Consider the following 142,116-nt stretch of genomic DNA (forward strand, 5'->3'; position numbering starts at 1 on the left):
ACGTAGTGCACTAGGTAGGGAATATGGTGCCATTTGGGATGCAAGACACAGTAATATGAAACACCAGAAAGGATCCATTTCGAATAAGAGCCTTTTTACCCCTGTTCTATGGTCAGCAAACAAAGTCTGACATACGTAAGTGAGCTAATGATTGACTGGGAGCTTCTACTACCTGGAGACAATGGCCCGCTGCAGGCTGGCCTTCACCCACATTTAGAGAGAAAGAGTGAGGGGGAAGGGGGGAGAGAGAGAGAGACAGATGAGCAATGCCACGGGTGTATACTACCTGAGTATACTACCTGTTGCTTCGGGTTACTGTTGGTCACTCCGAATTATAATCAGTTTCCATCTGTCATTTGTCCAAGTAACTTTCCACCAGTCCTTTGGCCATGTCCTCACACAGCGATACAGAAGCCCTGGCTGGATAAACCATGAGCCTGAATAAGGTTTGCATGCAAAGACCTATTAAAAAAGCAATAAAATACACATTTGAACAGGTCACACATAGCAGAAGCAAGATCATTATAATGCATCATTATACCAGAGATGATGTGACGCCATTCTTGTAGTCCTTTTTTGGCAGTCAAATGACTAGTGGCCTCATGGATGGAATGTTATAATTTTCTTCTCTCACAAATTCATCATTTATAATAATTTATTCATAAACGTTGAGTTGTTTAAAAAGTACAGCCACAAATCTTGTGTTTCTATGTCAAACGGTTTTGCTATATTTCAGTCTTCTGTGACGTATATAAAGTGTAATATTGGGATGCAAACTCAAAATGGAATAAATGGCAACTCTATATCTGACGTGGTACCGGTGTCTTCTTTCGTTTCAGCCCATAACCAGGTGTTTACTTTGGTTTCAAAGTAGATTTGTTTAAGACTACCAAGAAACAGTCTGTGACCCTGATTTTGCCCACTGCAGTAAAAGGATATTATTACGGTGTGTTTGGTTGAGAGTGAGACCTCTTGGAAGATTAGTAACACCGCATCATCACATGCATGTATTAAATGTTATGAGCCATTTAAGTCACTGTTTAGCTGCGTTAGGGCCATGGTGACGATACACACCCTCCTCCATTCCTCCTCTCCCATGTTCCCTCTCTCCTCCACTCACGTGTTCCAGAAGATGGGGTGTGTTAATACAACTTGTGTAGTTAACATAGCTTTTGTTTTGATTTGATGCAGAGATGGATTCCAAGTTTGTTTCCGAGTAAACACCCTCACGTCATGTCACGACAGCACACCACGACTCCATAGGTACCGGCCTGGCTGGCTGGTGTATACAGACCATAGAATTCCTGGAAACAAGGAGAGCAAACTCAACCAACCTGTCCGTGCTTACTGGAACAGTTGTGAATCAGCTGAAAGGAAATGACTTGGTCCGATGAGTGGCTACAGATATAGGATCTTAATCTGATCACCCTGCTGCAGGAAAACATTCATGCAATGCAGGAAATGTTCAACTTATAGTGTATTTGAGGTTTCAAAAGGCTTCTGAAGTTTGTAATTTCCACTTTGAAATTTGACATGATTTCCCCTTAGGATTCCGGTTGCTGCAGGATTATTTTCCTGCTGTAGCAAACTGTCTAAAATTAGGATCCTACATCTGTTTAGGCCAGGGGGTATAGGGGTATGTTAATGCAGGCACATACGTACACAATCTCTCTGACGTTTGTCGAAAATCTTATTCGTCATGGAAAGAAGGAGAGAGAGAGATAGAGAGACCTTTTGTGATCTCGCTTTCTCTCATGCTATATACTCTTCTATTTTATTCCCATGTTCATTCATTCATCCCTACAGTCATTTATTCACAGATCACTGATTCACTCCTCTAGTGCATTATAATCTTCTCAGCTTTATTTGTTAATTGTGTCAAATCCAAATGAATTATATCCACCCTCTAAACCCTAATTGTCCAGTAGGTCTACTGACCGAAACACTGCTACTTATTTGTCTGTGTGTGACTAAATTGTGGTCCATTGTTATAGACTGTCGAAGACCACATTGAGAAAAGGAGGGAGGTAGTGAGGGAGGCGTGTCTCGGGCCACAGGGATGAGCTATTTAAAGTTCAGGCTCTCCATGCAAGCTCCACAACCCTTTCCATGTTGCCATCTAGTGCAGTGCAAGGATCAACCTGGCATTCGGTATAAAACGCCCGCCTCGCGCCGAGTCTTGTGGAGGTCGCATTTAGTTAGCAGAACTGACATCAGAAAGTGGAACAAGCAAAGTTGCAAATGGTGAAATCACCATTCAATTGGAACTAATAATTTGATTTGGCTGTATAGGAATCCTACTTGAAAATTGCACATTTTTCTTCAAGATCTGCAAAGTTGCAACTGATCAGGTAGGTTATTGTGCTTATTTTACGGTTAAAATGTGCGTTTTTAAACGACAGACATACTTTTATCATAAGCTACAATTTCAATAAATAAGAACAGTATTGTTATTTCACTACAGTACACTTTTGAGGAGATTATTAATGAATTTAAAGCAGAATAGAGGGTTGGACACAACAAATACAGACAAATAGTAGCCTAAATTATGGAAAAGTGTAACTTGCCTCGGAGATAGAGAGGGAGGGGGGCTGTGTGGCTGTTTACTTGGCTGTAGGAGGTGTGTCTGGGTGGGAGTGTCCCATGAGAGTTGTAGGCTTGCTGTATAGTGCGCCTGTACTAAGCATTTTGGTACACCGGAATTACACTCATTTCCAATGGAACTCTGCGTTAGCCTTGCAGCGTTGCAGAGGCAGTTGCAGTGCGTTTGGTGTGGTGCATACATTGGATGTTATGAACGTATGCGTAGACGGCTTGACAGAAATGGTAACAGAAGGTGCACGTTGAACTTTTGTTGCATACACATCACAGACGATGCTGCGTACTATTTTGCGCAATTTCGCTGTCGGTGTGTTCAAAGCGTCATATTGTTGTTCAGTGTTGACTTCGATATTGGGCCTTCATTTGGCTTTTATGATTTAGACCTGGGCCCAGTATTAAAGCGTCTCAGAGTAAGAGTGCTGTTCTAGGATCAGGCCACCCCCTGTCCATTCGCTATAATCTAAAAGGCTAAACTGACCCTGGATCGGCACTCCTACTCTGAGATACATGGAGCCTGCATGGATATGAGAAAATGCTATCTTAGTTCAAACTAATCCTTCCTACTCAACTCCAGATGATTCCAAACAACTTATATTATGCAAGACACTTTATTTAGACAGAAAAGGATGTATTAATTAATAGACTTCCTGTCAGAGTGTTAGCACACCCTCTTCCACGAAAATGTAAAAACACTCCTTTATTTATTATTTACATCCACAACTCCTCTTTCAGACAAACAGTTTGAACATAAACAAATGATGTTACTGCCAGACCTGGGTTCAAATACTATTTGAAATTCTCAATTACTTTCACATACATTTCAAAGTAAGTATTCAGATAGTTTTTATTTGAAAATACAAGTAGTTGAATATTGTATTTGGAAATACAGTTGGAAAGTTTTGGCATGTATTTGAAAATAATCAAATACAGGGATTAAAATACACTCCCATGCATTTAACCCGGGTATTTTAAAATTTTAGAGAGAACAAGGGGGAGAGAGAGTGGTGATGCACTGATTAATTGAAATTGTCACTTCATTCAACCTATTGGGGCCCCTCTTCTGGAACCATGGTAAAATTCCATAGGCCTACCGTTATTCAACATTGGAAAATGGCCAGAGGGAAATTATGCAAAAAGATCTGACACAACTGCAAGAAAAGTCGTATTTGAGTATTACTTCCCATTTCCATAGCTGTTTTGGTGATGGGAAGGGTTCTAATGTTAGTGGGCAGACTGGGCACCGATAGGCCTATATGTGCGTCATAGTGCCAAGGGAGCTGGGGCCCTGCTTCTTTCAGGGGCATATAGAGAAATAGTAATGGCGTCTTTTTGTAGGTACTAACTCTGCCATGATTTGTTGGGCAAAGTCTATGGGAAAATGAATGGAGTTTTGTAGGGTTTTTGGGAAAACACTGAAAATAGCGTCTGTGGTAAACACAGGCTTAGGAGATCGTATACGTTTTGTTCTATGATATCATCTTCATCAGCTAACGTCATTTTTTTGTGAGTTTTGAAGCATTTATGTCATTTAAAAAAGCACATAAAGCCTTTTATAATTCATAAAGGTCATGTTAACTGACTGATATTATCTCATAGAACAAAACATATATAAGATCACCTAAGCCTGTGTTAACCTCTGACCTTATTTTCAGCGTTTATTCCAAAACCCTATTCTATCCCCATTAATTTCCCCCATAGGAATGGTTGAACCAACCAAACGTAACTCATTCCCATTTTTTAGGACTACAAGCTGGCGAGCTCTATTACAGACCCAGGCTCACTGCCACAAGTTCTCTAAGTCTGTGTCCCAAATAGCACCTTCTTCCCTACATAGTACACTACTTTTGACCTGAGCCCTATGGGCCCTGGTCAAAAGTAGCGCACTATATAGGGAATAGGCTGCCATTTGGGACAGACCCTAAGTCTCCCAAGAGGCTGAAGACTTGGAATGGACATAGGAAAGGTTGAAAAACAGAAAATCTGATTTCTGTAGAGTTTGCTCATATACTCTGACTTTCCGGGTTATGTTACATGCTGCAAACCATTTTACATTCCAGGTAGGAACACACACGAAGAATGTATGTTTTACGTTGTTTACTGTGTATAGTTCTGTATGTAACCTGTCATATGTATATGTATAAAAGCATTTAACACATAACCATTTCACTGCAGCTGCTATAACATCTGCCAAAGTGTGTACGTGACCAATAAACTTTGATTTGATAAATCCACACACATACACACACACACACACCCTATGACAAATAATAGGGCGATAAGACAACCTATGAGTATTTCAGCAATATTGAGCAATCAGTAACTGCCCGAATAAGTCAATGACCAGGCAGTGTGTATTAGTAAAACCACATCGTTCAGAGCTGCACGTCCTTCACGTCACCACTGTGCTCTGCCCTGGCAGGATCCTGCACAGAAAACAGGCAAAGCCCAATTCCAGCCTTCCCCCTCTCTCTGTTGTTTAGGTGGGCACTGTTCTACTTTCTCCCACTCTCTCAGGCTCTCTCCTTCTCCAATCACCTCTCCGCCTCTCTCTTCCCCCTCTCTTTTTCTCCCTTTCTCCCTTTCTCTCTCTCTCTTTTCCACTGGACTGGTTTTGCTGTTCTGCTCTAAGCTCTGTGACTGCTGTTCTTTGCCAAAGACTCGCTGTACTAGATGCTGTAATGACCGGGGCCCAAAATTCCTCACCACTGACCGTCTATTTTGTGTGCCTGACCCAGATCGAGAAAAGGACTGTGTTTGAGTGGGTCATTAATACACAACGAATGTATTATCTCTGTGCAAATTTAGGCCCATGAAGTAGAGAGGAGATTCAGCAACACTTGTAGAACAAATGGAATGAAATTTTAAAAAGCGAATTTATTGCAAAGAGTAGAAACAACGCGTTTAGGCTTGTTTTTACAGAAATAAGAAGGAATTAGGCTTTGGCCCATGGAAAGGTCTGGAAAAGGAATCTGACCAATGTGTGCTCTACATTACTGATTTGTTATTTTTTTCCTGCCCACCCCGCTCTCTTTCCATCACTCTCCTACGTACACTACACCATACAATAAAAAACAAGGGTATGTTTTATAGTCAATGTCCTAACCAAACTCAGTGCTAACACAAACTCAACCATTTCCTTATTTCACTCTTAGGAATTCCAAATTGGCTAAATTGATCAGTCTGTCTATCTGAACAACTTCCTACAGCTTGGCCGAGCAACATTTAAGTTAGTATAACGGGTTCATTGTCTCTGTATATGGATAAGAGCCATACCAGAGAACGAGAGAGAGGGGTTGGGGAAAGGGTAGAGAGGGTGAGAGAGAGAGAGAAAAAAGAGAGTTGTTTTTGAAAGCTATTTTCACTAATTGTGACTAACTCTCGACAGAGTGGAATACTGATATGAGTCCCCCCCCTCCCTTGGCCTGACCCCTAGGAGTCAAAGGCGCTCAGAGACTGTGTGAGAGAGCTGTCACGTCTTTATGAAATTAGCTCGTTCCCGTGAGTGCAGGGAAAGCTGTTACAGCCAGCCAAACACACCCACGCCAGTCAGAGGGTTTTTGCTACAGATTGCATGTCTGGACTTGCAGCAGAGTCCAGTGAAAGGCTTCTGTTATGTGTGGCCATGGGTTTGCAAGGAAAGCCTCAATTTGTTGGCAGCACCGCCACCCTCTCCTGACGTTACCACAGAGCAGGAGCTAAATAGAGATCTGTGATGATGGAAGATCATGAGAGGTTTTAAAAATAGAAAGCGATATGATTGTTTCAATAGAGAGTCGTTCCATTTCTCTGTTCTATTCCGGTGCCTTCAAACATGAGGTCAGAGGAACAAGGTAACTGGCAGTATCAAAGTGTCAGTCAAATAGGGGACATATTTTCAGATATACTGAAGGAATAGAAAGCTATACTGGCAACACTGAAAACTAAGACTGCTCAAAGGTTTTTACCAGAGAGTACTTCAGACTCAATTTAGTACCACCTTATCAATTAGTTCATTGCTGAGGACAAAGGGGCCCCATAAATGTTGTGTTGTTGCCCGCTACAGACGGCCAAATCAGTCTGCTAATAGAGGACTAGTAAAGGCCCAGTGCACTTCTTCTGAATCTTCCACGTTAGAGTTCACGCTGCGGATGTCGGCTCAATCGGAAAATGACCTTTACATTTACATCGCGCCTTCTGTAACACTTCACGCAGGCTGGGGAAAACATGCAAAATGACTCTTCTTGACAATCAGTAGTTTGTGTGCATGCATGTAGGGTGTATGTATGTAGGGTGGGTAGTGTGCACCAAGCCAACAAAGCCTGTCTCTACATGTTAACGCTTTGGGAAAAATAACATGCAAATTGTAAACTATACTGAACAAAAATATAAACGCAACATGCAATTTGCAACACCAACAATTTCAACGCTTTTACTGATTTACAGTTCGTATAGGGAAATTAAACCATTTAAAATAAATTAATTAGGCCCTCATCTATTGATTTCACATGACTGAGCAGGGGTGCAGCCATGTGTTGGCCTGGGAGGGCATAGACCTAGACACTTGGGAGCAAGGCCCAGCCAATCAGAATGAGTTTTTCTCCAACACAAAAAAACGTTACTACAGACAGAAATACTCATCAGTTTTCCGGGTGGCTGGTCTCAAATGATCCCGCAGGTGAGGAAGCCGGATGTGGAAGTTCTGGGTTGGCGTGGTTACACGTGGTCTGCGGTTGGGATGCCGGTTGGACGTACTGCTAAATTCTCTAAAACGACGTTGGAGGCAGCTTATGATAGGGAAAGGAACATTCTATTCTCTGGCAACAGCTCTGGTGGACATTCCTGCAGTTAGCATGCCAATTGCACGCTCCCTCAAAACTTTAGACATTTGTGGCATTGTGTTGTGTGACAATACTGCACATTTTAGAGTGGCCTTTTGTCCTCAGCACAAGGTGCACCTGTGTAATATGCATGCTGTTTAATCAACTTCTTGATATGCCACACCTGTCAGGTGGATGGATTATCTTGGCAAAGGAGAAATGCTCACTAACAGGGATGTAAACAAATTTGTGCACAAAATTTGAGAGAAATAAACTTTTCGTGCGTATGGAACATTTCTGGGATCTTGTATTTCATCTCATGGATCATGGAAACCAACACTTTCATGTTGCGTTTATATTTTTGTTTAGATGGTGGAAAAGGGCTGAGTAAGACATATAGACTGCCATGGGCATAGCTGTAATGGATCCATACAGTCAAAGTATTCAGTTAGCCTGCATACATTTATTAATGTATACATGTACAATGCAAATACGTGTATTACATGTCAAAATCCATTTGAGAGTCCTACTGACTACCTAGCTAAATGCAGAGAGCATTAGTATGTAAATTAATTCAGGGCTATATGACATGACCTGATTGACGCCTACAAGTAACAGACTTGACATGACTTGGGTAACACCACAGAACAGTATATCTCTCTGTAGGCACACAATCTCTCTAAGCACCTACAATACTATATGGCATGATTTGCCTGCCGTCTCTTATCCTTATCCTGGAAGCATACTTCCAAAGTTGTGGCAAAAGGGCTTAAGGACGACAAAGTCAAGGTATTGGAGTGACCATCACAAAGCCCTGACCTCAATCCTATAGAAAATTTGTGGGCAGAACTGAAAGAGCGTGTGTGAGCAAGGAGGCCTACAAACCTGACTCAGTTACATCAGCTCTGTCAGGAGGAATGGGCCAAAATTCACCCAACTTATTGTGGGAAGCTTGTGGAAGGCTACCTGAAACATTTGACCCAAGTTAAACAATTTAAAGGCAATGCTACCAAATGCTAATTGAGTGTATGTAAACTTCTGACCCACTTGGAATGTGATGAAAGAAATTAAAGCTGAAATAAATCATTCTCTCAACTATTTTTCTGACATTTCACATTCTTAAAATAAAGAGGTGATCCTAACTGACATAACACAGGGAATTTTTACAGGGATTAAATGTCAGGAATTGTTAGACTGAGTTTAAATGTATTTGGCTTAGGTGTATGTAAAATTCTGACTTCAACTGTATGTGTGTGTGTGTTTGTGTGTGTGTGAATGCTCGTCTACTCTTTGACAAGAGACAAGACAGAGATTAGCTAAGCCTCATCAGGTCATTGAATATTTTTTTGGCCCCTCATAGTGACATTACTGGACTAATTCCATTATTAATTCCACTGGATTAGTGTACTAGACCGGACTAATACCATTATGGCAACCCTGTGAGTGATGATGAGATAAAGACACGTCGTCTCAATAATGTCTGGTCAATAAAGGTTAATTGATAGCAGGTGGCCATGTTTATTTTGTTGGGACAATTGTTTGTTATCAAGGCCGGGCTAATCAGTTGGCTAAGAGTTATTTGTGGTTGTGGGTTGATATGTTATCTTGTGATTTGAAATGTTGATTCTAAGAAGTAATTCCAAACAAACAAATGCCTAGGCAATTAAGACAAAGCTGATGTCTAAAAGCTGTGCAACTACAAGATAGCAATTAAAAAATAGTAAAATATTTATTTAATTCTCTCTCTCTCTCAGAGCTCCTCAGCTCCAGGCATGGGTGTGAAGGTACTCAAGTGCTTCTCCTGGTACAGACGCTGTAAGGAACGATGCAAGGCTAAACAGTGCCCCCCACCTGCAGGTGAGAGAACTACAGGCTTCCACTCCCATTACATAGTACTTTATGCATATAACAGTTATCCATTGCATTACATACGCTATTACATACATTATCATTATGTCAGAATAACTTCCCAAGGCTGCACTAATGATTATCAAACACATACCGTGTATTGGAATACATGTTGAAACAAGTGATCTGATATAACTAGGAATGTCAGAGTTAGGTCGTGTTAAAGAAATGCTTGGGGCTCTGCTAATAGTAGTCCATAATGTCAACCTCCCAGTACTATAACTGTCAATCAATCATTTGTTCATTAATTCCACCCATAACTTCATAATGGATATTCTCCTCTATTAGATGTTTATATTATTAGAATGTCAAATCAGTGCATGTCATGTTATATTTGCATTATATTAAAGATGCCTGAGGGATCATTCATACCATTAGCTATGTTAAATATCATTATCAAATCATCCCATACAATGTAGACATGTAGAGACATGCCAAAGAAAAGATTCTAAAACGTTGTGTGCTAGCGGTTCAATAAATCCGCTGTCTTCTCTCTTCGTCGCCTCATCTTACGCCATCTCGCTCCGTCCCTCCAGTCCCCAGAGAGGAGATGAAACCTCGCCTGTTGTCTATGGTGTCGTGTGGTAGCCAAGGTGAGGGCGTTAGCAGCCTGAGTGGATCCCAGATCTACTTCTCCACCAAGGCTCGCCTCTCCTTCAGACACCAGATGGACAGCAACTTCAACGCAGTGGACGCAACCTGCTGAGTAAGAGCAGCCTCGACAGCCTGGGTAGTGTTCATTAGGCATCAAATGGAAGAATATAGACTGAATCAGGGAAGGACTACCTGGGCTTGTCCAATCATCATCATCACCACCCCGAAAAATGAACTCTCACCCCTCCACTATGGCAGCCATTATTCTAGCTCAACAGAACGGGGCAGAAGTTGAATGTGAAGGACTGAGACTTCACCTACTCAGTGGTGCATACATACATGGTTCTCAACTCTCCCTTCGGAGGTGACTGTGAAAGGAGGAATATATCACAGCAGATTGAGTTCTTCACTACAGAGAAAGACTGAATGCACTGCTAATGTAGCTAGTGGAGGTGGAGAAAGGTATCGGAGGAATGTTTACAACGTTACCATACTAAGTGCGTTATTTTCCTTTTATTTTTTGAGATGGGCTTTTTCTGCCCACCCTTTTTATTTCTACGTTCCTTTTTTCCAATGTGTGTGTTGGGGTGTGAATTACTGGGTTGGTTTGGTCTAGGGCCAGGTAAAAGACCACAAACTGCAAGACAATAGTGTCTTTAAAATACTACCTGGTGAATATGATTTGTATTTGTATGAATTAGGGATCCCCATTAGCTGCTACCAAGGCAACAGCTACTCTTACTGGAGTCCAAACACATTAAGGCACTTAAATCACACATAAAAGATAAAACGGTACATCATATAACATTATTACACCGATACATATCTACAATACAAAATGTATAATACCACCATATTACAATGTACGCGTGTGCGTAAGAATGTAAGCACTCCCAACTTTAAATACAGGCTTTTTTTAAATAGCCTGACAGTGTCCTCACTTGCTGAGAAAAACATGGTAACTAGATTTGATCGGGATTAGCTGATAAAGACAGTAAAGAGTTCCAGAGTTTGTGCCTTTTTTAAACTTCATTTAAACATTTCCAAAGCTCTGACGAAGGCCTTGAGGCCGATCCGTAAAGCTTAATAAAGAGCAGTGTGCAGGTTTCTTATTTTTTCCTCATTTTATTCAGCGGTTACCATGCACCTGCAACAAAGATAGCTCAGATGTGCGAGTGCCTTTTGAAACATTTCCAAAGTGAAATTAATTTTGGTGCCGGCTATCTTCTAGTAGTGCCCTGCCTAACTGACTGAGTCTACACTTTATTTGGCAGCATCGCCCTCTCCGTCTTACATGCAGCTTTGACCTTTACTGACTTCGAATGAAATCTTCTGGGGAACATCAATGACGTGACCAGAAAGTCAACAGATGCTTCACATACTAGTTTAAGGACAATAAAACAACATTATCCCCCACGTCTAATTATGTTATGTTTGTAGAAATCTATGTTCTAGATACAAATTGAGAAATAGTTGTATGAGTGATGATGTAATACTGGCACTACTTCTGCAGATTTGGTGAGAAGAATGTACAGGGCATTAAAGTATTCACACTCCTTGACTTTTTCCACATTTTGTTGTTACAGCCTGAATTTTAAATTGATTAAATGTAGATTTGGTGTCACTGGTCTACACACAATACCCCATAATGTCGAAGTGGATTTATGTTTTGACATTTATACAAATTAATAAATGAAAAGCAGAACTGTCCTGAGTTGTCTTCAAAGCATTTGAAATAACTTCAGGAATACAAACAAGTCACAGACATCCCGTGTGCAATAAGTTCAACTTTTTTTATGACTACCTCACTGTACTTCACACATACAATTATCTGTAAGGTCCCTCAGTCGAGCAGTGAATTTCAACCACAAAGACATGGGAGGTTTTCCAATACTTCACGAAGGGCACCAATTGGTAAAGGGCGGGGGAACAAAATGAATATCCTTTTGAGCATGGGGAAGTTATTAACACTTTAGATGGTGTATCAATACACCCAGTCACCAACTTAGTTGACGGAGAGGAAGGAAACCACTCAGGGATTTCACCATGAGGCCAATGGTGATTTTAAACCAGTTGGAGTTAAATGGCTGTGATAGAAAACTGAGGATGGATCAACATTGTACTTACTCCACAATACATTTAAGTCATGCCGTACACTTTCAAGACGATTTAAGTCAAAACTGTAACTAGGCCACTCGGGAACATTCAATGTGGTCTTGGTAAGTATCTCCAGTGTATATTTAGCCTTGCGTTTTAGGTTATTGTCCTGCTGAAAGGTGGATTTGTCTCCCAGTATCTGTTGGAAAGCAGACTGAAATCAGGAAAACCTTACAAATATATGATCCAGGTTTCAAAGCTCTTAGAGATTTACCCAGAAAAAGACACAGCTGTGATCGCTACCAAAGGTGAGTCTAATATGAATTGACTTAGGTGGTTGAATACTTATCTAAATCAGAATATTTTAATGTTTTGTTTTCCATTAATAAAAAACATTGTTGAAATTTTCTTCCACTTTGACAGAGTATTTAGCATATTGTTGAGAAAAATGACAATTTAATCATTCCCCTTTGTAACACAACAAAATGTGGAAAAAGTCAAGGGGCGAGAATACTTTCTGAAAGCACTGTATGCAATCCCCAATAAACGTGACAAACATTAATGATTTGCCCAATGTTCAACCATTGGAAATCAAAGATCCCAACATTTTACTCTATTCTTGTTGTAATGGGAATGGCCGAAATGTACTAACAAAGTATTAATACAAAAAAATTGCATACTAAATATTTTTGGGGTGGGTTCATTTTGCAGAGATTTTTCTTTCAACCTTATTTATTACAAAATATCGTAATTGGTACAAAAAGACGAACTGAAGACAGTCCATCAGACAGACGACTTGCTACATGTTGTTTGGTTTGCAAATGACTCCGTCTGGGTGGCACTTCCTAAAGCGAGCCAAAATCTCAGGGTCCAAGAGGTATCTTAGGTGCATGCCCTCCAATTGATTAGCAAGAGTTACCCTGAGAGAGAGAGCGAAAAAATGAGGCTTAGAAAAATATCGACATACAGACAGATACCTAATACAATAAATACAGAGACACGTACAAGTTGGGTTGGACATTGTGAGGTCTGCCAAAGAGCTCAATCTTCTTGGTACCAGGTGAAAGTATCAATCATCCCACAGATCTCATTTGGCTTGTGGTTGATGGAATGCACCTAAGATAGGAGAAAGAGAGAGGTAGAGACAAAGAGAGGGAGATATAGGAGAGGGTTGAGTTAAAACATTCAGGGCTCTCTTGGGATGGGAATGTAACATCAAATGGATTCAATGTGTTTGACCCCTGACCTTGGCCACAATGACATCATAGTCCAGCCCTCTGTTGAATCCCTGGGGGCTTTCCGTCACACCTACCTGAGGAGAAACGCACATCAATACACTTTTGTACACACACACACCATAATAGCAGTAAATACACACAACTGACTGCACCATACTGCCCATAGCAGAGCCCACAGACTCAGATAAGAGGTATGATGCCGCACAACATATCACAATACATACCAAAATCTCTGTAACTGGTCGGTCTTCAACCAAATTATCTCGTCAACACGCTCATAGCTACGAGAGAAAGCAAGGGGATGACCCACAGTCAGACTGGGCCAATAAGTAAATCAACTGTCACAAAGTTTGATGGATAAAGAGACTTACCCCAAAAGACACACATTCTACACACAACTCCATAGCCCTAAAGGAAAGAGCTAGGGAGAGACATGGAGATTAAAACAGTCTATTGTAAATTCTAAGTGAAAGATGTCAATCAAAGCACCAATCAACATAATCCAAAATCAGGAGTTTAAGGCTTCTATCATTAACCAGCTCTGTCAGACCCTTTCTGCTGTAGTGCATGTTCATTAGCATGTACTGGTCTCCTGGCAGCTGATTGGTCGATTAGTAACACTATTCCACACATCTGATTGGTAGAGGTACCTGACTGTCACCCAGAGGAAAAGGAAGCGGTCGTCCTGGAGGAATTGGGTGTGGAGCTTCCTCATCTCGTTGTCCGTCAGAGTTCCATAGGGCAGCCCCATGTGGATGTCCCAGGGGGGGGTCGGCCATCACCACAGATAACTTTCCCAAGACGCGGATGCCACAACAGATCCACTGTGAAGGGGGAAAAAAACGGATCAAACCGGGTCAGGCTGGATCGAACTGCAGCATCAGACTGCCTAAGAACCACATCTGACTACTTTTGGAGGTAGCAGACATAACTATGTCGACAGACATTTTCCTAATGTCTCCCTTTGGCGATTCCGAAAGTATATGAATTTCAGAAAATCCAAACCTGTAGAGACGTGTACCAAAATAAAAGCCTGAGTGGTTGATGGGTGACCCCCCACACACACACTTCACTCCAGTCTCTCCCTCCTTCCTTCTCATAAGCCTCCCCCTTTCATCTCCCTGCTTCCCTCTATTCCTCCCTCTCACCTGAGAGGGGAACAGTTTCCCCACGTTGCTGTCTTCTTCCCCCTGGTATAGTCCCACCTCCATGTCCCAAGCTTGGGAACCCATAAGACCCCCCTCTGCCTCTGGAGGCTGTCGATCTCCTAGTGCACATATTTACAGGTGTCCATGTGGAAACAGGTGCTGAGGAAAGAGCAGTCTTCAAGACTCTCGTCTGTATGCTTGTTGATGATGCGTCAGAGAGGGTAGAGAAGACTGGGCTTAGTCAATAGGGTAGGACAAAAAAAAAAAGAAGATAGATCAGCCAATCATAAGACACATAAGTGATTGAATGAAGAGAGCTCCAATGAGAAGGGAGAGAGCGCTTAGAGATTCGATCAGCACAACAATCCTTTTGTGGAGGGGATGATTAAATGAAGTATAGAACGAAAGATGAAGTCAGAAAATTGGGATTTCTTGATTAATAAATCAAGAACAATACATCTTTGGGAGAGTATTTCTAAGACTGTGTAGCTGCATTGACCGGAAATACTGCTTGGTGCAAGCCTGGGGTGTGAATCCGGACAGCAGACACTCCTTTTTGGTCCCGTGGCCACAGAACTCCTGGACCTGAGCGTGACCGGAACTTCTCAACAATGGACTGTTCTTTAGCTGTGCTGGTGTTCAGCAGCTCCAGATTCGCTCTGCTCATCTATAACACACACACACACTTGGGTTTTGATTTCGCCATTGACTGTGTGTGTCCCAACGTTGGGCAGTATAAAACAGTTTGTACTGTTATGGTTCAAACTACACCCAGGCTATCCCCATCTATTTCCCTTCCCTCTTCCGGGTTCTACTGTAGCTTCTTGCTCTGCTGCTTCTTGGTGGATTTCTAGTTCAGCAGGCTCTCAATCTCCATGTCCAGGTGAGGCGTCTTCCCCTTCCTGGTCCTACCCTGTTTATCTGCCCCGCCCATTTCTCGGCCAGCCTTCCAATCAGAGGGCCGACTAGCTGGAAGGAGGAAGCCGGTGCCAGTCTGATGGAAGAAGTGGGCAGAGGGGAGGGTGGGCTCTGAAGAGGAGCGGAGGAGCCTTTTGGACATTTATGGTAGGCTTGGTCCTCTGCTTTCCACTGGGGCCCCATTCTGAGCTAAGGCCCCACCCCCAATCATGGCCCAGAGTTGTGTGTGTGGTCCACAGAGATGACTAGTGTGGAGGAAGAGGTGCCCATAGACGGCTAGCTTACTTCAAAGAGCTCCTGGACAGAGACCTTGAGCAGCAGACTCTGGATGCAGCCATGGGTGATGGGCGCTTAAGACTGGAGGAGAAATATAAAAGACAGGGATAAGAGAGAGGAAGGCAAAGAAAGGAAAGGATAGGAAATGGAATGTCAATGTGATGCAGTCAGTCAGTGATGGCAAAGTGGCTTATGAATGTCATAGCAATTACTCTTATCCAGTCTTCATTCAAAATTAGCAACAGCATGTAACGCATACATTGAGTGTACAAAACACTAGGAAAACCTGCTTTCTCCATGACAGACTGACCAGGTGAAAGCTATGATCCCTTATTGATGTCACTTGTTAAATCAGTGTAGATGAAGGAGAGACAGGTTAAAGAAAGATTTTTAAGCCTTGAGACATGGGCTGCTGGGTTGTTCACGCTCCACAGTTTCCCGTGTGTATCAAGAATGGTCCACCACCCAAAGGACATCCAGCCAACTTGACATAACTGTGGGAAGCATTAGAGTCAACATGGGCCAGCATCCCTGTGGAACACTTTCAACACCTTGTAGAGTTCATGCCCTGACATATTAAGGGAGTTCTGAGTGCAAAAGGTGGGGTGCAACGCAATACTAGGAAGGCGTTCCTAATGTTTTATACACTCAGTGTACTTTCTATTGTTGTTCTGTACTCGTCTATGCAAATATAGTAGACCTTGGTCACAGGGATCACTGTTGAGCTCATCAGTGATGGTCAGATGAATCAGTGGGCAGTGAGAGGCTCAGGTCAGACCGATATCCCAGGAGTCTCTCCTCTACTTCAGCCTCTTCCTAGGGGGCTCTGGAGGGAAGTTCACTCCATGCAGCAGCCTCTTCAGCATTGCTGCCTCCCACCTCTGAGAAAAGATAATCACCAAGTTGTAAATCACATTGGCAGTAACAACAGTGCTTATGCAGACTAAGAGCTTTGCTCACTCACAATCACTAGTATCTGGACCATATAGCGATGGGTCCACAGACAATGCACCAACATTAACATTACTTTTTATTGTCCATCTTCCTTTCCACCTTTTGCTAGCTAGTTAACATTAGCATAAATATACCTGCAGCTAGCCAGCAGATGCAACCCGCTGATTTACAGCTGCACTAGGGTCGGACAGGCTTCCTGTGTAGATTAAGACACAGTGGAGCTGGTGTGACATATAGCTTGGAAAATGTACCTCAATCCCGGGATTAGAAATGCGTTGTATTGGATAGCAGATGGTTTATGGGCTCCTGACAAATTCTGCTATTTTGTTCGTTTTCCAAAATGGCTGATGTGGTTTATGCTACCTAGCATGAGGACAAAAAGGAGTAATTTGATCTTCTCAGTGTAACAGTTGGGATAATGGGACAATTCGGAGGACATCCATCCATCCCTGGATCGAGATACATTTTCTGAGCCATATCTTTCAAAACTCTGCACGTTGGTTTCCAATAGTTTGCACAGCCACATAAAAAAATGGGCAATATTAAAAAAATTCATGAAATTGTTTTTGTACTTTTTGGTCTTAATTTAAGGTTGGGCATACAGCTAGCAGTGTGGTTAAGTTTAAAGTAAATAAATCCAACGTATGCACCACACAGAACGCACTGCAACTGCCTCTGCAACGGACTGTTGCAAGCGTTACATTGGAAATGCGACCTGCACCGAGTTGTGTGGGGTCTTTCCGCAGCCTCTTCAGTCTCTCTCGCAGAGAATACTGGTACTTCCTGTGTGCCATGTATGCGACATTTTGAGTCGGAGCTTTCGCGAAAATAAATCGGAAACTAAGCAAGCAATATCACTTGCGTGCATGACACACGCTTCGAACACACCGACTGCGTTTTAGCATCACTGCTGCATAACATTTTGCGCAGCTAGGCAACTATACTGATGCAGGTACCTTTTGCAAATGGTCGCATGCGGTTGGACACATGGAGGAGAGAATCCTTTTCGCAGTATCCTCAAAACCGTGTCTTTTTGACACAACTGCTGACAGCTACAGGGACATAAACACAAAAAATGCTGCTTGGAGACAAGTGTCCACGATAGTAGGATTGCCAGGTCAGTTTAGTAGTGAGCTTGTGCTAGATGTGGCTAGTTAGTGTTAGCTAGCTTTCGGCGGGGCTGGTCCCGGCCCAACAGCGCGATCAAGACCACCTTCCTCAACGTTGGTCTCATTGTTGAAAGAGCCTACTCTGCCTATCTTGACTATTTATTATTGCATTTCGCTCCAAAACTGCATTTTGGAGGGAAATTATATTATAGGCTCTCACAATTAATTTGAGGATGTCATCGAATAAATAATATACTTGGCAAATAAATAAATAAAAAATGTAAAGAAATTATGCAATCAAACTGTTTTTATGTAATCCCAAATTTTTACTGAATGTGTGCAAAAAAAAAATCTACATTCATATTTTGCTACTTTCTTTCAAGTCCACTCATACAATTTGATACGTATGCACCACACAGAACGCACTGCAACTGCCTCTGCAACGCAATGCTGCAAGGCAAATGCAGCGTTCCATTGGAAATGAATGTACTTCTGGTGTATCGAAACGCAAAAACACAGTCGGTTTGTTCGAAGCGTGTCTAGCACAGGCTGCCGCGCGGTGAAACGCCGCTTCCCATTCATTTCAATGGAAAGAGGGCGGTGAAAAATACAAACCTTTCCCAACTTTATGCAAATCACCAGCAGCGACCGCTAGGCAATGACCAATCATATCGAGTGGCTCCCATGACGAATTTGACGCTATGCGACCCAAAGCTGGAGACTTTCTTCAGCAAACATGGCTGGAAGCAAATGTAATTGATTATAACGTCATAACGATGCAAAAAAACGTACAGTTGCTAGAAATATGTTAGTTGATGTAGAGACAAAGGACTATGCATTTTTTTTTTAATCATAAAGATAATTTACGAAAATCGTGATTTAGCAAGTTAGCTGACTAGCTAACGTTAGCCAGCTTTATGATGTTGTGACATGAGTATGAAACAACCAGCAAACCAGGCAGTCATCTTGTGAAACAGTGGATGTGAAGAATCTAGCTAGCTAAACATTTACTGCAAATTGAATGTACTATTTTGTAAGCTTGCCTTGCTTATAATTGCCATGCAATACAGATAGATTAAATAAAGTACTAGTTATGTTCTTGCTTATTGTGCAGTGAAGGATAAAAAATACCTGTATGCCTATGAATGTGTAGCTATCTAGCCAATCTGTGTATGGGCCCAAACGTTTGGTATACATATTAGTTCAGAACCTAGCTATGAACCTCAGCTATCATAGACAGTTGTATCAACTTCAAAACAGTCTGAATGACATTAATGAAGCCTATGGATTGAGTAGAATATAACTTTGTGCCAAGGACGCAAGTCATATTTACATGTAGTTATTACCATGCATGAGATCCTCACTTTGTAGCCTGTACATTTAATATATTCACTCATCATGTACTCTACCTTGGCAAATAAAGGTGCAGTTCAGGTATGAATGTCATATCCACTACCAGGAGTATCAAATTCCAGTCTTTGAATGATGCTGTATATGCATGTATGTATGTATGTATGTATTACAATTATACACTTCAACAGTGTTTACCAATCTTGGTCCTGGGACATCAAGGGTTACACATTGTAACTAATGGACTAGAAACAGGATTTAACTAATTAAAAGGCTGATTTGTAATTCATATATACAGAAATAGAATTTAAAAAACAGTACACTACACTTCCTATGCATCATGTAAATACTCTAAAACCGGTTCATGTCAATATCTAATGCCCTTCATCTGCATCTGATAAACAGGATAGGTGTAGTATTTCATCAAATGAGACTTAATTTCAAACCAGTAGATAATGTGAAACGCATTATTGAAAGAAGTTCATTATCCAAGTGTTATAAATACATGCAATATAAATATTATAATTACAAGTTCAATCTGTACTTCAATGCACATCTGTTGTGCATTATAAAAACAGATGAAGAGGTGTAAAAGACAGAAAGGGAAAGAGGTAAGAACATAGGAGCAGGGAAGGCAGCATATGATTAATGAATCACAGTGCAACCCAAATATTATCTCAGTTCATCACAATTACATAATAATGTCTCTAGTCAGCCCAAAGGTTATCTTAAAAGTGGGTGAGGTGGCGATGATAGGACTGCGGGTTGGCATCCTCTCACATCAAAACATATCTGCAGACAAGAGACAGATGGAGAGAGAGAGCATGTTTAGCCTTGTTTTTATTTTTTATTCTAACATTGTTAGTCATAATAATCAGGAGGTGAAATGCAAAACCGACCTTGGATCATTAACTCTGGCACTACTGCATCTCTATCTGTATTTCAATGTAAAGTATCTCTTTAATAATACTTCCTGTTGACCTGACCAAGTGACCTCTCACCACTGATCATGCTGTGGCCTCTATGTAGCCAGTTCCAATGCAGGAGGGGTTCAGCGACACAGCTGATATAACCTAGAGGATTTAGGGAGAAGAGAGAAGGATGAAGTTCAGGAGAGAGACTGTTATTGAGAAAATAAAGTAGTTAAAAGAGACTGTGTTCAACAGGAATCCGTGTGTGGCCTCACCTGGTGTCCACACCACACTAAGTGGCTGCAGAGTTCTTTATGCTGAAAAACATGAACGGACACACGAGGAAAAACAATATAGCGTAGTTATAGAAATAATGAAGTGTCTTACTATTCTCCATGGTTGGCCGTCTTGCCTATTCTATGAAGGTGGAAGGAGCCACATTACTGCGCAACACAATCCATCAATCAGATTGATACATGAGTGTGTCGGTGTGGGTTATCAATCAATCAATCATGTTTATTTTATATAGCCCTTCGTACATCAGCTAATATCTCGAAGTGCTGTACAGAAACCCAGCCTAAAACCCCAAACAGCTTATAGGGTGACTACTTGTTCTACATTTTTTAAATATGGGTGATTTAAAATAGCCTGTTTTGTTTTTGTACAGACATCACACCCTTACCTAAACAGCACCCTCAACTGAGAAGTAGAAATCAAAGGGAGAGAAATTGGGAACTGAATAACTGCAGTTGACATAGCTAAGTAAATGGAAGAATACTCTTATTGCAATGTGAATGGCTCTTAAAAGAGCCTTTGGTTGTGCATAGTGTAGTCTATGGTGTTAGAGAACAGCTTTTCGAAAAAGTAGGAGGTGAAGATCTCCCGCACACAGATTGCCTCTCTTGCTGCGTTGATGGACCCCATCCTTGAAACATCCTGCAGAGCAGCAGACTTCTCCCCTGGCACACGGCGGTGAGCTGCAGATTCACTCCTGGTCCTCGTGTCCATCCTCATGTAGTTATGCAGGACACAGGTAGCCTTCACACACCTGAATTCCTCCAGGAGGCAGTCCTAGATGGCCCTGGTCACCCAACCTTGCAGTGCCCTACACATTAACTGTAGGCAATCGTTTAAGGAATCTCCAGTTACAAGGTATCTGTAGGAATATGGAAGACAATGTAATTATTTGACTTTTACATCACCAGGTAATTGTGGATTACAATAATATCCCTGATAACAAATCATAACATTGGATTGATAGATGCATGGGCACACGCATGTGTAGTATGTGACAATAACAGGACCATATCAAGGATAGCATCATAAATTAATACATAAATACCACTTGAAGCTTGATGATGAGTTGATCACTTGAATCAGCTGTGCAGTGTTAAGGCAAAAACAAAAATTTGCACCCCTTTGAGTCCCCAGGACCTGGACTGAGAATCACTACTCTTCATTGGGACCTCTTCATATGTAGACAGACTTTCATAGCCCTCTTTATCTGAGGACAGAAAACCTCACAAGAAACAGACTAAATTATAGTCAAATTACACCGCACTGAATATTATGTTACTATTACCTCCATCTTCACTTCTAGGAATAGCGTACTCTCTCACTGGCAGTTGTGGCTGCTATCCTTTCACCCTCTTCCATGGCTGTTAGCTAACTACCTACAAATGCATTTGGAGTTTATTTTTTTACAGTGATAAATACATCAAGATAGCTAGCTAATATGAAGTTAGGTAACCAGACCTTCATACAAACTTGCAATGCTGAATTCTTGACGCACAATTGAACATGTTGACAGCACGCCCACAAGCGAAATGGGCGGCCTACACGGCACGCGGCGATTTACCGCTATCAAGTGTACAGGCTCGGTTAGTTTAGCGGGATTAATGTGGACCAATAGCTATGTGTGGACACGGCAACAACAATAAAATTAATGGTTCTCTCTTGTTTGCTGGAAAATCTAACAGGTAACTTTAAAAAAACATCATACTATTTTATTGCAAGTAGGATTTGTCACCTCGCAGAACTAGTTGAAATAATATGTTTAGGTTATGTTAGGTCGTGGCTATTTAAAATAAATAGATTTGTTAAAATGAGCAGAAGACGGATGTGTTTTAGAAAAGGACACATTTCCGGTTCGAAAGGGGATACTTCCGGCAAAACGCTTGTTTATGGTTCATGGTTCAATAACTATCCAAACTTAGATAGTTCATTAGTTAGCAATCTGCGGTAAAATAAATAATAATAATAATACAAACTTCGATTTAGTACATTCACTAATTAAGAGTTGTTTAGAAACTAATGTTAATTTTCTCCTGCTGCTGACCCCTCTTGGCCAGCAGGGGCTGTGTTTTCAATGTAGTTTTCTCGAATTCTTCTTCCAACAACCACTGGGAAAGATGGCGGAAGTGGAGAAGGATGGTGATCCTGCGGCTGAGAAAGATTACTTACAGATCTTAAAGGTATTGCAAAAAATAATGCTATAATCCCTACATGTAATATATTGTCATGAAGTTTCTTAACCTGACTATTTTAATGAAGGTCTTGTCTAAAGTTAGACAGATTACATCTTCCCTTTGATGGTAGCTTTTGTTTATTCCATGTGTAACTCTGTTGTTGTATTTATCGAATTGCTATGCTTTATCTTGGCCAGGTCGCAGTTGCAAATGAGAACTTGTTCTCAACTAGCCTACCTGGTTAAATAAAAAATAAAATAAAATCTAGTTAGCTCCCCTCCAGACTCGTTACTATAACAACTGACACCAACTGTCCTATTAATCGACCAACATCTGTTTGTGGTTGGTTTTTAGCTATCTTCAACCCGAGTTGGTTGTCTCTAAATCTGCCGAGCCATCAATTTTCTCTATATGTTTATGCATCAAGCTCCTCAGTTAGCTAGTTAACGTTAGCTAACTAGCTTTGGATGGTGTGCATCGTTCTTAGTTGCAATCTCTCTCCATCTTGGCTACTAAAGCTAACGTTAGACAGCTAGCCATGATGCAGCCAAATAAGTTAGCAAGCTAAACTTTCTGCGTCATCATACCTCATAGCCCAATATGTATTTTTTAAAGAGCCTATCGTTACTTCTTAAGGTCCAAGATCAGGACCTTATATGATACTGTATCTTAAGAGGTAGACTGTCTCTGGCAGATAAAGCAGCCAAATACTCCATCTAAACGTGAATCGAGTCTAAATTGTGATACAGTTTTAGAAACATAAAGCCCTTTTACTTTCATATCAATGTTTTAACCGGCTTTATCACAGTTGTAGCCGACAGTATTTTTCAGTTACAACACATTTCTGGCAGCCTTCTTCCATTACACAGGTGTCCGGGGGCATGCCATATAGCTAATTAGCGCAGGTAGTCCCTCGGTCTTCTGTCTGTCTACTGTAACATGGATAAACGATCTGTGGGAACACTAACCCTATGAAGGTGTGTATCAATGAAAACTTTCTCACTGATATGAAATATACGGTCCTTTGCTTTCAAAACCCTACATGCATGTTAATGTTCTTAACAAAACTCGCTCTTACAGAAGACGCCTTCTTCCAATAACTCTTATGTGTAATGTAATGGATCCCTCATTGCCAATGAGCATGCATGCACCCACTCATGCAAGGGTCCTAGCCTCATCAAGTAAATTTGCAGTCCAGTCCTATTCAGAAACAGATTGAAAAATCATATTCTTGTATCATCATCTGCCTCTAATCATGCATCTAGTTTCTTTCTCTGGTGTCAATACCATGGTATCAATACCAGTTTCCATCTCTGTTTCTGGGTCAGGAACTAGTGGATGAGTTGTATAATTTTCGGGATCATTACTTTGAGACTCACAGTGTGGAGGATGCAGGGAGGAAACAGAGTGATGTGGCAAAGGAGATGGAGAAGACTCTAACGAAGCTTAGGGAGAAAGAAGGTGAGATGACAGAACAGAAAAGGAAGGTGTGTTGTGATTTAGTAACTACACGTGTAAAAAATAATATACTGACATTTTGCATGATAGCTTTGAATCCATTTGGCATTTTAATGTTTAGCTACACACATTTTACTGCACTATTCAGTACTCACACTTGCCTGACTGGAGAGGGATGTCTTTATGCATTATTTATTCATCAATGACTTACATAACTAAGACTATTTGTGTCCACCCATCTCATCTAGTCTTATAAGCACTGTTGTCGTCCACCAGCCAGCTCTCTCATACAGTAGCAATTGAGCCTGGGGACGAGGTTACATAAGCACAGTGCTAACTGAGTTCGGCTTTGCCTCCATTTGATATCTAATATGTGGGGTTACATCTTCAAACACAAAATAATTCAATTGACTACAGAATAATCTCTGTCTTCTCCAGAGTCGTATAAGCACAGAGCTGAGTTCCTGCTTCTGCGGGGCCGCTGCCTGGGGGTGGCTCCAGAGTTTAGCACCACCGCCGAGGAGTGCCTGTCCAGGGCCGTGAAGCTGGAACCTGGGCTGGTGGAGGGCTGGAATATCCTGGGGGAGCAGTACTGGAAGAAAGGAGACCTGACCACCGCCAAGACCTGCTTCACTGGAGCCCTGCAGCAGGTTAGCAACAATACAGTAGTAATACATTTTATTTGCATAGCTGCGCGTTATTTAATTTATAGACCGCATGAATCGCAAAGCTCTTGAGGTTAACTGGAGAGCGCGATGTCAGTGTTGTGGTACTGTTATTGTGTTGAGAACAAAGTATTCAGTAGAGCCTTGCTGAGAGGATAACATGAATAGAATGCATGTAGTGTGCAACACTGGTTATAGCCTTAGTTCTACACAAACAGCTGTTTCTCTCAGCCTTCCAAGCCATAGCTCTTCCTCTCCCATTGTTTACACCTTTCTTTGTCTATCTCTTTCTTTTTAACTTCACATCTTTTGTTCACAAAGGTATCCTTTTATCCTCTATTCCTAAATCATTTACATTGACCTACTCCCAAACCAACCAACCCATTCCAAATCTGGCATAATTGTGCTGGACCACACAGGCCACAATATAATTATATATATATATTTTTTTACTTTTCATGGTTTATCTGGATTATCCTCATCCCATATGTTTTCTCCCTCCCTCCCAGAGTAAGAACAAGGTGTCTCTGCGCAGTCTGTCCATGGTGCTGAGGCAGCTACCGGGCAGTGATGAGCAGGGGAAGAGGGTCCTGGAGAGTGTGGACATGGCCAGGCAGGCTGTACAGCTGGACGTCACAGACGGCACCTCCTGGTGTGAGTATGATGGGTAGTCGCATAACAGATATTCACATTTCACATGGGGTTACTGGGGTGGAGTATGGGTACAGTTACATATGTTGGAGATGTGGATGGGTCTAAGCATGGTGGGAAATGATTTTGGCTGTAATTCACCTTCTCAAAAGAGAGGATAAAAGAACAGCAGTTTATGTAAATGACTGGTATGAGAATGTCTTATAGTGCTGAATATGAGTGGAACATTGAGTTATTGGTGTTTTTTGACAGACATCCTAGGAAACGCCTACATCTCTCTGTTCTTCACCTGCGGACAGAATCCACAGATGTCTCAACAGGCTCTGAGTGCCTACGCACAGGCTGTGAGTGAATATGTCCACACACGCACACCAAACTGGGTTGTTTTTACAAAAGCCTGACTGGACAGTATGGGCAAGTCAATTTAATTCTCAGGCAATAATCGTTGTTTAGCAACACTACATAATTCCTTTCCTCTCTGTTCTCTCTCAGGAGAAAGTGGACCGGACAGAAACCTCCAACCCTGATCTACACTTCAACAGAGCCACGGTAACACATTGTTTACATATTCTGATATGATTGTTACAATAGGCATGTGATAAATGAATTACATCAGAAAAATGCATGATTGTGTCCCCTCCTTCAGCTGTTCCAGTATGAGGAGATGTTTGGGTCTGCGCTGGGGGGGTACAGCCGGGCTGCGGCACTGGACCCCGCGTGGAAAGAGCCTCCAGAGAGGGAGAGGCAGCTGCTGGAATACCTGGAGAAACTCACAGCACTCACAGAGAACAAGGTAGGACAGGAGAACTACAAACGCATTTCTTCTTACCATTCACCGACGCAAAGGAAAGTGTGTTATAAATCACCAGTAGGTGGTGGCAGAGTACTATTCTTTCCCACTGGTTAGTCTGCTACTCTTTCACCCCTACAGGGGAAGGTGAAGGCCCGGCGCCTGCGGACAATGCTCTCCAACCTCAGCACGTCGGCCCTGGGGCCGTGCTCCTCCCCTCAGTTCCGCTCCCCCGCAGGCCGCGTTGGGAGCCTGGAGCCCAGCAACCTGTCTGCCCTGACACACGGCCACAACACTGGGGTGGCTGCCCTGGGCAAGGTGGTGTTCAGCCTGGCCTCCGAGGGACGCATGGCCTTGTGAGTCTACCGTCTAATGATAGAATTCTATCTGTAATGTGGGACCTGCTGTGCACTTTGTGTGTGTTTGCATAAATGTTTCTTTATGCATTTAAAGAATGATAGATAGCGTTTCGTGTCCCTTTGCTTAATTATGAATGTTTTTCTCCATACCATAGTGCATTCCCTTGGTTGAACATTAAGTTTTATGATGAGTTGTCCTCTTACTGTACATTCTCTATGGTGGATAGACAGTAATGTGACTGTCTCTCTCTCCCAGTACGTTTGGCATGGTGGACAGTGAGGAGACCTGCTGCGTGATCATGGTTTATAACACAGCAGACAGTTGGGGTGTTCTAATTGGCGACTCAGTGGTCATCCCAGAGCCCCAGGTCAAACGCCACAGTGTAGCCCACAACGACCAGGTCAGTCTCTCTCTGTCTCTCTCTCCAGCTAACATGGACCACTGCACACAACTTGTGATAGGAATGTTATAACATTGTGAAAACAAGTCGGTGTCTACAACAACATGCAGTACTTGTGCTATAAACATACACAAAGCATCTGACTAGAATACAAACTGTGATTGCACTGTCCAAAGATGGAAATCCTCTCTGTATTAGGTATGATGTTACATGATGTAACAAACGCAATTCTTGATACTCGCAACATTTCTGATTCTCTGATCTATTCTCTTCTCCCCTGTGCCTCCTGCAGACGTTTGACTTCCGCAGTATACGAGTGGACTCTCCCCTACTCCTCGTCGTCAATGGCAAGAGACAGAATGTCCAGGCTCAGACTGCAGCCTCCGTCAGTTACAAGCCCCAGAGTGAATGAGAGGAGGAGGAGGGCGGCGGAGGGAAGAAGCATGATGAGCGAGTGCCCGTTTTTTCAAAATGTTTTCATGTGTGAGTTTTGTAAATAGTATATCCTTGTTATGTTAAAGTCTTTAGGAATACACTGTTTGTACATATTTATAAATATTTCTTTGTTTTTTTTGTATTTTGTGGGAGGGAGGCTGAAGGATTTTGTAAATGACTGACTACAATATGATATTTCATTACGATGACAATGGTGTCAGGCTTATGTGTTCAAGACATTAAAACAAACACCCCCATTCCCCAAATATTGTGTCTTTCTCCAATGTGGACATGATTTCACATGCATGCTTTATATAGTTCGCAGGTCGAAGTTGCAAATGAGAACTTGTTCTCAACTAGCCTACCTGGTTAAATAAAGGTGAAATAAAATAAAAAATAGTTGATCCTCTTTCACTGGAAGGTAGTCAAACCTTTCAGTGAAAAATAACATTTTAGTAGAATAACATACACCTTTCTTACAATGGTCATGCTGAATTTTATTGACAAAATAAGTGCAATGCAAACGTAAATGTTGTATCAGAGCATTTCGTCAAGATACAGTAACTTCAGGTAAGAAAAAGGCAACTACTAAATGAATATCAAACCATCCTTAGATAACCTGACAGTCTACACTATGATAATGCTGTCATTGATCCAGCAACCAGGTACCCAACCAGCGTTGCCTCAGTCAGAAATACAATTATTCTATTCATTCTAATCCTGGAGTTCTAGAATTTGAATTCTAGTCTCAGTATTTCTTGAGTAAGGTCCGGCCCCTGTCTCTGGCAGGAGAGCTGAACTGGAAGAAGGTCTTGGCTCCAGCATCGGGCTCCAGGGACGAGAAAAGGCGGCTGTCCCCCTCAGGGCCCATGCCCAGGAAGTGAGGACTCCCCCGGGGAGAGGGCTGCCTGACCACCCCTGGGAAATGGGTAGGGTTGAATCTTCAGACCTGGTATTCTCTACGCCTCTTTTATACATTTTGTTTTTAACCAATCCTTGCAATCCTTGTTTTTAACCAATCCTATGGGGCAAGTCCTGAGTTGAGACAAGCAAGCTGAACTCAAACTTTCAGGCAAATTCCTAACAACATACACATATTATTTTACACAGACAGAACTCCAAGATGCGTCTCTAATCAGGATTCAGACTCTACTCCCTCTCTAACCTGTGTTGAACTCCGGGGGTCCTGGCTGGCGTGGTGCCTCTCTGTCCCCCACCACCATGTTGCGAAGCCTCAGCGAGTCATAGAGCCCCTGTAGCTTCTGGTACTGTCTGTTCCTCTCCATCAGACGCTCTGACACTTCACTGTACTTCCTCTTGTACTCCTCCATCACCTGAAAGAGACAAGAGAGGGATACCAAGGAGATGGAGGGCGAAAACGAGGTAGAGTATATAAGAAGGCTAAATAAAAGTGATTGGGTTATGGTTAGGGCTGAGCATTCATTTCGGGTGGTGAAGGGCATTTGTTCCGGCCGAGCAGCACTAATTGTGATGAGTTGAATCGGGTGTTAGTGTACAAATGGAGCAAAAGCCTGCACCCAATAGGAGACTAAGCTTGCCCACTCCAGGGTCTGATGTGATGTAAAGGTGGTACCTTCTTCAGTGAGGTGATCTCCCCTCTCATGGCATTGAGCTCCAGCTCTCTGCTCTGGTTCTGCTGGGTTAGCACCTTCTCCATCTGTTTCACCTGACCCTCGGCCCGGGACAGACTGTACTCCTGGAACATACGCTCCTGGTGCACCTGCAACACACACATGCACACGCATGTCGGACACAAGCACACACACACCATGAGAAGGTGATGGTATAAGATAGATTTGACACTCCTATTTCTTGAATTGTGTCCTTCATCCCTTGTCCTGGGGACCCACAGGGTGTGCAGGCTTGGTTTGAGCAGTAGAATCAGGTGTGTTAGTAACAGGCTGGAACAAAAGCCTGCACACTCAGAGGGTTTCCTAGACCAGGCCTGAGATAAACAATGGAGTAATTACATACCCTGAATGTCATAGGCAACACACTGACATACCTGGTAAGTCCAGAAAGCAAGGGCACGGGCGCTTATGTCCAGCACTGTCTCTGGCCTCAGTCCCGCCAACACCATGGCCTTGTACTCCTCAGATGGCGACAGCTCAGTGCGCACGATGTCCAGCTTCCCCGAGAGTGCAGAGGAGCAGGCCGGGCATATTGCCGGGGAGCGGCTGAACTCTCCGGATCCATGTTGGTCACAGAAGGCGTGAGAGCAAGCTGTGACCCAGGCGAACCCACACAGTTTCGCCCGACACTTTGGGTAGTTGCAGAGCAGATTGTCATCGCACATAGACATGGCTGTCGGGGACAAGAACAACTTGGTGAAACTTCAGAGACACTCACTTCACACACAGAGTTTGATGACGTAAAGTTTCGTTGATGATGTAACGTGTCGCAATACCAAGGTATGCAACATCCAACCTCTGCCGTCCTTAGCATACTAGCATGCTAGCTAACTGTCTCGCCACACATACTGCTACTACAAATAACCATAACGTTAGTTCTAACATTTATTTCTGAAATTAGTAGCTAGCTACAACTCTATACAAATGTAGCTGTGTACGATACTCAATGGGTTCAACAAACTTACCTGTTTACTTGGGCAAAACTAGGACGTTTTGAGGAATGTTTTGATGCTAAAGGTTTCCTAGCTAGCTACAGTGCACGTCTTTGAAGCGGGCTCGAATGAAAATTCTGATTGGCTTGCTAGAAATGTCAAGGGACCAATCAAATAAGTCATTTATTATAGACGTAATAAAATAGGTATTACTCGTTAGTAGTCAAAACTAAAGTTAAATATGTTCCTTAATAATAATAAGGAAGGATAATTACAAGTTTGAGTTCTGCGTTGTTGGTAAAATTATGCATTGTTTGTAAAGGGCTTGTAGTAAGCATTGTATTGTAACTTTTACACCTGTTGTATTCGGTGCATGTGACAAATAAAATGTGATTTGAAAGTGCATCCATTTTTACTAGTGGAATTTTTGGTAACATTTTGCCTATTCATGTCTGGAATACTTTATTCGTTTTTTATACAGGTTGATGCTATGCTTTTTATTTACTTGGCATTGGTTTAATCCTCACACATCTTTGTACAATCATTGTATTTACCATGCTATTAATTATTTTGGTTCCATTTAACCAGCCTTTTGCTGTTCATTCCCGTCCACCATGTATTGAGTGGGACATGTATGCGAGACACCTACTTAAAAAGGGTCCCTTTTCTCTCTCTCTCGCTCTCTTTTTATCCCTCCTCCACGTGGTACAGGAGTAAAGGCGGGGGGTGAAAGAGGGCATTGTGTTGGAGCAGCACTGGATCCGGGGGTTCATAGTGAGAGAGAAGAGGTGCTCACTCAACTGTGTCCAGTGCGCCATTGTCGTAGATTCCCATCTATTCTTTGCCTTTTAAATAAAGCTCTGCCTGCGCACCAGGACACTGGTAGAAGGGGGGGTCAGTGTGTAGAGTGACATGGAATGGAACACATGCATGTTCTGATGCGGAATGGATGGCACCGCTTCAACAGTCTCACACCACCTCTTTGTTGACAATTAGCCATATGTAAATCTGTGTGCAAATGTGCCCATTCATTCTGCAACGGTTGGCCTATATGATCCCTCTTGCCCTCTCCGTGAATAATTAGCACATAATGATCACATATATTGCAATGATAAGGCTATTATTATTTCCCAGTCTCTTGACCACTTGTAGTGTAAACTAGGATAATTTAGCTACCACAAATAGAATCAGGATTTCGTGTATTTGTTAAGGATTCTGATTTTGTTATTTATTAACTTATCTACAAAGCCTAGTACAAACATTTGCTATCACTTAATTCCCCCAAATGTTGTGCCAAAAATAATGGTCCATGAACTAGGCAACATTTCAAAGTTCGTCAATAAATTGGAGTTGAATGGGTTCAAACAGCATGCAACAAGTAAAGTCATATATTTGATTTATTCATGTGTATTTTAACACCCTTATGATGATATTTGATTGAGAGTTTAGTGATGGCGTGAAGGAAATACAGAGAGAAAAGGGAAAACCAGGGAGTCGGTGTTCCGCGCCATTGAAATGCAAATAGCAGTGAGGAGCACGAAGAGATTGTATGTGTGTGTGTGCATGTTATTATGTGTGCCTGCGTAGGCTATGTGTATGCAAGGGAGCGGGGGTGGGGGCGCCACAAATTGGGCAAGTTTGGAGAGCGAGAGACGATTTTAGAAAAACAGCCACACGCACTAACGGCAGCCTCATATGACACGGTGCGTCTATACGGATTTATATTTCTTCTTTGTTTTTCTACGTGCAAGGGATAAACATTCGATAACGTCATCTAGATGCAGACTGGACATTCACATTTTCCTGAAATTTGAGTTTTGGCGGATTCTGGAACTCGAAGCCTACAAGTGCTTAAAGTGGCCAGTGCTGTTTAATCGGCTGATGCCCCCTTTCTTTCCGTCTCCTCGTGAATCATGTCACGCCGGAAGCAGAAACGACCCCAGCAGCTCGTTAACTCGGACCCGGGGGGCACGCGGTTACTATCGCACGGTGAGAAAAGTTTATTATGGGTATTCTAAGGCATGCGTCTGTTTTTATTCCAAGGATATTCCCTATAGTTCTATGAATGAATGAAGCAACAAGAAAAGTTACAGGTTGTAATTTACAACTATAATGGTGATCAATAGGGTTAATTAAATAAGTTAACGTTAGATAAGGTGGAGAAACATGATTTAAAATCCCGCTAGAGAGTAGGACTAAAGTTACAAGTTGTTTATTTTAATATAGATGCACTTTATATATGTCAATTCCTCCTCACATCTTTATTTTCACATCTAGAAAGTCATTTTACTCAGGTGATCAATCATCATAACTCGATCTGTGTATGTCTGTGTTTTATGTTTGCACAATTTATATTTACAAAAAGTCATTGCCTCTTGCAATAAATTAGAGTTCAGTGGATTGCTCAGTCTGCTGTAGCTCTGCAATGGGCCCCAGTAGGGGAGAGCTCCAGGTATGAGGGCTAGCCCTGTAAACTTGTCCCTGTGATCTGGATGGTAACATCCATCTGTGGCCATTTTCCTGTGATGCTTAGTCCTCTAGGAAACTAGCAGTCTGCTCAGAATGACTACTGGAGGTCTTTCATTACTTAGAGGAAAGTCTCCCTATTCACCAACAATAAGGCTGGATCTGTGGGTGGAAGGAGAGGTGGAGGAGGGGTCTTTTTGGTAAAGATTAATCTCTTCTCCTTGTTCTCTTCTTCTCTCCATGCTTTTCTCCCTCATGTTTCATTTCCTCCTTGCCCCCCCCCCCCCCCCCCTCCTGAATGCTCACTGCTGAATGCTTCCCTCTCTACCCCCAACTCTATTGACTGTATACACCTACCCAGTTGGGGGGCTCAGTGTGTAAAATGCAGAGGGGAGAGAATGCAGAATGCATGCACCTTCAATCATATTGCCTTTGCTGCACAAACACACCTTAAAAATACGAATGACTTCTTAGAACTTCTGCAGGTAAATTTCCACAGAGAGGAACTTGTTTCAAAGGAACTGGTTTTGAACACCTTGAATTCTGCGAAAAGAACCAAGACTGACTATTTAGCAGCAGTAGTACAGTCATTAATTCCATCACTATCCCTCTAGGAGGGAATAGTTAGTTTGTCTTTCCATTGTCCATACCCCCCCCCCCCTCTTCTTTTGTTTCTCTCTTTCTCACTCTGTGCTCAAGATTCTGAAAGAATTTGACCCCAGAGCTCTAAAGATCTGAGGAGCAGACCAATCACAAGCCTCTGGACAGTGCCCAGGACTCTTAGCGTGTCCCGACCTCTGACCCCTGATGTGACGTCAGGGGGGAAGGGTGAATAGGGAGATGAAAGACGTGAACTGCTGGAGTGAGGGGCGGGTTAGAAGGGGTTATGGGTTTTCTTGGCTATGGCCATTGTCCTTTTAAACGTGTTGCCATAGCAACAATGTGGTTTGTGTTGTCAGAAGATGTTTGGAGAGTTTTCCTCGGGAAAGAAGTAGAGTGGACAGAAGACAAGATAATGTAAGGGGAAAGACTGTGACTCGGCATGTTTGTAGACTATCTATCAATATTTGCTAATGCATTGCTTTACATGAGAAGACTGAAACTTTAAGCTTGAAATTAATATGGAATCATTAGCAATTGTTGTAATCAATGATTACAGTTAAAAGTTAGGACTTATAGACTTACTTTGAGCTCCCACTTCAATTCCATAAAGAATGAGGCTCGTTCCCTGTCTTTCATGGTTCTTATGAGGACTTAACATCAACAATTTGATCATGAAACTGAACTTTTCATTTGGTTGAATAGGGGGATGAAAAGGCACCAGTCCTAATCCTTCTGTTTCTCTCTCTGTCCATAGATGACCAGCTGTCAGCAAAGTCACCGTCCATGTCTCTGGGCTCAGAACTGACCTCATCTGGGTCCTCCTCGTCCTCCCCCACCTCGCTCGAAGGCCGACAGCCCCCCCTGGCCCCTCGGCCGTCCCCCGGGGGTCTCCACGCACCCTCCCTCCCCAGCGAAAGCTCTCCGCCCCCCCACTGGCCCAGCCACATCGCCCCCTACACCACCTCTCTTCCCAACACCCACTCATCCCTCTCTCCAGACTTCCCTCATTCCTCTTTATCCTCCCAGACCCAATCCCTGCCACTCAACCTCAATCAGACATCGGGCCACCCCCTCTCCCATCAGGCCCACTCCCACGCCACTATGACCTCACCACAGATGGGCAGCTCTGCCACCATCACTACCTCTTCCTTGTCCTCCTCCTCGTCTAACCTCCCTCCCCGCCAGGAGAGCACCAGTCCTGGGCATCAGAATGGCTCCAGCCCCCTGGTGCCAGGGCTAGGCCAGATCCAGGTGCCACCGACCCTGGCTGTGCTCCTGGAGGAGCTGAGGGTGCTGCAGCAGAGGCAGATCCACCAGATGCAGATGACTGAGGAGATCTGTAGGCATGTTCTCCGGTTAGGAGGGGCCATCTATACCCAAGACACCTCCCAGGCTGGTAGTGGAGAGAAGAACCAAATACCTACAGCAGGATCCCCCTCCCCACCACATCATCCCTGCTCTGCCCCTGTCCCATCCTCGGCCTCCCCTCTCCTGTCCGGCCTCCCCTCCCTCCTCCCCCAGCTCACTGTGTCCAAGCCCAGCCTCTCCTCTCACACTAATGGGAGCAGAGCCCCAAACTCCTCTACCTCGCCCTCATCCTCTTCCTCCACCACTTGGAGCTCCTCGATAGCCTCCTCCATGCATCCTCTGTCCCTGGGTCTCCCCCCGCACTATCTCCACGAGAAATCCTCCAACACCTCCCCCTTTGGCCACAACAACGGGGTCAGCTTCCCCACCCTGCCCCTCCCCACCTCCAGCCACTCCCAGGACCACCTGCTGCAGTCCAGCTCCTCCCTGGGGTCCTTGTCCTTAGCAGGACGTCCTCAGCATGCCTGTAAGTTTTGTGGGAAGGTCTTGAGCAGTGATTCCTCGCTACAAATCCACCTGCGCTCCCACACGGGTGAGAGGCCCTACCACTGTCCCGTCTGCCTCAGTCGCTTCACCACCCGCGGGAACCTCAAAGCCCACTTCCTGCGTCACCGCGAGCAGAACCCTGAGCTGTCGCTCTCGCTCCTCCCCCCGGCTCTGGAGCAGCCCAGCCCTGCCCCCGTCGCCGCCACCACCGGCCAGAGACGTAGGAAGCGCCGGGCAGAAGACGAGGAACCGCCGTTCGGAGGCGTGAAAGGAATGACGGAGGGAATGGCACTCGGTTTCCTTTCCGGGGCGTCTCCTCGCCCCACCCCTTCCTCTATACCTATGCCACCCAGTATGGATATGGCACTGTTGTCCACGGCTCACTCCCTTTTACAGCTGAACAGGGCCTCTGCTGCAGCAGGCAGCGCCTCAGGTAGTGTGTTACCGCCATCATCCTCATCCTCCATGGGTGGCCAGTTCAAAGGGGCGAAGCAGCAGAGGTTTGATGAGAACACCCCTCCACACTCCGCCCTCCACCCAGGCTCCCCCTACTCCCAGCTGGCCCACTTCCCCAAAATCCTCTTCCCCGGAGGACCCTCGCCCCACCACCTCGCCCTCCTCCGTCCCCCGGGGACCCACCCCTCTACCTCCCATCTCACCTCCCCCCACACCCAGCTTCCCTTCCCTCCCTATTCTAAACTCCCCACGTCCTCCCCTTCCTCCTCCTCCACCACCTCCTTCACCCAAACCTCCGACACCTCCAAGTTGCAGCGACTGGTCCAGAAGCTGGAGAAGCAGCCCCAGGGCGGGGGCCAGTTTTCCTCCTGCGGCCCAGCAGACGGCTCCTCAAACGGGGACACCCACGGCCATGACCTGACCACAAGTTCCAGCGCCTACCGCAGGGAGATGATGGCAGCCCTGGGCCTTGGCCCCAACCCCAACACTGAGGCCATGGTGAGCAGCCGGGGACAGGGTCTCCCTGTATCCACCAATCCCGCCCTGGCCCCTAACCAGTGTGGGGTGTGCCTGCGGGTGCTCTCCTGCCCCAGGGCCCTGAGTCTCCACCAGGCCACCCACCTGGGCGAACGCCCCTTCCCCTGTAAGCTGTGTGGACGCTCCTTCTCCACTAAAGGAAGCCTGAGGGCCCACCTCGCCACCCACCGTGCCCGCCCGCCCAACGCCCGCACCCAGAACTCTTGCCCACTGTGCCCACGCAAGTTCACCAATGCCCTGGTGCTGCAGCACCACATCCGCATGCACCTGGGGGGCCAGATACCCCCAGGGGGAGAGGGGGAGGAAGGTACAGATATGACCCAAGAAGATCTGGGCCAAATGACCACAGCCTCTCCATCCAAACCCTCCAGCCTCCAAGGCCTGCACCCCCTGGCATTAAAAATGACCAGCTCCATCTCTAACCCTGACTCGCTGGTCAGCAGCTTAGACTTCGGAGGTCCGGCAACCAAGCAATCCCAGGCAGCTGACCCGAGCCCCCCTATAGAGGGGGAGTGTGAACCCTCGCCCTCCACAGCCAGCATTAGCCCACCTCTGACCCATAATCCCTCCCCAGAAGACCCCATGCTCCTGGGGGAAAGATCTGAGTCAGACTCCGGCCCGTCTGCAGCCTCTCTGGAAGACTTGCAAGACTCCCCAGCTGACCTTTCGAACGCCAGCCCAATTAGTCTACCCAAGACATCCTTGACCAGCTCCTTGCCAGCCTCAGTGGGGAATGGTGAGGAAGAGGAGGAGGAAAACATCCCTCTTGCCCTCTGTGTCTCTAGACCAGCATTGGATACTGATGGTAGTAGGTCAGGAGGGCTCATCAATGGTTCTGGCTCAACCACAGTGAACCAGACCAACTCTCCAGATGGACTCATCCCCAGTCCTGAATCTGATTCCACCCCGAAATCCCCTGCCACCCTCAACCCCTCACCCACGATCACCCCTCCTGCCAGCCCTAAAGCAGCTTCAGAGCCAGCCCAGTCCCCCAGTATCACCCCACCGGAGCCCAGTCCTGAACAGGAGACAGACCCACTTGAAGGGGCGAGTGAGAGCACAGCATCCAGAGATACCTCATCGGTCGAGGGGCCTGAGAGAGAGAAGCAGACCCCTAGCTCCACGGAGGAGAGTGACAGGGCTCCAGAGGAACCAGAGGCCTCCCAGCTAGCCACCCCAGCCTCAACGCCCTCCAAACCCTACTCCTGCACCCTGTGTGGGAAGGCATACGCCAGTCGCAGTGGATTAAAGGTCTAAAAAGCATAAGATAAGGATAGAATATATTAGTACCATATGTTCTTACAGAACACTTGACAGAAGCTAAATTTAGATTCTTGAGATTGGGAAATTAAAATAGTTTGGTGCAATCACTCTATTTCTTATGTTTACCTGTGTTTGTTTGTGTTATGTTAGCAAATATATTGTAATTAAAGTAATTTTCTGTTTCAATCAACAGGGACACATGAAGACACACCCTATGTTGACCAACGTTCCCACCGGGACTCCTCCTCCCGCCACCCTGACCAATGACAATGAAACTACGGAGGATCCGAGTTCGGTCTCAGCAAATGGAAAGGAGGATGAAAAGTAACGATTGGCCAAAGTTCCTGAGAAACGGGTTACCCTAGAGAATCAGCCAATCACTGCTGCATCTGGGAAGGAAGCAGAGAAACCTGTGGACACTACTGAGTAAAAAGACATGATTGGCTGCTTAATGGCATCAGTCCGTTTTTTTAAGGCCCTGACAAGGGAATGTATTTTCTTCATGTAATTAGAATTGATTCTAGAACGATTGATTTTAATTCTGTGTAGTTTTGGTACTAGTCAGTTGGGTCTATTTTGTCTATAATAGAAGGTTAGATTGTTGTGAAGTTTTAATTCAGTCGGCATGGTTACGATATCACTATCTCAAAGAACACAATGAGGCCTTATTGACAACATGATGTCACAGAATTGTCTTGTAGTGTAACGGCAACCCGTGTCGTTATGTGTGTTGGATCGCAATTGAATAGATGAGCAGGGATGTATGTTTTAGAGAGCAGCTAGTTCTAGTCAAACATATGAATGAAATTCACATTTGAATTTTAAAATGGGGATGAGGTGAAGGAGAAAAATGTGTTTTCACTCTTTAGGATCTATGGTACGATCTCCATACCAAAACAGGCCAGCGTAGTAGGGGCCGTTTCCTTGTATATATTAACCCTGTTACTATTTGTAGTTCTTTTTTTACTGACTTTTTAAACTGTCTTGCTGCTGTACTGATGTTTCAATGGAGTTGCACTGACTGTCTACACTACTGTCTATACATCCATTGAAACAGAGATTAGGATGGTGATGATGATTGCGTTACATTGACCAGTCCGTATATACAATGTATTTTGGCAATCCTGGTTCCTGCCATTGTGAGTGACCATATAGCAGGAACCTGAGAAATGAACAATGATGACTTATATCAGTGATTGTAATTGATTTATCCATAATTTGTTGGATATATCTGCACAGGGACACACAGAAGTAGCCTGACAGCCAAATAGATTGTGTTATGTTTCACTGTTGTGAAGTTTTGGTACCAGGTTAGTGTTGAAGTATAGCAGAAACTGGTGTATAAATCAACTGAACCTCCCGAGGACCAGGATGAACTATGTCGGATGGATAACCTCATCCCTCCATGTCTGTTGTCTCTTTCCTCTTCCCTTTCTCTTTCTCTCCTCCTCTTCCCTCTCACCCTCCCTCCTGTTCCCTCTTACCTCCTCTTCCTTCTCTCCCTCTCTCTCTCAAAGCACTTGAGAGTTCAAGTTTTCTGCCCTGCAGAAATTGTCTGCTCTGTATCCTACATTAGATCGGTTTAGTTTTAGTACTTTATTTAGCCTTCGTATGTTTTTTCCCAACCATTGTTTTTTGTAGTTATGATAACATGTGCTTCCCATATTTTTTATGTAAAAAACAGAAAATAAAATACTTCTGATGGTGAAAGCTTTTTGGTTGTCTGTCTGTGTATATTGTTTATCACTGTCTGTCTCAGTATAGCTGGTCGCAGACTATTCATCTATCTGTTTAAGTATTCTGTTTGCATGTCAACATGTTCTGTATGTCGGAGTGTGCTCTGTCTCGCTGTTTGTCTCAGCGCTCTGTATGTCTGGCTGTCTGTCTCAGCGCTCTGTATGTCTGGCTGTCTGTCTCAGCGCTCTGTATGTCTGGCTGTCTGTCTCAGCGCTCTGTATGTCTGGCTGTCTGTCTCAGCGCTCTGTATGTCTGGCTGTCTGTCTCAGCGCTCTGTATGTCTGGCTGTCTGTCTCAGGGCTCTGTATGTCTGGCTGTCTGTCTCACAGTTTCTTTGACTGGACGCTATAGCCTTCTACTTATTCTGCCTTTTTTGGCCTCACTTTCTTTTTGTAGGTTTCAGTTCCTTGATGGTTCTGGGGTGTTTGTGTGTGTGTGTGTGTGTGTGTGTGTGTGTGTGTGTGTGTGTGTGTGTGTGTGTGTGTGTGTGTGTGTGTGTGTGTGTGTGTGTGTGTGTGTGTGTGCGTGCCTGTGTGTGTGTGAAAGGGATAATCAGTGCTTGTGTGATTGAAAGTGCAGCTGTAGAGGCCCCCCTCACCCCCCTTCTTTCTCTCTGTCATACTCTCTTTCATACTCACCCTCTTTCATTTTCTCTTTCATTTTCCCTCTCTCTCTGTCCTCCCCTCCCAGTGTAATAGTCTGACACATAGGAAGCTTTAATCCTTACACAATGATAGCCCCCCCCTCCCCTAAGCGACAGTGAGCGGGACAGGGGGCAGCACACACACAGACCTGGACCAGCTGTCCCCAAAATGGCCGCCTTAATCCTCCAACCACCCTTCCCACTAGCTGGGGCTCCTAAAACCATGACAACCGGTAACCAAGGAGAGGAATTTGGGAGCAGAAAGGGGAAAGAGACAAAGGGCTGAAAAGAAGCCATGTGTGAGAAGTTTGTCCACATGCGTTGGGAATGAGACAGAGACATGTCTCAATCAAACAAGTGGAGTTAGAAAGTGATGCAGGGATGGTGGTTGGGTTTGAGAGGAAACGTGTGGAGTTGTCACACAAGTGTGGAGGGGGTACTTGATCAACAAACTTTTGATGACATAGGCTACCTATAGATATTGATCAGTTGAGAATGCTTTATTAATGTTAATGTTAATTAACTTGGTTCTAAATATACTTAAGTATTAAAAGTACATGTAATTGCTCAAATATATTTAAGTATCAAAACTAAAAGTACAAGTCATTTCAAATTCCTTATATTAAGCAAAGCAGACAGCACCATTTTCTTGTTTTGAAAATGTATGGATAGTCAGGGGCACACTCCAATGCTTTACAAATGATGCATTTGTGTTTAGTGAGTCCGCCAGATCAGAGGCAGTAGGGATGACCACGTGTTATCTTGATAAGTGAGTGAATTGGGCCATTTTCCTGTCCTGCTAAGCATTCAAAATGTAACAAGTACTTTTGGGTGTCAAGGAAAATGTAAGGAGTAAAAAGTACATCATTTTCTTTAGGAATGTAGTGAAGTAAAAGTAAAAGTAGTCAAAAATATAAATAGTAAAGTACAGATACCCAAATAAACTACATAAGTAGTACTTTAAAGTATTTTTTACTTATGTACTTTACACCACTGTCAATAATCCTGAATCACTTCAGATGAAGTTTCAAAATCATGTTCCAAAACTAATGTTAATTGTTTTAAATATCTAACTACATCCAGAACAAAGTTCAAAGTTCTGCCAATCATGAACACTGACTCAACACAAAAGCAGAGATACCACAATAAGCCTAATGATGTTTTAGAGGCAAGCTAGCAACTGGAAGATTGCCAGTTTGAATCCCGGGTCTGATGGGAAGAATCTGTCAGGAAGTGAGCTGGCAACTGGAGTGTTTCTGGTATCAAATCGGAGATACCATTACCTACCGTTGTGCCCTTGAGCAAGGCACGCAACCCCAACCACAACAACAGATCGTCGGGCGCCCTCTCCAAAACCTGTAGGTGTATGTAGGTGTGTCTTTCAGAGGGTTTGGGTTAAAAGCAGAAGTCAAATTTCAGTAAGTGGAACAACAAAATGATCTTAATCTTTAATTCTCAAACGGTTCATTTGCCAACATTGAGGAATTGGAGGTGTGTAGCAAATTATGACCAGCAGACGGAGCTGTGTAACCAATTTTGAGCTCCCTTATCAATTCCAATGATTCAATGCAGATAGCTCCTCAGGTGTCTTCGTCGTTAAATCAAGATTGTTAACGATTTGATTCAACAATAATACAGTGGTTTCAAATATGATCACATGACACATACAATAAGTTAGGATAGTGATGAAAAATTCCAAGTGGCTTCGAGTCCTCAACATCCTTTGAATCATACTTGACTCATTTCTTAGAGTGATTCATCATTCATTTGATTCCCACGCTGCGTCCTACTGTGTCAGATTATTGACGATGACGAGCAAAGAAACATCAACAACAACAGCATTGCCTAACATAATAGCCCAAAACTAAAACAAGCATCACCATCAACTGGTAGGCTAAAACAAGAATTAAAGGGTCACGTTGACTTTAATTGCCACAGCAGAAAGTATGCGTTAACTTGTGTTACAGTATTGCTTCCGTTCTTTTCCTCGCTCCCAACCTGGGCTTCAACCAGGGTCCCTCTAAAATGCTACTGGCGCGCACCGCTAAACCAGCCAGTTCACACCGGGTACACTTTTGAATAGCCGAGTAAACATGATCAGGCCTGTTACTGCATTATTCATCAATTTAACGGGACACAATTAATTTAGCAGTGAAACCCATTATCAGAACACGGTGACATTATAAACGCAGTCCCTCCTCCATCTCCCTCCTCTTCTTTTCCCCGTCTCCTTGGTAGCATCTGGGACAGAAAACAGAAGTTCATCAGCTGATTAATTGTGTACCTTCAGAGGGCGAGCAGGGTGGCTGAAGCCAACGAGTCAGAGCAGAGGACGCGGCGTGACGGACAGATGGGGAAGGGCATCAGTTGAGAGCGCACAGAGATAGTTTGATCACTTTGTTACAATAGTGAGTAAAACAATGAGGGAAGAAATGAACGTGGTATAAAAAGCTGCCACATAGGCTTTCGAGAAGAAGAGCAAGAGGACACCCAAGGAAAGGACGCCAAGTTCAACTATAGCCACCTGGAAAAGGTAAAACCTCTGAATTAATTGGCGTGTAACCTAACTAACCTACAGTAGCAATGCAGGGTTTTACATTTATATTATGTATTTCAAACACAGAGAATGTAGTTTGGCTGTAATTGTACATTTTACTATCTGTTCAACATGTGTTTTTCCCCCCAGGAGCTATCATTACATTACATATGAACTTCTAAAGGCATTCCTATGTAGCTAATGCTCATCAATAAAATGCGCTCTGCCAACTCTGCAGCTTTGCCAGCTCTGCAATGAATAAGCTCTGAGTTGGCCAAATGATTTCTGCCAACTTGTCATACTGAATAGTTTATTTCTAGTTTTGAGAGAGTGAGCGAGAGAGAAGAATAGAGATCAGAGAGAGAGAGAGAGCGAGAACATATATTTCAGGTAGGACACAGCAACCTTGAGTGGTATCTCTTTGAGTAGACTACTTATCAGTGCCTGCTTGGACCTTGCACCTCACTTCCAGAGCCTCTACTTGTGAACGTCTCCTGCCCTTCTGCCCTGCCCTTTGTAATCACGTGCCGAGACTTGGCTATCTACTGTCCTCCCTCGCAATCACTCTTTCTTTTGAACTGAGCTCACATGCCAGGGCTGTCTATCTATCTGCACCATCTCTCCCCTTCTCCCCCACCCCGTCTCAACCCCACCACGGACCGTGTAGCCTACGTCTCCACTGTATTCATTCGAGCTCTCTTTTCCTGGCGTTTTTAATGGTGTAAGATTGATTCATGTGATCAGACCTGTTTTTACTTCCTGTGTCAGGAGGACGATATTCTGTCCCTGTGGTATAATATGACTGCCTATCATTGACCTGTTGTTTTGTGTTGTAATTGTTTTTCTCCAGAGCCACACAGATCTATAGATTATGACTCTGATTCTCTCTCTCTCTCTCTCACGCACTCATTCACTCCCACTTGTTTTCTCCAATAACTTTTTCTCTTCTGATAGTATGTGTTCTTTTTCTATCAATTGGTCAATATGTCTATCTACTTCATTGCTCTCTTTGTCTCTACCAGTCTCCTGTTAAGGTTTGCTTCTGGCCTAATTGTGTTTTGGTCTTATTCTGTGTTTTATCATCCCCTGTCTTGCTCTACAGGCCAAGTACTGCTCATCCAGTCCAATCAGCGTTATTGTTCACTACGACACAGTTCCGTGGTCTGTTCATATGTTTTTCAATCAACTCCCTCCCCTACCCTTCAGGCATCCCCAAAACAACTTATCTTGTACCAGAAATAGCCATTAAGTAGCTGGTGGCCCTTGCCCTGTCCCCTCTCTCACACAGAGCAGTATGTGTGTGTGTATGTGATAAAACTGTAGCTAGCCCAGGACCCCTGCCCGGCCCTGTCCCCTCTCTCACACAGAGCAGTGTGATGTGTTGTTTTGTTCATGTGCTGTCTGTCGTGACTGAGCATGTGTGATATACTGCAGCTGATGCGCTAAGATGCATTAACACAGCATGTGTCTAGTCATTCAAGCTCCATGCAGGCTGCTGAAGGTAATGAACTTTGCAGAACATGACGCTTCGGTTCAGCATGCTGTTGACTCCTAACAAAGCTTGGTGTATGTCACTGTAGAATAGTTACAGTTAAGGCTAAAAATATCACATCGGCAGTCAGTGACGGCCGGTAATGAACGTTATAGTGTTGTCAGGCCTGTGTGCCTCTCTCTCTCTCTCTCTCTCTCACTCTGTCAATACACTTAAGCTTAAAAGGTCATTTACTAAAACCCCTAATGGCTCTCAAATTGCCATCTGTGAAACCCTATCCGATAACCAACAGCGTGTGTGTGTGTATCTGTTAACATTTGTGTTTGTGAATTGTCAGTTAGTTACCAAGGTATCATACAAACAAACATTTATGTACAAAAAAAAGAAAAAGAACTGAAGGTTCCATTTGATGACAGCTTGGTTTCCACGGCAACACCCAAACACTCTTGTATGTCTCTTTTTTCCACAGATGTCAGAGGGACCCTCATAGCTGGAAAACAACTTTACCTAAGCTCTTATAACCAATCCTCTCCGCCAACTGACTGATTGACGGCCACCTGGTCCAATCACTGTTGCTCACTTCCCCACATCCCATCTCCAACCTCCACTCCACCACAATGGCGTCCTACAGCCCCGCCCCCACGCAAGCACACGCCACCAACGGCAGGTCGCCCTCGCTCAAGTCGGGCGACTCGGGGGGCGAAAACGATTCCATGAAGCTGAAGAAGGAGATCTCTCTCCTGAACGGCGTGTGTCTCATCGTGGGCAACATGATCGGCTCGGGCATCTTCGTCTCGCCTAAAGGCGTCTTAATCTACAGCGCCTCCTATGGGCTGTCGCTGGTAGTGTGGACCATCGGCGGTATCTTCTCTGTGTTCGGGGCCTTGTGTTATGCCGAGCTGGGGACCACCATCACCAAGTCAGGGGCCAGTTATGCTTACATCCTGGAGGCCTTCGGAGGGTTCCTGGCCTTCATCAGGCTGTGGACTTCCCTGTTGATCATAGAGCCCACCAGCCAGGCAGTTATAGCCATCACCTTCTCTAACTACATGGTGCAGCCCGTCTTCCCCACCTGCATCGCCCCCTATCTGGCTAACCGCATGCTGGCAGCAGCCTGTATATGTGAGTATGTTATAGTCATTGTGTAGGGGGGGGGGGTTCTTGTTGGTGTGTTGGTGCAGTACTGTTCCACTGTCTCTACTATAGCTTGGGCCCTGGGTTTTTCCTAACCACTGGAACTGATCAAGAAAAACTCTGGGCCCCAACCATAGTATGGGCAAGGACTTTGCATACTGACTGTGTGTGCGTTCACAGTCCCGTTTGTGCTAAACGTGGACATATGGGTTTATGCGCTTCTCTTTGTGGAAAAGGGGAACAGAAAGTAAATCACGGAATACCCACGTCAGCACCTCAGCAACCGAAGGGAACACTAGAGAGGTGGAGAGAGGAACAGCGAAGGGAGGACAGAGACAACAGACTACAACGCGTGCTTCCTGTCTAAAAGACCGAAGATAGGGGAAAGGAGAATCCAGTCAACTATGTGAAAATGTCTGTGTGACTTGTCTTATCACATGACCTGAGCCAGATAAAACTGCAAGCGTAGCCCGTGACTCATGACAATAGTGTACTGTAAATTGATCATTTATAAACCAAGGGAGACAAGACGAATAGAGATTAGTAAGGTAATGTGGAGGGAGTGTTGAGACATGGATATTGTTCTAGCAGATTAACTGGACCACATATATTATTAGTCATATTATTCTTGTGAGTTTGACGGACATTAGTAGGTTACGTATAAGACAGACTACTGGAACAGATTGATAGGGGCTCCCGAGTGGCCGCAGCGGTCTACGGCACTGCATCTCAGTGCTAGCGGTATCACTACAGACCCTGGTTCGATTCCAGGCTGTATCACAACCGGCAGGGATTGGGATTCCCATCGGGCCGGGCACAATTGGCCCAACGTCGTCCGGGTTAGGGCGTGGCCAGGGTTGGCTGTCATTGTAAATAAGAATTTGTTCTTAATGGACATGCCTAGTTAAATAAAGCTTAAATAAAAAAAATATATAAAAATAACAAACAACAGGATGGAACCTTGGGTCAACTAGACGGAGGTCTGGGACAGATACAGAACACCACTACTACGGCAATCAGGTGGAACACTGTTACAATATTTACTAAAAGGGATAAGCCTTCTCCTTCAAGTTTCAAAAAATCACTAAAGTAATAATTGACACTCAATCATCTAATTACAACACACACACTTAGATAAACAATGCTTTGAGGACTGTGAATGTGCTGATAGCTGCTAGTTAAAAAGGTAAAAATCCTTTCTACTTCAAGACTCTGACTCCAGTCTTGAAGCATGGCAAAGAGGTGAACCATAACCGCAATTCTAGGATCAGATTTCTCTGCACCCCATCCTTACCTTAACCATCAAGTGGATGGGGAAAATACCTGATCCTGTATCAGTGGTTACAGGCGTTAGGGGACTTCAAAGACCAGAAACACCCCCAGGTAGAAATGAGCTATTACCACAGATCTAGGATCAGATTACCCTACTGTCAACCCCAACCTTAACCATCAGGCTGATTGAAAAATACCTGATCCTGTATCAGTGGTTAGGAGTACTCCATACACCACAGGACTGCGCGAACCATGGCAGGTGTCAATCTTCCCCTTATTTTGATCTCCCCTCACATCTGGTCCAGATCTAGACTATCCAACAGGACCAACTAGATCTACACCCTCCCACCCGCTGCTATAACAGCCTCCACTCTTCATGGAAGGCTGTCCTCTTGATGTTGGAAGATTGCAGCAGGGACTTGCTTCCATTCAGCCACAAGAGCATTAGTGAGGTCGGCACTGATGTTGTTAGTCCTGGCTCTCAGTCTGCATAATAGGGCTCTGTGCAGGCCAGTCAAGTTCATCCACACTGATCTCGACAAACCATTTCTGTATGGAACTCGTTTTGTGCACGGGATCATTGTCATGATGAAACAGGAAAGGTCCTTCCCCAAACTATTGCCACAAAGTTGAGAGAACAGAATTGTCTACAATGTCATTGTCTGCTGTACCGTTAAGATTTCCCTTCACTGAAACTAAGGGGCCCGAATCATGAAAAACAGCCCCAGACCGTTATTCCTCCTCCACCAAACTTTACAGTTGGCACTATGCATTGGGGCAGGTAGCGTTCTCCTGTCATCCGCCAAATCCAGATTTGTCCGTCAGACTGCCACATAATAAAGCGTCATTCGTCATTCCAGAGAACGCGTTTCCACTGCTCCAGAGTCCAATGGCAGGAAGCTTTACACCACTCCAGCCAACTCTTAGCATTGCGCATGGTGATCTTAGGCTTGTGTGCGGCTGCTCGGCCATGGAAACCCATTTAATTTCCCGTCGAACATTTATTGTGCTGACGTTGCTTCCAGAGGCAGTTTGGAACTCGGTAGTGAGTGTTGCAAACGAGGACAGACGATTATTTTTCAGCACTCGTCGTCCCGTTCTGTGAATATCTGTGGCCTACCACTTCGCTTCCCAATAACAGCACTTACAGTTGCATGGGGCAGCTCTGCCGATGTTTGTCTATGGAGATTGCATATCTGTGTGCTCGATTTTATACACCTGTCAGCAACAGGTGTTGCTGAAATGGCCAAATGCACTAATTTTAAGGGGTGTCCACATACTTTTGTATATACAGTGCCTTGCGAAACGATTCTACTTATTTTGTTGCATTACAACCTGTAATTTAAATGAATTTTTATTTGGATTTCATGTAATGGACATACACAAAATAGTTCAAATTGGTGAAGTGAAATGAAAAAAATTACTTGGTTAAACAATATTTATAACTGAAAAGTGGTTGGTGCATATGTCTTCACCCCCCTTGCTATGAAGCCCCTAAATAAGATATGGTTCAACCAATGACCTTCAGAAGTGGATGTCATAAGGTGAATGCACCAATTTGTAAGTCGCTCTGGATAAGAGCGTCTGCTAAATGACTTAAATGTAAATGTAAATGTAGAAGTCACATAATTAGTTAGATTGCACACAGGTGGACTTTATTTAAGTGTCACATGATCTTTCACATGATCTCAGTATATATACACCTGTTCTGAAAGGTCCCAGAGTCTGCAACTCCGCTAAGCAAGGGGCACCACCAAGCAAGCGGCACTATGAAGACCAAGGAGCTCTCCAAACAGGTCAGAGACAAAGTTGTGAAGAACAGATCAGGGTTGGGTTATAAAAAAAAATATCAGAAACTTTGAACATCCTACGGAGCACCATTAAATACATTATTCAAAAATTGAAAGAGGGTATTAATCAGAGAAGCAAAAAAGAGACCAAAGATATCCCTGAAGGAGCTGCAAAGCGGAGATTGGAGTATCTGTCCATAGAACCACTTTAAGCCGTACACTCCACAGAGCTGGGCTTTACGGAAGAGTGGCCAGAAAAATGCCATTGCTTAAAGAAAAAAATAAGCGAACACGTTTGGTGTTCTCCAAAAGGCATGTGTGAGACTCCCCAAACATATGGAAGAAGGTACTCTGGTCAGAGCTTATTGGCCATCAAGGAAAACACTATGTCTGACTCAAACCCAACACTTCTCATCACCCCGAGAACACCATGCCCACAGTGAAGGATGGTGGTGGCAGCATCATGCTGTGGGGATGTTTTTCATCGGCAGAGACTGGGAAACTGGTCAGAATTGAAGGAATGATGGATGGCGCTAAATACGGGAAACCTGTTTCAGTCTTCCAGAGATTTGAGACTGGGACGGAGGTTCACCTTCCAGCAGGACAATGACCCTAAGCATACTGCTAAAGCAACACTTAAGTGGTTTAAGGGGAAACATTTCAATGTCTTGGAATGACCTAGTCAAAGCCCAGACCTTAATCCAATTGAGAGTCTGTGGTATGACTTAAAGATTGCTGTACACCATCAAAACCCATCCAAATTGAAGGAGCTGGAGCAGTTTTGCCTTGAAGAATGGGCAAACATCCCAGTGGCTAGATGTGCCAAGCTTATAGAGACATACCCCAAGAGACTTGCAGCTGTAATTTCTGCAAAAGGTTGCTCTACAAAGTATTGACTTTGGTGGAGTGAAGAGTTATGCAAGCTCAAGTTTTCAGTTTTTTAGTCTTATTTCTTGTTTGTTTCACAAGAAAAAATATTTTGCATGTTGTGTAAATCAAGAGATACATACAACCCCCCCCCCCCCAAAAAAATCTATTTTAATTCCAGGTTGTAAAGCAATAAAATAGGAAGAATGCCAAGGGGGTTGAATACTTTCGCAAGCCACTGTATAGTGTATAACAAAACCATTTGACATAGAAACACTGGATTTTCTGCAGGTTTTTAAAAATGTTTATTAATTATGAAAAATATTCATAACATTCCACCTATGAGGCCACTAGAATGCAATTTGGTAATTTGACTGCAGGAAAGCTAAGAATACCTCCTATTTATAGGAGGCTGTTTTGGTCTATGTCTTCATGTCTCTTCATACCTTGTTTGTGGGAGGAAGCTGGAGATGGTGTTATGGTTCCCCAGTGGTTATGGGGGAGGAAGGGGAGATGGTGTTATGGTCAATGATGTACATTGGCCTGTATGCGTATATTTATGGTTACAATTAGGGCACTGACAATGTAACAAAACTAGGAAAACCGCATGGCGGTATTATGAACCTCCTTTTTCAGGACCCTCTCTTTCAAAGATGATTAGTAAAATCAAAATAACTTCACAGATCTTCATTGTAAAGGGTTCAAACGCTGTTTCCCATGCTTGTTCAATGAACCATAAACAATTAATGAACATGCACCTGTGGAACGGTCGTAAAGACACTAACAGTTTACAGACGGTAGGCAATTAAGGTCACTGTTATGAAAACCTAGGACACTAAAGAGGCCTTTCTACTGACTCTGGAAAAACACCAAAAGAAAGATGCCCAGGGTCCCTGCTCATCTGCGTGAACGTGCCTTAGGCATGCTGCAAGGAGGCATGAGGACTGCAGATGTGGCCAGGGCAATAAATTGCCATGTTCATACTGTGACACGCCTAAGGCAGCGCTACAGGGAGACAGGACGGACAGCTGATCGTACTCGCAGTGGCAGACCACGTGTAACAACACCTGCACAGGATCGGTACATCCGAACATCACACCTGCGGGACAGGTACAGGATGGCAACAACAACTGCCCGAGTTACACCAGGAACGCTCAATCCCTCCATCAGGGCTCAGACTGTCCGCAATAGGCTGAGAGAGGCTGGACTGAGGGCTTGTAGGCCTGTCGTAAGGCAGGTCCTCACCAGACATCACCGGCAACAACGTCGCCTATGGGCACAAATCCACTTTCGCTGGACCAGACAGGTCTGGCAAAAACTGTTCTTCACTGACGAGTTTTGTCTCACCAAGGGTGATAGTCGGATTCGCATTCATTGTCGAAGGAATGAGCATTACACCAAGGCCTGTACTCTGGAGCGGGACGTTTTGGAGGTAGAGGGTCCGTCATGGTCTGGGGCGGTGTGTCACAGCATCATCGGACTGAGCTTGTTGTCATTGCAGGCAATTTCAACACTGTGCGTTACAGGGAAGACATCCTCCTCCCTCATGTGTTACCCTTCCTGCAGGCTCATCCTGACATGACCCTCCAGCATGACAATGCCACCAGCCACACTGCTCGTTCTGTGCGTGATTTCCTGCAAGACAGGAATGTCAGTGTTCTGCCATGGCCAGCGAAGAGCCCGGATCTCAATCCCATTGAGCAAGTCTGGGACCTGTTGAGATCGGAGGGTGAGGGGCCAGGGCCATTCCCCCCCAGAAATTTCCGGGAACTTGCAGGTGCCTTGGTGGAAGAGTGGGGTAACATCTCACAGCAAAAACTGGCAAATCTGGTGCAGTCCATGATGAGGAGATGCACTGCAGTACTTAATGCAGCTGGTGGCCACACCAGATACTAACTGTTACTTTTGATTTTGACCCCCCTCTTTGTTCAGGGACACATTATTCCATTTCTGTTAGTCACATGTCTGTGGAACTTGTTCAGTTTGTCTCAGTTGTTGAATCTTATGTTCATACAAATATTAACACATGTTAAGTTTGCTGAAAATAAACGCAGTTGAAAGTGAGAGGACGTTTCTTTTTTTGCTGAGTTGTGATATGAACTTGAGTGTTAATCGTTTAGGCAAACACTGTATGGTACATGACATAATGGGTGCTTTGCATGAATATATTGCTGAGGAGCATTTAGAGTATTTTAAAGGCTCACTAAACGTGATGTAGTGTGTGAGATATATAGGGTGTGTCTAAAACGGCACTGATCAAAAGTAGTTTACTGCATAGGGAATAGGGTGACGTTTGGAATGTCACCATTTTGAAATGAGGGATACATTGAATACATATTCAATCTCATTGAAAGGGAGAACAGTAATGATTCAGACTGGACCATCCTATAAATCTATCTCCATGTAACTTTATGAACATGAAGGAACAAACACTGATAAGGAGAGAGAGAGATAAGGTTAACTGGAAAACATGTTTTCTTAACTGGGGTAGCAGGGTACTACAAGGACACAGTTAGCAACTGTCTGTATCTGTCAGTAAGTCGATTGGACAGTCAGTCAGCCAGTCTGTATCTGTCAGTAAGCCAGTCAGTTTGTCAGTCAGGCAGCCAGTCTGTATTTGTCAGTAAGCTAGTCAGTCAGGCAGTCAGTCTGTATTTGTCAGTAAGCTAGCCAGTCAGGCAGTCAGTGTGTATTTGTCAGTTAGCTAGCCAGTCAGGCAGTCAGTGTGTATTTGTCAGTAGCTAGCCAGTCAGGCAGTCAGTGTGTATTTTTCAGTCAGTCAGCCAGGAAGCTAGACAGTCAGTCAGTGTGTCAGTATGTTAGTACTTTGACTGATGTTTTGTCGAGGTCTTTAAATAATTTCAAGGATTGCACTTTATCTGTCTGCTCTCTGCTCTTTCCTTCTGTGGAAAACAACTGGCTGGACTGCTGCAGTCAGCAGCCTCATTTCCTCAAGCTACGCAGACTCTAACACTAGAACACGCACACACAGACATGTCAGCGTAGTGGCCAATCAGAGTCCAAACTTGCTCATCCACAAGGAATTCTGACTCTCAGGGACCCCGTTATGTAGATCGATAAGCTTACACTGAGGCATAATGGTGTTGCTATAGTAGGCACCTCAGACCCATGCAGCTCAGCCACACAATGCAGTGTGCGCGTGTGTGTGCGTGCGCTCGGTCTCTCTTTCTCACTCCGCAGTAGCATGTAGATCTTAATGTCTGTGTTTCTCCCACAGGTTTGCTGACCTTTGTGAACTGTGCCTATGTGAAGTGGGGGACGCGTGTCCAGGACTTCTTCACCTATGCTAAGGTCATCGCCCTCATCGCTGTCATCATCACCGGCCTGTTCAAGATAAGCCAAGGTACCGATGCCAGGATGTCTCACGCTCAATACACATAACTAATGTCGTACAAATATTCACCCATCCATCCACTGTACGGTACATTCACAGGCAGATATGCACACTGTGAACACTCAGACATGTTCCTTCACATACGTTTATTTGACATACTTTACATATTTATATCTTATATTGACATGCATTCATTTGCACCAGTGAATGTATGTATTTATGTACGTGTTATAATGCGTGTGTGTGTGTGTGTTCCTCAGGTCAGACACAGAACTTTGAGGGCATGTTTGAGGGCTCGTCGACGGATCCAGGAAACATAGCTCTGGCCCTTTACTCGGCTCTGTTCTCTTACTCCGGATGGGACACACTAAACTTCGTCACTGAGGAGATCAAGAACCCAGAGAGGTTAGGGGGGAGAGAGGGAGGGCAGGATAAAGGTACCAGTGGGCAAAGGGTTAACCCTCTGTAAGGAATGAGGAGTAGTGAAGGAGTAGAGGATGGGTAGCAATGAGAGTATAGTGAATGGAGGCTTCGAGATATGGAAGGAGTTAAGGCTGCGGTGGAAAAAGTAGACAACTGAGTAAAGACACCTTAATAGAAAATGACTCAAGTGAAAGTCACCCAGTAAAATACTACTTGAGTAAAAGTCTAAAAGTATTTGGTTTTAAATATACTTAAGTATCAAAGTAAATGTTATTGGAAAATATACTTAAGTATCAAAAATCATTTCAAATTGATTATATTAAGCAAACCAGAAGGCACAAATTCCTTGTTATTTTAATATATGGGTAGCCAGGGGAACACTACAACACGCAGACATAATTTACAAAGATCAGAGGCAGTAGGGATGACCAGGGAGGTACTCTTGATAAGTGCGTGAATTGGACTATTTTCCTGACCTGTTAAGCTTTGAAAATGTAACTACTACACCGGCTCTGACGCTCGTCTGAGGTGGCACGGCTTGAAAACTATTATGGACTACACAGGGAAACCCAGACGGGAGCTTCCCAGTGAGCCTACCAGACGAGCTAAATGCCTTTTATGCTCGCTTCGAAGCAAGCAACACTGAAGCATGCACGAGAGCACCAGCTGTTCTGGATGACTGTGTGATAACGCTTTCGGCAGCCGATGTGAGCAAGACATGAAGTGTTTTGAAAGGCATCAACCGCATCCTCCCGGATACCCTATTCGCATCCAATTCGCATACCGCCCCAACAGATCCACAGATGACGCAATCTCAATCGCACTCCACACTGCCCTTTCCCACCTGGACAAAAGGAACACCTATGTGGGAATGCTGTTCATCAACTACAGTTCAGGGTTCAACACCATAGTGCCCACGAAGGTCATCACTAAGCTAAGGACCCTGGAACTATACACCTCCCTCTGCAACTGGATCCTGGACTTCCTGACAGGCCGCTCCCAGGTGGTAAGGGTAGGCAACAACACATCTGCCACGCTGATCCTCAACCCTGGGGCCCCTCAGGGATTTGTACTTAGTTCTCTCCTGTACTCCCTGTTCACCCATGACTGCGTGGCCAAGCACGACTCCAACACCATCATTAAGTTTGCTGACGACACAACAGTGGTAGGCCTGATCACCCACAACGATGAGACAGCCTATAGGGAGGAGGTCAGAGAACTGGCAGTGTGGTGCCAGGACAACAACCTCTCCCTCAATGTGAGCAAGACAAATGAGGTGATCGTGGACTACAGGAAAAGGCGGGCTGAACGGGTCCCCATTAACATCAACGGGGCTGTAGTGGAGCGGGTCGAGAGTTTTCAAGTTCCTTGGTGTCCACATCAACAATAATCTATCATGGTCCAAACACACCAAGACAGTCGTGAAGAGGGCACGCCAACAACTTCTCCCCCACAGGAGACTGAAAAGATTTGGCATGGGTCCTCAGATCCTCAAAAAGTTCTACAGCTGCACCATCGAGAGCATCCTGACCGGTTGTATCACTGCCTGTATGGCAACTGCTCGGCATCTGACCGTAAGGCACTACAGAGGGTAGTGCGTACGGCCCAGTGCATCACTGGGGCCAAGCTTCCTGCAATCCAGTACCTATATAATAGGTGGTGTCAGAGGAAAGCCCTTAAAATTACCCCCTGTATATATAGCCTCGTTATTGTGTTACTTTTTATTAATTTTTACTTTAGTTTATTTGGTCAATATTTTCTTAACTCTTATTGAACTGCACTGTTGGTTATGGGCTTGTAAGTAAGCATTTCACAGTAAGGTCTACACTTGTAGACGGCGCATGTGACAAAGTTTGATTTGATTTAATACTTTTGGCTGTCAGGGAAAATGTATGGAGTAAAAAGTACATTATTTTCTTTAGGAATGTAGTGAAGACAAAGTTGTCATAAAATATGTATAGTAAAGTAAAGTGCAGATCAACCCCCCAAATACTTTTGTAAAAATATTTTAAAGTACTCCTTAAGTACTTTACACCACTGAGTTAAAGGATGAGAGGGCATAGGTGTAGAATGAAGGGAAGACATGAGAGGATGCAAGTGTAATAAGGAGAGGGGTAGGAGTATGTAGGAATATATGGAGTGGTTGTGATTGGTAGAGAATGTCAAGTAGTAGTGATTGATGAGGCCAGGATGGGAGGTATGGAAAGGGATAACATACTGACTGAATGGGTGGTCATGTTTTATGCAGGGGAAGGCGAGGGGCTCCTCCTCCTGAGGGAGGGATTTATCTGATCCCTTTGGCTCTGATTCACACACTTAAACGCTGATGAAATAGAGCAAGACAGACATGACTGGATCACAAGCTACTTCCAGGAGTTCTCAGGCAGATTATGTGACAAGCACACCCCGCCTCCTCTCTCTGCTCCTCCCCCTGCTCCTCCAACTCAACTCTTGACCCGTTCACTCATGGAGAACCCTGGATGTATCCGAGCCACTTAAATGTTTTCCTACTTGCTGTGTTGTTTTCTAAATCTAAGTGTCTCTGTCTCCCCCTGGTGTTTTGTTTGTGTGATCTACAGGAACCTGCCCCTGGCCATCGCCATCTCCATGCCCATCGTCACGGTGATCTACATCCTGACCAATGTTGCCTACTACACTGTGCTGCCCATTCCCGCCATCCTGGACAGTGACGCTGTGGCTGTGGTAAGTTCCCTTCGGATCGAAATAGGATTCCCTGTACATGACACAGCATAAAGTCGGTTCTATACAGTACGTCAGATGTATACAATTCCATCTGCAGTATCATCCCATTGAATCAGCCCAACATGACTTTGTCATAGGATGTACTGTAAGTGTTTTGAATTGGTTCTGTTTTTATTCCCCCAGACGTTTGCAGACCAGGTGTTTGGCGTGATGAACTGGACCATCCCTCTAGCGGTGGCTTTCTCCTGCTTTGGAGGACTCAACGCTTCTATCCTGGCTGCCTCCAGGTGAGTTAGAATGACATGACGGATACGCGTCTTAACTATCATTATCACATCATCGTCCTCCTCTTCCTCATCGTTACTGTTATCACTGATCCTCTCCTCCTTATTTGACCAACACGCGATAACCCTGTGTGTGTACTTGGTGCAGTGAGGTGGGTGTGACAGGTGTGTGTGTGTGTTCCCTGCAGGCTGTTCTTCGTGGGCTCCAGGGAGGGCCATCTCCCAGACTACCTCTGCATGATCCACGTCACCCGCTACACTCCCATCCCCGCACTGCTCTTCAACGTCAGTCATCCCGCAAAACCAGTCTCTGTGTGTTTTTGTGTGTGGCTGGGGGTGTGTGCGTCTGTCTGATTGTCTGTGTTGAAAAATGTGCATTTCCATTGTCTTATGGGCTGTTTTCATTGTTCGGTTTTGTATTTGTCCGAGTTCTGTGTCAACGCTCTGTTTCTGCGTCTACCAAAAATGCGGACCCATTGTTTTGTCTGCCTCCGGGTTCCGTCTGTCCCAGAAATCTGCCTACCTGTCTCAGCAGTCCTTTATTTTAACCCGTTGTTCTGTCTGCCTCAGCGTTGCGTCTGTCTGCCTTCTCAGCGTACTGTTTGTCCGTCTGTCCCGTAGTGTTCAGCTCTCCCTCTTTCTACAGTGTCTATGAAATATAGAGTCTGTATGTACAGTATATTGACGTAGTGCTGTTGCTCTATACTATAGGGTGCCATGGCTCTGGTCTATCTGTGTGTGGAGGACATCTTTAAACTGATCAACTACTACAGCTTCAGCTACTGGTTCTTTGTGGGCCTGTCTATCCTGGGACAGCTGTACCTGCGCTGGAAACAGCCAGACAGAGTCCGACCCCTCAAGGTAACACAATCGTCCCCACATTCACCTTTAACACCAATAGACTCAACACAAAACACTGCAGCCTATAGACACATTGACATGCAAACTTCCATTGGTGTTGTAACGTCTGAAGTGTTTGTACTGTAATTCACGATACAGTTTTGAATCTCTTTCACTGTTTGACGTCAATATCAGACCCTATTTGATAGTTGTGACAACTCTTCTTCTCTCTCTTTCCCTCTCTCTGTCTTCTTCTCTCTCTTTCCCTCTCTCTTTCCCTCTGTCTTTTTCTCCCTCTTTCCCTCTCTCTCTCTTTCTCTCTCTCTTTCCCTCTATCAGCTCAGTCTGTTCTTCCCGATCATCTTCTGTTTCTGCACCGTGTTCTTAGTGGTGGTTCCCATCTACAGTGACACTATCAACTCTCTGATTGGCATTGGCATCGCCCTATCAGGAGTCCCCGTTTACTTCCTGTGTATCTACACTCCAGCCACCAAAAGGCCCATGTGGCTCCGCAGGTTCTTTGGTAAGAATCAGATGAATGTTTGATAATTAGTATAGGGTTGCAAAAATCTGGTGACTTTACCCAAATTCCCAGGGTTTCTGGAAATTCCCGGGGAATCTACCAAATCAGGATTTCTGGTAAACCTGGGAACTTTGGGGAAATTACTGGAATTTTACGATCCTAGTTTGGTATGACATGAGTTATGTAAGTATTTTATTTTGTATGCCTAAATTTTTTACATCTACATTCTTCAACCAAAATGCACTTCTCATGCTATTGCTAGTGTCACTACATTGATGATGTATTTGATGGGTAGGTCTCTCATCCTCTCTCCCTCTCTCCCTCTAGCCAACTTTGGTCTGTTGATTCAGAAGGTGTGCTATGCTGTTGTGACCGAGTTGGATGTCATAGAAAAGTTGGAGTGACGAGATAAGAACCAACACACTGAAGACGCACAAAACACCTCCTTGCCAGTATTTCTCTCAGCCACAGGCTGTCGATCAGATGGCTGATTCAAACGGCAGCCATTCATTGGACCAAATCTCTGGCCAACCAATCATCGCCATGATATGTTCATGTTCATTGGACGATGACACTCCAGCTGCCTCTGAGGAGGACGTTCCACAAACACACACTCCTTAAGTATCAATACTAAACCATTCCTATGCCTTACATGTTTTACTCAAATACTGATATTTATGATCTTTCGATGTAGGCTGCGTCTGCACAGGCAGCCCAATTGGTCTTTTGACCAATCAGATGAGCTCTTTTGCCGATAATTGGGCAAAATATCAGAACGGGGCTGCCTTTGTAAACACAGAGGTATAAGTCTACTAATACCTGTGAAGTGTTATTAATAAAATGTCGTTATTGAATAACAAAAAAATGAGATACTGAATACATGTAGGAAAGAAATATAATTAGAGGGCTAATTTGTTGTCTGTGGGTAGGTAGATCATTGAAACAGCACTGCTGACAAGAAAGGTTGTCTTTGGCGTCACCTGTAGTGAGGACTAGAACAGTAGAATATAGAATGTAGGTAGCTCTTAACTTTTTTTGTGTTCTATGTAAATGTCTGTCCCACCTGAAGCTTTTAAGATCTTTGTGAAGCAAGGGGTTGGTTGAGTCGATGGATAGTAAAATTGTATTTACACTGTATTTATAATAAATTACTGATAAATGTTAAATGACTTGACATTTTTTCTTCTAAATTCCCACCATGGATGAGTAGAATACAGACCGTAGTTGTAACCAGAGCAATGTATAGAAATCGGCCAGGTTTTAGAACAGCTGCCATGTTAGCGCCTTTATTTTTGTAAATGTTTTACGTAACAATAGGAGACCGCCGCCGACAAATCCCTATGAAATGATCCGCTGTAAACAAGCAAAATAGAGCAGCGAATTTAACACTTTTATTGATTAGCATTCAGGATGTGTATCCAAGTCAACTGTGTAGTGGTGTCAACAAATTGGATCTGCTTTAGCTTCTTAGTTTTCAAAACCTATCAGAAATAAAACAGCACAGCGGGGACAGTCAATTGTGTGTGTGTGTGTGTGTGTGTATATATATTACGACTCTGGTTGTAATAATTCCATTGCAGTCATTCCAATGGATATAATCAACTATACGATTTCCTGTTTTCAAATCAGAATTCAGGTCGTCATAATGTACACAGAACTTTGCTCTTTATTTAATACATTTATGACAAACCCTGCGTGCCCATGTCCTGTCGAACCAATCCCTCCACACACTTCTCTCTCAATAAATATGAACACATAATTCATTGGGCCTTCAAACTGTCCGTTGCTCTTCTTCAACCAATAGTCTCCTCCCATGGCCTCTTCTTACCACCGGTTGCCGGGGAGGCTTGTTTAGCTTTGGCTGACTTGGTTGTTGCTGCAATGGATGGTGTTGACTGCTGTAGAGGGTTGTGAGTGAAGGTCTGTCTCAATGGACCTGGTTGGAGAGCAAAAACATTAAGCTAAATAAAAATCCACTACAGAGAAACAAAAGCATATTTCTAAATGTATCAAAGCGGATGTTAAAACATTCCATTTAGGAGGCAAGTAAAATACAGTAAATGTAAAAATTGTTGATCTAAGAAAGGGGTTGTGGCGGGGTAAAAAGGCACCGGTGTCTTACCTTTTGATGCAATATCCAGGTGGTTCTTGATCCTCCTCTCCCTCTCCTCCAACTGCTGGGCAAGCTGAGCATTCTTCCAGCCTATAGGAGGGACAGATAACCGTGTTTAAAAAAAGGGGGGGAAAGAGGAGAATCTGTGTCTGAGTGAAAAGAAATGAAGGGGGAGAAAGAGAGAGAGGAAAATAGAGGCAGAGAAAAAAGCAAATCCAACCACAAAAGAGAATCATATTTTGACAGGTGACTCCATGACACATCCCCATCAGTCCCACCACACCCACCCTTCTTGATGGTCTCGAAGAAGCCGTCGTTCTGGGGCAGGGCGGAGGTAGGGTGTTCGACCCTCTCTGGGATCCTCAGCTTCTGTCTGACTAGGGGGTGTTTGAGCAGGGCCACCTGGGCCAGGGAGAAGCAGTTGGACGTCATCCAGTATGTAAACACCGCCTGGGGGGGGGGGGGGGGGGGGGGGGGGGGGGGGGGTACAGAGAGGAGAGAAACATATCAATGAAATGTATTTATAAATCCCTTTTTACATCTGCAGTTGTCACAAAGTGCTTTTATAGTAATCCCCCGGCCTAGACCACAAAAAGCAAGCAGAGGTGCTCAGTCAAATAGACAGACCTGTAACACAGCGAACCTGCTGGGGTTTTACCTCAACGAGACTAACCTGGATAAATAAAAGGTTCTATGATGCTCAGTCAGACAGACACATTGACCCTACTGCATTTTAACCCCAACGAGACTAACCTGGATAAATCATGGTTGAATAACAATTAAATGAAAAAACGTATCCAGTGCTCCTAAATACATGTTGTTGTTTGTTGAGGATGTGACGTAATATTATGATATCGCCACAGGGGGGAGCGAGAGAGAGCGTACAGGTCTTCACGGGTCCAAAATGTTGAGCCCATTCCTCGAAATAGACCTGGGACTTTCCCACCTGGACCCAGTATATCTAAAATATATACACTGCTCAAAAAATAAAGGGAACACTAAAATAACACATCCTAGATCTGAATGAATGAAATATTCTTCTTAAATACTTTTTTCTTTACATAGTTGAATGTGCTGACAACAAAATCACACAAAAATTATCAATGGGAATCAAATTTATCAACCCATGGAGGTCTGGATTTGGAGTCACACTCAAAATTAAAGTGGAAAACCACACTACAGTCTGATCCAACTTTGATGTAATGTCCTTAAAACATTTGATGTAATGTCCTCAAAATGAGGCTCAGTAGTGTGTGTGGCCTCCACGTGCCTGTATGACCTCCCTACAACGCCTGGGCATGCTCCTGATGAGGTGCGGATGGTCTCCTGAGGGATCTCCTCCCAGACCTGGACTAAAGCATCCGCCAACTCCTGGACAGTCTGTGGTGCAACATGGCGTTGGTGGATGGAGCGAGACATGATGTCCCAGATGTGCTCAATTGGATTCAGGTCTGGGGAAGGGGCAGGCCAGTCCATAGCATCAATGCCTTCCTCTTGCAGGAACTGCTGACACACTCCAGCCACATGAGGTCTAGCATTGTCTTGCATTAGGAGAAACCCAGGGCCAACCGCACCAGCATATGGTCTCACAAGGGGTCTGAGGATCTCATCTCGGTACCTAATGGCAGTCAGGCTACCTCTGGCGAGCACATGGAGGGCTGTGCGGCCCCCCAAATAAATGCCACCCCACACCATGACTGACCCACCGCCAAACCGGTCATGCTGGAGGATGTTTTTTTTTTATTTTTTTTTATCCCATTTTCTCCCCAATTTTCGTAGTATCCAATCGCTAGTAATTACTACCTTGTCTCATCGCTACAACTCCCGTACGGGCACGGGAGAGACGAAGGTCGAAAGCCATGCGTCCTCCGAAGCACAACCCAACCAGCCGTACTGCTTCTTAACACAGCGCGCCTCCAACCCGGAAGCCAGCCGCACCAATGTGTCGGAGGAAACACCGTGTACCTGGCCCCCCTTGGTTGGCGCGCACTGCGCCCGGCCCGCCACAGGAGTCGCTGGAGCGCGATGAGACAAGGATATCCCTACCGGCCAAACCCTCCCTACCCCGGACGACGCTATGCCAATTGTGCGTCGCCCCACGGACCTCCCGGTCGCGCCCGGCTGCGACAGAGCCTGGGCGCGAACCCAGAGACTCTGGTGGCGCAGTTAGCACTGCGATGCAGTGCCCTAGACCACTGCGCCACCCGGGAGGCCCCAATGCTGGAGGATGTTGCAGGCAGCAGAACGTTCTCCACGTTCTCCAGACTCTGTCACGTCTGTCACGTGCTCAGTGTGAACCTGCTTCCATCTGTGAAGAGCACAGGGCGCCAGTGGCGAATTTGCCAATATTGGTGTTCTCTGGCAAATGCCAAACGTCCTGCACGGTGTTGGGCTGTAAGCACAACCCCCACCTGTGGACGTCGGGCCCTCATACCACCCTCATGGAGTCTGTTTCTGACCGTTTGAGCAGACACATGCACATTTGTGGCCTGCTGGAGGTCATTTTGCAGGGCTCTGGCAGTGCTCCTCCTGCTCCTCCTTGCACAAAGGCGGAGGTAGCGGTCCTGCTGCTGGGTTGTTGCACTCCTACGGCCTCCTCCACGTCTCCTGATGCACTGGCCTGTCTCCTGGTAGCTCCTCCATGCTCTGGACACTATTCTGACAGACACAGCAAACCTTCTTGCCACAGCTCGCATTGATGTGCCATCCTGGATGAGGTGCACTACCTGAGCCACTTGTGTGGGTTGTAGACTCCGTCTCATGCTACCACTAGAGTGAAAGCACCGCCAGCATTCAAAAGTGACCAAAACATCAGCCAGGAAGCATAGGAACTGAGAAGTGGTCTGTGGTCACCACCTGCAGAACCACTCCTTTATTGGGGGTGTCTTGCTAATTGCCTATAATTTCCACCTGTTGTCTATTCCATTTGCACAACAGCATGTGAAATTTATTGTCAATCAGTGTTGCTTCCTAAGTGGACAGTTTGATTTCACAGAAGTGTGATTGACTTGGAGTTACATTGTGTTGTTTAAGTGTTCCCTTAATTTTTTTGAGTAGTGTATATATATAATTAATATAGAGACCAGTTCCGAACGGTCCAAAGGACAACTACACCCGTTCTGTAAAGACCTGGTCGGATCCAGGCCCTGTCCGAGTGAGGGAAGCAGCAGAAAATGCTATTTTTAAGCTACTTTATTAACTGGAGCAGATAAAGTGCGAGGGAGAGGAGGTAGAGAGAGCGTGCGAGAGACTGACCGTGGGAAAGTTAATGGTGAGAGGGAGGATGACGAAGGGCATGATTCTGAACACTGTCTTCATGGCTTTCAGGTTAGGGTTGTCCACACCAGACTCTGCCCCCAGCTGAGGAGAAGACAGGCAAACAGACAACAGGTAGGTGTTATTTAGGCTCAATACTGTTATTCCAATGTAAATACAATGTAATCAGTGACAATATTATTCATATTCTTCCATGATTCAATAAAACATTTTTTTTTTTAAATTGTCAATTTGAGTGTCCATTTTATGAATTAAAATCAAGACAGCTTATTTTTCAGGATCAATACAGCTGGCCTCTAAAATCATCAGCTGACTACTAGAAGATACTTTCCTAGTAGATGCGGCAACACCATTACCATACCTCCAGTATAGCGAACATGGTTCCGGTCACAGCAATGGGGAGGATGTAGAAAGGGTCTGCTGCTGTGAGGTCTAAGAACCACAAGCAACCTCCTGTCTGCATACTGGGGACAGGGAGGTAGGACATCTTTCTGAGAGCGATGAAGAAGGAGATGAAGACTGGAGTCTGGAAAGGAGGACGGGGAGATAGAGAGTGGGGGGTAGTGACAGAGGTGTAAAAACATTGACAAAGCATAAAACATTGAGGAGGAGATACTATAGATAGCAGAGAGAGAGAGAAAGATGGAGAGAGAGAGAGAGCGAGAGACGGAGAGCGAGAGCGAGAGATGGAGAGAGAGCAAGCGAGAGAGACAGAGCGCTGTAATTTACCTGCACCAAAGGGACGAGGAAGCCACGGAGAGGGTTGACGTCATGTTTCTTCTGGAACATGGTCAGGTCAGAGTACGCCTTAGCAACTAGGAGACACACAGACATATTACCTTGAAACTGAGGGTGACATCGCACACTAAAACTGAGTTACAATGTGACACGAACGAGGAGTTACATAGTGGATAAATGCAGAGGGATGATCCAGATGAGTCATGAAATGGAAATGAGTTGAGCAGTAAAGAAAGAAAGAGAGAATACTAACAGTCGAACTTGTTTCCACTCTGTTTGGCCTCGTTCATCTTGTTGGTGAGTTTAGTCATCTCTGGCATAACGTTGTTCAGCTTGGCCGCCTCCCTCTGACCCTTCACGATGACCGGGAACACCATGATGCGAGCCAGCACTGTGCCTGGGGTGTGTGTGTGTGTTTTAGTGAATTTGTAGGAGAGAAACAGAAATGGACATAAGAAAACTCAGAATAGATAGCAAAAGCCTCTTACGACCAAACATCTCTCTGTGAATAGCTGACTGAAGTCTGGTGACTTTAATAAGCTAGACCGGCTGAGGCAAACCACAGTGAGAGTTCTGATGATGAGGCTTCCTCACCTACGACAATGGCTCCCCACCACGGCATCCCAATGTCCACATGCATGAACTCCAGTAGGTTCTGGACCAGGCCAACAGGAGTGGCGCTTCCCAAGCCCAGCTCTGACAGGCTCAGCTCTGCTCCCACCCCCTGCAGAATATCCACTGCGGTTGGTGCAGACTCTAACACCTGCTCGGCGATTGGCTGTGTGATAGTAGAGGCGGGGTCAACGATGACAGGGCTGGCAATGGATGCTTCCAGCACTGGAGTTGCCGTAGGAATACTTTCACTTGGGACCTGAAAATATAACATAGCTTTTATTTTATATGGTGGTGATCATCTCTTTCACACACCAGGTGGAAGGATTTCCAACGGGACAGGACAAACTATTCTCCCAGTGTAAGTGTCTTAGATTTTGACCAAATTTATCAACTTTCCAGGCAATTTATCAAGGTGTAATAACCAGAGCATCCTCTGATGTAATGTTCTAAAATACTTTACTTGGTTGTTCCTGCCTGACTACACTGCAGACGCCTGCCAGATCTCACAATGCTTGAATAAGTTTTTAACCTATCAGCTTTCCACATCATATGATATAGCAATATGATGCCCAACTGCAGTCAATGACGTTGCACACAACCATTGGTTGATGTAATGCAACGTCTGTAATGTAGTCAGGCAGGAACGCCAACACTGTATTGTACATTGACACCGACTCACCTGTGAGCCGTTGTGCCTGACGGACACCGCGCTGACCAATAATAACCTTCCATTGTGACGTCGACCGAGAACAGCTCTAGTTGTAGGACTCCTGCATTCTATTACTGTGTGAAGATGGGATCTCTGTAGAAACCTCTGTTTAGAAGGGGGGCACAATAACACGAATGGCTACAATGAGCTACAGTACACGAACAACAATCGCATGTTACAACCTTCAGGTGAAGATACACTGCTACTTTGTGGTCCACTTCACTGTGTGACTTATTGCAGGATAGGTTGACTTTGACAATGCAGCAGCAATTGCAACAGAGTCAATAGACTCAATAGTAACGTTACATATTTCTAGCTAAGAGAGCTGTATTGTGATTTGTTTCAATAGTCTAACGGAATAATCACCAAATCTCAAGAAATATATTGACTTGGGGGCTAATGAAGGCTCATACACAACGTTATTGCTTACTTGTCATATAAATGTATACATATCACTGGTAGGTGTTATCAAGGCTGTATCATTCATAGAAAGCTAACGTTAGCGTTCCCATTTCAGCCGGTAACAAGCTAACGTTAGCTACCAGCTAACTAGCTAGCATGTCATAATTGACTGTCTGGACATGTCAAATTGTGTATGTAGACAGGTGACCCGATCAGCTATCAACAATGTTGTATGCATACATGCGAACAACCATATTCCCCGATTCCTGTGTGTAGCATGTAGCTAGATGTTGATACAAATTTGAATTCACTTGCTAGCTAACGTTAGCTGGACATTGTCAAAGTCACGCTTTGCGTGCTGTTTAGAATCGCTGTTACTGCTTGATGCCAGACAAACACACGAATTCAAGAGCACAAGTCAAACCTGGTTCCATCTCTCTGTAAATGAAGGGTTGCCTGCACTTGATATTCCACTTTGTCTTAAAAAACATCTTGTTAGACAACCCGGAGTCACCCCACTCCTGATCGCAGCCATGTTGGAATTGTTAGTAAAAAAAAAAATGTTGGTACGGAAAGCGTACATGGTCTTACCAAGTTCGTATTATCCTTAAACGCATTTTAATATAAATTAAAACTAGCTAGTAGGCCTATATTTTATTCACACGAAACCTATGTGGGCCGATATGAATCTTACTGTTAAAGGGGCAATCAGCAGTAGATAAATCTATTTTTGGACTTGTACATTAACGATATGTACCCATTGATTCTTGAGAATATAACTTAATAAATGCATGAGCTCATTTCAACTGTTGTAGCCCATTAGACTACATTACTTTGTTTTCTCTCATCAGTCAAAAAAACTATTGTCAAGACTGTTTTTAATCTGTAACTTTCCTGTGTTGTATAAGGTTATGATGGACATCTTTCATTGTTATTAACTATCTATGACCCTTATAAACCCTTATAAAGGGTAGTGTTACCAATAAAGAACCAGGGAAGATAACCAGATGCCATTATTTACTACTTTGACATTTTTTTTCAAGCATAACCTGGAATCTACACTGAGGTGAAGTAATAGTGAAATTGAGAGATATTCAGTGTGGCCAGATTCTAGGCTACAGAGTTTAAGCTAGTTAGTAAGTATACTGTACTACTAGTGTTGGGAATTTTCTTATTCTTATGTAAGTGTAGAATCAAAGATGAAATCGGACAATGGTGTAAAGGCATAAGAAAAGTTTTAATGTGGAAGCATATAGCATGTCTGAAGACTGCAGAGATGACATCAACTTTTATCCCTTCACAGTACAGTCAGTAAAACCAGCTATGTGGTCATGGTAGCACTTTAAGATAGTGTTGTGTGTTACTCGAGACTAAGGAACATTCCAGACTCTCAAAAAGAGATGACAGGGCTGAGAAACAAGACTAACATTTAATTACTGCTATTTAATCGATACTCAAGAATGATTACATAAACCTTCAACCGCTAACGTTCCTCAGCCTCATTTTCAGAGTATTGAAAGTGGGCCTGTCATATTTATTCTCCTCCCAGCAGTCCCACATGATCTTGTACATGTCTTCGGAACAGTAGTGCTCAACAGGGCAAGGCATCCTGTACCCATTGGGAACCATCTGTTTCACCTGGCAGTTGGTCATGTCTGAAACAATAAGATGAACTAGTTATAGTGTAATGCAACTGATCTCAGACAGTAAAACAATCAAACTTGGGGCATGTAGCGCAGCGTAAAAAGAGTAGATAGAAACTGCACCCGCCCACTCAGGTCAGAGTTTTATTGTCGTCCGAAGGGAGAACACGCATGTTTCGGATAACTTTTTATTGTCGACAGTACCACGAATATCTGAATGTTGTGCGCGTATCGAAATGTAAGTTGCATGGGGGGTTTATTGGGGGTTTTACATGCAGTGTAATAATAGGTAATTACCACTAATTACTTACTGTTACTTTGATAACTTTCAGACATGTTCTACTTTATGGCTGTTCCTATTCTTTAATGTTAGAGTTGCCAATACTGCTTTGCCTCTTGTTTACTGTATGTAGTAGTATTCCGTACTGCCAGAAGTGTTATTGCATTGGTTGCACAAGTACTTTTGCAGAAGTGGTTTAATTGTTGTATTGGTAAACATAGTCTTTCGCATGCACACGCTCCCACAGCATTTTCCATAGAAGGCTACGCCTATATGACCAGATTGAGATGGCATCCCAAGTGGCTTCTGGGATGGCTTCCCATATTAAGGGGTTTTATTTCGCTGCCATGGGTGAGCTTCTAGAGTCATCCCAGACAGTTCTTGGAGCTTGCTCATGCACAGAGTAATTTACCAACCTGTGGCGCCAGGGCAGATCTGTTAAGGTCTCAGCCTGGCAAATTCTCACACAAGGCTGGAGAGAGAGCGTGCTATAAATATTGACCCTTTGTCAATCCAAGTAATTGGTCTCTCTCTCTCTCTCTCGCTCTCCAAGAGGTGAATGTTTAAGTTTATGTTCATATTGATGCTGTGTTTATAGCCCTTTATAGACATGTTCATGTACATATATGTATATTGCATAGTTATAACCTTTAACCTTTAACCTCTACTGTTTACATGCGTTCATCTCTTTGTCTTATACACCACAACAATAAGATTCCAAGTCATTCGGATTACCACGATCATACAACATCTTCCAATGGAAACAGCTGTGGCTGTGTGAGTGTGGTGGTGACCAAGTGTTCAGTATGGGCCTCAACATCATGTTCTGAGCGGACAGCACTGTAGTGGGCAGAACCAAACCAATCCGTTAGAAGTACATAGCGGGTGAGGATGGGTGAGGGCATACCAGCCAACCATTTTTACGTGGTCCTTCTAGACAGATTTGGTGACCTACAGTTTGTTTTACATGGCCCGTAATTTCTCCGGATTTAGCAACAAATTGTTTTTACAATAGATGAACGGGAGAAGACAGGTTAAACTCAATATTAGGAAGGTGTTCCTAATGGTTGGTATACTCAGTGTATACTCTTAACTAGAGATGTGGAGTTGAAATCGTAAATATGAAAGTCTTACTTGGATAGGGAATCTCCCCAAAGGTCATGATCTCATACAGCAAGATTCCGAAGGACCACACGTCACACTTGATGGTGAACCTCTCGTTGGCGATGGCCTCAGGAGCCGTCCATCTCAAAGGGAATATCGCTTTCCCTACAGATATATAATACATTTTGGTCTGATTGGAAAGCATTGGTGTGGCTTGTAAGACCCTGGCAAGGCCAAAGTCAGCCACCTTGTAGACGTTGTTCTCGCCGACCAGCACATTCCTGGCTGCCAGGTCCCTGTGGATGTAATTCTTCATCTCCAGATAAGCCATCCCAGAAGCCACTTGGGCTGCCATCTCAATCTGGTCATATAAATGTAGCCTTCCAACCCTGACCTCTGTGGAACAGGGAAGGAAAGCACAATGATGAGATAAAATGACATGATGGGTAGGTAGAATTTTCACAATCAAATTTGGAAAGGAACCGGTGGAAGTATGAAAGCTCATATTTTAACTGTTGGTACACAAAAATGGTTGAAAAGTTCTACACTTGTTGAAAATGTCCTATAGTTTGTGTACCATATTTGAGAGAGGTTTTAAGTAACGGCAGGAGTTTTACTGGCCATGTGACCTGATAACTATAACATAGCATCCAGGACCTCTATACCAGGCGGTGTCAGAGGAAGGTCCATAAAATTGTCAGAGACTCCAGTCGCCCAAGTCATAGACTCTGCTACCGCACGGCAAGCGGTACCGGAGCGCCAAGTCTACGTCCAAAAGGCTCCTTAACAGCTTCTACCCCCAAACCATAAGACTGCTTAACAATTAATCAAATGGCCACCCGGACTATTTACATTGATCCTCCCTCTTTGTTCTTTGTTTTGACACTGCTGCTACTCGCTGTTTATTATCTATGCATAGTCACTTTACCTCTACCTACATGTACAAATTACCTCGACTAACCTGTACCCCCGCACATTGACTCGGTACCGGTACCCCCTGGGCTCCCGAGTGGTGCAGCGGTCTAAGGCACTGCATCTCAGTGCAAGAGGCGTCACTATAGTACCTGGTTCGAATCCAGGCTGTATCACATCCGGCCGTGATTGGAAGTCCCGTAGGGCAGCGCACAATTGGCCCAGCGTCGTCTGGGTTTGGCCGGAGGCCGTCATTGTAAATAAGATTTTGTTCTTAACTGACTTGCCTTGTTAAATAAAATATAGTATCGTTATTTTATGGTGTTACTTTTTATTAAATGTTTTACTTTATTTTGTAAATATTTTCTTAACTCTATTCCTTGAACTGCATTGTTGGTTAAGGACTTGTAAGTAAGCATTTAACGGTAAGGTTTACACCTGTTGTATTCGGCAAATGAAATTTGATTTGATAGAAAGTTATAGACTACAGCCCTTAGATTTTTCTGATGCGATAATATGTCATATAATTAGGAAAAACTCCTGGGCTTGTACTGCAGGGCTTGGCTGGTTCATACGACAGTGTACTCTTACTCAGGTAATCCAGCAGACTTCCGTTCTTCATTAGCTCAGTGATGATGTAGATGGGTTCTTTAGTGCAGACAGCCAAGAGCCGGATGAGGTTGGGATGCTCCATAGTCTTCATGATCTGGGCCTCTTTCAGGAAGTCCCGAGGGTCCATGGTGCCTATGAGAGGAAATGAGGAAATAAAGGTTGTTTATTTTTCTTAATGGATTTTTTTTTAAGGAACTCGGGCTTTCAACTTACTCTTGACAGTTGTAATAGTCGAAAACACAAGGTGCAATTTTCAAATTAGTAGCGCATCAGCAGTTTCTCTTGTCAGTCATTGCAGACCTTAGAGAGCCATTTATAACTTGTCAGAAATGTCCAGATCAACTAGCCCATGACAGCTAACCATTTCTAGCCCATTGACTTTGTCGTAATGTTTGAGTCACTCAGATATCACATGAACACACATAAGACATGGCAAAATGTGTAGAATTGCAGGAAATTAGCTTTAAAACGGCAAAGACATTTCTCCACCTCATGGCAAATGTATAGATTTGCAGGAAATAATCTTTAAACCTGCTTTAAACCTTCTCTCTGCCAACAAGGGGGGTGTGACCGTTTTTTTGTCATCATGGACAGTGCTTGTATCTATAGAAATAGACATGGCACGCGGGGGATGTTCCCCAGCGATGAAGAGGGGGGGCCTGTGTAAGGGTCGAAAATGTTTGGGAATCACTGCTGTAGGTGTTACATTAGGCTAACCAGCTATCTCAAAATTGTGGTAATCATGGCCATTATGCAGGGGCCCCACATTGACTAATGTTTGCGTCACTCGGATAGCAAATTAACGTTGCCTAAGCGATGGCAAAACCTGTGTACAGCTGCATGTCTGCAAATACAAACAAAATGCAATATAGCCATGCCACCTTAAGGTACAGTAGAATTAGAGAGTATTACTGATAAATATTAGCAAAATGACAATTGTACAAACAAGGGATTGATATTTTGACATGCAAGCTTTACCCGTCCACAAGTCAGATAGCAAAAGCTGCAGCAAAGATACCTGGGCTCAGTTTTTTACAACTTTTCTAATCGTATTTTGGCAATCAGATTGGATTAAATCTTAGAATAGTTTTTTTATTTAACTAGTCAAGTCAGTTAAGAGCAAATTCTTATTTACAATGATGGCCTAATTGTAAAGGCCCCACGGCCAAACCCTCCCCTAACCCGGAAGACGCTGGGCCAATTGTGCGTCGCCCTATGGGACTCCCGATCCCGGCTGGTTGTGATACAGCCCGGGATCAAACTCGGGTCTGTAGTGACGCCGCTAGCACGCCTCTGTTCCTGGAAGCAGGGAGGGATGTCGATGACACAACAGTGGACCCATCAGACCAACTCCTTGAATTTGGCAGTTGTGTCAACAACAAAAAAAAAAAAATTCTCCAAACATATATTTTCTTTACCCTCAAGTGTGTGTAAATTACTGTATTTATACTTGGGATATTGTTTTTCAATGAGAAAAGTACAAAAATAGCTGAAGGGGTCTTTAAATGTTGTGTTTTTATGTAGTTTACTCATCTCTGTTTCTCTATGACAGTGTACATGATATTGATGATATTGTGGTATCAACATGATATTGTGGTATCTGGATCAGAAGGATCCTATCCCATTCTTTTCTGAAAATCTGGCAAAAAAATCTGATTGATCTGATCCTGGATTGACAAATAGAGGATAATTACAGAATCCAGATCAGTCTTATGCAGATTTTTGGAAAAACTTGTCCCAGGTGTTTACCACGTCTAAGGGTCTTCACTGCAACTGGAGTGTTGTTATAGAGGCCTTGATAGACCACTCCAAAGTAACCTTCGCCCAGCCTCTTCCCCAGTTTTATAGCGCTGCGGTTAATCTCCCAGGGGTCCGTAGAGCCAGTCTGCCTAAACTGTGAAGGGAGACAAGAAATACATAAAAAAACAGATTATCAGCAGATCAGACTGCAATTTGAGTCACCTAACATACCTTACAAATGTAACCTGTCCTCTGTAGGTTCCATCAGTATACCAACCTCATTATTAAAGGCCCATGTAGTGAAATATCAACTTCAAGATTCTCAAATCATAGTTTCAGTGGAAATATGTTTAATCTGGGTTTAAATTCAAAATCTCAAGGCTGCTTCCTCTCTAAATATAAACAAATAAAACATGCCAAGACATGGCATGGTCTTGCACATAAAAAATAAATGAAAAAAAGGGTGTATTTTTTTCTCCCCAGTTTCGGGATTGCTGCAACTCCCCAACGGGCTCGGGAGAGGTCGAAGGTCGAGTCATGCGTCCTCTAAAACATGACCCGCCAAGCCGGACTTCTTAACACCCACCTGCTTTACCCAGAAGCCAGCTGAACCAATGTGTCAGAGGAAACACAGTTCAACTGATGGCCGAGGTCAGCCTGCAGGCGCCCGGCCTGCCACAAGGAGCTGCTAGAGCGCGATGAGCCAAGTAAAGCCCCCCCCGGCCAAACCCTCCTCCAAACCGGACGATGCTGGGCCAATTGTGCACCGCCCTATGGGACTGGGATCGAACCCCAGCCTGTAGTGACACCGCAACACTGCGCTACGCCACTCAGGAGGCCCCTTGCACAGATTATTTACAGAATAAGGAAATTAAACTAAAACTGGCGAGTGCCATTACGGGTCCAAGCACTGTAGGTGTGTTTGAAACACTATTGTTTTTGGTATAGTAATTTTGCCCTGTCTGTTGACCACAATAACTTTTCAGAGGAATCCCCTACAGTAATAAGGTAATTATTCCCTCCAAGAGTGCGTTCTCAGCCCTCTCCTGTACTCCCTGTTCACCCATGACTGCGTGGCCATGCACGCCTCCAACTCAATCATCAAGTTTGCAGACGACACTACATTGGTAGGCTTGATTACCAACAACGACAAGACGGCCTACAGGGAGGGGGTGAGGGCCCTCGGAGTGTGGTGTCAGGAAAATAACCTCACACTCAATGTCAACAAAACAAAGGAGATGATCGTGGACTTCAGGAAACAGCAGAGGGAGCAGCCCCCTATCCACATCGACGGAACAGTAGTGGAGAAGGTGGAAAGTTTTAAGTTCCTCGGCGTACACATCACGGACAAACTGAAATGGTCCACCCACAGAGACAGCGTGGTGAAGAAGGCGCAGCAGCGCCTCTTCAACCTCCGGAGGCTGAAGAAATTTGGTTTGTCACCAAAAACACTCAAACTTTATCAGATGCACAATCGAGAGCATCCTGTTGGGCTGTATCACCGCCTGGTACGGCAACTGCTCCGCCCACAACCATAAGGCTCTCCAGAGGGTAGTGCGGTCTGCACAACGCATCACCGGGGGCAAACTACTTGCCCTCCAGGACACCTACACCACCCGATGTCACAGGAAGGCCAAAAAGATCATCAAGGACAACAACCACCCGAGCCACTGCCTGTTCACACCGCTATCATCCAGAAGGCGAGGTCAGTACAGGTGCATCAAAGCGGGGACCGAGAGACTGAAAAACAGCTTCTATCTCAAGGCTATCAGACTGTTAAACAGCCATCACTAACATTGAGTGGCTGCTGCCAACATACTGACTCATCTCTAGCCACTTTAATAATGAAAAAATGGATTAAACAATGGCACTTTATATAATGTTTACATACCCTACATTACTCATCTCATATGTATATATTTACATACTCTACATTACTCATCTCATATATATATATATATATATATATATATGTATAGATGGTACTCTATACCATCTACTGCATCTTGCCTATGCCGTTCGGCCATCGCTCATTCATATATTTTTATGTACATATTCTTATTCATTCCTTTACACTTGTGTGTATAAAGTAGTTGTTGTAAAATTGTTAGGTTAGATTACTTGTTAGATATTACGGCATGGTCGGAACTAGAAGCACAAGCACTTCGCTACACTCGCATTAACATCTGCTAACCATGTGTATGTGACAAATAAAATTTGATTTGAACATTGCACAGATATGTGTCATAGGGTCATGGCTAAGACGGATCCAGCTTTTGTCAAATTAACGTCAAATAATTTTTTTAAATTGCATTTTCGCTAACCCTAATCTTAACTTAATTCTCCTAACCTGCTATGTTAATTATTCTTACCTGCTATGTAAATTCTCCTATCCTGCTACGAAAAGACAAATCTGATGTTAATTTGACAAAAGCTGGATCCCTTCTAGCCATGGTCTTTTCATAGGATGATAGGAGACACAGGGAAGTGTAGCTAATTAAGGGGGCAGAGTAGCCCACATTTTGCGAGCATCGAGAGGCCAGAGATGGCCAGACTAATAAATTGAGCTAAGGAACAGAAGTTGGGTATTGGAGAAGGGCCATCAGTGTGCGTTCTGTAAGCAATACCGTGGATGAAGGTGTGGCATGAGCTTTGTGAACGGATAGATGTGGTAATGGACAGCGAGGAAGAAGGAGAAGAGCCAAGTGAAGATGTGTATTGAGGAATAATGGCGCCAAGCACAAACCGTACTCTGCTGTCTCTAATGTCTCATAAATTGAACCCGACGAGAGTGACGATGAAGACCTCTGAGTCCGAGCCTCGCCCCGACGGTCATGCAAAGTGTAGTATCTGGGATCTACATCTGTTTATATTAGTTACTATGCTGTTACTAAGCAGTGATGTAATACGACAGTGTTACGTTACTACACCTAATAGGAAATGTACATGCGCACTAGTGTGCCCGGGGAAACTGTAGAGCACGAGAGGTTTTGACTAAACGAAAACTAACTGTACTCCCGTCTCCTGCCTGGTCATTTCTCCACAACACAAATATTACACAAAGGATGATTCTGGACCAGTGGGAGTGACATTTTTGGAGAAAGTCAATCCCTGTCCCATATGTAGTCTCAGGCTGTGTAGAAAAGAAATTGGGTACTTCGCGTCACGCTCCTCGGGAACAACACCTGCGACTTAATTTTCTCTCCGGAGCAGAATGCCTTTGAAAGGAGTGATTACTGGGGTGGCGTTAAGTGTTGAGGAGGAGGAATTGAAATGGAAGATTCCCAATGTATGTGACGCCAGCCCGGTTGCGAGTGTGGTGAAACTAAGAATACACTGTCTGTCCTTTTGAGTTTTGAAGCAGAGTCTTTACCTGACAAAGTCATGTTAGGATATGTCAGTTATCCGTTGAGAGATTTTATTCCGAACCCATTAAGGTGTTTCAGATGCCAAGCGTATGGTCATGTTGCAGCAGCTTGTAGGAGGGAGATTCCAAGATGTGAGAAGTGTGCAGCAGGGCATGGGACAAAATAATGTGTAGTATCGGTGGGAAAAACGGTGTGTGTCAAATGTGGGGGTGCCCATGTTGCTGGGGATCAAAAGTATCCAGTGGGAGAGAGACAGGTTGAGGTTGTCAGGGTCAAAGTAGAACAGGTGTTATATGATGAGGCAGTGAAGATAGAGGATGATGGGTCAAGGGTGAGTAGTTGGCCTAGGCCAATACAGAGTGATACAAATTTGTGCTTCAGTAAGGTTGGATTCTTAGCATTCATTGCCATGGTTATCAACTGTACCACAGGAATGGAGAGTAAGTCACAGAAGATAGGTATTGTGGTGGCAGCTGCAGAGAAGTACTTAGGTGTACAAGGTCTTACTGGAGACGAGTTACAAGGTGTGTTGAACAAAAGAGTCCCGTCATTCCAGAACGTCGGCCTGGTGTAGAATCAGTTAGGGTCAAAGTAGTGGAATGGGGGGGTGTTTTCATTAATATAGATTTTTGAAATAGTGGTATATTATATGTGTAGGGTTAGTTTGTGGTACAATGTTTTTTCCTTTCCCCATTCCTTTTGATTTTTGTATACCACAGTGGTTCCCAAACTGTGGGGGGAGCGAGGGGTCGGCAGAGAGGGCACAGGATGTTCCCCAATGCTGGAAGGGGGGCCTGAGTGAACTTCTGATCTTCCACACACTACCGCACAGCAGGTGGCGGCATACACAAGCAAAATGTGCGAACGCCATGAAATCAAAGAAGAAGAAGTAGCTAAATGAGGCGCACCTGCAACATATCGATTGCCGAGCTAGCCGGCAGCTTCTGTTTGGCGGAAGCGGGGAGGGAGCTGGGGATAAAAAAAGAAGGGATTTCCTCATGACGGAACTAGGCTACTGCCGTCACTGCCAAAGTATCAAGTTTTAGAGACAACAGCTTTTTTTGTGTCCCTTTGGTTTTGTGTTGTCCGTCTGCTGCGGAGCCGGATAAACTGATCACGTCTAAATAAATGCAATAGGTGCACTATTGGCAGGGTTTGTTGGTGGTTGCCACTATTGCCAAAGCATTGGAAAGTATTCAGATCCCTTCCATTTTCCCCACATTGTTTTTTTACATTACAGTCTTATTATAAAATGGATGAAATACATCTACACACAATACCCCATAACGACAAAGCGAAAACAGATGTATAATTTTTTTGCAAATATATTACAAATAAAAAACTGAAATACCTAATTTACATAAGTATTCAGACCATTTGCTATGAGACTCGACTGATCATCCTTGAGATGTTTCTACAACTTGATTGGAGTCCACCTATGGTCAATGAAATTGATTTAGAAAAGGCACACACTTGTCTATACAAGGTCCCACAGTTGACAGTGCATGTCAGAGCAAAAACCAGGCCATGAGGTTGAAGGAATTGTCCGTAGAGCTAAGAGACTGGATTGTGTTGAAGCACAGATCTGGGGAAGGGTAACAAAAAATGTCTGCAGCATTGAAGGTCCCCAAGAACACAGTCCATCAGTTTGGAACCACCAAGACTCTTCCTAGAGCTGGCCACCTGGCCAAACTGAGCAATCGGAGGAGAAGAGCCTTGGTCAGGGAGGTGCCCAATAACCCGATGGTCACTGTGACAGAGCTACAGAGTTCCTCTGTGGAGATAGGAGAACCTTCCAGAAGGACAACCATCTCTGCAGCACTCCACCAATCAGGCCAATCAGGAAGCCACTCCTCAGTAAAAAAGGTACATGACAGCCCGCTTGGAGTTTTCCAAAAGGCACCTAAAGGACTCTCAGACCATGAGAAACAATATTATCTGGTCTGATGAAACCAAGATTGAACTCTTTGGCCTGAATGCCAAGCGTCACGTCTGGAGGAAACCTGGCACCATCCCTAAGGCGAAGCATGGTGTTAGCAGAGGTGACACCGTCCAGCTGGCAACCGTGGTCAGCTTGCAGGAGCCCGGCCCGCCACAAGGAGTCACTAGAGCATGATGGGATAAGGAAATCCCGGGCCAGCCAAACCCTCCCCTAACCCGGACAACGTTGGGCCAATTGTGCGCCACCTCATGAGTCTCCCGGGCACAGCCTGGGATCGAACCTGGGTCTGTAGTGAAACCTCAAGCACTTCGATGCAGTGCCTTAGACTGCTGCACCACTCGGGGGGCATTCTCCGGTCATTTTAACCACACACCGATACTGACAATAACAAATCAGACATTTAATATATATTTAAGCATGGTCAAGCTAATAATTTTGCTGTGGATGATGTATTAAACCACCCAGACACATAAAAGGTGCAGTCGTCCTTCTGAACTGAGCAGCAGGAAAGGAAGGAAACTGCTTAGGGATGTCAACAAGAGGCCATTCGTGATTTTAAAACTGCTACATTGTTCAATGGATGTGATGGGAGAAAACTGAGGATGGATCAACAACATTGTAGTGACTCCACAATAATGACCTAAATGAAGGAGTGAAAAGAAGAATAAAAATTTACAAAATATAAATATTCCATAACAAGGCACTAAAGTAATAGTGAAAAAAAACATGGCAAAGGAATACACTTTTTGGCCTAAATGCAAAGCGTTATGTTTGAGGCATTTCCAACACAACACATAACTAAGTAACGGCCTCCTTATTTTCAAACATGGTGGTGGCTGCATCATGGCACTGGTATGCTTGACATCGGCAAAGACTGCGTGTTTTTCAGGATGAAAAGAAACGGGATTGAGCAAAGTATATGCAAAATCCTACAGGAAAACCTGCTTCAGTCTGCTTTCCACCAGACACTGGAAGAGGAATTCACCTTTCAGCAGACAGATCTACACTGGAGTTGCTTATAAAGTAGTCAGTGAATGTTCCTGAATGGTCAAGTTACAGTTTTGACAAATCTGCTTGAAAATCTTGTCTAGCCATGTTCCCCAACACCATGACAGAGCTTGAAGAATTTAAAAAAATAATAAATGGGCAAATATTGCACAATACAGATGTGCAATGCTTAGAGACTTACCCAAGAAAACTCACAGCTGTAATCGCTGCCAAAGGTGTTTCGAACATGTATTGACTCAGGGGGGTGAACTGTTACCTAAATTAAGGTACAGTATACTATCTAATCAAGGTTTATCAGTGTTTTATTTTTGGTTCATAATTTTTACAATTTTATTTCTTCCACTTTGACAGAGCATTTTGTGTAGATCCATTTTAATCCTACTTTGTAACGTTCAAATGTGAAGAAATCAAAAGGGGGTGTAGACTTTCTATAGGCACTCTAACTTCATCCTGTTCTCGTTTGTCTACCTTTCTCTCCTGTTTGCTCTCTGCCTCTTCTTACCAGAAAAACCAGCAGGATCGCCATCCCCACCATCACGCCCAAGGTCAGGACCAGGGACAATTCTCCAGACATTGGCATCATTCACTTTTCTTCTCTCTGCCTGGAATTACTGAATAGATTCCAAACCTGAAGGTTGAAGACAACAAAGCAAACGCAAATTATGTTACCGGGCAGCTGATGTAGATCAGTAGCTTTACAACAAATTCGTTGGTGGGTGGGCCTGCAGAAATTTGTGTAATCATAATTCTGTTTAATTAGCTTCTTGATATGCCACACCTGTCACGTGGATGGATTCTCTTGGCAAAGGAGAAATGCTCACTAACAGGGATGTAAACAAATATGAGCACAACATTTGAGAGAAATAAGCTTTTTGTGCATATGGAACATTTCTGGGTTGTTTTATTTCAGCTCATGAAACATGGGACCAACACTTTACTTGTTGCTTTTATATTTTGTTCAGTATAAAAACGTAACCCTGGGATAGAGTTGTATTTTTTTGTGGGAAACACACAATTTTATGCCAAAGACACACCAGAATGGCTTTCCAATAGGTGGTAAGTGTTCCTGAAAAGGTCCAGTCTCAGCCCTGATTTAAATCTGCTTGAAAATCAGAGACATGGTTTGAATATTTTTTAGAAATGTTTTTATTTAACCTTTATTTATCAAATGTATTGAGGTTGAGCAATTTTGACAAAAAGTATAGATATACAGTACCAGTCAAAAGTTTGGATACACCTGCTCATTCAAGGGTTTTTCTTTATTTTTACTATTTTCTACATTGTAGAATAATAGTGAAGACATCAAAACTATGAAATAACATATGGAATCATGTAGTAACCAAAAACAGTGTTAAACAAATCTAAATATATTTTATATTTGAGATTCTTCAAAGTAGCCACCCTTTGCCTTGATGACAGCTTTGCACACTCTTGGCATTCTCTAAACCAGCTTCACCTGGAATGCTTTTCCAACAGTCTTGAAGGAGTTTCCACATATGCTGAGCACTTGTTGGCTGCTTATCCTTCACTCTGCGGTCCGACTCATCCCAAACCATCTCAATTTGGTTGAGGTCGGGGGATTGTAGAGACCAGGTCATCTGATGCCACCCTTTGCCTTGATGACAGCTTTGCACACTCTTGGCATTCTCTCAACCAGCTTCATGATGTTGTCACCTGGAATGCATTTTAATTAACAGGTGTGCCTTGTTAAAAGTTAATTTGTGGAATTGCTTTCGTTCTTAATGCATTTTAGCCAATCAGTTGTGTTGTGACAAGGTAGGGGTGGTATACAGAAGATAGCCCTATTTGGTAAAAGATCAAGTCCATATTATGGCAAGAACAGCTCAAATAAGCAAAGAGAAACTGCAGTCCATCATTACTTTTAAACATGAAGGTCAGTCAATTTGGAAAATGTCAAGAACTTTGAAAGTTTCTTCAAGTGTAGTTGCAAAAACCATCAAGCGCTATGATGAAACTGACTCTCATGAGGACCACCACAGGAAAGGAAGATCCAGAGTTACCTCTGCTGCAGAGGATAAGTTCCTTAGAATTACCTGCCTCAGAAATTGCAGCCCAAATAAATGCTTCACAGAGTTCAAGTAACAGATACATCTTAACATCAACTGTTCAGAGGAGACTGTGTGAATCAGGCCCATGGTCAAATGGCTGCAAATAAACCACTACTAAAGGACACCAATAAGAAGGAGAGACTTGCTTGGGCCAAGAAACACGAGCAATGGACATTAGACCGGTGGAAATCTGTCCTTTGGTCTGAAGAGTCCAAATGTGAGATGTTTGGTTCCAACCACCGTGTCTTTGTGAGAAGCAGAGTAGGTGAACAGATGATCTCTGCATGTGTGGTTCCCACCGTGAAGCATGGAGGAGGAGGTGTGATGGTGTGGGGGTGCTTTGCTGGTGACACTGTCTGTGATTTATTTAGAATTCAAAGCACACTTAACCAGCATGGCTACCACAGCATTCTGCAGCGATATGCCATCCAATCTGGTTTGCGCTTAGTCAGACTATCATTTGTTTTTCAACAGGACAATGACCCAACACACCTCCAGGCTGTGTAAGGGCTATTTGACCAAGAAAGAGAGTGATGGAGTGCTGCATCCAATGACCTGGCCTCCACAATCACCCAACCTCAACACAATTGAGATGGTTTGGGATCAGTTTGATCGCAGAGTGAAGGAAAAGCACCAAACAAGTGCTCAGCACGTGGGAACTCCTTCAAGACTGATGGAAAAGCATTCCAGGTGAAGCTGGTTGAGAGAATGCCAAGCATGTGCAAAGCTGTCATCAAGGCAAATTGTGGATACTTTGAAGAATATAAAATATGTTTAACACTTTTTTAGTTACTACATGATTGCATGTGTGTTATTTTATAGTTTTGATGTCTTCACTATTATTTTACAATGTATAAAATAGTAAAAATAAAGAAAAACCCTTGAATCAGTAGGTGTGTCCAAACTTTTGACTGGTACTGTATGTTGTCGTAAGAGTTGTGCGAAGTTGTTAGAATCTTATTCAAAATGTTTCACAGCTGTAATGGATGCCAAAGGTACTTCCAAGTATTAACTCTGGGGTGTGAAGACATAAGCAATAAACACATCTTCATTTAATTTTTTTAACAATTAATTCAAAAAGTTTCTAATGTTTTTTTTTCACTTTGAAAATGTGTAGGTTGTAATCCATTTATTTTAAGGCAGCATAATGTGAAGCCTGTGCAAGGTTTGTGTAGACTTTCACTAGGCACTGTATATATATATATATATATATATATATGTATATACATATATTTCTGCCGAGAAGCGCTTTAAAATGGACACGCTTTTAAGTGGATAGTCATTGGCTCAATGGGAACAGCTAGCATGACACTGCACTACCCCCACCCCGCTAGTAAATATGGTTTCGATTATCAACTATTGTCATTTACTGCGGTCACGGCCAGTATGTACTTCCCAAAAAAGTCAGCAAAAAAAGATACATGCAACTGAAAAAATACCTCGTCTTGGCACCTTCAATGTATTCAGCTGTTTTGTGTGTATTGCAGTAAGGTTAGTGCTATCTGGGATCCTTGGGACATGAGTGTTTGGAGGTGTCGAATAGGCATTTTTTCGGTTGCTGGTAAATTTCCTTCTTTCTATTGCGCGAGTGAAGTGAGTTCGAAAAAATTAAAGTATGCCTGTTAAAAAACGTTTTCACATATACACTTTAAATCCCAAAATAACATGGTCGCTGTGGTAGAACGTTTGTTTTTAATGGCGATTTTCTGCATTTATCAAAGTCCCATCAGGTAGCCTGATTTCAGATGTGTCCATGTAAACAGGATTATTAGTGAAATCGTTATTCTTGCAAAGGATGTAAACGACTAAATCGAACTATTATATTAATCTTACTATTCACAATAATCGTATTATTCTGTGAATGTAACCCTAGCCTACTCATAACCTACTCCTCCCCTCTGGGCGACGTTATAGTGTACAAAAGGAATCACAAATAGAGACAGGCAATCCTTTGTCTCGTGGCAATAAGGCGGGCTGGCCTATAGGTGACATTATAGTTGACTGCGTGTACAGTGTATAAAGTGTACAGATGAATCATTGGTCTCTCATTAATTGCACCTTTTCTATCTATTCGTGTCAGTATATGTCCTTGTCTATGCTTGATTGTGTTTTTATGTATGCTCAGTGCCGCAACCCAAATGTTCCCACCGGGATAATAAAGCCATTATTTTATCTTAAGCTACAACACAGAAAGTCACGGATGTAAACCAAACTTCTGAAAAGTAATTTTACATGACAGGAACCACATCAATTTGGGCCTCCTAGACACTTTAGATGTTTTTATCTTTCAGTGATGTAAAGACAGTGAGATATACGAGCAATAAAGCTTGCATCTATATGCCTTGTTGTTTTGGGTGGGTCACAGGCGAATTAATTTGTTTTTGAGTAGGCCTAGGCTAGATTTTTTGTTGAACAGATTTCATAACGTTTGCGGTTTCTTTTTTTTCTATCGAATGGAATATAATTGTCTACTTCTAAATGGAATAGACTACTTCATGCCACATTCGAAGCAGTCTTAATTTTACACTTCATCAGGAAACCACGTTTTCCTATGAGCACTGTCTTAAGTTATTTGCATCGTTTTTACCTAAAGGGAAATTGAATACCAGCGATCTTAAAATCGCAAGGTTTTGATTGCGAATTGTGTTTCAAGCGCTAATTGGCAATGTAAAACGCTTCTATGATCAGTTTCCAAGCCAGTCAAGTTTCAAACACAGACCCAGAGTCGTAAACCATCGCTATAAATTGGATACATCCAATATCAAAAATTAAGATACATATTTAGGCTGCAGTCGAACACAGCAGGTACAAATACAAACAATGTCACTGGATATTCAGGGTTTCCCAATAATACATTTACCTGAAGATTCACCAATCGCTCCATATTACAATTACCTTTGACGAATATTGACCAGACCAACCAACAGACTCATGTCATACTAAAATTACGCCAGAGAAATGTATATAATGACGAGATGGTCAGGTCTAACAGTTGGATTAGGATTTGCTTTCCTTAGCGAGAGGAGGAGAGATCACGTGGGGCCATTCTAGCCAGATATCGTGTGACAAACAGGCACAACTCGAATATGAAATAGTTTTTTTCAAAGTTGCCGGTATGCCATGTGTGTATGCTTATATCAGCACATTCGAAACAACCTAACCATCACGAAACTTATATTCGATCAAATAAGCCTAATGGAGCAAAGAAGCCATCATTTTTTGATGTTGGCCAAATTCTACACTCTCATTGACCTCCACGCATAACTCCTCGCCTGGTGGGGAAAAAACGCCATCTGCTGGTGGAGACAGATTTTGGGCCAAGTTACCCCTCTTGAATCGCCTCCTCCTCTTTGGTAACGTTACTCTAAGTTTCATTTCCTCACTGCTTTTCCACGAAAGAGGAGAGGCAATACCGACATGCCTGCTGCCCAAAATGTATGCCAGTCTGAGATATGGCTTTTTCTTTGCAACTCTGCCTAGAACTCTGCCAGCATCCCGGAGTCGCCTCTTCACTGTTGACGTTGAGACTGGTGTTTTGCGGGTACTATTTAATGAAGCTGCCAGTTGAGGACTTGTGAGGTGTCTGTTTCTCAAACTAGACACAAATGTACTTGTCCTCTTGCTCAGTTGTGCACTGGGGCCTCCCACTCCTCTTTTTATTCTGGTTAGAGACAGTTTGCGCTGTTCTGTGAAGGGAGTAGCACACAGCTTGTACGAGATCTTCAATTTCTTGGCAATTTCTCACATGGAATTGCCTTCATTTCTCAGAACAAGAATAGACTGACGAGTTTCCGAAGAAAGTCCTTTGTTTGTGGCCATTTTGAGCCTGTAATCGAACCCATAAATTCTGATGCTCCAGATACTCAACTAGTCCAAAGAAGGCCAGTTTTATTGCTTCTTTAATCAGGACAACAGTTTTCAGCTGTGATAATATAATTGCAGAAGGGTTTTCTAATGATCAATTAGCCTTTTAAAATGATAAACTTGGATTAGCTAACACAACGTGCCATTGAAACACAGGAGGGATGGTTGCTGATAATGGGCCTCTGTACGCTTATGTAGATATTCCATTAAAAATCAGCCGTTTCCAGCTACAATAGTCATTTATAGCATTAACAATGTCTACACCGTATTTCTGATCAATTTGATGTTATTTTATTGGACAACAAATGTGCTTTTCTAAGTGACCCCAAACTTTTGAACGGTAGTGTATATTTCTTAATTCCATTCTTTTACTTTTAGATGTGTGTATTGTTGTGAAATGTTAGATACAACTGCACTGTTGGAGCTAGGACCACAAGCATTTTGCTACACCCGCAATAACATCTGCTAAAAATGTGTATAAAACCAATTCAATTTGATTTGAATAAACATGGAAATTAGGCAAGATTGTCCTATCTCACCGTATCTGTTTTTAATTAGTCAACCAATTTCCTCAACTGTATAATTTAAGTCGGAAGTTTACATACACTTAGGTTGGAGTCATTAAAACTCATTTTTCAACCACTCCACACATTTCTTGTTAACAAACTATAGTTTGGCAAGTCAGTTAGGACATCTACTTTGTTCATGACACAAGTAATTTTTCCAACAATTGTTTACAGACAGATTATTTCACTATATCACAATTCCAGTGGGTCAGAAGTTTACAAACACTAAATTGACTGTGCCTATAAACAGCTTATGTCATGGCTTTAGAAGCTTCTGATAGGCTAATTGACATTGTTTGAGTCAATTGGAGGTACCTGTGGATGTTTTTCAAGGCCTACCTTTGATAAATATTTTTTATGTTTAAAGATAATGATGAAATAACTCCACCTTGAAACCTAAATATTAGGGGTTATAGTTATATGTTATATGTAGCATGTATAAGGAATAATGAGGGTGAGGGTGAGTTGAGGTGTTCAGAGGCTTGAGTTCAGTGCAGGGCATGATTTGACTGGGAAGACAAAAAACAATAACACAACACACTATGCAGTTAGACAAAAGAGCTAAGAATGAGTTAGTCCAAGCAAGGAGTAAAATCATTGATGTGTAATAATGTGATTGTGTATGTGATTGACTCGACATACAGGAATGAGAGAAAATGTAGAGGGGTACTCACTGTGCTTGTAGGGGAAACATTCAATGTGCCAGTGGATGAGCGGGCACATAAGGCATGGCTTCAGTTCATGTCAGGAGAAAGTTGACAAAGGTAGTGGAGTGGAGTAGTCATCATCTATTAATCAGGGAACAGGAGGGGACTTAGCTGTAAATACAAACAGCAGATACATTCCATTACAGCCTTGCCATCATAGGTTTGGACAACGAGTTTCTCTACGAACTTAAATTCAGACATCTTAAAATTCATGAAGTCAAACACAGACTGCGCATCTCGCCCACTTGACACATTAAAGTATCCCAAGAAAGGTTCCTGAATAAAGCCCTGATCATCCACATATCTGACGATAACTGACAACTGCAAGCAGACTGGTGGCACCATAGGTCCCAGAGCGGGAGGCAATTTCTAACAGTTGATCAGACTGAACAATCGTCTCGTTTTCATCCGATACAGCATGTCAGATTTCTAATGTTTAGGTGTAGCCTGCTGACAACATTTATGTCATGAGTTTTTTGTTGTGTCTGTCCGGAGTGATTATGTGTTATCATCTTTGCTAAATAAATACCGTAGGAAAGTGGAAAGCCTACCTGAGCGCACGGAAAAAATGCGCTGCGCCAAGCGCTCTCTTTAATCTAATTTTTAATGGATTATGCGATGGAAGCTATCAAATCTTTCTGAATTGTTTTCGACATCCCAGAAAAAACAGTTGAAAGTTTGATATTGTTAGAATTTATGTTTATGTACTATAGCCCGCTACCATATTGTTTGAAGATGAATATTGTTTTGTTACACACACATAAACAATGCAGATGTGTGTGTGTGTGTATGTGTGTAAAGATTGTGCAACATAGAGTGCCTTGATGCAAAAGCTGTGGTCAATCTGGAGAGGGGAGGGGTGCATATCTCTAGGCCAACCAGGGAGGGTAGGACACTGGACAATACCAAATAAGGAACTGTTTGAGTGTAGAATCTGGGGGGAGACACAAAACGGATCTAATCTACCCAACGACCAGATGCGGACAGATGCGAGCACCAAGAGACTGGGACAAGTCTGAATGCCAGCGATAGGCTGAGCAAAGTTTAAACCGCGCTCAGCCTCTACTGTGATAGGCTAACGGACGGGTTGGAACTAAAGCTGTCATAGTATAAAAACTGTTGTTTGAGCACATTCCAGAGTTCCCTGTTCTACCCTGCGCGGTGATACAGTGAACCCGTATATACGAAAATTGCATTTACCATTTATCGCTCAAGTTTAATTAAAATACTTAAAAGTATATTCGGTGACTCTGAATCACATTTTGTCCTGTTACCAGATTTGAACTGACGCAAATCTCTTTCAATATGTTCAGCAAGTAAAGCATCATAACGGGTAATTACCTCTGCAAGCTCCTTGTAGTTGCCCTTGTTAATGGAACTTTCCCTCTCGTCGTGTCCTCTAAAAGCAAATTATTGCACGCCCTGATTTTGTTTTTTCGTTTAGCTGAACAATTACTGTTCTTCAGGGCACCGTACCCACTTTTCGACCAAGGCTCAGACTTTCCAAAAAGCAGGCAAGGACAGAAATACAGGCGGCCTGATGAAAGGCTCCCTGTTAACCAGCTAACGTTATACTTTTGATACCAGTTGATATTGAAAGCCCTCACCTTTTCATCCTTCTTCATGAAACTCATCTCAGGCAGAGGTCGACCGTCGCTTTTAATTTGCACCTTTTCCTGTACCCCAGAGAATAAAAGGGGTTCTTCAACCAAACGCCCACAACATTTTCGGCAGCGTTGGCCCTTCTACCATTCTGGCGGAGAAAACTGCACACTCGTGCTGGTAACTTAGCTAGCTAGCTACTGAAGTTAGCAAGGCAATTTTAAATAAATTGCACTAATTGCATACAAAAATAAAGTTCTAAAACCAAGAGAACAATTTATAATACACCTCCTCTTGTCTCCTGTAATTTGAAAAAATAATTGGAATTGAATAATATCCCAAAAATGCTCAACTATCACTCTTTACTCATAACCTCTATCCTACAATGTCACCAAGCCTCTCAACACATATAACCCCCATAATGCTCTGTGGCACAATCACAATACAACTCACTAGGTTCGTTCTCTGATCCTAATTCTGTGATTGGATGCGTAACATGTCAGTTCATACTGCAAAAGCTTTGATTGGTTGGAGGACGTCCTCCGGAAGTGGTCATAATTACCAGGTATGTCTATGGAAGGGGGTGAGGCCTACGAGCAAGAATCCCCTGACTGCAGGGTGCAGTTCAGGCGGGCTCAATGTGGGTGGAGTCAAATGCGTTTAACCCGAACCCTTCCAGTCTCCTACAAGGTCACCTAAGTTGCGGTTCACATTGAAAGTATCAACGTCAACGAAAGTGAATCTTAATCGAACCTAACCTACATGGATAAAAATATAAACCATGGAAGTGAGACTGTCATTATGCATAATGTACTTTGTAATATTCATGTTATATCAGTGCCGTGGTATATTTTCATATAACCAAATACCACACCGATGTTAGCATAGTGTTAATTAGCACCCATTTTCACATGAGCTAGTTAATTAATGTTAGCAATAGCACCCATTTTCACGTGAGCTAGTTAATTAACTTTAGCAATAGCACCCTTTTGCACGTGAGCTAGGCAATTGCTTACAATGAGGGAATCTTATTTGGACAAATTTGCCTACTTGAGCGGTAAGCCTAGGTTTACATGTACAGTTATGTAATCGATTTGATCATTGATTTTCTGTGTTTCTTTTAATGTATGCCTTGTTGTGTTTGGCTGGCTCTAAATGTGTATCGTTGATGCCGACGGTCATTCCCTAAGATACACATAGCGAGTCTACACAGCCTACACATAGTATATACAATAATGAAATGCCTATTGCTTATTTTATGCCATTCTATGTCTATGCCTTCATGCCTTTTTATGTCTATGCTTATTTTTCTTTGATGTATAGAGACACGTTAGTGTGTTACTGGAGGTCGAGATTCCTAAAATTAAACAATGCAGCAGCAGTCAACTTCATCACTGCCCCTTCTGCATATATAAGGCTGAACAATATATGGTCAACAACCACACCAAAGGTCAACAACCACATCAAAGGTCATGCTTCAGTGAGGCACAGAGGTACTATTTCTTTCTTTATTGAATATATTTGACATGCACGTTTTTTAATATTTGCCCTATTTTTTCAGTGACATCAGTGTATTTAATTACATTTGATAGCTTGTTACTTTACTGTTATTCCTCTCTTTCAGAGTTCACAATCATAAAGTGTGGCTTCAGTTGTAGAAATGTGACACTTTCGTTGTTGCTATTGCACGGCAACAATAATCAGCAGAGCACAGTTTCTGAAGCACCTGACATACCATCAGCATCCTAGGTTTTTTGGGATACCCATCCAATTGTGTGATTTTCTTTTTCAAAGGAAAACATGCAGCAAATTAGGCGATGGTGGTGCCTAGTTCCTCTTGCCGTAAGTCTTGAACATTATAAAAACGTTTCATTTGCATCCTTAAAATCACTTGCTTCACTATAGTCAGACTTACCTGAATATATTTTCATATTGAATGTATGTAATGTATGTCATTCACTCACTAAGGTCTGAAGAAGGGAGGTTGAAACATCGAAAAAGGCGGCGAAAACAAAACACACTACAGGTAGGAGGTGTCATATGATGAGTGGTATAGTCTTAAACCAATGTTTAAAGACTTAAACCCCCCCTCCAATATATTTCAGGATGATGTAGAAGACCCCCCCCCCCCCCCCAAGAAGTCACAGCATGTCACATCAGCATCCAGCTCTGCAGGATCAGGTACTGTATAGGCTACTAGCTAAAGTAAGGTGCATTCTTGTACACACATCCCTAGAGGTTCCCTTTCATTACTTAATGACCACAATCTGTTTTCTTTCTAGACGATACTGAAAACAAAATGCACGGCGAACTGGGAGCTGTGAACTGGGTATGTAGTCTACTGTGTGTAATGCTGAAGGCTTGATGCATGGCAAGATATAATAGTTGTGAGGACTTGTTGAGTAGTTATAGATATCACTGAAACCCCCTTTAGTAATAGTGTCTTTTGTTTGCATGGTGGTATTGTGAAAGTGGGGTGTAATTTGACTTGATCACCCAATGAGGCACTACTCTCAATATTTATTCTTCCTTTTTCTTCGAGGAAGCAGAAGTTCTTTTAAGGGACACCCTAGAGGCAGCAAGGTGGTGCGAACGCCAACCATTTAAAGGCACCGTGTCCCTCCCTAGTGTAATTGGGATGGACGGGGAAGACCGCATTACAACCCTTAAAGAACTACGGTTGTATGATGGCCTGGATGAAGAGAAATATTCTCCTCAAGGAACCATTCATGTTCTCGTTCCAGTTAGAGACATTATGAGATGTTCTATGTGGAGGCAGTTGACAACAAGAAAATTACTGTCTTTGCCTCTTTTGAGGAGCAGGAGCTTTTCTCTCTTCTTCTGCTCTTGTTCTGCTGGCTCCTGTCTCTAAGGAACAGGGAGGAGTTGAGTCACCGAGTGAACTTTTGTGGTCGGTTCCATGGTTCATCTGACGATCTGGAGAATCCACTTAGAAACAGAGGGAAGATGTGACAGAGTGACAGAAGTAAGTAACACAGGTTCACAGTGATTGATCAAATAGAAGAATGTTTGACCTTATGGAGAAGTAGAATCACATGAATGACATGGATAAATAGAACCACATAGATTAAAAAGATAATTCACATTTGTTAACTTACATTTCCTGTACATAAGCAGGTACGCACTCTGGGACCTACAGTAATGGAATAATAATGAGTTGCTTCAAGGCCTTCCTAATTTGACAATTACACTTCATTAAATAGACACAAGTTTGCAAATAAAGCGCACCCACATCTATATTTACCTAAAACTCTCAACTTGTTCAAATGGTTTTGAATTGAGCTGTAAGAGAGGAGCAGCAGTGTTCAACTATAACTAGGGATGGGATGCATGTTGAGGAAATAGCAGGGTGGTTTATACTAGATTTAAAAAGCGAAGTATCCCTTACCTGTGTGACGTAGCTGTCATCGAACACATACCAGTTGTGATCATCATAGGGCTTGATTCTAGCAGTGTAATGTCCACCTCTTAGACTTCCCACATGGTCCACAACTGCATAGAGTTCATAGTCACAGTTCTGTTCAGAGACATTGAGTAAAATCAAAAGGTCTGTCATGAAAAGAAAAATAACGCCACCATTTAAATTTACGAAGCTGTTTTCGGTAGGGACCGGTGAAGGACCAATGAGAATGAGAGAACACGTAACCCTCTGTTTTCCTTTTATTGTGCTACTGCCTGAATACATATACAAATGTGCCGCCTACATGAGAAAAATGTTACAAAAGAACCCGGTCTTATAAAGAAAGTATCTCTAAATACCTTTGTCCGTAACGTGTGAGGAACATCCACACAGCAGTCGTTTTTGACATATGACATCCTGTGGTAGTCAAACTCAAACCTCTTGAGGAGCAGAGTCAGAATCTCTGGGGGATGTTCAATTTTACATGCCTGGAGACACAAAACAAACACACTATCAGTCTATCAGTATAGCCATTACCTTCCATAGTCTAAAGCGTGTTATCTTTTTGAGAAGCTTTTGGTACCATTATGGATTAAGGATTTTGATATGATTGAATATTCTCAACATCACAACTCACAATGGTTGAATCGGTTTTCTCATTGCATTGGTCACAATACATCCCACTGACAGTTGAAGACTTGAAAAACTCCTTAAAACCTTCCCTCTGTAACACACACACACACACACCGTTTACAAACAATCCTTCCCTGCAAAATCAAAACCTTTGGAAATGACTAAAATACTTGAAGAATATTTTCCCTACCACACTGTAGGTTTTGTTAGAGTCTGATGGGTTTTCCATTGAGAGTGGCAGAGTCCAGAATGGACCAGTTTTATCACTGGTCACATGACCTTCTGAGCATCTCGTTGTGTGTCTCAAATGTCCTTTAAAGATCTAAATGCAAAAATATGCCATAAAATAATATATAAGTCTTGTCATGGCAAATATTGTATTTATAACATGTTCAGTTGCAGGTTTTTTCTAATAACATGTCGGTATAAATAATAAATAATACTGTACCTTCGACACATAAGGATTGACCATGCTTAAAATACTCTCAAAATATTCAGCAGCATCCCGTTGCTTGTATACTGATTGGTAAAAACAATAAGTCAAAAACACTCTTGTGGTAGGTCATAATGCAAAGGATATACTTTTTCATTTATATAAACTAATATCATTTATAAGTGTTTACTCATATATATTTTTTACTAATATTATTTATAATTTCATTCATTCAAATGTATGTATATATTTTAACCTTTTACTGCAGTGGGCTAAATCAGGGTCACACAGAGTGTTTCTTGGTAGTCTTAAACAAATCTACTTTGAAACAAAGGAATTCCCCTCACACACATGGTTATGAGCTTGAAAAAAGAATACACCTGTACCATGTCAGATATAGAATTCAAATGTATAAAATGTTTAGTTTGCATCCTAATATTATACTTTACATACATCACAGAAGACTGAAAAAAATATATACAGTGCATTTGGAAAGTATTTGAGACCCCTTGACTTTTTTCACATTTTGTTAAATTACAGCCTTATTCAAAAAAAAAATATGACAAAGCAAAAATAGGTTTTTAGACATTTTTGCAAATGTATTAAAGGTAACAAACTGAAATATCACATTTACATTAGTCCTCAGACTCTTTACTCAGTACTTTGTTGAAGAACATTTGGCAGCTATTACAGCCTTGAGTCTTCTTGGGTATGACGCTACAAGCTTGGCACACCTGTATTTGGGGAGTTTCTCCCATTTTTCTCTGCAGATTCTCTCAAGCTCTGTCAGGTTGGATGGGGAGCGCCGCTTCCCAGCTATTTTCAGATCTCTCCAGAAATGTTTGATCAGGTTCAAGTCCGGGCTCTGTCTGGGCCACTCAAGGACATTCAGACTTGTCCCGAAGCCACTCTTGTGTTGTCTAGGCTGTGTGCTTAGGGTTGTTGTCCTGTTGGAAGGTGAACCTTCGCCCCAGTCTGAGGTCCTGAGCGCTCTGGATCAGGTTTTCATCAAAGATCTCTCTGTACTTTGCTCCGTTCATCTTTCCCTCGATCCTGACTAGTCTCCCAGTCCCTGCCGCTGAAAAACATCCCCACAGCATAATGCTGCCACCAACATGCCTCACAGTAGGGATGGTGCCAGGTTTCCTCAAGACGTGACACTTGGCATTCAGGCCAAAGAGTTTAATCTTGGTTTCATCAGACCAGAGAATCTGGTTTCTTATGGTATGAGTCCTTAAGGTCCACAAGGTACCTTGTGGCAAATGTGCCTTTTACTGAGGAGATGGCTTCCGTCTGGCCACTCTACCATAAAGACCTGATTGGTGGAGTGCTGCAGAGATGGTTGTCCTTCTGAAAGGTTCTCCCATCTCCACAAAGGAACTCTGTCAGAGCTTTGTCAGAGTGACCATCAGGTTCTTGTTCACCTTCCTGACCAAGGCCCTTCTCCCCCGATTGCTCAGTTTGGCCGGGTGGCCAGCTCTAGGAAGAGTCTTGGTGGTTCCAAACCTCTTCCATTTAAGAATGATGGAGGCCACTGTGTTCTTGTTGAACTTTAATGCTGCAGAAACACAACGTCGCCAAGCCACACAGCTTCTTGACAAAATGCACGCTTAACCTGGAAACCAGCCGCACCAAAGTGTCAGAGGAAACACTGTACACCTGGCAACCATGTCAGCTTGCATGCGCCCGGGCCCGCCACAGGAGTGGGACAAGGATATCCCGGGCGGCCAAACCCTCCCCTAACCCGGACGATGCTGGGCCAATTGTTTGTCGCCTCATGGGTCTCCCGGTCGTGGATGGCTGCGACACAGCATGGTATCAAACCAGGAACTGTAGTAACGCGGCTTGCACTGCGATGCAGTGCCTTAGACCACTGCATCACTCGGGAGGTCACTGTATATATATTTGTCATAGAAACACCGGATTTTAGGCATTTTCTTTTTTAAATGTTCGATAATTATGAAATTATTAAAAATATGAATAACATTCCACCCATGAGGCCACTAGGTCATTTGACTGCAGGAATGGAATGTATTATACATTTTTGAATTTATAATGCTATTAGAGCACTTGTATATTTATCAAAGTTAGGTCAAATATATACTCATTCTCAGCAGAATATCAAAAGCAAACTCACCATTTTCAATGCCCAGTATCGATAAGATGTCCTTCGTGTGAGTTTCACTTGTCTTTAACGTCTTAAATAGGTTTTTCAGGTGAAAATCAGCAGTCTTCTGATCTTGACCACAGTGACTGTGGATATAGATGTGATATCTATAGCTTCTCTTATTGCTTATTATTCTAGTTTAATGTATTGATTTTAGATTGTAATCATTGTGTTAAGTGGGACTCAATCAGAAAATGTAAATAGCCAAACCTTTCCACAGCCTCTCTGAAGTCCTTAGTCATGAAGAGGACCTGCAGCACACTGTTCAAATAACACGTTGCTCCTTGATTAATTAAGCCATTGTAGTCTAAAATAAAGAAAGAATACTGAATTATTGTAGTACCATAACTGATCCACTTCAGTGTGTCAGCATGTAGACCTATAATGGCTCGATCTTGAGACAGAAACGTACTTATTGCTTACAAAATATGAGGTCAAGTTTCATTTTAAACTTCTTCACGATGCCTTTGTCACATCCTTTTTTCTTTGGATGATTTTCCTTGGAATTAATTTTTTCATGTCTGAATAATCAAAAAAATGTATGTTAACAGAGAAAACATTAAAGCCATAATCTGTTAGATTTAAATGTATATACCCCTTGATTTGGAAAAATACATTTAGGCCTACCTTATTGCAAACACATAATAGACTAATAATAAGAGTATTATTATAACAACACTATAACAATTATAACATTGTAACAATTCTATAACTACAACAATAACAATAATAACCACATTATGAATATAATTATGAGTATTATCAGGCTAAATAATTTATGAAATAACAATGAGAATGTCGTACCGTATCTGGGCTACTAGGCTACTTGGAGTTTTTATATTATTTACAATAATTGTTCAGGCCTTTTTCGATAACCCAGCCCGTCACCCGTAAAGACGCACCATTGTTTCATTTTAGTACATCCGTTTGCTCGGATTTTCGTTTTGAGGTTACTGCTGAAGCAACACTCATTTGTGGACAGCGATATGGAAAATGTCGTCTGTAATAAAATCTAATCGTAGACCTCGCATATGGATTCAAATTCCAAATATTTGAAGATTCGCCACAACAATATGCACGCATACATGAATAACCTACATGAATAGTAGCTTCAGCAGGGCTGAAATAAATCCTGGAAACAGACAGCAGGCGTCCTACCATACCTACTGTATATACCGGTATGATTTCATGACTTGATTACTCCGTTAGTTTCATGTACATTTTAGCACTGTAATAACACTCAAAAAAACCTGTAGCGTACCAACAACTTACCGATTTTTCAGCTTCGAGAAAGAGAAGTGCGACATATTTGTTTTTCAAAATTTCAGTTTCGATTTAGATTCACCTTACCTCACTTGAAATCTACAGTAATACGCAAATGTGGCCAGATGTGGCGTATTGTATACGGGCAACAGAAAAAATTCTAACAAATATTGAGAGTTGTTATTAATAATGTATATCCCCAAACAGATCCTATTAAATTAGTATTCCAATTCCTAATTAAATGATCCCCCTCTTTCTCACACACAGACATATATAATTTAATGAAGCACAACGTGTAGGTCAAATAAAATGTCTAAGGGAGATTATAGAGCATGTAGCGAATTGTCGATAAAAAAAGAATGAAAAATAAAACGATAGAAGAGTAGAGTAGACATTTCCAATCTTCCTTCTGGATCCCATAAAAGGAGAAGAGGCATGAGTATTCCAGCTGCTTGTCTTTATGGTGCTCATACTGTTCCCTAAATAAAAAGGTAACTTCACATATCAGCATTATAATCAAGTTCATTTGAATTGATTTCACATTCATTGTGCACGTTTCACTCTCATCAAATTATACTCAATACAAGTTTCTTTGTTCAGTGTGTAACCATTAAATTAGCCAACGGTCAATTCTCAGAGTGTGATGTGTGTGTTTGTGTGATAGTTTTAACTGCCTACCTGAGTTCTGGGGTACTGCACGTTTCACTCTCATCAAATTATACTCAATACAAGTTTCTTTGTTCAGTGTGTAACCATTAAATTAGCCAACGGTCAATTCTCAGAGTGTGATGTGTGTGTTTGTGTGATAGTTTTAACTGCCTACCTGAGTTCTGGGGTACTTTCTCAGTAGTTTTGAGTTTCAGCTGCAGCACTGTCAATAATGTTAATCTCTTTTTCTGTATTTCATTTTTTATTTATTTCAACTTTATTTAACCAGATAGGCCAGTTGAGAACAAGTTCTCATTTACAACTGCGACCTGGCCAAGATAAAGCAAAGCAGTGCAACAAAAACAACAACACAGAGTTACACATGGGATAAACAAACGTACGGTCAATAACACAATAGAAAAATCTGTATACAGTGTGTGCAAATGTAGTAAGAAGGTAAGGCAATAAATAGGCCAATCGTAGCGAAGTAATTACAATTTAGCAATTTACACTGGAGTGATATATGTGCAGATGAGGATGTGCAAGTAGAAATACAGGTGTGCAAAAGAGCTGAAAAACAAAAACAAATATGGGGATGAGGTTGTTAGTTGGTTGGATGGGCTATTTACAGATGGGCTGTGTACAACTGCAGCGATCGGTAAGCTGAAGCTTAAAGTTAGTGAGGGAGATATAAGTCTCCAACTTCAGGGATTTTTGCAATTCGTTCCAGTCATTGGCAGCAGAGAACTGGAAGGAAAGGCTGCTGGAGCGCGTGCTATGGGTGTGTGTTGCTATGGTGACCAGTGAGCTGAGATAAGGTGGAGCTTTACCTAGCAAAGACTTATAGATGACCTGGAGCCAGTGGGTTTGGCGACGAATACGTAGCGAGGACCAGCCAACGAGGGCATACAGGTTGCAGTGGTGGGTAGTATATAGGGCTTTGGTGACAAAACGGATGGCACTATGATAGACTGCATCCAATTTGCTGAGTAGAGTGTTGAAGGCTATTTTGTAAATGACATTGTCGAAGTCAAGGATCGGTAGGATAGTCAGTTTTACGAGGGTATGTTTGGCAGCATGAGTGAAGAAGGCTTTGTTTGCGAAATAGGAAGCCAGTTCTAGATTTAACTTTGGATTGGAGATGCTTAATGTGAGTCTGGAAGGAGAGTTTACAGTCTACCCAGATCAAGGTATTTATATCACAAAACTTTTCATAGAGTTGGTCCATACTGACTGTCTCTGTCATTTTGAGGGCAACCACCACCTGCTCCAGGTCAGTGAAGGAGAGCTCCTTAAAGAGGCCGATCGGTTTCAGTTTTACCATTACATTTTCTGGTGAGAAATCAAACCACTTGTCAATATGCAGAGCGTTGTTTCCATCAGCTTTTTTACGAGTTGGTCCAAAACACACCCCACGTTGTGGAAAAAGCACAGATAAATCTCAGCAGCTTCCCTTTTTTCTTCATACTCAAAAATACTCTTCAGTGCACCAGGACAGGTCTCCCCAAGGGACCTGAAGTATGAAGTAAGAGCTGGCCAGCTTGGCAGGAGACGATCGAAAGCTGGATGAAGAACGAGCCATCGTGTGCAAAAGTTACAGAATTTCACGCCACTCAATGTCAACAAAGGCAAAGAATGCACGCAGTTCCTCTCTTCAGCTGATTGCAGGCGTTATGAGCTATGAGCTGGGCGTTTATCTTTCAGAATGCGATTGTTGGCACTGCTCAATAACTGGTAAACGGAGTGGTGTTTTCCAAAGTTGACATTGGCTTTATCTGCTGCATAGGCTGTGATGTGTCTAATATCCAGTTCACGCTTTTTCCAGACAGTTCATCAGAGCTTGATGTATGCCATTTGCAGTTTCATCACTGTCTTCATAAAAGTCAAGTAACTTGCACTGCACTCCATCAGACAAATGGAAATATCTCACGCACACTGGAAACATTTTTATTTTCCCCTTGCTTGAGGCATCACTGGCAACTGAGAAATACACGGGCTCACCTTCGATCGGGGACAGATCATCCAAAATATCCCGCCCAGTCTTTGGTCCTAAAACATTAATTGTAATCATCTCAGCTTTCATTCTTCCCAAGTGCATCTTCTTCACAACATTTGAGTCATGAAACAAAGCAGCGTTGAGCTTAACAAGACAGTCGGTGCTGTTGTAGCTGAGTCCGTGTTTAACCGTATGGTACACATACGAGGCTTCACTTGCCACGATTTTGTCATTGTCCGCAGTAGACGTCACAAAGAATGCACCGATATTGCTAGCACCTATAGCTAGCGTGGCCTTCTTGTGTATTTCTGTGGATGCATGCTGAGTTAGGTCATTCTCCCCTCCTTGGCCAATTGAGAATTCCCGATGGCATAAAGTACAGAAAGCTTTCATCGAGTCACCACTGACAGGCTTAACCCACGTCTTTTTTGCTTCCCATTGTTTGTTGTAGCTACCCAGTCTTTTCTTTTTTGCAGGTTCATCCATACTTCCTTGATATGCCAAACCGACCGAACAACAACAGAAATTACTTTGCAGGAATTGGCCCGTTTACGCTATACTGTGATTGGATGAATATACGGGACAAACCAATTTAGCCCAATATAAGGGACATCTCGGCTAATACGGGACAGTTGGAAACCAAAGTTAGGGGATGGGTTAGCTAAAAGGATTAAGGTTAGGGTTATGAGAAGGGTTAGCTAACATGCTAAGTAGTTGCAAAGTAGCTAAACAGTAGCATGTAGTAGCAAGTTGTCTATGATGAGAATCAAACTCGCAACCTTTGAGTTGCTAGATGTTTGTGTTCATGCCTTAAGTAACCATCTGTCTTATGAAACCATACCAAACATAACATACTGCATCATTGTAACAGTCCTGACCTGTTTTATGTTGTTTTTATGTGTTTATGGTCAGGGCATGTGTTTTGGGTGGGCAGTCTATGTTATCTGTTTCTATGTTGGTTTTGTTTGCCTGGTATGGCTCTTGATTAGAGGCAGGTGGTTTGCGTTTGCCTCTAATTAAGAGTCATATTTAGGTAGGGCATTCTCACTGTTTGTTGGTGGGTGATTGTCTCCTGTGTCCGTATGTTATGTTCGTACCACATGGGACTGTAGCGTTTGTTTGTTTCGTTTCGTTTCGATGTCGTCCGTTTCCTGTACGTAAGTTTATGTTTAGTTATGTAAGTTTATGTTCAGGTTTCGTTCAACGTCGTTTTGTTATTTTGTAGTTGTGCAAGTGTTTGTTTCGTTTCGTGTTGCCATCTTTATCGTTGTTTAATAAAGATGGCTTATTTCCCAAAGCCTGCGTTTTGGTCTTCAGATCCCTCTCTCCTCACCTCATCCGAGGATGAGGAGAGCGTCACCCGTTACAATCATATTAATTTGAGTGTCCTGGATTTATGTCTAATATGTTACGTCTAGTCTATGAGACCAGATGTCAACCTGGTACTTTCGTTTTTACCTTAAGTAAGCATCTGTCTTATGTAACCATAACACATGTAACATATCATACTTATTTGAGTGTCCCGGATTTCAATTTACTATGTTACATCAAGTCTATGAGACCAGGTGTCAACAAGATAGGACTGAAAAATTGACATTCTGACATGTGGAGGGGACAGGTGAAGGGAGGGAATTCCAGAGCCTGGGTGTAGCTTTCGAGAACCCCCTGTCACCAAAGCAGAGGTTGGACTTCTTGTAAATACAAAGGGGACTTCTTGTAAATGCTAGGTGGAAAGAGAAACATTTACTGATGTTGAAAAACGAGGCCAAGGAGAATTCCAGGGAGAGCACACCTGCATGCCTGCCTCCCTTAGTCATATCTCACAGTCCACCCTGTGTGTTTGACACAGTAACTGAAAGACAGAGAGCAACAAAATGGAGGACGAGAAGAGCTATGACCCCGGAGACAGGATCCTCAAGTTCGTCAACAGACAGAATGATATTAGTAAGAATGATTTATGTCTCTCTTATGATTTAAAGTAAAACATGTATGAGACAATGGTTTAAAAAATGTATTAACTACATAGTCAACTGTTGTGGCCAGACATTAATATTTTTTACATGAAGCTCCTGATATTAAACAGTATTGAGAGAATCTCGAAAAATACCTCATGTAAAAGCATGAGGAACATATTGACTTGTCATGTTGATCATTTTCAATATGACATGAAAGGAAATTATCCATCTAAAATGGAATCTTTAGAATCATATTCTGTATATGGTTGGTCTCTGTGTTATAAATAATTTGGCTACATTCATTGAATCTGGAGGCCATTTATGTAGGGTTATTCTGTTTTGTCCCCATGCCATTTGTACATTGACAATGTACCACTTGTCCCAAGGATACTTATTTATCACTGTTTTCTGGATGATGACCCTGACATCTTGAAGGCTTGCAGTCCCCCAGAGTCACTGACTGGATGGTGTAAAAGCCTACTTGCCCTGGTAATTTTCATATCTTCCATCACTTTTCAGGATACCTATTTGTTGTTGTAGGCAATTTCCCTTAATTGATGAATCAATATAGGCCTACTATAAATGATTCAGTTAATAATTTTGGATTACTTTGCATGTCTCACCACTGAAATCTTCACAGGCTTTATTGTGTGTTCCAGGGGTCTTATCAGGAAGTGCGTAGGCTGGCTGCGCTGACTGCCAAGGAAAAACAGTATTTCGAGGAGATCATTGCAACCTTGGCTTCCCCCAAGTACTGTGAAACTAAATCTGTGAGTACTCTTTAATTGGACTGCATGCAGCTGTCACTGACGTGCGTTGACAATATTGCATTATTTTTTAAAGCGCTGCTTACAAGGTTTCAAAAACATGTATTTCCTTTTTTCCCCCACTTGCTCCCCCACTTGCTCCATCTTTTACGAAAAGTGCCCAGGCTGCAAGTCACTGTTACAGAGACAGAACCCATCCAGTTTAAGAGTCTATTGCACAGTATGCTCTGAAGACAAAGGCCAGACCTACCAGTTCTGCTGGCAATGTCAGAGGCAGTGGAAAAGTCCAGGCTGGGCTCTGACCGCTGTGGCAACACTGGCTGCTCCAACCAGGAGCTGCAGCTGCTGCCAAAATGTCCAACCGTCACTGACTGCCCGTCTATAAGTGCCTGTCCCACCTGTGACATACTATTGGAGCATGACAAGATCGGTTGTAAGAATTTAGTAAAACACTTGGGTGAACTGTTGGAATCATGGAAATATAATGATTATTCAAATTCTATAGTTAGAATATAATAGTGGGCACTTTGAATACAGTGTTTGACATACACAACAAATAAAAATGCCAGGGAGGAGTTATTGTGACAGGGTAGGAACCAAAGTGTTGTCAAATGTGCCCTATGGGCAGTGGTGGAAAAGTGCCCAAGATAACTTAATAGAAAATGACTCAAGTAAAAGTGAAAGTCACCCAGTAAAATACAACTTTAGTAAAAGTCTAAAAGTATTTTGTTTTAAATATACTTAAGTATCAAAAGTAAAAGTATAAATCCTTTCAAATTCCTTATATTAAGCAAACCAGACGCCACAATTTTCTTTTTTTTTTAAATGTTTAGATAGCCAGGGGCACACTCCAAGACTCAGACATCATTTATAAACAAAGCATTTGTGTTAGTGAGTCCGCCAGATCAGATGCAGTAGGGATGACCAGTGATTTTGTCTTTAAGTGCGTCAATTGGAAAATGTTCATGTCCTGCTAAGCATTAAAAATGTAACTAGTACTTTTGGGTGTCAGGGAAAATGTATGAAGTAGAAAGTACATTATTTTTCTTTGTTTAAAAAACATAAATAGTAAAGTACACCTACTACTTAGTTAAAATACTTTAAAGTTCTACTTAAGTACGTTAAACCACTGCCTAGGGGACCCTACAATCTTTGTCTACATTTAATGTTTCCTCTTAGCTACTTCCTGTCGCTAACATTCTTGCTTTGCGTATTTCTCTTTTATTTAGAATATACTGTTGCAAAAAAAACATGCAGATGTAGGTCTACACCATCGCTGCTATTTAAAAAAAAAAATCACTGGTATTATCAGGCTGTGTAGTTAGTTATGTTTGCTCTGACTCGGTACATTTATTAGCTAGCTAGTGATTAGCATTAACGGCTAACAACATTCAGGCCCAACTTACTAAGACAAACTAGCTGTTTGCAGATGTAAGAAACACAAACTAATAGTGTAATTATAGAACGCGAGTGGATTTATATTGAGAAGCAAAGTGAAAACAGCATTGTTGTCATCAACAGTGTTGCATTGGGGTGGCAGGTAGCCTAGTGGTTCGAGCGTTGGGCCAGTAACTGTAAAAGTTGCTAGATCAAATCCCAGAGCTGACAAGGTAAAAATCTGTCGTTCTGCCCCCGAACAAAGCGGTTAACCCACTGTTCCCAGGCCGTCATTGTAAATAAGATTTTTTTCTTAACTGACTTGCCTAGTTAAATGAAGGTAAACATTTTTTTTGGACCATACAGACTGAACGTAAGTATCTCGTGCTCAAGGAACAACAAATGCGCTCCTTGAGTGAAGGGCATGGCTTGGTCTGTGTGGAAAGTGGCATGGAGAGGAAGAGAGCAGAGAGCGATGACTCAAGTAGCAAAGTAAACTATAAAAATGTATGTTACACACGGCATATTAAATTTTAACAAACCAAACATTCAACTACCATTATAGAAGGTAAAGTAAAAACCTAAACCGGTCTGTGTATCATCACGGCTGCTCTCCTCTTATGGGATCCATAGCCAGTCTGTCATTTAGATTGTGCGGAGGGTGCCTGGGAGATGGAGGGAATGAAGAATGGGCAGAAGAGAGAATCTGGGGTGGCCTTTCTTTTTTTGTTCTCTATTGCTCCTCTATTGTTCCTCAAGCAAGGGGGAAGGCTGGTGACATCAGAGGACACTGTCAGACCAACTACTTATATGGCCTACTCCATGAAGTTTGCACTTGTGTCTAAAAAACATTGTTTTGCTCAAAACATGCGTTTTTACCTTTAAGTATATGTGCAGTACTATATTTACAAGTAGGATATTGTTTTCAACGCGAAAAGTTCCACATTTTTTGGAGTGCAACTGAAAAACAACAACAACAATGTATATTTAGTTTATTCTCTTCACCTGTCCCAACACAATTAGAGTTTGATTTTATGAACATTTTCCACTCAAACAACTAAATATGAATGTTTTTTTTAAGCTCTGGCTATAAACCTTTGGAGGTATAAGACTCCCAGTTTCCATCAGCAGTCATTCTAATCACATTGGGTCGAGTGCAACTACAAGACACTGGGGGCCTTAGTTTGTGTGTTTAGCCATTTTAGATCAGGGTGCCAAACAAATGGAATGTACTGTATGTATGGAATGTAGTACTAACTAACAGGAAGCTGGCTAAAGTTTGTCTTTCACGCTTATGGTAGACTTCTAAAAGACTTACCCATTAACAATGTGGAAATGAGGTATTGACAGTAATTTAAATTCATATTGTCTGGTTGTCGATGGAGAGACCAATGTCAGGGTAATAACACAACCTCTTGTCAAGACATGCAACTAGACATGCAACTATCCTGTCACCTGGATTAATGAATGAATGAGAAATCATGGCAGATCATGGCAGAATCTAATGGCAAAAATGGCTAAATGTGTATGGTCAAAGTACTGTCTCATCTCCAAACGCATCAAACTTACTTCAATGGTGCCTCCTACTGGGCAGTCCATCCATTTCTATTGAACATGCCATACTAATAAAGGCATTTTAATTAATTATATGAACAGTGCCTCTTTGCTTGACATTATGTGAAATTCAAAAGAAATCAGCCAAGACCTCAGAAAAACAATTGTCGACCTCCACAAGTCTGGTTCATCCTTGGGAGCAATTTCCAAATGCCTGAAGGTACCACATTCATCTGTACAAACAATAGTACACAAGTACAAACACCATGGGACCATGCAGCCTTCATACCGCTCAGGAAGGAGACGCGTTCTGTCTCCTAGAGATGAACGTACTTTGGTGCGAAAAGTGCAAATCAATCCCAGAACAACAGCAAAGAACCTTGTGAAGATGCTGGAGAAAACAGGTACAAAAGTATCTATATCCACAGTAAAACAAGTCCTGTATCGACATAACCTGAAAGCCCGCTCAGCAAGGAAGAAGCCACTGCTCCAAAACCGCCAGAAAAATGACAGACTAAGTTTTGCAACTACACATTGGGACAAAGATCATACTTTTTGGAGAAATGACCTCTGGTCTGATGAAACAAAAATAGAACTGTTTGACCATAATGACCATCGTTATGTTTGGAGGAAAAAGGGGGAGGCTTGCAAGCCGAAGAACACCATCCCAACCGTGAAGCACAGGGGTGCCAGCATCATGTTGTGGGGGAGCTTTGCTGCAGGGGGGACTGGTGCACTTCACAAAATAGATGGCATCATGAGGATGGAAATTATGTGGATATATTGAAGCAACATCTCAAGACATCAGTCAGGAAGTTAAAGCTTAGTTTCAAATGGGTCTTCCAAATGGACAATGACCCCAAGCATTTTTCCAAAGTTGTAGCAAAATGACTTAAGGACAACAAAGTCAAGGTATTGGAGTGGCCAGCACAAAGCCCTGACCTCAATCCTATAGAAAATGTGTGGGCAGAACTGAAAAAGCGTGTGCGAGCAAGGAGGCCTACAAACCTGACTCTGTTACACCAGCTCTGTCAGGAGGAAAGGGCCGCAATTTACCCAACTTATTGTGGGAAGCTTGTGGAAGGCTACCCGAAACGTTTGACCCAAGTTGAACAATTTAAAGGCAATGCTACCAAATACTAATTGAGTGTATGTGAACTTCTGACCCACTGGGAATGTGATAAAATAAATAAATAAAAGCTGAAATAAATAATTCTCTCTACTATTATTCTGACATTTCACATTCTTAAAATAAAGTGGTGATCCTAACTGACCTAAGACACGGAATTTTTACTCTGATTAAATGTCAGGAGTTGTGAAAAATGTAAATGTATTTGGCTAAGGTGTATGTAAACCTCCAACTTCAACTGTTATATGTGATGCACAATTCACATGTTTTGAGAGAGACAGATGTTTTAAATCCTTGTACCCAGACTTGGACCGCACACGTTCCCACTGAATAGCAGGCAGGGGAAGCAAAATAGGGATTGCTTTGAGATGTCAAACCACTCATTGTTGAATTTGCGATTTCCGACTTGTTGTTAAATGTTGGTCCAAAGACGCTTTATCTTTAATTTCTCTTCAAATGACAAGGATTTAAAAGGATGTGCCAGTCGATTGTCACCGTGATTCATAATGATGACTGCTTGTCAATCTTGCAAGCTGAGATTTTGAAAATATGATGTTGACATAATCATTCTAATCAAAGCTACGGTAGATAAAACATGATTTGACGTCCTTTTATCAGTGGCCAATGACCTTGAGCCTTCTTGGATGGGCAGTTCTAATGTAACTCTATGGCAGCACCCAGGGGGCTTGAATTTTCTGGCTCTCCCTGTAGATTTTGCAGTGACTTGTGTCCCCTTGAGTGACAGAACACTGAGCCAATCACGGCACAACTAGAGAACATTACCAACCCCTACACTTCGTATTGTCCGCTGGCTGCCCCACCACCACAGAGATCACTGAGCTAGGCAGAAACACCTGCATTTTGGAGCTGCCTTCCTCAAGAAAGAGAAAAAAAGACCATGTTTGTATGCGGCTTTATTAACTCAACGATTTTTTGTTTTCACATTGTTTGCAAACTGACATCTGACACGTATTAATGCCACCTGCCCTGAATAACAGGTCGCCACTGATTCACTCACAGACGCAAATAAAATGGTAAATATAATTTATGATATTAGAAAGATGATGGTATAGGCTGTATTCAATTAAATAAATAAATAAATATTGCATGCCTTTGTGACGTAGGAGTCATTGAACTCATACCAGTTATGATCTTCAAAGGACTTGATCTTAGCAGTGTAATGTCCACCTCTAAAACTTTCGAAATGGTCCACAATCGCATAGAGTTCATAGTCACATTTCTGTTCAGATAAATCAAAAGACATGCCATTAACTGAACTACAGATGAAAAATTAGACATCACTAAATATGTTATTTTTCTGATGGGCAATAAAGTGAAGGCGATATACAGTACGACATAATGATCTGTTTAATTTAGTATAGCTACATTGCGAAGCCCTAAATGTAGACTTGTATGAGAACAAAACCTGTTGAATAAAGGTTTTGTAAGTAGTCTACCTCTGTCTGTAGTGTGTGAGGCACATCCACGCAGCATTTTTGACATATGACATGCTGTAGTAGTCAAATTCAAACCACTTGGGGAGCAGAGTAAGAATTTCTGGGTGATATTCCATCTTGCATTCCTATAAATGACAGAGGGAGGCATTGTAATACAATACCTTCTACAGTGAAAAGCTTGATATCCATTTTTGAGAGGGTTTTGGTACAAATAATTAAAGCTGCACTAAGCACTGGTTGCTAAGAGTTGAATAGGTCGCCTAATTTCAGTTTGTGACAAAACACGCACGTGTAGTGTAGAGAAGCACTGTACCATCTAAACTGCTGTGAAATACTGTATCTTTTCCGTAACCAAAAATATTGTATTTCAGCTGTTTGAAGCTAGTGTACAAAACTGAAAGAAAAGACGCAAAAGCTCAACTTGAGAACGGGAAGCATATTACTAGTGCCCGGAACTACCGCTTCTTATATATGCTTTCAATGAGAATGACATATATATATATAATTCTCTTTCATTTGCTATACTAAATGAGAATTCTAAATATCACTACTCACAATGGTTGCATCTGATTTCGTTTCACATTCATCGCAGTACATTTGGTTTTCCCTGCTGACAGTTGAAGACTTGAAGAACTCCTTAAAGCCATCTTTCTGAAAACACAGAAACACAAAATGTTATCTTCCTCCAACATACTGATATATTTTCCTGAATTTGTTTTATTGTCATATTATATCAACGTATAATATTAACTACAATACCATGATCATGAAAACTGAGACAAATAGTAGAGTAAGCCTACACACATGCCAAATTACGACATAATACATTCCCACTGGACGATTATCCTAATATTGAATAACAATAATATAGGCTATGGTATTTTAAGTGTTGGTTAGCCTTGTCATGATCATATGAAACTTGCCATCATAAAACAATGTTTTTTGCTTTAGGTTAAGTTATATTTTTCCTACCACACTGTAGGTTTTGTAAGAGTCAGATGGATCTGCTATTGAGAGGGGCAGTGTCCAAAATGGACCAAATCCATCACTCATCACATGTTTTCCTGAACAGGTAGTGATGTGCCTCAATTGTCCTTTGAAGATCTGGAGACAAACTCTTGTCAGTCTTGTCATATCATAACTTATAAACATTGCATGGTTAGCTAACAGGTTTTGTCCAAAATGAGGTAAGTAATGCAGTAGCCTACCTTTGACACTTCAGGATTGACCATGCCTAAAATCTTCTCAAAATACTCAGCCGCATCACTTTGCTTGTATACTGGGGGAGCTAAAAAAACAATGAAGGGTCTTCTCCTACAAATAACCAGAAATAATATACCTCATGCTACATAACATCTCAAGCTGCACATCTAACAAAGTTGCTGAATTTTTAAATATATTATTTAGCAGCTATGATAGCTCAACTCACCATGATCAATGCCTAGTATTGATGAGATAAAGGCCATGGTGTTCTAAAAGGAATAGAGTTATCAATTAGTGGATAAATCATAAGATACAGATACAGCTGCATTGTGTTGTACTGTACAAACAGTACATCACATACCTGGTCCTGGAGTGGGAAGTATGCTTTTGAGCCTCGGTAGTGTCTTGTTGAAATGTTCAGCTCCATTGTTTACAGTAGTTTTCACAGTCCAAATAAACACCATAAAACACCCACTTATTGACCTGATGGAAATGTAAGATTTTTTATTTTTTTTAAATTGCTCTTAGGTTCTATGGAATTCACATAATCACGATTTCCAACACCAGAATGGTTCCACTTGCATTGATAGGCTAAATGCAATGGGATTATCAAATCAAATGCAATATTTCTATTTGTCAGTTGAGTTATCCAAAAGTGTTTCTAGTTTGTTTAGTCAATAGAGCAATACAAGAACATCGAATGTAGGCTAGACTATACATATTATTCAATCCAAACTTACCGATTTATTCGTGTATTCTTGTAGTCGAAGTACCTCTAAGGAAAATCAACGACGATGAACCGGCCAAACTGCCACTGTCATTTCTCCTAAAACTTCGGGTATTCCTGTCAGTATCACGAATATGAAATCCGTTTTTTAAATGTTCCTTTATAGCAAAGATGTCTTTATGAAGGCACACTCAGAAAATAATTTATCGTTGAATTGTTTTTAAGTCACATCAAACGAAACTCAAACCTTAAAGGGGCAATCTATTCGATTGGTACATACATTTTTGGACTTCATTCAAGATATATAGGCTTGGCTCTATGATTCTTGAATAATATAACTTTAAATGCATGAGTTTATCAGAAAATGTAATGTTTTAAACTTATATTGAATTATTATACTAAGGTTTCATAACATGCCCAGGCTGCCCACCTAGTGTTTCTAATCAAACCTAGAACCCCCGACACCTTTATGTTGCTGCGTTATTAATTCTCTGCATGGACGAAAATAAATAAATAGTCAGCCAAAATATTTAGATATGGAAACTGTAACTGTTATTTTTGCCAAATGTATGAGTCAGAGATAGTTCAGAATTAGGAGAACATTCATTTACTGTTTAATATTGTTGTTGTTGAAGTCTTCCATACAGTAAAGTCACAGATTTAAAAATGAATTGAGTTCTGGTAGCAGGTTCAGAGAATAAACTAAATGCTTTCTGGCCACATGCTGTTTTTCTTTTGCTAAAAAAAAGAGCCCATACATTTATCAACATCAGTTCCTTCGTGTGCTTTGGCAATGGGATTGGCAGTGAGATTAATATCACAAGACTACAGTATTAAAAAGACGTCAAAATGCAGGCAGAGATTCTCTTTTCTGTCCATTCGTCAATGTCTCCATCCCCCAGGCACCCTTATCATTAGCTGAATGACAGACCGGTTCTGGATCCCATATGAGGAGAGCACGGATGAGTCCTCCAGCTGCTTGTCTGTGAAGATCAGTCGCAGGGTCTCCAGATTGTCACCTAAAAAGGTCGATGTTTTAGTCAATACAGTTGACAACTAATAGAATTTCCTTAATCACTGCTCAACCATTACCCCGCAATTAAATAAAATACTTAATTTAGTTAATCATCGAATTACATTTAATGAAACTCTCATAATTATTGCTGATTAATGATTCCACTGTAAATTAATATCTCTCTAATATCTCTAAATTAATACCTGAGTTCCCCGGGAGTCTTTCAGAAATTATTTTTTTCAGTTGCAGTACTGTCATACTGTTCATTTGTTCTTCTGTATTGCTCACATCTATTATCATTTTCTCCCCTCTGAATCCAATCACTGTGACCTGGTAGACCTTTCCCATGGTTCTGGATATGTGCGTGAGCTGCTCAGGTGTCCGAGTTAATCTGTCAGTGGGTGTAACTGTTTGTCTATGTATGTGAGGGAATGAGGAAGGAAAAATGCTCCTCCTTCTCAGAAGCAATAACAATTTGTCTACCTTATAACATGACAAATAATAAACAGACCTAACTTTTGAGTACAGAAATTAAACTGAAGGTAGGTACTGTGACTTGGGATCTCAGGGGAATACCATCTTAAGGGAATACCATCACACTCAAATAAATGAACAATAAACACGTTTTACTCAATACATTTCGTGACTGACATGGTATTCGCTTGAGATCCCAAGTCGCTTTACCAGCGCCAGCTGATACAGGTTTATCTGCATTACAACGCTGCAATTTAAAATGTTATGAGAACAACCTCACGTGAATGCAGTAAACATAATTTCCCGTATATCACGTGTCTTCTTGAAACTTGAAAGCTTCTGATGTTGAATAACAAGTCCAAGGGATAAACAAGGGCTTAGAGTTACTCACAGCGGAACATTTTATCCCGCGAACGCGTTCACAGCACAGCATTCAAGGGAGAGCACACCTGCCTCCGGTGGTCATATCATCGTCCCACAGGTGAGTGTGAAGAAGTAGGATTACTGTACAAGACAGTGAAGATAGAGAGCAACACGATGACAACCCAACAGCAGGAGGAAGAAAAGCGATATGACCCCGGAGATACCACGCTCAAGTTCGTCAACCGACAGGACGATTTAGATGGTAAACAATCATTTTAATCAATAAACCAACATTAGCCTGATTAAAAAAACGAAAAAACATTTGGTATTCATTATTACTTAGCCCCAACTAGTCAATGTCCTCTTCGTTCCTGGAGGAACATAGTCAGTGGTGTAAAGTACTTAGGTAAAAATACTTTAAAGTACTACTTAAGTAGTTTGTGGTATCTGTACTTTACTTGACTATATTTTTTACATATTTTACTTTTACTCCACTACATTCCTAAAGATAATGTAATTTTTACTCCATACGTTTTCCCTGGCACCCAGAAGTAGCTACTCGTTACATTTTGAATGCTTAGCAGGACAGGAAAATGGTCCAATTCACGCTCTTATGAAGAGAACATCCCTGGTCATCCCTACTGCCTCTGATCTGGAGGACTCACTAAACACAAATGCTTCGTTTGTAAATTTTGTCTGAGTGTTGGAGTGTGCCACAAGAAAATCGTGCCATTTGGTTTGCTTAATATTAGGAATTTTAAATTATTTATACTTTAACGTTTGATACTTACGTATATTTGAGCAATTACATTTACTTTTGATACTTAAGTATATTTAAAACCAAATACTTTTTGACTTTTACTCAAGTTGTATTTTACTGAGTGACTTTCACTTTTAATTGAGTCATTTTCTATTAAGGTATCTTTACTTTTACCTAAGTATGACAATTGGGTACTTTTTCTACCACTGAACAAGTTTTCCACAGTTTATTATTACATTTCCTCGTTTTGTTCTCAGCCCTAGATGATGACACTGAGACTCTGAAGGCAGAGATGTCTTGTGGTCATGCGGTAACCCCGGAGTCGCTGACCGGATGGTGTTGCAGCCTACTGGACCAGGTAGGCCTACTCGCTATTCCTTAAAGGGGCAATCTGCATTTGAAATAATAACAAAGCAGGCACCCTGCACTGTTTTGGTAACAAGCTGAGGGTTTGGGCTAGAGAAATGTAACCTCTCTCAAATTCATAAACAGAGCTATGGATGCAAGGACTGACCATGATATCAGAATTATAGTTTTAACCATGTTCTGAGGCTGTACAGTGTTTATTTACATTTACTTTGTTTACAAACATAGTAAAACAAGCTTATATTTGGGGTTTTGATGGGGTATGACCAATGATGTGTATAAACCCTGGATGACTGACAGGGGGCACTGTATTGAAGCCAGCATGCAGCCAACTTGGTTCTGCGCCTCAATTGTAAAAAAGGTATAGGAAACCGTAGAAATGCATTTATTATTGTGTATATTTGTTTTTGACACGTTTATTTTATGACAGACACCATAATGCATACTTTTAAATTATATTCTGTGAGCTAAAAAAATAAAAAATAAATGTTTTTACTTAAAAAGTATATATTTTTGGTACTAATGTTACTGTCCCCACTAAAACAAAATGTTGTCCTTGAAACATTTAATTGAAATACTGTAGGATTCCATTCATTCCTATGGAGGACTGCTCCTACTTGGGAGTGGCAATATGCCCAACCGGTGGCTTCAAAGCCTCTCAATGGCCCACACAAAGCATCACATCAAATCAAATCAAATCTGATTAGTCACATCCGCCGAATACAACAGGTGTAGGTAGACCTTGCAGTGAAATGCGTACTTACGAGCCCCTAACCAACAATGCAGTTAAATGTTTTTTAAATATTTTTTATTAATAAAATACGGATAAGAATAAGAAATAAAAGTAACAAGTTATTAAAGAGCAGCAGTAAAATAACAATAGCAAGACTATATACAGGGGGGTACCGGTACAGAGTCAATGTGCGGGGGCACCGGTTAGTTGAGGTAATATGTACATATGGGTATAGTTATTAAAGTGACTATACATAGATGATAACAACAGAGTAGCAGCGGGGTAAAAGAGGGGGAGGGGGGGCCAATGCAAATAGTCTGGGTTGCAATTTGATTAGGTGTTCAGGAGTCTTATGACTTGGGGTTAGAAGCTGTTTAGAAGCCTCTTGGACCTAGACTTGGCGCTCCGGTACTGCTTGCTGTGCGGTAGCAGAGAGAACAGTCTATGACTAGGGTGGCTGGAGTCTTTGAAAATGTTTAGGGCCTTCCTCTGACACCGTCTGGTATAGAGGTCCTGGATGGCAGGGAGCTTGGCCCCAGTGATGTACTGGGCCGTTCGCACTACGCTCTGAAGTGCCTTGCGGTCGGAGACCGAGCAGTTGCCATACTAGGCAGTGATGCAACCAGTCAGGATGATGTCGATGGTGCAGCTGTAGAACCTTTTGAGGATCTGAGGACTCATGCCAAATCTTCTCATTCTCCTGAGGGCTAATAGGTTTTGTCATGCCATCTTCACGACTGTCTTGGTGTGCCTGGACCATGTTAGTTGGTTGGTGATGTGGACACCAAGGAACTTGAAGCTCTCAACATGCTCCACTGCAGCTCCATCGATGAGAATTGGGGCGTGCTTGGTCCTCTTTTTCCTGTAGTCCACAATCATCTCCTTTGTCTTGATCACGTTGAGGGAGAGGTTGTTGTCCTGGCACCACACGGCCAGGTCTCTGACCTCCTCCCTATAGGCTGTCTCATCGTTGTCGGTGATCAGGCCTACCACTATTGTGTCATCGGCAAACTTAATCATGATGTTGGAGTCGTGCCTGGCCGTGCAGTCATGAGTGAACAGGGAGTACAGGAGGGGCCTGAGCAGAGACCCCTGAGGGGGCCCTGTGTTGAGTATCAGCATGGCGGATGTGTTGTTAACTACCCTCACCACCTGGGGGCGGCCTGTCAGGAAGTCCAGGATGCTGAGCTGAGGTCAATGAATAGCATTCTCACATAGGTGTTCCTTTTGTCCAGCTGGGAAAGGGCCGTGTGGAGTGCAATAGAGATTGCATCATCTGTGGATCTGTTGGGACGGTATGCAAATTGGACTGGGTCTAGGGTTTCTGGGATAATGGTTTTAATGTGAGCCATGACCAGCCTTTCAATGCACTTCATGGCTACAGACTTGAGTTCTACGGATTTACGCAGGTTACCTTCGCATTCTTGGGCACAGGGACTAAGGGTGGTCTGCTCGAAACATGTTGGTATTACAGACTCGGACAGGAGAGGTTGAAAATGTCAGTGTTACAGTTCTTGACACAAACTGGTATGCCTGGCAGCTACTACCAATACTCCGTTCAAAGGCACTTTTGTCTTGGCACACATACACAATCTCAAGGCTTAAAAATCCTTCTTTAACCTGTCACCTCCCCTTCATCTACACTGATTAAAGAGAATTTAATAAGTGACATCAATAAGGGATCATAGCTTTCACCTGGATTCACCTGGTCAGTCTATGAGTATGGTTACATGCACACAATAATGTGATTATTGTGGATAGTCAGATTAATATATAGTTAGATCACAATGTTTACATGCTTTGCAGGAAGAACGATTTCCCTAATAATCCTGTTTGCATAGACACATCTTAAATCAAGCTGCCTGATGGCACTGATAAACGCAGAAAATCAGCAATCAAATAAATGTTCTACCACAACGACCATGTTATTTTTGGGAAGAATATTTGACTCTGAGTTCGGACATATAAAGTTCGTATGTGAAAAATACTTCTAAGACACACATACATTGTTGTTCTGAATTCGCTTTACTCACACTAAAGTGGGAGGCTTTCTCGGCTGGCACTACCACATGCGTAGATCAAAGACACCGCAGGAATGCCAATTAAGGTGTATACGTGTCCTAATCATTCGAAAGCTTTTGGTTTTACTAATTTATTGCCACTGGGGCCCGCCGGTGTAACTGCTAAACTGCTTGCTAACTGTACACTGTACTACATGATTGCAGCATGTTTACTAACGCGTTAGTTCTAGTAGCTATGGTGACTTGACGTTAGCTAATATGGTGACAACAATGTAGGTTGTGTGTAGTGGTTAGCGGTTATGATATGAAGGTTTAGCTTGGAAAGTTTGCTAGCCTGGTCACAGACAGCTGATGTGTTGTGCACTGAAGATTACAAGCGAAGGGAAAAGGTGAGAGGAGGAGAGTGCGTAGGTGTGAGAAGGAATTATACAACAAGCAAAAGGATCATGCTGTTTGTATGTGGTTGCTATGAAAGTGAACTGTGTTTGCGTGTGATCAGGGATGTATTCATTCCGCCGATTCTGTTGAAAAACATTTCTTTAGCGGAAGCAAAAGGAACAAAAACAGGGATAAACATACCTGAATTTGTCCAATATAATCTCTAATTTGCAACTGTTGGACTAATGATTCCACCCTAGATCAGCTAGATGCAGGCAAACAGAAGCCTGGAGGCTGTTCTAGGCGTGAAGGTATTTCAAGTGTCTAGGGATAGCCTAATGTTGGCCTAATGGCCTTCAGTTGAGAAAGTCAAAATAATAATGCACATCAATAAGAACAATGAACTGTAACCTATGCAGACATTTCATTAATTGACATATTTGGCAATTAATCAATTCATTGGCACAATATCGTCCACTTCATCTTTTAAAAAAGAAGTAAGGCACTAGGAAAGTTGATATGTGTAGGCTATGTGCATAGCACTTTGTTTTAAGCATCAATTTGTTCCCATGTTCTTACCCCAACTGTGTGCAGCACCTGTTAAACTCTGTAATATCCCTCAAAACACAGGGATGACTGACATGACAGATTCAGACTAAAATTACGAACGTGGTAATTTGTGCTCGTGCACAGCTGCTCGGCAACTGGCCTGTCCAACGACGACGCAACTTCGGCAGCTGCAACGGGTCCTGATCGACCCAAATTGCTTTCCTGTGATTGTCCTCGAGGCCGATGTCGTCCCTCTGCTGGTGCATCGCGTTGGGGGGGTTAACTGTCACGGATCCCTCCGGTACTGTTGCTCATTCCGTGCACTAGTTTCAGAGGTCTACGTCACCGGCCTCGAAGCACTGAATCATTACTCACACCTGGTTCCCATTTCCTCATTGATTTGTATTTGTATAAATGTGCCCTTTCTTTTACCATTGGGCTGTCCATTATTGTTCCAATGTCCGTTGTGCCTGTGAGTACGTGTGCCTTGTTGTTTTGGAAGTTGTATCATTGTGTGCTTGTGTTTTCGTGTCTAGTCCTGTGTTATTATTTAGTGGTACTCCTCGCTCTTTTGTTTGGGTTTCTACCCTGTGTTTTGTTTTAGTTTGTTTGGTCTTCGTCCCCGTGCCTTTACATGTGTCACGCCCTGGCCTTATTATTCTTTGTTTTCTTTATTATTTTAGTTAGGTCAGGGTGTGACATGGGTAATGTTTATGTTTTGTTGGTTTTGGGTGTTTATTTGGTAAAGGGGTTATGGGGTGTAGTAGATGGTTTTGTGTTGAGTGTATATGTCTAGTGTTGTCTATGTTGGTTAGTTATCTAGGAGAGTCTATGGTTACCTGAATGAGTTCCCAATTAGAGACAGCTGATTTCGGTTGTCTCTGATTGGGAGCCTTATTTAGGGTAGCCATAGGCTCTCATTGGTTGTGGGTAATTGTCTATGTCAAAACGTTTGTAGCCTGTATGTATGTGCACAACGTTTGTAGCTTCACGGTCGTTTTGTTGTTTTGTTAGTTTGTAAAGTGTTTTGTGTCGTGTTCATCTTCGTGTTGTTTAATAAAGAAGATGGCTTATTTTCCAACTGCTGCTTTTTGGTCCGTCAATCCGCCACACGATCGTGACAGAATTACCCACCATAGGACCAAGCGGCATGGAAGGCGGCAACAGGACCTACCTACACAGAATCTCTGGAGTTGGGAGGAGGAATTGGAAAGAGATGGACCTTGGGATCAACCTGGAGAATATCGCCTCCCTCGTGAAGAGCTGGAGGCAGCGAAAGCCGAGAGGAGGCGATATGAGGAGGCAGCACGGAGACAAGGCTGGAAACCCGTGAGTACACCCCAAAAATTTCTTGGGGGGGGCCTTAAAGGGAGTGTGGCGAAGTCAGGTAGGAAACCTGCGCCTACTCCCTGTACTTACCGTGGAGAGCGGGAGTACGGGCAGACACCGTGTTACGCAGTAGAGCGCACGGTGTCTCCTGTACGCGTGCATAGCCCGGTTCGGTACATTTCAGCTCCACGTATCGGCCGGGCTAGACTGAGCGTTGAGCCGTATGTCATGAAGCCGGCCCAACGCATCTGGTCACCAGTGCGTCTCCTCGGGCCGGCGTACATGGCACCAGCCTTACGCATGGTGTCCCCGGTTCGCCTACATAGGCCGGTGCGGGTTATTCCACCTCCCCGCACTGGTCAGGCGACGGGGAGCATAGAACCAGGTAAGGTTGGGCAGGCTCGGCGTTCAAGGGAGCCAGTACGCCTGCACGGTCCGGTATTTCCGGCGCCACTTCCCCGCCCCAATCCAGTACCACCAGTGCCTCCTCCACGCACTAGCTATATGGTGCGTGTCTCCAGCCCTTTACCACCAGTGTCTAAACCACGCACCAAGCCTCCTGTGTGTCCCCAGAGTCCTGTGCGTCCTGTTGCTGCTCCCCGCACTAGCCCTGAGATGCGTGTCTCCAGCCCGGTGCCACCAGTCCCGGCACCACGCACCAGGCCTACAGTGCGCCTCAGCCGGCAGGAGTCTGCCGTCTGCACAGCGTTGACTGAACTGCTCGTCTCCCCAGCGCCATCTGAGCCATCCGTCTCCCCAGCGCCATCTGAGCCATCCGTCTGCAATGAGCCTGCAAAGCCGCCCGTCTGCCATGAGCCTGCAAAGCCGCCCGTCTGCCATGAGCCCACTGAGCCGTCCGCCAGACAGGAGCCGCTAGAGCCGCCAGCCAGACAGGAGCCGCTAGAGCCGTCCGTCAGACAGGATCTGCCAGAGCCGCCAACCAGACAGGATCTGCCAGAGCCGCCAACCAGACAGGAGCAGCCAGATCAGTCAGCCAGCCATGAGCAGCCAGATCCGTCAGCTAGCCATGAGCAGCCAGATCCGTCAGCTAGCCATGAGCAGCCAGATCCGTCAGCTAGCCATGAGCAGCCAGATCCGTCAGCTAGCCATGAGCAGCCAGATCCGTCAGCTAGCCATGAGCAGCCAGATCCGTCAGCTAGCCATGAGCAGCCAGATCCGTCAGCTAGCCATGAGCAGCCAGATCCGTCAGCTAGCCATGAGCAGCCAGATCCGTCAGCTAGCCATGAGCAGCCAGATCCGTCAGCTAGCCATGAGCAGCCAGATCCGTCAGCTAGCCATGAGCAGCCAGATCCGTCAGCCAGCCATGAGCAGCCAGATCCGTCAGCCAGCCATGAGCAGCCAGATCCGTCAGCCAGCCATGAGCAGCCAGATCAGTTAGCCAGCCATGAGCAGCCAGATCCGTTAGCCAGTCATGAGCAGCCAGATCTGTCAGCCAGCCATGGGCCGTCCCTCAGTCCGGAGCTGCAGTCCCTCAGTCCGGAGCTGCAGTCCCTCAGTCCGGAGCTGCCATTCCTCAGTCCGGAGCTGCCCCTTACCCTGGAGCTGCCCCTTACCCTGGTGCTGCCCCTTACCCTGGTGCTGCCCCTTACCCTGGTGCTGCCCCTTACCCTGGTGCTGCCCCTTACCCTGGTACTGCCCCTGACCCTGGTACTGCCCCTGACCCTGGTACTGCCCCTTACCCTGGTACTGGTCCTTAGTCCGGAGCTGTCCCTTAGTCCGGAACTTCCCCTTAATGCAATGGGGTTAATGTGGAGGGGGGTCGTTTGGAGGAAGCCTAGGAGGTGGTTAGGTACTGTGGTGACGTGGGGACTACGACCAGAGCCGGAGCCGCCACCGTGGAGGGGAGCCCACCCAGACCCTCCCCTAGACTATGTATGGTGCGCCCGGAGTTCGCGCCTCAAGGGGGGGGTTATGTCACGCCCTGGCCTTATTATTCTTTGTTTTCTTTATTATTTTAGTTAGGTTAGGGTGTGACATGGGTAATGTTTATGTTTTGTTGGTTTTGGGTGTTTATTTGGTAAAGGGGTTATGGGGTGTAGTAGATGGTTTTGTGTTGAGTGTATATGTCTAGTGTTGTCTATGTTGGTTAGTTATCTAGGAGAGTCTATGGTTACCTGAATGAGTTCCCAATTAGAGACAGCTGATTTCGGTTGTCTCTGATTGGGAGCCTTATTTAGGGTAGCCATAGGCTCTCATTGGTTGTGGGTAATTGTCTATGTCAAAACGTTTGTAGCCTGTATGTATGTGCACAACGTTTGTAGCTTCACGGTCGTTTTGTTGTTTTGTTAGTTTGTAAAGTGTTTTGTGTCGTGTTCATCTTCGTGTTGTTTAATAAAGAAGATGGCTTATTTTCCAACTGCTGCTTTTTGGTCCGTCAATCCGCCACACGATCGTGACAACATGGCACGTTGTAATTTGGGAAGAAATAAAAATTCATTATTACGCATTCCTGCGCCTGTCTCCCGATCCTTTATACCAACGTGACAATAGGGCCTATCATTTAACATAAATTAATATTAAATAGGTTGACATAGATCCAAACTAATCATATTAATCTCTACAAATGATATTTTAATATGAATTACATCATGCATTTTAAATATATTGCACTATTTTGATATCCAATGTCCATCCATTGTCCTTAACTTTTCTTCTTTGTCCTCCCAGAGTCAGTTCCAATTTGTGTGCCCTGCACTTGAGGATGGCTCCTTTGTGAGGTGTGGTGCTAAGTGGTCTTACCAGGAGGTACGTAGGCTGGCTGCTCTGACCACTGAGGAGATGGAGCACTTTGAGAAGACCATGGCAGCTTTGACTGCTGCCACATACTATGAATTCAAACCAGTGAGTGCATGTCTCATTGTTTCAAATTCTTTGCAAGTTTGTTTTTACTACTATAAAAGATTATTTTTTAATAATTTATTTAACCTATATTTTATCAGGGAGTCATACTGAGACCAAGGTCTCTTATACAGATGAGCCCTGAATTACATAAATTACAGAAAATACACAACTATAAATACAAAATGCAAGCAGAAAGAAACAAACACATTCATCAGTAATAAGGTCCTCAATCAGCTTTCTGAATTAACCTAGAGCAGGCCTGGGCAATTCTTTTCCATGGAGGGCCACATTAGAATATATTTTGGCCATTGCGGGCCAGAATCATATTACAGGATTATACATCATGTGTATGACTGTTGACAGATATACAATGGGGAGAACAAGTATTTGATACACTGCTGATTTTGCAGGTTTTCCTACTTACAAAGCATGTAGAGGTCTGTAATTTTTTATCATAGGTACACTTCAACTGTGAGTCGGAATCTAAAACAAAAATCCAGAAAATCACATTGTATGATCTTTAAGTAATTAATTTGCATTTTACTGCATGACATAAGTATTTGATCACCTACCAACCTGTAAGAATTCCGGCTCTCTCAGACCTGTTAGTTTTTCTTTAAGAAGCCCTCCTGTTCTCCACTCATTACCTGTATTAACTGAACCTGTTTGAACTCGTTACCTGTATAAAAGACACCTGTCCACACACTCAATCAAACAGACTACAACCTCTCCACAATGGCCAAGACCAGAGAGCTGTGTAAGGACATCAGGGATAAAATTGTAGACCTGCACAAGGCTGGGATGGGCTACAGGACAATAGGCAAGCAGCTTGTTGAGAAGGCAACAACTGTTGGTGCAATTATTAGAAAATGGAAGAAGTTCAAGATAACGGTCAATCACCCTCGGTCTGGGGCTCCATGCAAGATCTCACCTCGTGGGGCATCAATGATCATGAGGAAGGTGAGGGATCAGCCCAGAACTACACAGCAGGACCTGGTCAATGACCTGAAGAGAGCTGGGACCACAGTCTCAAAGAAAACCAATAGTAACACACTACGCCGTCATGGATTAAAATCCTGCAGCGCACGCAAGGTCCCCCTGCTCAAGCCAGCGCATGTCCAGGCCCGTCTGAAGTTTGCCAATGACCATCTGGATGATCCAGAGGAGGAATGGGAGAAGGTCATGTGGTCTGATGAGACAAAAATAGAGCTTTTTGGTCTAAACTCCAGACCTCTACATGCTTTGTAAGTAGGAAAACCTGCAAAATCGGCAGTGTATCAAATACTTGTTCTCCCCACTGTATCTACTGTAAATCACATCCAGATATGCTACTTATTTTACATTTTTAACATGCACAGAAATAAACCACATCCATGTTCTCCTTTTGGTAGGTATTTTCATTATTAAACATGCAATGAACTTCACGGAGGGAAAAGTACACGGACAGAACTCTTGTTAATGGGTATGCACAAAAACACAGAGAGAAAGCTCAACATTACATTTAAACTACTCAATCAGTGTGAGGAGTGACATCTCTGATGGGCATTGACTAGAGAAGTGAAGTCAGGTATAGTTTCTGACCTTGCTATGCACAGGATAGGTGAGAGTCAGTAAGAGATGATATGTGCCTTGACTTGTTATATTTATATCACTGAAAATGTCTGTTCACATACATAGGTTGACCCAAACAGTACAAACATGACTCCTAATCTTTGAAACGTTTTATTCATCGAGAGATGCATAAAACCTCGTCAGTGACATTGTTTTGAATAGTTCTCCAATCACTGCATCAGACTGAAGATTGATAAGCTCTAGTTGCAGGTCAATGGGAGTGTTATCCACATTGAAGGTGAAAGGAGAGGAAACCAACAGCATGTCATTTTCCAACACTTTGAAATCCTCAAAACGACAAGAAAACGCACCGTTCAAAGCACGCAGCAGTGATGTATACTTCTCCCGCTTGTCATCTGATAAGGAACAACAGACTAGTAGTGTCGGAAGGTCTGTGAGATTGTTGGCTTCTACTTGGCGGGTCAGGAGGAGTAATTTTCCCTTGAAGGCGTTGACAAGGCAGTACATCTGATGTGCAAAAAGGCCCTTCCCTTGTAATTTGGAATTCAGTTCATTCATGAGGGTCATGATGTCCACGGTAAAGGCAAAATCAGCCAAACATTCTTTATCTTGCAGTTGAGGGAAATCCACATATTTTCCTTTCATTTTCCAAAACTCAGCCATCTCTGACTTCAGGTCCCACACCTTTTTAAGCACCTTCCCCAAACTGAGCCATCTCACGTTTGTGTGGTAGGAGAGATCTGCATGACCTGACTCTGTCTCTTCCAACAGTGAGACAAACAACCTGTGGTTAAAAAAAATTTCTCTAATGAAGTTTACCACTTTAGTGACTGTATCCACAACATGGCTCATTTTCGGAACACATTTACAGAGCACCTCCTGATGAATAATGCAATGCAGGAAAATCATTTTCTGATCTGGGTTCAGCTCAGCTACTTGATCTTGTATCCTTTTCAAAAAGCCAATGTTTTTTCCTGTCAAGTTTGGGCACCCATCAGTGGTCACACTGGATAACTTTTAAAAACTCAGTCCCAGCTTTGCCACACACTTATTAACCTCCTCCAATAAATATTTCCCTGTGTTTGTGCTCTTCATTGACTGCACTGAAGCAAGCTCCTCTGCCATTTCAAAGTGTGGGGTTATGCCTCTTAAGAATATCAACAAATGCGCCGTGTCACGTGCATCACTGCTCTCATCCAAGGCCAAGGAGAAGTAGGTGAAATCCTTCACCTCGTCTTTCAACTGTTGCTCCATATTCTCTGCGATGTCCTCAACACGCCGTGTCACAGTTCGTCTTGACAGGGAAACATTTTTCAAACAGCTCTTTCTCGTCGAGTCAATTAAACATTATTTAATGAATTCGCCCACAGCGAATGGCTTGATATGTTTAGCAATTTTGTGGGACAGTACATAGCTAGCTCTCACAATTCCGTTGTTTTCTGAATGCAGTTTTGTGAAAAGTCCTTGCTGCTTTTGCAACTGAGAAAGCAACTATTTCAATGCACTTGCATTCTTCTCAGAAGACATATTCTTGTATTTCTCTGCATGCTTCATCTGGAAGTGTCGGGACAAGTTGTAGTCTTTCAAGACAGCGATGCTCTCTTTGCACACTTAGCACACAGCTTTCCCTGATACCTAAATAAATAAATATTTCGCTGTCCACTCTTGCTGGAACACCCTACATTCATTGTCTACCTTCCTTTTCTTTGAAATCTTTGAGAAACACATTTTTGCACAATTTCTAGCTAGCTACTATTTGTAACTGTGACTGTCTGTCCTCGTGCAGTTGTTATTTATACGTGCCTTCAAAATAAATGTCCCACAAGCGGTGGAAGTTAAATCATTACACAAAGGCAGGGTAGCCTAGTGGTTAGAGTGTTGGACTAGTAACCGGATGGTTGCAAGTTCAAATCCCCGAGCTGACAAGGTACAAATCTGTCGTTCTGCCCCTGAACAGGCAGTTAACCCACTGTTCCTAGGCCGTCATTGAAAATAAGAATTTGTTCTTAACTGACTTGCCTAGTTAAATAAAGGTTAAAAAAAAAAAGAAAAAAAAAGTGAGTATTCATTGGGCTTTTAATTTGAAAAACAAATACATTTTTCCAAACTTTACTATTGCAAACTCTTTATGTGATCTGAGCGTGATTCCACGGGCGGTATTGAAACAGGTCGCGGGCCGCATACGGCCCCCAGGCCGGCCTTTGTCCAAGCCTGCCCTGGAGGCACCAAAACATAAAATGTAAGAACATTTAGAAAATTGTTCCACTAATATGGTGCAAGAAAACAACTAAAGGCTGATTGACCTAACTCAGTTGAGACCAAAGGAATTTACAGCATTAACCATCCCTGAGACCGGGTGTGGTAACTGTATGTCTAAAGTTTAGTAAAGATGTTCGGTACATTGCGACTTTTTGTAAATCAACGTGACATCAGAGGGCCAACAAATTTTCTGGTAATGAATGCAGTGATGAGTACTAAAATTGTTGCCCGTAATAAAGCGCAGTGCGCTGTGATAAACTGCATCTAACGGCTTTAATGAAGTGTCAGTAATAATAAGGCATACTATACATACAACTACAGAGCTATGAACAGGTGGGTGGGGACAGATCACCTCTTAACTACAGTACATAGCTTTGGTCAGAGATTCTTTACTGTGTTACCCAAAACGAGTAATTACACATGTTTTATTCAGTTATATCATTATGAATCTCTGCATGCAGACAATAATAGGGATTTACTAATCTCCCCCTCTTGCCCTACCCTCTTTTATAACAGTGCCCTGTCTGCGAAACCTTCCTAGAGAGAAAGGACCTCACCAACCTCAGTGTCCTCTGCACAGTGTGCACTGCAGACAAAGGTCAGAGGTATGAGTTCTGCTGGCAGTGTCTGAAGCAGTGGAAAGGTCCCGCGCCACGCTCTGACCGCTGTGACAACGATGGCTGTGTCAACCACAACCTGGAAGTCCTGAAGAACTGCAAAACCACGTCTCTCCCTCAGGTGGCAGGTGTCACCGACTGCCCCTCCATTCGCGCCTGTCCCACCTGTGGCCAACAGGTGGAACACGACAAGACTGGTTGTAAGAATATTCTCTGTCCAAGGTGCAATAAAGAGTTCTGCTTTGTGTGCCTTAAGCTCACACCTGTGTGCTTGCAGACCAGCTCATATTTCACAGCCTGCTCTGCTGGAGTGGCTCCTCGGCAGACCTCTATACCCACCTGGAATAGAAACTGAAAAATAAGATGCCTCTTATTCACTGCATACTGTAAACTCTGCTTACATTGTCTCCAACAGAACACGTAGGTAGAAATGTTGCTCCACATAAACATTTCTTCTCCATATATTTCTTATCCATATATTGAGTTTGTGTGCAGTGCTTCATGTGAAGCATAATGTTTTCTTTTACCATCTTATATTAAAATCTTAGATATTATACAAAGCAAGTTTCATCGTGTGTAGACTCAGTCCTTTATGTTAATTATGATTTCTATACCATCTTATCATTATTATCATGTTGCTTATGTGCATCATCATGTAATCTAATAAACTACTGACAAAAGTAACAAACTTCATCTGTTTGTTATTGATGTTTTTGTACTCCATAACAACAATGGAAATCAAACTGACGTCTTCATTTCAGGACACAGATTTATGAGATCAGAATAATAAAAGAAATTGCTTATACCAGTAGCAAACATCCACCCAATAATACAGTATTTTACTGGTAAAACAAAACGCTTCAAATCAAAAGTCCCTTTTATACTGAGCCTGTGCAGATCTTAACTGATATCTTATCAAACAGTCCATTATATGTAAAAGGGCTAGGCTAACACATAATGCATGAAAGATGCGCTTTTAAGCATCATTAACACATTGCTTTCAATATACAGTAAATCTAAGAGGTATAGAAGTGGAGAAATGCTTTGTTTTAAAACAGTGACAGTAATAACTGTGTTCATTATGTGCCACTAAACAATCCTTGACAATGCAACAAAAATGCAACAACATTAATAAAATATTAGAATACAAACAAATTCAAGGACATTGTAATATCAAAGGGTAAATTCATGGACATAAATGTGCATGGACGAATATTTAAAAGATGTATACTCTTCTGAGACAAATATCAAGAACAGTCTGACAGTGAGATCTGTAGGCTATACACTGGATAGGTTATCAGACATGCAGGGACAGACAGTGTAGTGCAGGGGTACTCAACTACTAATTGAGAAGGTCCAGTGACACAAATTTCCTAGGAGGCAAAGGTCCGGATGGATATCATCCTTTATCTGCGCTGTGGTACAGCCTAGTAACAAACATAGTCGTCTACGACTTAGGAACCATGTTATACTAAATTTCCGTGACGCAACATCTACCCATCTGAAGATCTGTTTTGCTTCTCCTGACAACTTTCTCACATTTGTGACCAAGAAGGGGTTCTGGATGAGCAGCAGCAGTTCTCTTCCAACAATGAAGTCATCAAAGCGTGCCTTGAAGTTATCCGCAATTGGCCCAGCGTTGTTCGGTTTAGGGGAGGGTTTGGCCTGCAGGGATGTTCTTGTCCCATCACGCTCTAGCGACTCCTGTGGCAGACCGGGCGCAATGCACGCTGAGACGGTTGGCAGGTGTACGATGTTTTAAAAAGACAACTTAACGTCTATACTGATACACCATACTAGGTACGTAAATACACTTCAATCATTAGAATATTTTTGTACACTCTAGAAAACAACATATACTTAGTTTTACACATATTCAATAATAATTTAAGGTCAATACATTTTTTCTGCAAAATAATGAAAGCATACTGTTGTTCAGATAGAGCATGATCAGCGGGGCGGGCGATAGAGTCCACAACTGTATTGTCTGCATACAGGTACAGGTAAAACTTCACTATTATTATATTTATATATTTCTGACAAAACAATATTATTAATGTATACAATATAGTTGTTTATTAGACATTTTAACATATAACACAATATCTAGGTACTAAAAAAATGTATATGCAACAAATGAACAACAATTTAGACCCCCCTTGGGTTATGATGTACAGTTGAAGTCGGAAGTTGACATACACTTAGGTTGGAGTTATTAAAACTTGTTTTTCAACAACTCCACAAATTTCTTAATAACAAACTATTGTTTGGGCAAGTCGGTTAGGACATCTACTTTGTGCATGACACAAGTACATTTTTGAAACAATTGTTTACAGACAGATTATTTCACTTATAATTCATTGTAGCACAATTCCAGTGGGTCAGAAGTTTACATACACTAAGTTGACTGTGCCTTTTAAACAGCTTGTAAAACTCCAGAAAATGATGTCATGGTTTTAGAAGCTTCTGATAGGCTAATTGACATCATTTGAGTCAACTGGAGGTGTACCTGTGGATGTATTTCAAGGCCTACCTTCAAACTCAGTGCCTCTTTGCTTGACATCATGGGAAAATCAAAAGAAATCAGACAAGACCTCAGAAAAGACCTTGTAGACCTCCACAAGTCTGGTTCATCCTTGGAAGAAATTTCAAAACACCTGAAGGTACCACGTTCATCTGTACAAACAATAGTACGCAAGTATAAACACCATGGGACCACGCAGCCGTCATATCGCTCAGGAAGGAGAAGCGTTCTGTCTCCTAGCGATGAACCTACTTTGGTGTGAACAGTGCAAATCAATCCCAGAACAACAGCAAAGGACCTTGTGAAGATGCTGGAGGAAACAGGTACAAAAGTATCTATATCCACAGTAAAACAAGTCCTATATAGACATAACCTGAAAGGCCGCTCAGCAAGGAAGAAGCCACTGCTCCAAAACCGCCATAAAAATGTCAGACTACGGTTTGCAACTGCACATGGGGACAAAGATTGTACTTTTTGGAGAAATGTCCTTTGGTCTGATGAAACTAAAATAGAACTGTTTGGCCATAATGACCACAAGTACCTCTCCCCAAAGGTGCGGACTCCGGCCGCATGACTCTAAAGGGGAGGGTACCAGGTGGGCATCCCTTCACGGCGGTGGCTCTGGTGTGGGACGTAGATCCCCCTCTGCCCGCAGATCCCTCCGCTTTGGTGGCGGCCCTGGTGCATGGACCTTCACTGGAGGAACCGGGACGCAGATCATTGCCGGAGGAACCAGACCACTGATCATCGCCGGAGGCTCCGGACTGGGGAACGTCGCCGGAGGCTCCGGACTGGGGACCGTCGCCGGAGGCTCCGGACTGGGGACCGGCTCCGGACTGGGGACCGTCGCTGGAGCCTCCGGAGTGTGGCCCGTCGTTGGAGGTTCCGGACTGGGAACCGTCGCCGGAAGCTCCGGACTGGGAACCGTCGCCGGAAGCTCCGGACTGGGAACCGTCGCCGGAAGCTCCGGACTGGGTACCGTCGCCGGAAGCTCCGGACTGGGTACCGTCGCCGGAAGCTCCGGACTGGGTACCGTCGCCGGAAGCTCCGGACTGGGTACCGTCGACGGAAGCTCCGAACTGGGTACCGTCGCCGGAAGCTCCGGACTGGGTACCGTCGCCGGAAGCTCCGGACTGGGTACTGTCGCCGGAAGCTCCGGACTGGGAACTGTCGCCGGAAGCTCTGGCCTGTGGAGGGGCACTGGAGGCCTGATGCGTGGGACCGGTGCAGGTGGCACCGGGCTGAAGACACGCACCTCAGGGCGAGTGCGGGGAGGAGGCACAGGACATACTGGACTGTGAAGGCGCATTGGAGGCCTGATGCGTGGGACCGGTACAGGTGGCACCCGGGCTAAAGACACGCACCTCAGGGCAAGTGCGAGGAGGAGGCACAGGACGTACTGGACTGTGGAGGCGCACTGGAGGTCTGGAGCGTAGTGCTGGCACAACCCATCCTGGCTGGATGTTTATTTTCGCCCTGCAAATGCGGGGCGCTGGCACAGGACGCACTGGGCTGTTCAGACGCACCGGAGACACAGTGCGCAGAGCCGGCGCAGGATATCCTGGTCCAAGAAGGCGTACTGGAGGCCAGGAGCGCTGAGCCGGCACCATCCGTCCTGGCTGGATGCCCACTCTAGCCCGGCCAATGCGGGGAGCTGCAATAGAGCGCAATAGAGAGGGTTAAATAGGGAACATGACAGGGGAATTGAAACCAGGTGTGTGTAATACAGACAAAACAAAACTGAAACATGGATCGGTGGTGACTAGAAAGCCGGTGACGTCGACCGCCGAACACCACCCGAATAAGGAGAAGGGCCGACTTCGGTGGAAGTCGTGACACACGAGCCGGGTTGTAACAAAAACTCACACTCATTGTTATGTTTAATAAATGTATCGTATTGTGTGTGTGTGGCAGGCTTACAAAGATGGCAAAAAACAACATTTGAGAGTGCGCTGACCCTGGTGCTGGAGGGGGTACGCAGCTGGAGGTTGAATGTTTGAAGGGGTACGGGACCAAAAAAAAGATTGGGAACCACTGATCTCGAGCCATAATCATTATGCTTATTCTAAGTAAAATACAACTTCTAACTCGATTGATAGCCTGAAATGGCTTCTTGGTAGCGTGTTATGAGGTCGGAAGAATAGGAACCTATCTGGGCTAGCTAAAGCCAACTTAATAAAATTGCTAGGTGGCTCTGTGCCCCTGTGCCCCCTATGGGCATGACGCCTCTGTAAGGGCTCTATTAAATCTTTATCGCTGAAGCATTACAGATTGCGCTTCAGAAATGTATAGGTAATTTCCGACTGAGCCGACATATGCAGCGTTTACCATGCGGGAACATTGGCCACATGTCAAAACAGTGACAAAACTGCTACCTTCAATATCACAGGAGAGAGATTAAAGTAGATGTCACACGTCAAGATTTGATGGATGACCCTATGTGAGCCTATGTGACCGCTATGTGAACCTAAGGGGCTGCCTGTCAGGACATTCTGATGGTTAGGTGGGGGTCTTTGGGTAAGGGTCCAGTTGTCAGGTCAACCGGTAATGATTTATGACCCCAGCCTGATTTATGACCCTATGTAATGATTTATGACCCTATGTCCTGTTGTAGCAGGCATGCCCATATTTGGGCTTCCGGTCAGGACATCCTGGCCTGGGGTGGGGGTCTTTGGGGTAAGTGTCAAGCTGTCAATGTCGTAAATCAGAAAAAGATCATGATTTATGACCCTATGTAGTGATTGATGCCCCAATGGTTTGTAGAAAGGGGGGCATGCCCATATTTGGGCTTCCGGTCAGGACATCCTGATCCTGCGCTTTTTTGGGGTAAGTAAGTGACCAGGTGTCAAACTGTTCCTGGATGTCTAGTGTTGGGGGTTGTTAATGAACATTTCAAAGAGGCTGGCTTTGCAGAAGCCTTATAAAGCCCCAGAACAATGTATGTTTAAGATTGTACAAGATAAACCCCCTGAATATTAAACAAAAATGACACATATGTCAATTTATGGTATGTTATGCTCGGCTTGTCATGAACCCAGTGAACAAAGCATTGAGGAAGTTCTGTGTGAAGCTCCAGAATGTTTTAAAGGATTTTTGGGTACGAGTGAGGGCCATATGTCTTACATATTCCAGCCGGAGGATTCTACGGTAAAGATCTTCAACGCCAGTGGCCCCAAACCCGTTTATCAGGCAAAACCTGGGAGTTTTTCTCCTGCTCTGGGCATGAGAGAATGGCTAAACATCAGGCTGGCTCTTTGTAAAATTGAACAGGTCCTGAGTGGCACAGCTGTGCCAGGCTATGCGTTGGAAGAACAGGTCTTCGGACGCAGTGATCTCAAGGCTCTAAGAATTGCTTCAATGGACTATAACCCTGACAACAAAGTGACAATTTTAGCCTGTGAAGTTTATGATGCGGGTAATGCTACAAAGTCTGTCAATTCTCCAGTAGCATCCAGAGCATGCAAAGATGTCAACTTTTTTATTCCTGTGTTTAGTTTTAAATGGGTGGATTATCCAATTTTCATAACACTTATGAATAAGCTGGACATTCTCTTCAAAAATCGCGAACAGTTAAGGCGCTGGCCTCGGCTTTTCTTGAGACATAGCCAGGACCAAAAGGCCCGACGTAGGATGTACCCCTGGAGTGAAAACTTACCAAGTGTTGATGAGCCTGGCAAGAGATCCCGGCATTTTGATGACCAACTGGACACTGACAATGGGGGGTGGTTGCATCAGATCCCTGGATCTGTAAGAAAGGCTTCGTAAAATACCTTAAGAATGTAACGCTATAAAATGTATGTACTAAATATTTTGAATGAAATAAAATGGTTTTAAAAGCAGAATCTCACCACGTTATGAACTCTCGCGTTTGTTCACTCTCAGCGCAGTCTGTCCCTGAGAAAAAAACCTTGCGCAATGTGCGCGCGTATGTGCGTGCGTATGATGTAGTGGCTGTGTGTGTGTGTGTGTGTGTGTGTGTTTCAAAAACAGAAAAAGGGGGCGAGGTGTTTGTTAAAAAAATACCCTTGCATCTGCGCTCAAGGCTCTCTATGCATCGGGGTCGTTTGAAACCAAGGTTTACACTATCTGGCAAAACAGATGCCTAAAAGTCATTCAGCCCAGCGCTGTCGAGACCTCCCCACCCCAGCATCTAGATGCTAGCCCCCGGAGATTTTAGAATATCAAAAAAGATACCTAATGTTTAGACACCACCCAATACCCTATGTTTGAACCAAATGGCTGGTGTTTGAACCACATGCCTTAGGCTTCAAAGATAACTTTGATGCGGTTTTAGCGCGAAAAAATACGAAAAAATACGACACCACTCGAGTCATACGGCTACAAAAGCTAAGCAAAACAGGTCCCCCTGTTAGCTTCGTTTTAGCGCATTTACCCTACAGCATTCCCCCAGGAATAGTTATTTTTTATTAAAAAAGATCATCTGGGAAAAACCTCCTGATGGATATTTCTCAAGGTTAGTTCTGGAAATAAATATTTACATATGCTATATATTAGATTTGTTTGTTCTTGGGAATTGTTTGAAAACGTTGTATGTTATAGAAATATTAAACAGGCCTTAGGGCCCGGATTCTTAACGTATAAAATGTCAATATTAGCTAAAATGATTAGAGCTTTAATATTATCTAATGTTTTTTTAGATTCTCAAACCTTCACTCAGATTCTCCGAGATATAACTGAACTCGAACCGGCCGTAGGGTCTCCGGAACAAATTGCTTACATCCCAACGCCGACCCTGAATTGTAGTAAGTAAGATTCAAGAATTCCGTAAGAATATTTATACCTTAAAAACAAAAAGTGTCGGCATCTTATATTAAAAGTTATTTTATGTGTTTACAGCGGAAATACATCCTAGAACGGGTGCCATAGGGAGTCTACACGGTTTCTGTGAAGGATATGCCTACGAGACAATTTTGCCCTACTCCCAGGATGTATTTACACACAAGCCGCAAACAGAGACTTTAACCGGCCTGTCAACTCCCCTGACCCAGGACCGTTGGACGCCCCCTATTAAACACCAACGGACAATCAGGGCCCAGATCCACAGGTCCGCTTCACCCGAACAATACTACTGGGAGGGTATTCACGAGACAGCGTTACAAGGACAAGGTATGAATCAATTATCATTTATATATATATTTTATTTTTATACCTGAATATGTTTAAACATGGACTAATGCTGTTGTTTTTTTTTTTTACTTTCAGGCTCACAAGCTACAGACCAGGCAGATGCGGTAATTAGGGTTGCCCAAAGACATGTTCCCGAGTTCTCAGAGCTTCTTCAGAACAGCCCTCTTCAAAAAAGCCGAGGTATTTAATTAATGTATTGTTAATATATAGGCTTATATCTGAAATGTATTTTACATTTTTATCAAACATATTTTAGGGTTAATAACCTATTTTTCTGTATGTATTATTTTTAATGCAGACTCCTCGTCGGCTTATAAAGACATCCTAGAAGCTACACATCTAGATCCCGAGGAGGCGCCAAAGACCCCAGTCACCAGAACAGCGAAGCCTGATGATTTCAAAGTTTTAAATGACATTTCTGAGGTAGACGATTTGATGTTCTGTGAAGTGGCCAACCTTATTGAAGCGGCCAATTCTGTTGGGGCAACAGCCTCTTGTGAAATAGACCAAGCCGTGCTTTTCAAGGCTTTTACACAGGGTTTAAAATCACGAAAGGCTTTACTTCAACGTCGTATGGGTATTCTATTCGAACATCAATACAATCAGGATGTGTCATTCTGGCGTAGAGAGCTTCCCCGCATGTTAAACAACAGTAGGGTTAAAACAAGCAAATACTTCCGTTAAAAAACACATATGTAAAAAAAACACAAGCACACACATCCTTAAGTAGAGAAATGGCGCCCCCTATAGACCTAAGCGAGACAATTGAAACCCTCTTAGCGGAAATCCCTACAGAGCTCCAAGATATAATTAACCATATGAATGATTCTGGGCTAATTGACATACGGGGTATAGATGAAAACCTATTATCCCAGATTCCCTCCGAACTCATTGAAATTATTACACGTATGAATGAGTCAGGGTCTGCCGATGAAAACAGGTTATCACAGATACCCGAATCAATCATATCTTTAATTACCCAGATGAACGAGAGCCCTAGGTTTAATTCTGCACCCCCTACACCTCTAAGCCAGCCTTTAACACCCATGTTCGAAGAGGAAACCCAATACGATGTTTTTGAACAGCTGAACAAATGTCTATCAAATCTGGATCGGGAAGTTCTTGATCACAATGTACAGAACGAGAGCCCTAGGTTTAATTCTGCACCACCTACACCTCTAAGCCAGCCTTTAACACCCATGTCTGAAGAGTCTGAAACCCAATACGATGTTTTTGAACAGTTGGACAATTGTCTAGCAAATCAGGATGGGGATGGTCTTGATCGCAGTGAACATGTTTTGTATCGAAATAAATTCCACAATATTGAGGTTCGACAGTTTTTCAATTTCGCATGGGGGGGTCAGATTCGGGAATATGCTGTGTTTTACGTAATGCTTATGGACACTTTGAATGAACTGGTAGATAGAGTTAGAGCTTATAGCCAACCAAGGGATACCTTACAGTTGGAAATTTTTGGAGACAGTCTGCAGAGCCGTGTGTCGCTTATTTTAAATAGGGGTGAAGCAGATCTTGAACAATTTGTTAACCTGCTAGAACGCCTTGTTCAGTCAAATTTAAACGTGCTAGCAGATAGGACCCTCGAACTTGTAGTACAATTAGTCCGGCCACCACAAGGGGGCGGCGGGCAGAGACGTAAACTCGATAGCCTGATGCAGTCCGAAATCATAAGCAATAAAAAGGCCTACCTCATAATCGTTCACAATCATGGTAATAAGCTATGCTTTGCCATAGGTTTGGCCCACTTACTCAGCCCAGGATGTACAGAGCGCGAAGCGTTACAGAAAGCTCAAGAGCTACAAAAGGCTGTGGGTTTAGGTATACAGGAGGCTGTGGCTTTCTCCGACATAGGCAAATTTGAAAACTTTCTGAATATCAAGATTGTGGTTTTGTACCACAGTAGAGCTAATGACGCGCTCTTGAAGTTCCAAAATATACAAGAGCCACACCCTAAGACTATGTACTTTTATGTGCAAAATGAGCATTACTATGCCGTAACTAACATCACAGCATTTTTAGGCGCCCCATATGTCTGTCCAGCCTGTCATACCGGCTACACCCGCAAGGGGGGGCACTCGTGCCGTTATAACTGTTCAGTATGTCTGGATAAACATTGCCCTATGCAACCGCTAAACTTGACACCCTGTGAGGATTGTCACCGCACATGTCGTTCAGCCTACTGTTACGAAAAACACAAAAACTGAAACATGGCACCCCAAGGCCTGTAAATCTGTAAGCATTTGTGACATTAACAAGAAATGTCCAAAATGTCATTGCAATTACAACCTTAAAATAGACAGCCCTAAACCCCATGTTTGTGGAATCATACATTGCCCAATCTGTAAAGGGCCCTTGAAAAGCAGAGACGCAGAAGTTGTTCAAGAAGTAACACATGAGTGTTACATTCAGCCCTTGGCTGAAGATGAACATACAGAGAAATATGTTTTTTATGATTTTGAGACAAATCAGCAATCAGGGGTTCACTTGCCTATTTTTGTATCTACCATGACTTTCACCGGTGAAAAGTGGTCGGCCGAGGGGCCCGATTGCGCCCGACTCTTTCTAAAACATTTTAGAAAGGCCCAGTACAGAAACTTCACGTTTATAGCTCACAATGCGCGAGCCTATGACTCCTATCTGCTTCTGAACCCTTTGATACAGCAAGGCGTGGCACCCAGTGTCATTGCTCAAGGGAGTAAAATCTTATGTTTTGTTGACCACGCCTTCAAACAGAGATACATTGACAGCTTAAGCTTCTTACCCATGAGATTGGCTCAAATGCCAGAGGCCTTGGGTTTTGAAAACTCGGTCAAAGGCTATTTCCCCCACTTCTTCACATCTGAGGAGAATCTACATTATATAGGAGCTTATCCAGCCCCCGAAATGTACGGTTGTGATCAAATGTCTACCAAAGAGCGTGAGAAATTCATGACGTGGTACGAGACAGTAAGACATGGAACTTTTGATTTTCATAAAGAGATGGAATCATACTGCGACAATGACGTGGTTATACTACGTGAAGGATGCCTCAGATTCAGAGAAGAGGTAATCAAAGATGCAGGCATTGACCCCTGGAGCTGTACAACTATTGCATCCGCGTGCATGAAAACCTATCGTACACACTATCTAACTCCAGCATCTATAGCTATCCCATCGCCAGACAACTACCGACGACAATTCAAGGCCTACTCTAGTGGCTCCATTCAATGGTTGGAGTACCTAGCCCAGGATAAAAATGTTTTTATCCAACATGCTTTGAATCGGGGGGAGAAGGCTTTTGGGCCTTACCATGTAGATGGATACACACAGATTGACGGTGTTGAGACAGTGTATGAGTACAACGGTTGTTTCTTCCACGGTTGTAAATTATGCTTTGTCCCCCAGGCCATGTGTGTCCTAACCCAAAAGACTTTTGGGGAAATGTACCAAGAGTTTCAAGACAAACTGAATTCTTTAAAGGCTACATACGGGTTAAAAGTTGTGGTTTTGTGGGAACACGAATGGACAGCCCTGAAAAAGGCGGATCCTCATGTTCAGGCCTTCCTTACCCAATATGACCCTCCAGAGCCCCTGGAACCGAGACAGGCCTTGTTTGGAGGCAGGACCAATGCTTTGACATTGCGTTATGTAGCTCAACCCGACGAGACAATAGGCTATGTAGATTTTACATCCCTATATCCTCATGTAATGAGTTCCTCATGCTATCCTATAGGGCATCCTGAAATTATTCACAGCGACTTTGACGAACCCCAAAATTATTTTGGTTTAATCAAAGCGACTGTCTACCCTCCTAGGGGTCTGTTTATACCGGTGCTGCCTTACAAGGGGTCTAAAGGAAAACTTTTCTTTCCCCTTTGTCGCACATGCTGTGAAAACAACAACCAGGAAAACCCATGTGATCACTCAGATCAAGAAAGAGCCCTGACAGGTGTCTGGGTCACCGTTGAATTCTCTAAGGCTTTGGAGAAGGGGTATCGTGTGGCCAAAATCTTTGAAGTGTGGAACTTTTCCAGGAAATCAGACACACTTTTTAAAGAGTACATCAAGACCTTCTTGAGATGCAAGCAGATGGCTTCAGGCTATCCAGCATCGGTCACAGATCAAGAAAGTAAAGAGAAGTACATTCAAGACTACCATGACAGAGAAGGCATACTTCTTGACCCTGACAGAATACAGGTCAACAAAACCAAAAGAAATGTTTCGAAATTGTACTTGAACTCCCTTTGGGGGAAGTTAGCGCAGAGAAGCAATATGCTAACAACTTCGATCATTAAAGATCCGGAAGAATTTTTGGAATTTGTTTTTTCGGACCAATACGAAATTTCACATTTTTCATTCTTGAGTCAAGACATTGCCTTGGTGCAATGGCGGCGCAACCCAAAGTGGGTTCTACCCCCAGGTAATGTAAATGTGTTTCTTGCAGCATTTACCACAGCCTATGCCCGACTTGAACTGTACACCCTCATGGAACAGCTTCAGCGGCGGGTTCTTTACCACGACACAGACTCTGTGGTCTATGTAAGCAAGCCGGGGGATTGGAACCCCCCACTTAGCAACTATCTTGGGGGTTTAACTAGTGAACTCGCCGAGGGTGACCATATCACAGAATGGTCCTCATGTGGGCCCAAAAGCTATGCTTTTACGACTAAAGACAATCACGTGGTGTTGAAAGTCAAAGGCGTGAGTCAAAACCACGAAAATGCCCCGCGTGTAAACTTGGAATCAATCACGCGCCTGGTCGACGGGTTCGTAAATGACAAGAATAGTGACTTGGAGATTTTGACCTCCTACAACAAAATAGTGAGGGATAAAAAGGGGTTCCATCTAAGAAACGCCCCACTCACTAAAAGATTCAGGGTAGTCTATGAGAAGAGACGGCTATTGTCTGACGGTACCACATTGCCCTTTGGCTACTGACTTAGGCTACAAGCCCCAGTGTGTCTTAAAGCTTAAGATATAATGACGGCTGTCGAGGATTTTGACCCCCGTTTAAAACTACCCTTTTCGGCCTTAATTGCAGGCCCATCAAACAGTGGTAAAACTTTTTTTGTAAAAAGTATTTTAGAGAATTCTGAACATGTGTTATCTCAAAAGCCTGACAATATTGTATGGTGTTATTCCTGTTACCAACCTCTGTATGATGAATTATTGAAGACAATAAAAATCAAGTTTGTTGAAGGAATACCCGATTCTCTGTCTGATGATCAACTTCTCCCCCCACATATACACAATCTGCTTGTTTTGGACGATATGCTATTTGCTGGTAGCGAACATCCAGAAATTGCAAGAGCTTTTACCCAATATACTCATCATAGAAACCTGTCCGTGCTTTACTTGGTCCAGAATGTGTTTCACCAAGGTAAAAATAGCCGTACCATTAGCTTGAATGCCAACTACATGGTATTGTTTAAAAATCCTAGAGACAAACTGCAAATTAGCACTCTAGCTCAGCAGATGTACCCTGGAAGGAAATCATACTTTATGGAGAGCTATGAGGACGCTACCAAAGAGCCATTTTCTTATTTAATCGTGGATTTAAAAGCAAATACTCCAGAACACCTTAGGTTACGTACAGGTCTGTTTCCGTGGGAGCGGCCTGCTGCATACCTTCCTAAAAAGTAAACGCTATGTCTCTGCGTTTAAAAAGAAACCTGCCCCTCTTGACAAGGCTAGTTGGGTCTACAGCTAAAGGACGGAAGGCCATCTTGGGTAGTTGTTCTTCAGATCTCATATTAGCCTTATGTGAGATTGCTTTGAATCTTCTCAAAGGACGCATTCCACTCACCCTGAACCAATTGAAAAAATTAAAGAGACAAAAGACCGCGATCAAACTCTTTGCCAATAAAAGGGCCAGTCTTCAAAAGAAAAGACATAGTATACAACAGTCTGGAGGTTTTCTTATACCTTTACTCAGTATAGCTGTGCCCTTCATCACCAGCCTTATTGCTGCCAGACGTGGTGGTTGAACACGCCGTGTGATGGCCACTAAAATGTACTTGGTGCCACAACAAGAGTTGGATAGACTTAAAAATCAAATGCAGGGTCCTGAAAATATCAGACAAACAGCTGAAAATGATTTGGATACGGCCATGAAGGATGTTTTGAACCGAAAAGGATTGAACCCTTATGATAAGATCCAAAAATACACAAACCTAATGCAAAGATATTTGACTCTGGTAAAGCAAGGGGAGAGAGAGACCAACCATTTAACACTTTCCCTACCGGCCCCTTTAACAGATGTCGAACCTAACGATAGCCAGGCCCCGGTAAGGCCTGTACCGGCGCTCTTACCTAGTGAAGATCCTATGTCTGGTGAAGCTCAAATGCCTTTTGAAGATAAAGTTATGCATGACCTACTGACACATGTGCCTTTACGTAACCGGAAGAATGTTAAATACATTATGAACAAGATAAAAGACTCAAAGGGATTAGCTGCTTGGAACGATTCTGGAGAGTTTATACTTCAGGGCGCTGTTGTTAGGGGTTCCCATATGGTGGACTTACTTAAAAGTACCACGGCTGCCCACAAGGTTGCTGATGACCGAAGGCCTCCCGGCTGGCGTCAGTTTCTTAAGGCCCTGGCAATCCTGAACATTCCCCTCTCGGGTGTACCCAACCATAAGCTTCGTCAACAGATTCAAGCTTTAAAACAAAAGCCTTCAACGAGATACAGCACCCCTAAAGATGCCCCAACGACACCGCCCCCCTATGAAAGCGATGATGCTAACTCATTTACTCCCATGAACGTCTCAGGACCTTTTCCTAATCCCGATCTCTCGGCGTGGTTAGACTTTTGAAAATGACTTTTGAATGACTATGATTAAATTCAATAAAATGTTTTATTTGAAAAATAAGCAATTTAACATTTGTGGCATTCTTGAAACATATGACGTGAGCATACGCCTTGATTACGCGTTCTTAAACGACACACATTTGAACACTTTTGATATTTTCTAACAAAACAAGATACAAAGTTATCATTACTTCTTAAATCATCCTTATAAAGAAACATAACATCTTCAAAAGAAACTCCCCGGGCTCTTTGGCACAGGTAAAATACACAGTGGTGACCGCATGTAGTGGAAAGGTTATCTTGCACTTGTTTGATGCTGTAGTAGATCTTTGAACCGTTTAGGGTCAAAAAATCTTTAATAGATTTAGGGAAATGTGAAAAACCGGGGGGAAAGCCATAGGAATCAAAAAAAGTTGAGATTTTTCTTCCACCTTCCTGTTCTAATGTCATAGCTAGCCAATGTTCACCAGGCATGTGTTTAGGATGGGTATTGACAATAAACATTGCAGGCCTCTCAGGCCATATCTCAATAGGTAATTCATCACAAGCCATCACTCCACAAAATTGTTTTCCAATCAAGCGGCTCATGAGCCCTTCCAACTCTTGGGTATTCATGTCTTTGCTCAAAGGTCCTTAATAATAATCCACTAAGACCTGTCTTCGGGCATTCACTTCCAAGATTGAATCAGAGCATGCGTAAACAATCATGCTAACTGTACAGGTTAAAGGTGTACGGAAACGCATTTCCAGCCTGAGGTTACCTTGGGACATCACAGACAGATTTCCTGAGGTGTCATCATCAGGTGATAAATTGAAAGCATACAAAGTGTAACCCTCTGCAAAATCATTTCTGTCAATAGGCAAAGAGAGATCTTTTAGATGCCTCCCTGTGGCCAGGAATAGATTGTAAAATTCTCGCACAGATATGTTGTTGTTAAATTGGGGTTGGAAAGCCTTAGCAGGAACCTGACGTCCGTCCTGACAGAGAGCTACATACTCTGCATTGAAGTGTTGAAAATTAAAGGGGTTTTTATCTAAACTCCCCGTATTAGAGGCGTGATCAACCAGACCTATAACCACATATCTAGGTAAAGGGCCTAGAAATAGGTTTTCTTGACTGCAGATTCTACTGCCCACAGGTATGCTAAAGGTTTTCATGGTAATTCTTTGGAGAGGGTAAAGGGCATTTCCTTTCATCAAAGCATGTGAGTGACCCAGGCGTACTGCCGGAGATACAGACACTTTTTTAATAAAAAGGGTGGCCCCCAACACTTTCAAACTAAAATCCCCGTCTTGGGGAGACATCAGGCAAAACTCATCCTTGGCCCTGGTTAATTTTAATCTTAAATCAACAGAATTTAAGAGCAACCGTTCTTGAAAGAAAATGTCAGAGTGTATAGGGCCTAGCAAATGAAACTCTCGAGATTCGGCGCAGTAGCGAGCGCGTGCCGCCAGGCCTTTGTTCGCCCCGGTGGAAGGGTCTGTCGATTCCATAGAGACTCCTGCAGTATCCTTGCTAAACAACCCGGCGCTAAATTGTGTTTTGAGAGTGTCTTCGGAGTAGTTTAGCAAACACTCCATGATGGCTCTATATGGGTATGTGGCGCTGCTTTGACTGATTAGGCGTTCACCCAAAGTCACATCCACTTGGGAGAAGATGGTGGCCAAGGGGTAATTAATGAGACTCACTTTGGCATCGCCTGCAATATTAGACCCATCTCTTTTGGTCACTTTTAGACGTAAATGCACCAAGGTGTTGTTGAGGTCCAGATAGTTGTCACCGTGGCCTGGTATGAAAAATTCGATAGGCCCGTTATCTGTAATAGCCGAGAGGGGGGCTATCTCCACATAACTGGACCTGTCTATTGAATGCTGCGTTAACGGTGCCGTGAAAAGATCGAGTTCTGTCTTTATAGCTTCAGAGGACATTCGGTGTAAAAGAGCCATGTCACTTATTCTTTTAGAAAATACTTCCTAGTATTCTTTTTGGTCCAGACCTCCTCACTTTACCACGTCTTTGACTTACTGAGGTTCTTTTAACAGTTAACCTCCGCTTTTTAGGTGCAGGCCTGCGTCTTAAACCTGGGGGTCTCTTTTTTGGCCTTCGAGACAATATCATAAGACCCGAGCCTTCTTGATGCTCCACCTCTGGTGACGCTCTGCGGGTCATAGCATTTGCTACAACCTCACTTACTATATTTTTAGCCGCGGATTTTAAGTGTGGTTTGGCTATGCTGAAGCCTCTCTTCATAAACGGTAAAACCATCCTAAAGAGGTTACGAAATATACCCCCTATCCCCGCACCATACATTGTCGGTGTTCCATGATATCCTGGTAGTCCATTACCAACTTGATCCACATAGTATGAAACATAACGGTTGGGGTCGAGCTGAGGGTGCTCCATAACCCTTTTATTTGGTATTATGTTTATAAATATAATACCAAATATTATATATGTAGAGAGGTTTTGGTGGGTCTAAAGTGTAGTTTTACAATCGTTTTACCATAAGTAAATTCAATGTTTTCGTTCTGATCCGTTTTAAGCTCAACCAGAATGTTTTCAATATATTTCTTGCTGACGGGTACGTAGTGCGGCTTGTCATAATTGACAGTGACGATGTCCCCATCCTTTCCGTCTATATGAACTGTTCTCAGGAGGGGCACACATGTGTCTCCGACCCTTTGATAGGTTATGATGTCGGTATACACAAATATGTTGTAAAAGCCTGCATGGATATCCGCAGGGAATGGGAATAATTTATCTTTCACATACGTCCATTTATTGGGACCCATCCCCAACATGTAGGATAAATTACCGCTGGTCTTTATACCCCCGTTAGCAGGCCCTGAGATTTGTATCCTTTTATGGATTGGATTGTAGAATAGGAATATTTCCATCTTGTTTAGGGTTAGGTGTTCATTCAACTCTGAGACGATCCTGTCGACGGTTCTATAGAAACCTTTTTTAAGCACCTCTTGGAACTATAGGGGGTGCTGTTCCGCATTAGCATATTTGTGTCTCCAAATTAAACTGCCTCGTGCTAAATTCTTGATCGTACAATATGCATATTATTGTTATTATTGGATAGAAAACACCTTCTAGTTTCTATAGAAGTTGAAATTTTGTCTCTGAGTTGTACAGAACAATTTCTACAGCACTTTTCATGACAGGGTTCAGATTTCAATTTTTTTTACCTCTGATCTGGGGTCTGTTTTTAAGGCGACAGTGAATGCTATGAAGAAACCGACACTGCCTACGTCTTCCTCTGGGTGTCTGTACGTCATCACGCTTTCAATGGAATCGATGGGATATTCACAGCCAGTATAAAAGACCAAAATGTATAGAGACCGCCCTTTCTCGTCGTGCGCCTGAAGCGTGAAGGGCATCGGACCTGCCTCGTTCCAAATCGTTTTCTAACCAGCAATATTTCTCCGGTCATGTTTTTACTCGTTTTAGGTGTTAAAAACATCAAAATGTAGTTAATTTGAACCGTTTTATAGCAATTTATATCCGTTTAGTGCGATTTTAGAGGAATTTATTTGTTGTGCACTCTGAAACTTTGGACACGTTTTGGGGTGTCGGTCGTTGGTGGTGGACATTTCGAAGGACAGAGGACATCTATCGACCAAAAGACGTTTATAACATAGAAAGGATACATTGCCCAAGAATCTGATGGAAGAACACCTCAAAGTAAGCAATATTTAATATGATAAATCGTGTTTCTGTCGAAATATTTTAAACGCATATTTCGCCATTTTGTTTGGTATAGCTTCACTTGGCGAACCCTGTATTGAAAAGTAAGGATAATTTTAAAAATGTAAATCAGCGGTTGCATTAAGAACTAATTTGTCTTTCGATTCCTGTAAACCCTGTATTTTTTAGTCAAGTATATGATTAGCTATTAATTAAACTAGATCACTCTGAAAGATGGCGACCGACATTTTCAGGCTTGTTTTGCTACTATTTTCATTGTGTAACCACGGTTTTGTATGGCTAAATATGCACCTTTTCGAACAAACTGTATATGTATATTGTAAAATGATGTTACAGGAGTGTCATCGGAAGAATTCTGAGAAGGTTAGTGAAAAAATTAATATCTTTTGGCGATGTTGACTTTTATCGCTCACTTTGGCTAGAATCAATGCTGGGCTGCTATGTGCTATGTGCTACGCTAATATAACGATTTATTGTGTTTTCGCTGTAAGACACTTAGAAAATCTGAAATATTGTCTGTATTCACAGGATCTGTGTCTTTCGATTAGTGTATGCTGTGTATTTTTACGAAATGTTTGATGATTAGTAGTTAGGTAAACACGTTGCTCATTGTAATTATTCTAGTCCATTTGTGACGGTGGGTGCAATTGTAACCTATGGCAGCTACCTGAAATATGCACATTTTTCTAACAAAACCTATCCCATACCATAAATATGTTATCAGACTGTCATCTAATGAGTTTTTTTGTTGGTTAGGGGCTATAAATATCTTAGTTTAGCCGAATTGGTGATGGCTACTGGTGTTGGTGGACAAATAAAAGATGGTGGATTATGCTAATGTGTTTTTAGGTAATAGATGTACATCTTTACATATTGTGTCTTCCCTGTAAAACATTTTAAAAATCGGAAATGGTGGCTTTATTCACAAGATCTGTATCTTTCATCTGGTGTCTTGGACTTGTGATTTAATGATATTTAGATGCTACTATCTACTTGTGAAGCTATGCTAGCTATGCTAAACAGTGTGTGGGGGGTGGGGGGTGCTCCCGGATCCGGGTTTCTGAGGCAGTAGAAGTTAATAAGTTTCGCAGGTTCCGATAACTTTTTGCAATAAAAATCACGGTCCTTATCTTTGATATTATACCAACTATGGGGGTATGTAATCTCGCTGAGACCTACTTCCCAAGCCTCGGATAACTCTATAGGCTTTGGAAAATTGGTTGTATAATTCGAACTCTGATTATTACGATATATATGTGCAGACGCATTACTGGGGAGAGTCAGGTAGAAGCCGCTGTGTTCCATGATGCACTCGTGTGTACACGAGAATGAGGAGCTAGTTATCAGGACTGTGGGTTTAAGTTAATCCCCGTTGCCTCCACCACATCATGCTCCAATACCCAACTGTTGAACTTTTGTGGCCAGTTTTTCCAGCGGACCAGCAACCATTTTTTACCCTTTTCTCTCTTCTGATCTAGAATCTCCTCCACGTGAAAGACTTTGTCTTTACCCAACTGGACCTTCTGTAATTCCTTTTCATAAAAAGATCCCTCTATAAGCTCCCCGTCATAATCTTGTAATTTGTAGACAGAGGGTATGCGTGGCAGACATTCTGTAACGGTAAACAACTCAGAGCTAAAGCCTTGTTCGTATTTTTTGTCGAAAACACCCCTCAATTTAGATATACGCACCAAGTCACCCACGTTGAATTTAAAGTTAATTTTTTTCTTACGGCGAACGGGGAACAAACCATACAGATTTTTAAAGACTTGAAAAGAGTTTTCAGAAGACACCTCCGACGGCTTCATCCTTATACTCTTATGATAATTGTTATTGTAACCCGTTACTAAATCCTGAACTATATCGAGATATCGGTGTGTGTTGTGAGCTGTAAAATATCTCCACATCCGCTCCTTCAAAGTCCTATTAAAGCGTTCCACAACCGAAGCTTTCAAATCCGAGCCTGTAGCAAAATGTATTATTTTATACTTATTCATCAGCTTCTGAAATGTTTTATTGAAGAATTCTTTTCCGCCATCAGTCTGCACTTTATTGGGTGCTCCTCCTGCCTTCAAGATCGAGTCAAAGGCCCGGGTTACCTCGGCCCCGCTCTTATTTTTTAAAACCCTTA

General features: G+C 42.9%; 9 protein-coding genes, 1 long non-coding RNA gene and 1 pseudogene across 14 annotated transcripts; 5 read left to right on the forward strand and 6 right to left on the reverse strand.

Moving 5' to 3' along the window:
- Positions 1-8,447: 8,447 nt before the first annotated feature.
- On the reverse strand, positions 8,448-15,483 carry LOC129864701 (N6-adenosine-methyltransferase subunit METTL3-like; annotated as a pseudogene).
- A 6,768-nt stretch (positions 15,484-22,251) lies between these two features.
- Positions 22,252-27,393, forward strand: LOC129865471 (tetratricopeptide repeat protein 5-like). 3 transcript variants are annotated; one of them, XM_055938307.1, is made up of 11 exons: positions 22,294-22,374; positions 23,220-23,345; positions 23,697-23,829; positions 24,265-24,476; positions 25,001-25,145; positions 25,395-25,486; positions 25,635-25,691; positions 25,789-25,935; positions 26,074-26,288; positions 26,548-26,692; positions 26,985-27,393. In XM_055938307.1, the coding sequence occupies exons 2-11, from the start codon at positions 23,340-23,342 to the stop codon at positions 27,102-27,104; spliced, it is 1,272 nt and encodes a 423-aa protein (XP_055794282.1). In that variant the 5' UTR covers positions 22,294-22,374; positions 23,220-23,339; the 3' UTR covers positions 27,105-27,393. The 3 variants fall into 3 exon arrangements, with proteins under 3 accessions (XP_055794281.1, XP_055794282.1, XP_055794283.1); XM_055938308.1 differs by having other exon boundaries at positions 22,325-22,374; positions 23,238-23,345; XM_055938306.1 differs by lacking the exon at positions 23,220-23,345 and having other exon boundaries at positions 22,252-22,374.
- Positions 27,394-27,605: 212 nt separating this feature from the next.
- Positions 27,606-29,833, reverse strand: LOC129864816 (E3 ubiquitin-protein ligase CCNB1IP1). Its single transcript, XM_055937102.1, has 5 exons — positions 29,745-29,833; positions 29,154-29,452; positions 28,722-28,868; positions 28,293-28,461; positions 27,606-28,045 (listed from the first exon to the last, which is right to left on the reverse strand). Exons 2-5 carry the CDS (start codon positions 29,448-29,450, stop codon positions 27,876-27,878), a joined length of 783 nt encoding a protein of 260 aa, XP_055793077.1. The 5' UTR covers positions 29,451-29,452; positions 29,745-29,833; the 3' UTR covers positions 27,606-27,875.
- A 1,484-nt stretch (positions 29,834-31,317) lies between these two features.
- si:ch211-212k18.5 (homeotic protein spalt-major) lies at positions 31,318-38,604 on the forward strand. Its single transcript, XM_055938309.1, has 3 exons — positions 31,318-31,700; positions 33,535-36,878; positions 37,084-38,604. The coding sequence occupies exons 1-3, from the start codon at positions 31,625-31,627 to the stop codon at positions 37,216-37,218; spliced, it is 3,555 nt and encodes a 1,184-aa protein (XP_055794284.1). The 5' UTR covers positions 31,318-31,624; the 3' UTR covers positions 37,219-38,604.
- Positions 38,605-41,141: 2,537 nt separating this feature from the next.
- On the forward strand, positions 41,142-57,655 carry slc7a7 (solute carrier family 7 member 7). Its single transcript, XM_055938310.1, has 10 exons — positions 41,142-41,803; positions 43,768-44,420; positions 51,600-51,725; positions 51,977-52,121; positions 54,719-54,842; positions 55,026-55,129; positions 55,315-55,411; positions 55,838-55,987; positions 56,306-56,489; positions 56,817-57,655. Exons 2-10 carry the CDS (start codon positions 43,916-43,918, stop codon positions 56,891-56,893), a joined length of 1,512 nt encoding a protein of 503 aa, XP_055794285.1. The 5' UTR covers positions 41,142-41,803; positions 43,768-43,915; the 3' UTR covers positions 56,894-57,655.
- Positions 57,656-57,858: 203 nt separating this feature from the next.
- oxa1l (OXA1L mitochondrial inner membrane protein) lies at positions 57,859-64,903 on the reverse strand. The gene is made up of 10 exons (XM_055938311.1): positions 64,767-64,903; positions 63,911-64,045; positions 63,211-63,487; positions 62,870-63,013; positions 62,608-62,693; positions 62,240-62,404; positions 61,858-61,962; positions 58,890-59,052; positions 58,612-58,692; positions 57,859-58,425 (listed from the first exon to the last, which is right to left on the reverse strand). Exons 1-10 carry the CDS (start codon positions 64,875-64,877, stop codon positions 58,283-58,285), a joined length of 1,410 nt encoding a protein of 469 aa, XP_055794286.1. The 5' UTR covers positions 64,878-64,903; the 3' UTR covers positions 57,859-58,282.
- A 657-nt stretch (positions 64,904-65,560) lies between these two features.
- LOC129865476 (tyrosine-protein kinase SRK2-like) lies at positions 65,561-82,033 on the reverse strand. Of its 2 annotated transcripts, none has more exons than XM_055938313.1 (6): positions 81,916-82,033; positions 77,454-77,579; positions 70,643-70,787; positions 68,873-69,025; positions 67,400-67,765; positions 65,561-65,997 (listed from the first exon to the last, which is right to left on the reverse strand). In XM_055938313.1, the coding sequence occupies exons 2-6, from the start codon at positions 77,532-77,534 to the stop codon at positions 65,819-65,821; spliced, it is 924 nt and encodes a 307-aa protein (XP_055794288.1). In that variant the 5' UTR covers positions 77,535-77,579; positions 81,916-82,033; the 3' UTR covers positions 65,561-65,818. The 2 variants fall into 2 exon arrangements, with proteins under 2 accessions (XP_055794288.1, XP_055794287.1); XM_055938312.1 differs by having other exon boundaries at positions 81,881-82,033.
- A 5,860-nt stretch (positions 82,034-87,893) lies between these two features.
- On the reverse strand, positions 87,894-93,759 carry LOC129865477 (ubiquitin carboxyl-terminal hydrolase 47-like). Of its 2 annotated transcripts, XM_055938314.1 has the most exons (12): positions 93,686-93,759; positions 92,837-92,934; positions 92,624-92,720; positions 92,384-92,499; positions 90,262-90,332; positions 90,004-90,135; positions 89,818-89,904; positions 89,540-89,668; positions 89,169-89,297; positions 89,025-89,062; positions 88,879-88,913; positions 87,894-88,708 (listed from the first exon to the last, which is right to left on the reverse strand). In XM_055938314.1, exons 1-12 carry the CDS (start codon positions 93,718-93,720, stop codon positions 88,554-88,556), a joined length of 1,122 nt encoding a protein of 373 aa, XP_055794289.1. In that variant the 5' UTR covers positions 93,721-93,759; the 3' UTR covers positions 87,894-88,553. The 2 variants fall into 2 exon arrangements, with proteins under 2 accessions (XP_055794289.1, XP_055794290.1); XM_055938315.1 differs by lacking the exon at positions 93,686-93,759 and having other exon boundaries at positions 92,826-92,913.
- A 10,796-nt stretch (positions 93,760-104,555) lies between these two features.
- On the reverse strand, positions 104,556-105,819 carry LOC129864702 (ubiquitin carboxyl-terminal hydrolase 2-like). The gene is made up of 4 exons (XM_055937007.1): positions 105,768-105,819; positions 105,532-105,663; positions 105,115-105,210; positions 104,556-104,684 (listed from the first exon to the last, which is right to left on the reverse strand). The coding sequence occupies exons 1-4, from the start codon at positions 105,789-105,791 to the stop codon at positions 104,556-104,558; spliced, it is 381 nt and encodes a 126-aa protein (XP_055792982.1). The 5' UTR covers positions 105,792-105,819.
- A 2,500-nt stretch (positions 105,820-108,319) lies between these two features.
- Positions 108,320-122,480, forward strand: LOC129865478 (uncharacterized). The gene is made up of 4 exons (XM_055938316.1): positions 108,320-108,603; positions 109,359-109,459; positions 117,166-117,339; positions 121,687-122,480. The coding sequence occupies exons 1-4, from the start codon at positions 108,516-108,518 to the stop codon at positions 122,140-122,142; spliced, it is 819 nt and encodes a 272-aa protein (XP_055794291.1). The 5' UTR covers positions 108,320-108,515; the 3' UTR covers positions 122,143-122,480.
- A 6,347-nt stretch (positions 122,481-128,827) lies between these two features.
- LOC129864817 (uncharacterized) lies at positions 128,828-129,620 on the forward strand. The gene is made up of 3 exons (XR_008761253.1): positions 128,828-129,074; positions 129,169-129,438; positions 129,535-129,620. It is a non-coding gene; the product is annotated as an uncharacterized LOC129864817 (long non-coding RNA).
- Positions 129,621-142,116: the final 12,496 nt, after the last annotated feature.

This window comes from Salvelinus fontinalis, chromosome 11 (genome assembly GCF_029448725.1).
Source record: "Salvelinus fontinalis isolate EN_2023a chromosome 11, ASM2944872v1, whole genome shotgun sequence".
Taxonomy (NCBI): Eukaryota; Metazoa; Chordata; class Actinopteri; order Salmoniformes; family Salmonidae; genus Salvelinus; species Salvelinus fontinalis.

Excerpts from the sequence above, each read along its gene's own strand:
- si:ch211-212k18.5 (XM_055938309.1), top strand. The coding sequence starts at position 31,625 with ATGTCACGCCGGAAGCAGAAACGACCCCAGCAGCTCGTTAACTCGGAC. Across the intron at positions 31,701-33,534 it reads CACGCGGTTACTATCGCACG|ATGACCAGCTGTCAGCAAAG; the intron begins GTGAGAAAAGTT and ends CTCTGTCCATAG. Across the intron at positions 36,879-37,083 it reads CCAGTCGCAGTGGATTAAAG|GGACACATGAAGACACACCC; the intron begins GTCTAAAAAGCA and ends TTCAATCAACAG.
- LOC129865478 (XM_055938316.1), top strand. The coding sequence starts at position 108,516 with ATGACAACCCAACAGCAGGAGGAAGAAAAGCGATATGACCCCGGAGAT. Across the intron at positions 108,604-109,358 it reads CCGACAGGACGATTTAGATG|CCCTAGATGATGACACTGAG; the intron begins GTAAACAATCAT and ends TTTTGTTCTCAG. Across the intron at positions 117,340-121,686 it reads CATACTATGAATTCAAACCA|TGCCCTGTCTGCGAAACCTT; the intron begins GTGAGTGCATGT and ends CTTTTATAACAG.
- LOC129864816 (XM_055937102.1), bottom strand. The coding sequence starts at position 29,450 with ATGTCTATGTGCGATGACAATCTGCTCTGCAACTACCCAAAGTGTCGG. Across the intron at positions 28,869-29,153 it reads TTGCTTTCTGGACTTACCAG|GTGCACCAGGAGCGTATGTT; the intron begins GTATGTCAGTGT and ends TGTGTGTTGCAG. Across the intron at positions 28,462-28,721 it reads AGATCACCTCACTGAAGAAG|GTGATGGAGGAGTACAAGAG; the intron begins GTACCACCTTTA and ends TGTCTCTTTCAG.
- LOC129865471 (XM_055938306.1), top strand. The coding sequence starts at position 22,312 with ATGGCGGAAGTGGAGAAGGATGGTGATCCTGCGGCTGAGAAAGATTAC. Across the intron at positions 25,487-25,634 it reads TGAGTGCCTACGCACAGGCT|GAGAAAGTGGACCGGACAGA; the intron begins GTGAGTGAATAT and ends GTTCTCTCTCAG. Across the intron at positions 26,289-26,547 it reads TCCGAGGGACGCATGGCCTT|TACGTTTGGCATGGTGGACA; the intron begins GTGAGTCTACCG and ends TCTCTCTCCCAG.
- slc7a7 (XM_055938310.1), top strand. The coding sequence starts at position 43,916 with ATGGCGTCCTACAGCCCCGCCCCCACGCAAGCACACGCCACCAACGGC. Across the intron at positions 44,421-51,599 it reads GCTGGCAGCAGCCTGTATAT|GTTTGCTGACCTTTGTGAAC; the intron begins GTGAGTATGTTA and ends TTTCTCCCACAG. Across the intron at positions 52,122-54,718 it reads GAGATCAAGAACCCAGAGAG|GAACCTGCCCCTGGCCATCG; the intron begins GTTAGGGGGGAG and ends TGTGATCTACAG.
- LOC129864702 (XM_055937007.1), bottom strand. The coding sequence starts at position 105,791 with ATGGTCAATCCTGAAGTGTCAAAG. Across the intron at positions 105,664-105,767 it reads TCAATCCTGAAGTGTCAAAG|ATCTTCAAAGGACAATTGAG; the intron begins GTAGGCTACTGC and ends GTTTGTCTCCAG. Across the intron at positions 104,685-105,114 it reads CGAAATCAGATGCAACCATT|GAATGCAAGATGGAATATCA; the intron begins GTGAGTAGTGAT and ends TGTCATTTATAG.
- LOC129865476 (XM_055938313.1), bottom strand. The coding sequence starts at position 77,534 with ATGATGCCAATGTCTGGAGAATTGTCCCTGGTCCTGACCTTGGGCGTG. Across the intron at positions 70,788-77,453 it reads CGATCCTGCTGGTTTTTCTG|TTTAGGCAGACTGGCTCTAC; the intron begins GTAAGAAGAGGC and ends CTCCCTTCACAG. Across the intron at positions 65,998-67,399 it reads TGGGGAGATTCCCTATCCAA|ACATGACCAACTGCCAGGTG; the intron begins GTAAGACTTTCA and ends TTATTGTTTCAG.
- oxa1l (XM_055938311.1), bottom strand. The coding sequence starts at position 64,877 with ATGGCTGCGATCAGGAGTGGGGTGACTCCGGGTTGTCTAACAAGATGT. Across the intron at positions 63,488-63,910 it reads TCAGGCACAACGGCTCACAG|GTCCCAAGTGAAAGTATTCC; the intron begins GTGAGTCGGTGT and ends TTATATTTTCAG. Across the intron at positions 58,693-58,889 it reads CTTCGAGACCATCAAGAAGG|GCTGGAAGAATGCTCAGCTT; the intron begins GTGGGTGTGGTG and ends TCCCTCCTATAG.
- LOC129865477 (XM_055938314.1), bottom strand. The coding sequence starts at position 93,720 with ATGTCGCACTTCTCTTTCTCGAAGCTGAAAAATCG. Across the intron at positions 92,500-92,623 it reads TTCAGAGAGGCTGTGGAAAG|TCACTGTGGTCAAGATCAGA; the intron begins GTTTGGCTATTT and ends CTATATCCACAG. Across the intron at positions 90,136-90,261 it reads TCAATCCTTATGTGTCGAAG|ATCTTTAAAGGACATTTGAG; the intron begins GTACAGTATTAT and ends TTTTGCATTTAG.